Source organism: Carettochelys insculpta, chromosome 1 (assembly GCF_033958435.1).
Source record: "Carettochelys insculpta isolate YL-2023 chromosome 1, ASM3395843v1, whole genome shotgun sequence".
Lineage (NCBI taxonomy): Eukaryota > Metazoa > Chordata > Testudines > Carettochelyidae > Carettochelys > Carettochelys insculpta.
Window position 1 is genome coordinate 44,634,466 of NC_134137.1, and position 144,179 is coordinate 44,778,644.

Below are 144,179 nucleotides of genomic sequence, written 5' to 3' on the forward strand. Positions count from 1 at the left end.
CATTCCAATTTGTGTGTGCACTGGCACATGCCCAGTTACCGGAAGCTTTTTTGCCCTAGCCACTAGCCCTAGGGTCGGTGCGGTAGCACCTGTATGGCCGCCCATATATGCACCACCTGAGTTGCCCCAGCCCCCTACTCAGTTCCTTCTTGCCGGCTACTCCGACAGAGGGGAAGTTGGGAGGGTTTGGCAATGGACATGAGCAACACATCTCAAAGAACACCAGTTACAGAACAGGTAACTGTCTTTTCTTCTGGGAGTGATTGTTCATGTGCATTCCAATGTGGGTGAATGCAAGCCAGTGCCTAGGAGGCGGGGTCGGAGACCCGGAAGGAGTGCAGGACAGCCCTGCCCACCACAGCAGCATCACGTGTGCGCTGCGTTTACCGCATAATGCGGTGAGAACGTGTGAATGGAGGACCAAGTGGCCGCCCTGCAGATGTCCTGGATAGGGACCCTGGCCAAGTATACCGCAGAGGACTCCTGTGCCCTGGTGGAGTGAGCCCTGATTGGGGGAGGGGGAACCCCTGCCAGTTTGTAGCACTCTCTGGTACAGGCCACTATCCAGGAGGAGATCAGCTGAGAGGAGACTGGGTGCCCCTTCATCCTGTCTGCCACCACAACAAACAACTTTTGCGACTTCCGGAAGGGTTTGGTGCTGTCCGTATGGAAGACCAGCGCCCTCTGGGCATCCAAAGTGTGTAAGCTCTGCTCCCTCGGGGACTCGTGGCGCTTTGGATAGAACACCGGTAAGGCGATGTCTTGGTTAATGTGGAAGGGGGAGACCACCTTAGGCAGAAATGCCGGGTTGGGTCTCAGCCTGACCTTATCTTTGTGGAACACTGTACAAAGTGGGTCCACCCCTAGGGCCCTGAGCTCTGACACCCTTCTGGCTGAGGTAATGGCCACCAGGAATGCTGTTTTGTGACTAAGGAATAACATGGAACCGGTGGTGAGGGGTTCAAATGGGGGAGCCATAAGTTCAGACAATGCCAAATTAAGGTCCCATGTTGGCAGGGGGGCCCAAACCTGCGGTTTGACCCTTTCCATTCCCTTCATGAACCTTTCCACTGCCGGGTCTGAGAAGACCGATGACATCCCAGGCCCTGGGTGAAACACTGAGATAACTGCCAAGTGCACTTTCAGGAAGGATAGTGACAGCCCTGTCAGGCTTAGGGCCAGCAAGTAGCCTAGGATACGGGCTATTGGGACCTTCCTCAGGGATAACCCCCTTTTGAGTGGCCCATATGGTAAACCTCTTCAATTTGGCTACATACGTTACCCTGGTGGAGGGCTTCCTGCTGTTTAACAATACTTCCCTGACAGGTTCAGAGCAGACCAGCTCGACCGGTCTCAGCCACAGAGCTTCCATGCTGTGAGATGCAGCGCTTGGAGACTGGGATGCTGCAGTCTCCCCTCCTCCTGTGTCAACAGATCCGGGTGTAGTGGAAGCACCTCCAGGTCGTGAGTGGATATCTCCAAAAGGGTCGAGTGCCAGTGTTGCCAAGCCCAAGCTGGGGCCACCAGGATAACATGCTCGGTCTGACTGAATTTTCAACAGTGTTCGGTGGATGAGCAGTGTCGGTGGGAAGGGACCTGACCAGTGAATGCTGAAGGCATTTGCCCAAGAGCCCAGGCTTCAGTTCTGGTAAGCGCAGGACATCCCACACTGCGTTGAGGTGAGTGGTGAAGAGATCTACTTAGGGACGTCCCCACCTCTGGAAAACTGAACTCACTACTTCATGTGTAGGGACCACTCGTGGTCCATGAAGGACCTGCTGAGATGGTCCACTAGGGAGTTGTGAACCCCAGGCAGGTACAACGCCCTCAGGAGAATCTGGTGCTGGGTGCAGAAGTCCCAGAGCGTGAGGGCCTCGAGACATGGGGGACGAGTGTGCGCCCCCTTGTTTGTTTATATAGTACATTGCCGTAGTATTGTCTGTGCTGACTGCGACACGCTGCCCCTTCAGTTTGCTCTGAAACACTTTGCATGCCAGCCAAACCGCTCTGAGCTCCCGCACATTTATGTGGAGCTGAGGGTCAGACTTGCTCCATAGGGCCTGCATCTGGCGGTCTCCCAAGTGTGTTCCCCAGCCCAGGTCCGAGGCATCTGTGACCAGGGAGAGGGAGGGTTGTGGGGGTTTGAAGGGCACTCCCATGCAGACCAACCGAGCCTCTAGCCACCAGTGTCATGTTGTTAACACTCTTGTGGGGACTGTCACTAACTTGTCTATATTGTCCCTGACAGTCTGTATACTGAGGCGAGCCACAGCTGAAGCAGGCGCATTCGCAACCTGGACTACGAATGTGCATGGTGCCATGTGGCCCAACAGTCTGAGGCATCTCATGGCCATGGTGGTTGGGAACCTGACCAGGCATTGGATGCAGACACCATGGCTTGGACCCTGCTCTGGGGCAGAAAGGCCCTGGCTTGCTCTGTATCTAGTTGGGTGCCCACAAACTCCATAACCTGAGTTGGGGCTGATACAGACTTCGCCTCGTTTACTAGGAGGCCTTGTGTGTCGAATGTCTGTATCAGCTGCGCGTGTCGCGCCACCTGTCGCTGCGACCAACCTCGATCAGCCAGTCGTCTAGGTAGGGGAAGAGGTGCACCCCATCTGTGTAGGAAGGCCGCCACTAGTGACATACATTTGGTAAAGACTCTCGGGGCCGAGGAGAAGCCAAACGGAAGGACTGTGAACTGGTAATGGTCCTTTCCTAGCACAAACTGGAGGAACCTCCTGTGAGGTGGATAGACTGCGATGTGGAAATACGCATCCTGTAAGTCGAGCGCGGCAAACCAGTCCCCTCGTTCCAGCATTGGGATAATTATGCCCAGGGGTGTCATATGAAATTTTATCTTTTTGACAAATTTGTTCAGGTTTTGCAGGTCCAAGATTGGCCATAATCCCCCTTTTTGCTTTTGGCCCTGATGCCTCGTTTTAGGGCGGCCCCTTCTCCTGTTCCCATCCCTTTGTTGTTGTGGGAACTGGGGTGTCAGGGTGAAGTGTCTCCTCTGGGTCACCGGTGTATAGAGACCCAGCGAGCGTAGGGTGGTCCTTACAGAGGCAACTCAGACAAGCCCTGTGCGGGTCGCTTTTGGGCATTTGTTTGCCACGTTTTAAACCCTGGGGAGCCAGGCATCCCCTGGTGCCGAGGCGCTGAGGGGGGGTGAAGTCCCACCTCGGCTCACTAAGAGCTAAGTAGAATTATTTACTGATGAAAGATGACTATCTAAACTATTTACAACTGTTTTCACTAACTATCAACTAATTAAAACAATAAAAGCTACCAGCAAATGCTCAACAGTGAGGGAGCGCCAGTAAGGGACAGCACGGCGAGAAGAAACTGAGCAGGGGGCAGGCCGGGCGGTGCATATATGGGCAGCCATACAGGCGCCACTCCAGGGGGCGCCGCACCGACCCTAGGGCTACTGGTTTGGGCAAAAAGCTTCCAGCAATTGGGCCAGCGCCAGCACACACTCAAATTGGAATGGACATGAGCAATCACGTGAAGAATGTCTTTTTTCTAAACCTATGCTCTACCTGCCCAAGCTTTGCATTGTTCCTGTAATATTTTCAGGAATCATGTTTCTGAAATCAAGGGGGTGAGGAGCAGACAGTGTCTGGAGAGCCACTAGAGAAGACTCAAACACCTGCTGCTTTTTGTAAAATCTTTTGCTAATTCAGTTGTAAAAGCAAATGATTTCAGTTAATTTGGTGAGCTTTGTTGCTGTGTTCTTTCCAATCTTAATTTATTTCATGCCATACTGTGGTTTCAGGGGTGGGGAGGGGCTGGGTGAGGATTGGGGAAAAAAAATCTATAAACAAATGACAGTCAGTTTAAAGCCTGCTGAGTTCCCCCCGAAATGTCTGGTTTAAGTAGTCTTTAATAATGTAGCCACCACATGGAAATGACTTTTTTTGAATACAAGGTACATTAAAGTATCCTAAATCGTTTCCAGTAATATCCATGGATACTCTCCACATTACCATAGATTTTTCAGGGCTTTTTTTTTTTTTTTGGGTGGGGGGGAGCAAGAGTAAGTTTAGATGGGTGAGAGAGAAAAACGGAAAGAAGTGAATTAATTGTACTTTTTTTTTTTTTTTTTTTTGGCCAAATGTTCTTTTCTACTGCCTTAAAAACTTAGCTCAGCCAGTGTTATACTGCCATCTACCAAACAATGGGGTCCAAGTGAGAATATGTAACTCTTGCCTCTGCTTTGTTTCCTCTCTTCAATGGATGGGAGCGATTTGTGACATACCATCTATCCAAATACTGCTTCAGTACACGATGTAATCAAGGGACAGAATGAGCTGATGTGAATAAGGGGACTTTGAAGTAGGCGGGGTCCTTTTGAAAAGGAGCCCTGTCAGGACGAGCCGTGCAGCGGAGACGCGTCAATTTTGAAGTGCCGTGGCTGCCCGCATGCTAATGAGGTGCTGAGTATGCATTTCAGCGCTTCATTAGTAAACTTCGAAATGGCCATTTTGAAGTTTGGAGCTAGTGTAGACGTAGCCCTGGTGTTGCAAATTTCAGCTTAACGAAATATACAGTAAAACCCTGAGTAACTACAACAGCCCCCACTCCCGGGTAACTCAAAATTTTTGTGCAAGTCAGAGTGGGGATCCGCTTGGTTCCCAGCTCCCTGCTGCTTGTGAGATGTGGGGAACTGAACAGGCCACTAGTTTCTGGCTGCTTCTCTCCTCCCTCCCCCCCCAGCTGCACTGCTGTGAACCTGGCAGTGGTGCCACTGGGGAAAGGCAGGGAAAAGTGAGGGGGAAATCTCAGTCACATATACTTGGGGGTGGGCCTCACAGGATGGGAACAGGGCTGCTCTAGTCCCTACCAGTTACCCATAACTGGAAGGCCTCATCCACTTCAGGGTAAGCTCACTGGTTCACTCTCCCTAATCCAAAACAGAGTAGGAGAGGCAGGTAGTAGCATAGAGAGAACCCCCCCCATCTTTGTTTTCCCATTAAACAATAGGAAAATATTTTGAGTGCTGGTCCCTATGTGTTGTCCTGTGGATTGCTAATATGCAGTACTCAGAGGAGGCAAGTGCACATGCCGGTGGTAGAAATGCTGTGCTAAAAGAATGCATCTGTAAAGGAATCAGGGCCTAGCGACAGGACATGTAACTGTATGAATAGAATGCAACATATACCTTATGTAGTGAACTCGGGGTTGATGGAACCCATCCTGTTACATTCATTATGATTTTATACTCCTATCCCTCCCCCAACTCACCATCAGTCATGTCTCTTCCCAGATGAAAGGGCCCAGTCTTTTTAATGTCCCCTCCTATGAAGCTGTCCCATAGCCCTAATAATTTTTTTTTGGCCTTTTCCAATAGATTGTTTTGGAGATGGGGCAATCAAAGCTGCAAGCAGTTTTCAAAATGTGGGAGTAGCATAGATGTGTGTAGAGGCAACATTATGTTCTGTCTCTAGACCTTTCTTAATGGCTCCCTCCATCCTGTTAGCTTTTTTGACTGCTGCTGTGTGCTGAGAACAAGTTTTGCATTTTAAGGTGTCTTGCTTTGCATTTATCAACATGGAATTCCAGCTATTGTGTACTCCAGGTTAATGAGATCCCTGTGTGATTCTCCACAGGCTGCTGAGACTTCACTATCTTGACTAGTTTTGTATCAGCTGCAGATTTTGTCACCTCAAGTGTTATTCATGAGGGATGTGGGAAAAAGGATGCATTGAAAACTACTGTTCCTAATACAGACCCCCAGGGCAGGGGCAGCCTTATTTCATAGAATCATAGACCACTAGGACTGGAAGGGACTTCAAGAGGCCACCGAGTCCATCCCCCTGCCCCAATGGCAGGACTATTATCTAAACCATCCCTGATAGACATCTATCTAACCTGTTCTTAAATATCTCCAGCAATGTAGATTCCACAACCTCCCTTTACCTGCCTCCATTCTGCAACTGGATTATTTCTTTCCACCTTTTAGTACTTGACAAAAATCTAGGGACAGAATGAAAAAGTTGGCAGAAGGCTGAGGTAAAGCACCTGCTGTCCAGATTCCCAGAGGGAAGAAAGTCTACCTTGTATTTTATTGACCCCCCCCTTCCTCTCCACTGGTGGTGACATGATGGCCTGGTGTCCTACTGTTGCTCTGCCTTAGTTCTTTACAAAGCCTCTATAGCATATGATTACCAGTTCTGAGGACCTTCTCTCAGGACTACTTATCCTGGTTAAGAGCCTTTAGTGAACAAGCTGGTCAAAACACTTTCCAAAAACCTAAGTACACTATAGCCATTGGATTGCTCCTTCACATGCCTGCTGACCCTCCCATGAACAAGTCTAGTAGACATTTAGACATGATTTCCCTTTACAAAAAACAGCTTGATTGTCCTTTAACAAATCATGTTAAATCTGACACTTCTGTTCTTGAATATAGCTTCAACCAGTTTGCCCAGTTCTGAAGTTACTGGCCTGTAATTACTGGGATCACCTCTAGTGCATCTTACACTGCAGAAGCCTTCATCAAAAGAAAGGGGACATGCATCAGCCTAGAAATCGGAGCAGATTTCCCAGAGGAAAAGCAATATGCATTTTGAAGGTGGAACTTTTAGACTAAGGCTACTTTCTACACTAGGGACTTTAGCATGGCAAAGCTTTCATACTATAGCAGTACCACTGTAAGAATTCTCACAAATTCTGCTCCTAGCCAGCAAAAGTTCTCCTGCCAGCATAATTAATCCCCTCCCAATCAGCAATATTAACTATGCTGTCTAGATGAGTTTTTTCCCACACCCTTAATCAACAAAAGTAGTGTAGACAAAGCTTAAGTGAGAGAGAAATCAACTGTTTTTCTCATCCTGCTGATATTACAGGGAGGTTGCAGTTCTTCTTAAAGTCTGTATTTTCTTCTCAATCTGTTTCTTCCCAGAATTCTTGGTGCCTCAGTGTAAATGTCAGGGAGGGGTTGTTTCATACCACTGTCCCTTTATACTTAGTCCATGCCCAAGAAAGAAACTGTCCAGGCTTGAGCAACACTAATTCCATTGTGCTTGTGCAACTGTCTTGTAGATTTCTTGTTTATTATTCTGACCAATTATAGTTTTGGATGCACGTCCCCACATACTTGTCACTAAAGCTAGTAGTGGGTGAGTTGTAAGCTCACAAAAACTATACAGAAATGCACAAAATTTCATACAGCATCATGATTCATTGTTCTGTCAAAATGTGTCTGTCAGCAGATGTACCTTATAGGGATATAAATACCATTTTAAAAAGTAATGATTTAAACTATTACAAATGCATAATTTAACCATTTATGAGTTTACAATGAATCTACCACACATCTTTCTCAACTGCCTTTATTAACAACATAACCTGCCTGTCTTAATGTGTAGAATCCACTTTTGTGTTTAAACTTTTGCATAATCTCCCTGAGCCATCCAAACCCACAAAGTCTAATTAGAACTCAACTCTACTGCTAATTTTTCTTTAATATGATTTGGTATCGGTGTTGTATGCAGACTAAGGCCAGCATTGGAAGACACTTTCTGCAGGCACAGACATTCCTGAAATGCACAGGTAACAGCCAGTTTTCCAAACCTCCTTTCTACCACTCCAACGGACTGCATTCAACGAAGAACAATGCTCCATGAAGTAATCTGCTAATTCAGTTTCTACTGCATTCTTCTCATTCTTTTTGGTATAACCTTCACCTACAAGCATCACTACAGCATTTACATCAGTTTCACACATTTTTTTCAGTGCTCGTTTTATTGGCTCATCTGATTCAGCATGGAAATCTGTACTCTAGAAGACAGAGATAAGTAACAATCATGGTATATAACAACTCCACTAGTTTTTGTTACGTGTGTGGCATTTTCTTGAACTACCAGAAATAAATGTCACTGTTGTTTAATGCTTGCCTCCTTTTTCACATGAAATAAAGGGCTGTTTCAGCTTCATTTGGTTCAACGTTGCTCTGGTGCTGATTGCATGGTTTACATTTAACAGTGGTATCTGTTATTTTTGTGTATTACTCCTTTTTAATCAGTCCATCTTCACTATGGAACAACAGTTATCAAAATCACAGCAACCCACATGATGATGTTTGAAGGCTTAACGCCAGTGTGACATCAATCAAGCCATATATGGATGCAACAAAATTTTGTATCCACACCTTCAAAATGAGCCACAGATACCCTCATCCACAACTGTGTATATCCATGGATTTGCAGGGCTCTAGACATCAGTTCCATAGCAATGGGCCTAACGAGAAACCTAGTTCCACATACTGCATGACAGTGGTGTCCAAGGGTAATTCACTGGATTGCCACGGCCTCCCCTTGCTCTCCCCCCCCGACCAGGTCACCCTCTTCTCCCTGCTAGTCCCCCCATTACTCGCTGGTAGCCACCCCGCCTGTGCTGCAGACCCAGCAGCCCTTGAGCCACCCCGCAACCCCCGAGCCACCCAAGTCATGCCGCAGCCCCCAACCCAGACGAATTGCCCAAGGTACCACGCGTCAGGGCTGAAGGAGCTGCCTCAGTCCCTGCCACCACACAACTGTCCCAATGTGTGTGTGGGTGTGTGTGGGTGGAGTGGCCAGAGGGGCTTCACACCTGTGTGGCTCTGAGCCACAATCTGCTTCCCATTAGACATTTAGACTTTAAGTGAAAACATTACCAATGAGGACTGATGCTTACTGGTTAACATTTTAAAGCCCTAGCACCTTACATGGCACACTTTTTTATGAAATATCACAAAAATATACAAATGATGAAAATGAGGGTTTACCTGGTGTTATTTCAAGGTATAGCATGTCACAATTTACTCCAGGCTTTGCATGTCAGTGGGTGTCAAGTCTGCTGCAACCCCATTAATTTTACCATACTTAATTCACATCCATTTCCTGATCCTGAGACTGAATAGTCTCCTTTAACTCAGTCTCATTTCTCTGTGGACAAACACCATAAATGCAATTCAGTCTTATGTCAGTTTTGGGTCTAGCTATAGTAATGTCTTTTTGGTTCAACTTATCTTGGGTTTTCGTGTGTACATACTTGAAAATCCTGTTATCAATACCATGAATAGAGGTCCTAACAGAACTTGCCTTGTTTATAGCTCCCATATCATAAATCAAAAGTAAGAAATCACTGTTGATTCAGCGCTGTTTTATTTGAAAAAAGCTGACCTTTTCTCCCACCTAAGAGTGTGTTTTTGAAGGATCTTGAGAATGACAGACACACTTCAGCTGTCTCCTTCGCTCTGGGGGAACAGCAGCCTATTTGTTGCTCAATTCTCTGCACAGTATTTCTCAGGGTGAAGACAAAATTAGCTTCATTATTAACTTTTTCCAGCCTGCAAAATAATACATATTTTATTTATAAACCTCTCAAAAGTGAATTACCACAATCTGGCCTCTCTCCAAGGTTTTACAAACAACTTACGATTTCCTTACTTTTCACTGTCATCATAGTGCAGTTATTCAGAAGCAAAAGAGAACAGGACTTCAGCATGACCATTTCTGCTCTGTGAATTGAGAAGTAGAGGATGCCAATCACAATTATCTTGAGGACAGCATTTCTCTACAAAAAGTCTTCCTTAATTCACACTTCAGTAGTGGAAAGAAGTGTCAAAATATTTAATTCCACTTGAAAAATTAAACTAGAATTGGCTTAGATTTGAATATTGCCCCAGAGCAGGTTTCAGACCAAGAGTGTTAAAAAGGATGAGCAAAAGAAAAAAGCTAAAGCAAAGCATACCAAAGCAATGAGTAGGGATTAATTCCACTCATAACAACATGGGACGTACTGAACACAAAAATAATAAAAAGGGAGCATCCAGTTTATCAATCTTTCTGATATTGAGGTGCCTAGAATTTAGTACAGCATTCTAGGTAGACTCTTGCCAGTTCAATTCGGAAAAGAACTAGCACATCCCTCCTTCTACACACATTTGCTTAGGGTTGGTAAAAGTTTCTCTGTAGTTTGCTTTTTCACTATTATTATTTTCCAGGTATTTTTCCTGTCATGTGAATCTCTCTCTCAAGATTAATTTTTAACTTGCAACTCCTTAAATTGAATCTCATTTCCTGTCCCCTTTCTCCCCCACCAATAAATTAAGAAATTTATGAAAATATGGTTATACAGCTCTGAAAGTGAAGTTCTCTTCCTAGAAGTGGTAGGGGCATAAGGGAAAACAGCAATTCCACAGGAGTAGTAGGAACACGAGACAAACTTGTAAGGGGAAATGGTTGTTCAAGCAGGAGAAGGATCCTGTATCAAAAGTCTAATTTTCATTCCCAAGATAGAACAATTCTAGGATTCCATATGCATTTGTCAGATGTTTATATGCATTATACATTGTGAATTAAGTTTTCCAGCATGTCTGCTTGAATGTACAAGTTGTGGTGTGCTACTTCAGTGTCCCTCAAAAATATGCTCCTGGCTCTCACCCTATCCATATCCCTAGAATTTTTCTCTTGTCCCTTCTTTCTTCTTGACCTCTCCCTTCAGCTTCCCCTCTCTTTAAAAACACCATCCCAACAGAATCAGCTGTTAAAAATGATAGGGAGCTGTTACAGATCCATTTCCTGCCAATTCAACTCTCTCTATTTTACTGTTTCTCATCCACACCTCTTTGTCCATAGACTTAATATACTGGCTTTAAAATCCTTGATCAGCCTCAACCTTTAAATTTATGTATTCCACCACACCTCATATTCATGGTGGACTGGGCTACTCTGAATTCTCCTCTCCTTATCAACTTACAGATGACAGCAAAACCACTCGGAGGTTCTCTGACTCCAGTGGCAGGCAGAGTGTAAAAAAACCCAGCAAAATAATTATCTAGTTGAACTCCTCTAACTGATCATTTCAATCTTTGCAAATCTTAAGATTTCTTAATTAATGAAACACCAAGCGATCACAATTACCTTACCACCAAGTATACTTTTTGTAAAATTCTATACTATTCTGTTCTGTTTTTATGGGAGATGTCAGCACACATAAAACTCCAACTATCTTTCTCTCTGTGTGTGCGTGTGTGCGTGCGTGCGCGCGTATAAAACTCAAACATTTACTGGTTGAGTATTTTCAGAGATCAGATATACTTTAGACTGGGCAAAATTTTCACAGACTCTATTTTGACCATGTTTATATCACTAGTTCCAGCAGTTTACCTGAAAATTTGTTTTTAAAAATCAATACAGTTAACACAGTGCAAGCCTGCATGATCTAACCCAGACTTATACTGACTTAAAATGAACTGATGAGATGTCTACAGAGGAGTTTAGGCCACTTGAAATTAGTTTTAAAAACACACCTTTAGTTAAATTGGTGCAAACTGTAATATACACAAAGTCTCCATTTTAGACCAAGTGGAAAACCTTGGTGCCATGAAGTGCATTTACACATTCTGTATTCCACAACACTAGCCTTTCATAGGTGCTGTATGTGTATTAGACTAATATAGGCTATGTCCACACAAGAGCAGAAAGTCGATTTTAAGGCACTTACCTCGATTTTACAGTATGACTGTCTTCACTGCTAATACCATTAAATCGATTTTAAGGGGTGCCAAGGTCAACTTTCTTGCCCCACCCCTCCGATGCAGTGTAACACCAAGTTGGAATTTACAAGGTCAAATTAATGCTAGGTGGAAACAGTGTTACTTTAAACTGATTTTATTAGCTTCCACAGGTACCCCACAATACCCCAAATGCGTCTGTTCTGGCCACTTTTGACTCTGCTGTTCTCCAGGTGTGCAGGAAGTAGGAAACAGGAAGCCCAGCAATTTGTATTAATTTTGTTTCTGGCCAGCATGGTGATCACATCTAGCCATGATTTCTCAGGGATGCAAGAGTCCCAGCATGGAGCCATCAGGAGATCCAGGATCCCATCTCTGTGCGGGTGGATGAATCTGTGCTAAGAAAACATCAGGGATGCTCAGCAGTGCCAGATGAAAATCAAGTCCCCCCCAATACCCCATGACTGCCAGGCTGTGAAGACCATGTCTGCAGACTGTGGCATGCCCTGTCCTGCATGGGGTTTCAGTGCTTGAGAGGGCTTCTTCTCTGCACAGGATTCAGGAGGAGAAGATGAGAAACTTGTTTTCTACACTTTATATTTTTATGAGGTCACTCCCCATCCAAAGCTCGATACACCTGGCAGGCTAGCCTCCTCCCACTCCCCCGCACACAGCTAGCACACTTACAGTAAGGCAAAAGACTCAAATAAATTTCTCTCACTGCAGAAAGAGATTTCTGAAAAATGGCTGTTTGTTTTCAACAGTGGGGGCGGGGGAGAATGAGGGCAATGCAGTCTGGAAAATAACGCACTGGCAAAAAACCCAGAATGCAACAGGGCTAAAGGAACTGTGGGAGAGGTGCCCACAATGCACTGCTGCAACAGTCAAATGCTGGAGATTTAGTGAGGACACACTAAGTCAATGTTGTGAGCAGGTGCAGACGCTCAACTTCGATTTTATAAAATCTAGTGTGACAAAGTCAACTTTAACAAATTTGACTTTATTTCATAGTGTAGACATAGGCATAATGTTACTCAAATCATCTACTTAGAAAGGAAGCAAACAGACATATAAATTCAACAACTCGTAAAAGACTAAGTCTGTTAACATAATATTTGATAGAAATGGTACCAAAAGATAGACTAATTATTACTACAGATTCTATGGAAGCTTTTGATCAAATCCCTTCATCAAGTCAAACTTAAAAAGAAAAAATCCACCTCTCACATCAGATAATTACTAAATAAAAATAAAATGTGCAAATACATACCTGAAATTAGTAAAAAAGTGGGGAAAAAGCTTCAGGATCTTGACCCTCCATACTCTCACGACAGAGCAGAACTTTGTTTTTTAGACCAATCGTCATCTGCATTTTAGCATTTTAATTTTAACCTAGAAAAAATAATATATAATTATAATCAATTAAATATCTGGGACATTTTAAGCGATCTAAAACAATTATCTATGTGATAGTGGGCCTTTCATCTTCAAGGTACAATAGCCGTTCCCTTCCCCAACAAATGAACTTTTAAAAGATAGAATTACTGTGGGATACAACTTGTGACCAAAACTGAAATTACCCTGACAATTTAATTTTCTTCTCTAGCCATCCTTACATTACCATTGTCTCTGCTATAACCCTACTCTTAAAGACTACGATCTTTATGATTTTCTACTATCCAGTTTATAGTTTATTGGTGTTTAAATCTTAAAGAATTCGTTTGTCATTATACTGCTATGAACATTTCAGCTCAAAAAACAGTTCTACTCTGAAAAATCCGTATGACATATATGCTCACTCAAAGACACTGGAAGATTTGAGAATCTCTCTTTTCCTCTCATGTTATCTCTAGTAGAAGGGTTAGTTTCCACTACCATATCAACTAGACACTATGGCAATTGATTGCTCTCCCACAGACTCTGGTACTCCTCCAGTAAGTCAGTAGGAGAGTTTCTTCTGCTGACCCAGCACTATGCAGACACCACAGTAAAGTCAACCTAAGCTACCTCACCTAGAGCTACATATTCATGTCGCCAGAACTGCATAACTTAGGTCGACTTAACCTCACAGTGCAGACCTGTCAGAAGATTCTGCCAAATAAAGCCTTCAGTAATGTCTTCAGTGCCTTCAGTTGATTGCACAAGTGTATTGAAGTGCTATAAATAATTCTGCAGCTTGTGTGCAAGCAGGAATAGAATTCAGCTTCCTCCCCTTTAACTATACAAAGCCAATATAGCTAGCAGATATACAAAACAGCAAACGCTTCCTCTAAAATCAGGAGATAGCTCTGAATTATAAACAGGGAGCAAATCTACAACATAAGGAATCATCGTATTTTAGCAACATTTCAGAGAATATTTTGATATATTTAAATATGATAAATATAAATTTAATCCATGCTGCTAATCTTTTAATATTAAGCTGTAAAGATAGCTTAAAACACTTGTAGTTTAAAATTCTTTTAAAATATATATTCAACTTAAATACAAGATTTGCTCACATTAAATATTCAGGCAGCCTCAACTTTAAAAGAGCAATTAATAATACATGTTTACAATTTTATTTCTGCTAAAATACTAATTCATATTTTACAATGAATGATAACATAAAGCACTAAAAAGTCAAAGTAACTAGTTATTTTAAAAACAGAGATACACATCACAAACACTTAACATTCAGAATAATCAAAAATTCAGACCAGTCAAATCCAGTGCCCCTACAAATTAACCTGTACCCAAAGCTTAAATAAAAAAAAGGGTCCCATTTAACCCTCAATCTCCACAAATATTTGATGGTTTAAAAAATGAACATGGCATAGTATTTAGGTTTTTAACAAATCATGGCACTGGCAGACCAGGGAGATGGAGGGAAAAACAGACTCCAAAAATCAAGAAATCTTAACCAAACCCTCTTGCCTACGCAAAGGAAACTGGTTTGAAGGCCCACATTCGCTGCAAGGATAGCAGTATAACACCAGGAGATGGATGTATCCTCATGTAACCAAGACTCATAGCACCCAGGGCTTTTAAAAACGATCATTTACCAGCCCTTGGAGTTCTAGACTGAAGCAGGCAGACAACTAAGGTATCTTGCTGAGCACATTATGTACTCTCAAAAGTAAATAGCCACATATGCTGCAGAATTCTAGACTAGTTTCAGTTGTTTGAATTGTATGGTGTAGGCCCAATACATTTCAACAGTATTCAACTTAAGTTACAAAAGCAGGTCCACACACAAAATAAAGATCACATTACCATAATATGTACAGCTCAAACATAGTTGCTACATAACCTTCCACAAGCTGCTCTGGGTCTAATAATAGTCTGAAGTTGAAAAATAATTCATAAACAGCAGCTGCATCCATTCAGAAGTGCTAATATAATTCTATCTAATTCTTCCAGTTGCTTCCTGTATTTGACTAAAATTATTTCTGTACGATCCAGACTGATCCTCAGCTAGCTAGTATTCATTTACACCTCACTCAGGATCTACACAGATATCAAATCATCCATTCCACTCCATTACACCAGTGAAACTAATTGTAAGGTATCCTCTGCCTACTGCACACACTACAGCGGACATTTTCTGTCCACTGTACACAGTATAACCCTATAACACACTTTAACTGTACTCACTATATTCTTACTAACACATCTAAAGGTCTCATACTACTAAGAACTAACATTGTAGCAGCACCTTCTCATGATCAAGCTTATCTATAGCAGATCCTAATACAATTAGCCTGGGCATGCCTTCAATACTTACGCACAAGAACATCAACTAACACTATTAATGCAGTTGCTATCTCACATCCAGGTCTTAACCCACATTGACTAAAATAAAAGATATACAAAGATCAGAAACACTGCCATTCTGCTTCACTGACACTTCCTGTAAGTTTTATAGTGCATGGGATATTCAACAGCATATCTTACGTAAGATTCTCAGAGATAAAATTTGATTTCTAGGTAGCAGTCTGAACTCAGACAAGGAGAAACTGACAATTTCAGCAAAGTACCCATTCTCACTACTGACTTTTATCAGAGGGCACATGAGCAATATTGCCTGTAAGCTGTGCACGTGTGCCTCTGCCAAGGAAAAAATTCAAATGCTGCTAGCTGATTAGCAGAACGTCCACAACTAGGTTTTGTTTCTTTTGGTGGGGCATAATAGCACATGCTTCGGCTCATAAAAATGTATTCTGCACATAGATGGGAAAAAATCTGCAACTGATGGAAAAAATTAGAGGGAACATTTGACATGGGTGCACTAAGCAGGTGCCTGAACATATCCAGCACCCCTTCAGAGGTGCCCAGATAGAAAATCTTTACCATTTGGCTACATATGTTGCCCTTGTGGAGGGCTTCCTGCTGTTCAACAACATGTCTTTGACAGGTCCCAAGCACAAGAGCTCCACCACCTTCAGCCATGGAGCTTCCACGAGGGCCAAGTAGTGGTGCTGCTGAGCCCACTCTGGGGCCACCAGGATGACCGATGCCTGGTCTGACCAAATTTTGAGTAGGGCCTGGTGGATGAGTGGCTCCCAAGGGAAGATGTAAAGCAGAAGGCCCGACCAGTGAATGCTGAATACATCTGCCCTGGAGCCCAGGCTCTGATTCCAGTACGAGCAGAACGTCTGACACTTCGCACTGAGATGGGAAGCGAGTAAGTCTACTTGGGGATGTCCGCACTTCTGGGAAAATTAAATGCAGCACATCCGAGTGTAGCAATCACTTGTGGTCTATGAAAGACTTGCTGAGATGATCCATCAGGGAGTTGTGGGCCCCCGGCAGATAATGTGCTTTCAGGAGAATTTGATGTTGAATGCAAAACTCCCAGGACCTCATGACACAAGGGAGAGGAGCGTGCACCCTCTTGCTTGTTCACATAATACATTGCTGTGGTGTTGTCCATGTTCACAGCTACACATTGACCCTTTAGACTGTCTTGAAACACCTCACAGGCAAGCCTGATAGCCCTGAGTTCTCAAACATGTATGTGGAGCTGGGCCTCCTCCTTGCTCCACAGGGCGTGGGTCCAGCACTGTCCTGGATGCACCCCCCAGCCCAAGTCTGAAGCATCCGTGACTAGAGAGAGGGAGAGTTGTAGGGGGTTGAAAGGCACTCCCAGGGAGACTGACCAAGCACCCAGCCACCAGTATAGGGTTAAACAGCACCTATGGTGGGACTATCACCAACATGGTTGGCACACTGAAGCGAGCCACATTTGGAAGGGACGCATTTGCAGCCTGGCATGCTAGACTACAAATGTGCATGCCACTATGTGACCCAACAACCTGAGGCAGCCTCTGGCCATTGCAGTGGGGAAGCTGAGCAAGTCGTGGATAAGAGATGCCATGGCCTGGAACCTGCTTTGTGGCAGGAAGGCTCTGGTCTGTCCCACATCCAGTAGGGCCCACATGAACTCCACTACTTGACTTCACCTTGTTTACCACAAGATCAAGAGTGTTGAACATTTGTCATATCAGCTGCATGTGCCGGGCTACCTGGCACTGTGAGTGTCCCCGGACCAGCCAATAATCTAGGTATGGAAAGAGGTGTACCCCATGCCTGTGTAGAAAGGCTGCCACCACTGCCATGCATTTGCTGAAGACCCTCAGGGTGCAAGACAGTCCGAATGGAAGGACTGTGAACTGACAGTGGTTGTTTCCCACCATGTAACAGAGGAACCTTCTGTGGTGTGGATAAACTGCTATGTGGAAATGTGTGTCCTGTAAGTCAAGAGTGGCGAACCAGTTCCCCCATTCCAGCATCAGAATGATTAGGCCCAACCTTCTTTTTTACAAATTTGCCTAGGTTTCGCAAGTCCAAAATGGGTCTTAGCCCCACTTTTGTCTTCACGATTAGGAAATAACATTAATATGACACATGTCCCCAAAACTGATGGGGAACCTCCTCTATAGCCACCTGCTGGAGGAGGGACTGTATCTCCTGCCTGAGCAGAGTCTTGTGAGAGAGGTTTCTGAAGAGGGAGAGGAAGGAGGGTGGGAAAGTGAAGGTACAAAGAAAATTGGATAGCGTATTCCCTCTCTACTGTGAATAGGACCCACTGGTCCCAAGTTATGCTGCACCAGCCATGATAGAAGGGGGAGAGGTGGAATGAAAATAAAAGCTGAGCTGGAACTGGGACAGTGACTGGTGTGTCACTACTGACCGTCCCATCAAAACTGTTGTTTAGGCCCCGGTGGGGGTTTTGGTGACTCTAGCCCTCAGTCTGTCAGCCCTAACGCTTCCTATTTGTACAGCCCCATCTCCTGCTGGTATCCCTTTGTTGTTGAGGGAATTGTCTGAACTGAGGCCTAGGAGTGAAATGTCAACTCTGGGTCATAAGTGCGTGCAGACTGAGTGAACCTAAGGTGGCCCTCAAGTCTTTCAGGCTGTGAAGTCTTTTGTCTGTCTTTTCTGAAAACAGGATGGCCCCTTGAAGGGGAGGTCCTGAATAGTTTGTTGGACCTCACAGGTGAGCCCTGAAACTTGTAACCATTTCCCCTGCTATGCATGGCTATCCCAGAGACCATGACCCTGGTGGTAGTATCTGCCGCATCCAGCATCGCCTGCAGTGGTGCTCTGGATATGAGCTTATGCTCGTCCATCACCGCCTTAAATTCAGGCTTATTCTCCAGTGGAATCAGCTCTGAGAAGCAGGACAAGGAACTGGCCCTGTTGTACGTGTGCCTGCTAACCAGAGCCTGCTGGTTAGCAATCCTAACTGTAGGCCTCTCATCAAATAAACCTTTCTACTGTACAAGTCTAGGCATTTGGCCCCTCTGTTTTTAAGGGAAGGGCCTTGAAACCGCTGTCCCTCCCTATGATTCATTGCATCAATGATAAGGGAGTTGGGGAGGGTGGTTAAAAAGGTGCTCATTGTTCTGGGCAGGAGCAAAGTACCAACGCTTGTTCCTTCTGGCCATTGGTAGGGCACAGGCTGGGGTCTGCCACACCGTCTTTGCTGTACTGGCAATTGTCTTAATAATAGGCAGTGCCACCCTTGTGGGCTCCAAAGCAAAGATGATGTCTGTCACTGGGTCCATTTTGTCCCTGACTTCCTTGGCTTGTATACCCAGGCCCTGGGCAATCTGGCATAGCACATGCTGATAAGCCCTACCATCCTCAATGACTGGGGATGCCAAGGACCCAGCAAAGCCTCGTCTGGGGAGGACGAGGACAATACGCCTGCCCCTTCCATACCAACCAGCAGGAGGGGTCCTAAATCCCCTGTCTGAGTCCCCAGCACTGTGGTCTGTGGTGCCATGCTTGGTGCCTGGGGTAAAGTGCCCTAATATAATGCAGGCTGCACTGGGGGCACTTTGCGATAGCTCAGCACCTGGGATGGCAGCAGGCCTGCCAGTGCCATTACTGCCGGTGCCACAGGTCCTGGCACGGGTGCAGCCCAGAGTTGGATTGTTGCCGTGTGTGATGGTGCCGACGTCGGTACCAAGCCCATCGAAGGGGCTTCCATCACGGTCACGTCTTCTGTCAGAGGCACCTCAACAACACTATCCTTGGCACCTTGGGAGTTCCAGGTGCCCTAGCAGGGAGTACCACGGCCTGCCCTTGCACTTCGTGGATTGCCCATTGGGTCCAAAAGGGCCACATGGGGAGCGCCTTGAGAGGACACCTGCCAACCGTCATCCACAGGGTGACAGCTCTGGTGCCAACATCTGCTGCAGCATGATGATCTCGTACTCCCGCTCCCGGCCGAGCTGGAGTAATAAGAGTCGGACTGTCACGTCGACTCTTGATGCCGATGACCAGGACAGTGCCATGTGACCTCTGGTTTGCACTGCCTCCTTTTGCCCTTGAGCTGTGTGATAAGGCACACTAAGCGGGGTCACTGTAGCTGGTCTGCCTTGTGGAGGTTGGTCCAGTGCCAGGAACAGCAATGGAGCCGTAAAGGATGACACCTACCCAGTGGTCTGCGTTGGCGCCTGTGTTGGTGGCGGTCCCTCTGGTGGCGATGAGGACTTAATTACCAACCAGGAGAAGTAAAAAAAAAAACAGATTGATAGGGTCAGATAAATACCCAGAAACCAGCTACTTCAAGATAGGCCCCCAGAAGATCAGTAACAGAACACCACTTGTCACCGCCTATCGTCCCCAACTCAAACCCCTGCAATACATCATTAAAAACCTACAACCTATTATAGACCACGATGCTACATTCCAGAAGGCCCTAGGTGACAGGCCTCTCTGCTCCTATAGACAACCTCCTAAGAAAGACTCTCACCAACAATCACTCACAGGTTTCACCACAGTAATGGTAATCCTGGAACTCTTCCTTCCACCAAACCCCGCTGCCAACTTTGTTCACATATTTAGTCTGGGGATACCATCACTGGACCTAACCATGTTAGTTACAAGATCAAAGGCACATTCTCATGCACTTCCAGCAACATTATATATGCCATTATGTGCCAACAATGCCTTCTCACTATGTACACTAGACAGACTGGGCAAAACCTTCGCCAAAGAATAAATGGACACAGAGCAGACATCAGGAACCTCAATACACATAAGACGGTCAGGGAACACTTCAATGGAGTGTGCCATTATTGACAATCTGTGTCCTAGAACAAAGTGAATTCAAACACAGATTACAGCGAGAAACTTGTGAATTGGAATTCATATTCAAATTTGACACATTAACACATGGTATGAACAGAGACACCAATTACCTCACGCCTTACAAGAACTGCTTCCCTTCCTTTGATGCTCATAATTATCTGCGTCAGGACACTTAACATCCCCCCTCTTCTTACCCCCTTCCTTCAGTCTTATGTACTTTACCCTACCTCCTTCACTCTTATGTACTTGACTTACCAGTTTTTACTGCAGGCTTTTTTTTTTTTGGTCCTCTGTACTTTTAAATGTCGGTCTTACTGAAAATGAGATTGATCTGATGAAGTGGGTCTGCCCCACAAAAGTTCATCACCAAATAAATCATTCTGTTAGTCTTTAATGTGCTACATTTCTGTTTTGTTTTGTTAGAATACAGACTAACACAGCTACCTCTCTGTTACTATTCCACTGTAGATTTTTAAAATCCTCCAAATATATTTAACAGAGCTGAGGCAAAGTAAAGAGCTACTAGAAATTGTCACAAGGCATCACCTTGCACGTCAAGTGAACGAGAATAACCACTAATGGTTATTTTAAAGCAGAGATGACCAACTGGTAGGCTCTCAGGATCCAGTAACTGCAGCTTGCTGCAAAATATATGTATCTTAAAGGCTGAATTTGGGGCCCAGCCCCATCCGTGCCAGGTCCTTTCATATTTGCTCCCATTTACTTATATTTTAAAACACATGTAACCAAAACATCTAGCTGCTGTACAATGATTGAATATGTGACACATGAAAGTCTTTGGATGTGATTTAAAAAGAAATGCTGTGTAGCTCAGCACAGGCTCAAACAGGCCCCAAAGTCAATTTACAGCAGCCAGTGATGCAGGGGTTCAGACACAGGTGATAGGAAAGCAGGAAAAAGGGTGAAAGGTCTATCACACAATAGGTGCGTCTACACTAGGAACTAACTTTGAAATGAACTTTGAAGTTAGGCACTACTTCGAAGCAGCCAGCAGAGAGGCCAGCTTCGAAATCCTCACTCCATTCCCAGGAATGAAGTACTGCCTTACTTTGAAGTTTAACTTCGAAATAGGGTGTGTGTGGACACTCAACTTCGAAGTTGTATACTTCGAAGTTGTACTTCAAAGTAAGCAACTTCGAAGTTATTTTTGTAGCGTAGACACAGCCAATGACAAGTAACTTTCCCTCTCTACCCTTCTGGAACTGTACCAAAATGAACCAGCTCCCAAAAGACAAACGTCTCCAAATTTTACTGCCCGCTCAGCTTTCATCATTATCCTCGACACTCATTACAATCAATCCAATCTTCACAACTTCCACAGTCTCTCATGTACGACACTAGCAGATAAGAGTCCTCTATATGCCTTCCCTCATAATGATCAATATCCATCTAAAGCCCCAGATAGTAGTTTACATGCCATACAGTGGCCAATGTTAATCAGTCCACTTCAGAACTGCTCTCTTTGGCCAAGAATGAAGCTAGCTAAAACAAGGCCAAAATAAATATGTAACTACCATCTTTTTAGTCACAGCAAAGCAGCATGAGTGGCCTTCAGGAATCTGAATGCCAATAAACAAATCTGTAAGAAATTATGTTTTAATAAGTGTACTCTGCCATAATCAAAGTTATACACAATGTATTTAATAACATTTTAAAGACATATAACACTGGAACAGAATTGTCTCAGCTAGTGAGATCACAAAGTAATATACCTTTGTGCTCTGGCTACTGCAATGGGTGGGCAAAATCAGCCCTGGGGGATGGATCTGGCTCGACAAGCATTTCTCTCAAGCCAGTCCAGCTGATCAGCAGAGCATGCATACTTACAGCCAGCAGCGGGTGTTCAGCTGCCCCTCCCCACTATGTTTCATCTGCAGCCACGCTGCACCTAGAATTCTCCTGCTAGCTGTGCAGAGAAGAGGGTCGAAGGAGAGGGTAGTGCTGAAGTCAGGGTATTCCCCTGCCCCTGCACAGCAGGGATCCGGGAGAGGGAAACACACACAGTGGAGCTGCTGCAGTGTGAAGAATGGATGTAAGTGACTCTCTCAGGAGTGCAGAGCAGGACAAATTTCCTTTAAAGAGACAGAAGGTGTTTTTTCTCAGAAACTTCCTCATTAGCAGCCATTACACACATTCTGTGTCACTGCACACATACCCAGTCTGTTCCACACACACAGTCGCATATATGCTGCAGCACACCATCTGTGTCACAAAGTCTGTTTCTCACACACAAAGTGTTTCTCTTTCATACTTAGACACACACTCATTGTAGCCCCAGCCCCGACCACAACCATTCTGCCCAGCACCCCACCCTTTCCCAGAGGCTCTGAGCCAGCCCACAACCAAAACAAAAAATTTTGGAGTGTCTCCTCTGTGAAAATTATTGCCCACCCTGAGCTACTCTCAACAAAACCAAATCCTGCCAATAAACTATGGCCCTCTCAACTTTGACCCTCCCTATCACTCAACCACAAATTGTGAGGTAAAATTTAATTAAAAAGGAATTACTCTTTATTAGTTAGGACTGGATGGAATATTTGGATGGCAACAGCTGATCCCAGAGATTTACATTACCTCGGTGGAGTGCATACTTGAGGAAAGACAGTTTTTGGTAGAACAACTGGAAGCTATATTATGTTAATTCAGCTAGAGTTTTGGTTTTGAAGCTCAGAATAAGTTCAATAAGTAGTAATACTTTAATCAGTAGGGGGCAACCTGAAGCCCCATGGCTGCATATGGCCCACTGGGGTTCTGTGTGTGGCTCATGAAACATTTTGTTTACTGTTGCCCATGCACAGGGTTACCAGATTCTAGTTGTCATATATAGAGGTTTTTTTGTACTGGTATTACAAAAGTGACACACTTAAAGCAAGGGTATGTGCAGCAAAATGCATACTGATTGCATATAAGATTGTGAGAGTTATGTGCTCCCTCTGCATCCAACTGTATTGCTGCTACAGTTCAAGTGACACACCCTGCAAATTCTAGATACGCAAGCACGTTTAATAAAACTACCTTATCCCAGGAGACCATCTTGGTTATGACAATCTTGCAGCCCCCATATTGCTCCTCACTAATTATAAGATCTAAACACTCTTGACCCTTTGCAAGTATTTGTACTGGAGCAAAATACTACTTCCTTCTAAAGGTCATGGAGATATGGAGTTATTCACATAATCTAATGAAAGCGTTACCTTTTAAGTACATGAGTTGCACAACTTGCTTAGTACTAATACGCTTACTTTAATGAAGAGCTTATTTAAAATACATTACGAATCCCTTGGTAGCCTCCCAAATACATCACAGAAATCTACGATTTTATACCACACTACACTTATATACAAACACCTTCTGAGTCTTGTTTGTCTTAACACTGGTAGTGTGCCCTCATTCTGCCAGGACCTAATTCCTTACAGTTCCATTGCCTTGGTTGACATAAATAAGAATATTAGTGCTAATCTTTTTATCTTTTTCTCTCCCAGACCACCTCTTTAGTGCATGTCTGCACAATATCTACCTAAAGATATAGAACTGCAGAGTAAATTGATTTCCGCTGAAGTGGGCCATATAGCACTTTGAGCTGGCCATCAGAAAAAGGAATCAATGATGATCATACCCCATATCCATCACACAGAGAGGAAAAACTCCATTTTTGAGATGCACTCAGGACATTCTCCTTTGTAATTACGTATTTGTAGAAAGAGATGCTATCCAAAAGAAACCTTCAGCCAGATATTCCACGCAGCTGTTTTCGCATTTGTCCATTGACTTCCAGCAAAAGGTGACAGAGAACATTGCTGGTTGCTGAAGCAGCAACTAAGCAAAACAAAACCAAAAAACCAACGGTGTTCAATTTTAAAAACTGTCAGCCAATGACTGTTTCCCTTCACTCTCTCTTTCAATTATATTTCTTACCCTTATTCTTTCAGGGCTGAATCCTGCTCAGTTTAAACAAGAGTAAATGCTACTGAAACTAACTAGGTACATGGTTGTCACTAAAACAACATAATTTATTTCTTAAGAACAAACAAATGTATCTCTGCAGACAGCTAAGAGAAGGTGGGATATCTGAAGGAATATTTACAACTTCATTGGACAGTAAAAACAAAAATTAAACTTTTGGCTATATCAAGAGAAAATACTGCATCAACTGATACCAAGCAAAAGAGGCATTATAACTGGCAGAGAAAAGCTTGTAAGTGTAGAAGACATTTTCCGTCTATTTTGTAGTTTTTAATTTGCGTATTAGTAAGTATCTGCAAAAATATTACTCTTCAAAGGAATGAAGAAATATGAATAGAGTACTTTTTTCAGAAGAACTTTTAATCATAGGAAAAAATGAGGGGGGAGATCTAGTAACATTAAAAATGTTAGTGAGGATAAAAGACAGAATGCTGAAAGCTATAGTTTTAGTTCCATAGTTAGCAGTTTATTAGATCATATTTACTCACGCCAGGATTTAAAGCAATTACTTTCTTAAGGACTTTTTACTTCAAAATGTTTATGAAACCTGAAACAAAGCAGCTTCCATATAATTCAACTCAAACATAGGTTTGAATTACAGCATCCTGTACATTTATGGACCTCAAAAATAATTCTTTAAAAGTCCCACAATTTGTTTACTTGTAGCCACGGGTGTTGCTAGATTCATATATCTTAAACTATTAGCAAAAAACTACCCTTTCTAAATTTAGCCCACTGAAGTCAATAGAAAGCCTCTCAACACTTTCAGCAGGCTTTGGATCTGACCAGCAAAATTAAACTGTTAAAAATGTTGATTTCATCAGATCAGTGAAAAAGCAAAGACAAGGCAGTTTGCATCACAAATATTTCCACTTGCCATGTGACAGTGTAATGAAAATATGGTCTTTAAAAAAAGCATTATGGATTTTAAGCTGTCTAAAAATAGGGCTTTTTTGTGATGATACTGCATACTCCCATTCAAAAAGGTCACACTCAGTGACTAATATCAGTTTTACACTTAATTGCTAACTGTACACAAGTGTCTTATTATATTTTACAATATTACTAGATACCCATGAAATATGAAGTTGTTCAGAGGGAGTTTGAGAATATGAATGCTTCTCCCCAACATGGTAATCTCTCATCTGCAAACACTCCAACATGTAGATGTGACACAACTGGATTCAAATGAAAAATAAATCAGTACATTTTAGGATAAAAAACTAAACTCGGTGCAATCAATCACGGTCTTAAAAGTACATGTAAAGAATTTTTTACAAAGTATGTTCCTACAATATTCTGAATTATACTTTTTCCAGTTACAGAAGCCTAGATTAATGTATGATCTACACACAGAATGGCTACAATTATACTACAGCGCTCTGTCAACAGAAGTCACCATTGGAAGAGATTTTCCGACGAAGCTTCTGTCCACAGAGCATGGCCGCACACAAAAGCCACTTAGAAGAGCAATCCACTCTGCAGACAGAGCAGCTGGACTGCCTGGCTGCTCTCTCAACAAAACAGATACCTGTAAGCACAGCAGACAGGGCTGCCCATTGTTCTGGATGCCCTGGTGAGGGAAGGCTCCCGAGAGCATCCACACAGCTTTTTTACTGACAGAATCTGTTGACAACAGTGTTATGCCTCCTGACTGAGAGGTAGAATACTGCTGAAGAAAAAGCTGAGTTTTGTCGAGAAACTGTTAACAAAACACATTTTGTGTTTGGATGTTCCACTGCTTTTGTTGCCAAAACTCGCTAGTGTAATTGTAGCCAACTTGCACTAATTCACCTGAAGTCTGTTTTGAAATGGATTTAATTAAATTAACACAAACATGGACATATTAAAATAATTAATTATTTGTATTATTGTAGCATCCAGATGCCCTTGTCATGGCCAGGACTTCACTGCTAGGCACTCTATAAACAGCAAATTTGACTTAGAACTGATTTCTACATTATAATTGAAAACAATCCCTTAGCAAATTAAACTATATTGAGATAACACAGTTGGTGAACAGACTGAAGTCATTCTATTAAAAACTTTGTAACAGTTTACATTAATTTTTAAACTAATTTTAGATAAACTAGTGTAAGAATTGTGTGTAGACAGAGTTTAGAAAAATATTTGCTTATATTTATATTTTAATAACACTATGGCTGTGTCTAGACTAGTCCTGAACTTCGAAGGGGGCATGGTAATTAGGGTGTTGGGAGATTACTAATGGAAGTGCTGCCGTGCATATGCAGCACTTCATTAGTCAAAATCTCCCCCACAGCAACTTCCAAGTGTGAAACTTCGAAGAGCCGGTTTGTGTGTAGCTGCGGGTCAGGAATAAAGGGGCTTTGATGTAGCGTGGGCACTTTGAAGTACCTGTGTCTGACCCATGATTACATACAAGCTGGCACTTTGAAGTTTCACACTTCGAAATTGCTGCAGGAGAAATTTTAACTAATGAAGTGCTGCATATGCACCACAGCACTTCCATTAGTAATCTCAACACCCTAATTACCATGCCCCCTTCAAGGTTTGGGGCTAGTCTAGACACAGCCTATGTGAAGTTTACATAAAAACCATAAGGTTTCCAACACTGAAAAAGTATTCAAGTGTAGATGAACTCTGGATATCTGAATTTGGAAAAACAAAAACAAAAAAAAACCTTTAAAATCTGGAAAAACAAAATTCAAGTTCAGGGGATATTTCTGAATTTTGGATAAAACTGACTTACAGATAGTTTACTTTGGGCCATAAATCAGGTCAGCATTACAAGTAAGCAATATTTAAGTTATTTAAATATATTTTTGTGTGACAGTATTAAAATAATTTTCAGAATATTTTCATCTGCCTGCTTTATACAAATTAACTCAATGTTCCCCATTCCCTTCTATGTTTTTTTCCTTACCTGTCATTTTTCAGAAGGTACCAAGTAAGGCAAGTGTCCTAACATCCTCTTCCAAATAACGATAACAGATTTGAAAAGTCTGTGTAGGGCTACAACTTCTCAAACCATGACATAAATGTTCTGGGGGGGAAAGGGCTGTATTGCATGTTTTTGTAAAGATCAACATATTAAAAAAGTTGCATTCAAAGAATCTCATCTTTTAAATCTTTAATTTATAATTTGTATCTATAGAGGTACTGAAAAATACACACATACATGCACAAAAAGGGTAACAGTCATGAAATCAATTTAGCAACTGGCATATGATTTATGCCAATTCACATGGGATAAAAAAATACATTTTAAGTATCTCAGTTGACCTATATTTCGAAAAAATATATATATTTCCATTGCACTGAAGGCCTGTACTCCTGTTACAGCTTTACTAGCATATGCAGTCTGTCATTTCATAAGAATTCATGTCTTTACCATGAAATAAGCACGCCATAACTATAAAGAATTCATGTCTTTACCATGAAATAAGCATGCCATAACTATTTAAAGTTTTACTATAATTCAAAATAAAACCTGCAAGGAAAAAAAGTCTAAATTTGATACGAAACAAGGAACTAAGCCAATATTTCAGGTTACCCCCTGAAAATACGCATAGCTCTTTTAAAAATGGCAGAATAGGTCACAAAATGGCTTACATCTTACACATCCATCTGGATGTGACTTATCCAACAGCTTATGAAGCAAAAGTAAAAAGACCAAAAGCAAACAGAAAAAATGGAGATATACCTATGTCATAGAATTGGAAGGGACCTCAAGAGGTCATCAAGTTCAGTCCCCTACACTCCCAACAGGACCTGTCACCATCCCTCATAGACTTATTTTTAAATCTAACCTTCCCCAGAACCTTTAAAGGCCCTCTCAAGGACTGAACTTACAAACTTACAACCCTGGGTTTACAAGGCCAATGCTTTAACCACTGAGCTATATATGTTTCAAACGGACACTAAAGTTACATAGTTTGTTAGGATGGAGGCATATGCGCTTTTTCCAGGGGACAACACTGTACTAGTACAAACTGTGAGACAAATGACATTCAACTTTGGACCATCATCTAAAATACTACAAATAGGAACCGGTGATAGAGTTAAGTCTGGATAGCTCGTGAAATATTAGGGCTAGAACTGAATGCCCATGTAATTTTAGAAAAAAAGAGATTGGTTCTCAGATTTACTATTACTAGTACTATTTACCCATTTACAGATTGGCAAGTTGTGAGCTATGAGAGTAACATCACAACTGTTCACCATCCTGCATTTTTTTCCGTATGTAACTGCTCACAGAACTTCCACTATTTCTACAACCAGAAATCAAGTGTTCAGGCTATTTTAGAAAAAAAATTAAAATAGGTGTAAATTAACTATAAATTAGGAAGAACTTCTGATATCCATTTTTAACAATCTGTTTCTGGAATTTGAGACATATTCCCTAGTATAGACCTGGCCTAAATTCAAATTAAGATACATAATCCCAGCTATTTTAATTGTGTACCTGTCGTCTATGTACCTTAATTCAACTTTGGTGCCATCGTCATAGCCAGAGGTCGATAAGAGAGAACCTTCGACTTCCCTTATTTCTTGCAACTGCAAGGAGTATCTGAGTCGATGGGAGAGCCCTCAAAGTTTGACTTGGCATATTCCTACTAGACATCATAAAGCGAACCCCAGAAGGCTGACTTCCTGAATGTTGATCCATACATAAGTATAGACGTGCTCATAAGCACTAATATGTCATAACTGAAAATGGAAAATCACAATGATAGCAATAAAGTAATTTTAAGGTATGATGATAAAACTATATTAGTAACATTATGTATCCCGATACATTTTACAGACAAATTAAGACATTTTTGATTACTTTCTAAAAGATACACTTTAGATCAGGCACAAATTACTGGACTTGATGAGGAATCACTTGATGAAATAGCAGAACCATAATGTCCTGTTCTCACCTTAAAAGTTATCAGCCGATAAAAAGGGCCTCAACTCAACAATGCGGTAAGTTTTATCCCCATTTCACTGCTGGCAAAAGCTGGAGCAGAAGGTCTGCTTTGCACAAGATTACACAGCAAGTCTGTGGCAAAGCTGAGAAAAAGATGTCTGATCCTGTTAACCAGAAAATCCTCCTTCGTCCAACAGCAACTTACCGTGCCTAAAATGCCTTGGCAGAGCACTGCAAATGCTTTCATGGCAAAACAACCTTCCCCAGCACTAGTCCTGGATGTATGGTCTGAAAGAGGCAAAAATACAAGATTTCCCCGGTTCCCACCTTACCAAACCTAAGTACTGATCAGTTTCAAAATTAAACTATAATTTGTAGAACTGTTATACATACTGAAATATTTCAAGCAAAAGGCGCAAAAGCTGTTGTAAGCATTATTTGGTATTGTATACACTAGTCAATAAAATTTCGCTTCCAAAACATCAATTCTCAATATAATGCTCAAGCATTAGTGTGTCAAATCAATTATATAGCTCGTATCTACCCATGCCACATAGCAGAGGTTATACCTCACAAAGGAGGTTACTCATCTTGAGCAGTAATTAGAGTTCTTAGTGCTCCACTTCAGGTGCCCTTGTGCCCCGAGCCTTTGATCAGAAACGTTTGGTATTCATTCCCTATGTGTCCCATATAGCCTGGTGTCCTGCACCAAGATTGTGCCCTGCACAAGTAAGCTGCTCTCAGCTCCTTCACTACCACAAAGACTCATGAGGGAGACTCTGAAACAGAAGGGAAGAAGAGTGGGTAATTACCAAACAAGATGAGAAAGTGTTACTATGGGTGCTTCTGAAGTTTTTATCTAACGTGCTCTCAGAATAGTGTCCCTGTGGGTTCTCCACTTCAGACGACTTCTAAACAGTACCCTTATTAAGAAGGTGGCAGGTATGGAACAGAGTCCAACATGAAGAGAGAACAACATTGCCTATAGCAGCATCTGATCTTGCTGCACAATGATTACACAACATAATGATTACACAAAATACCATCAGATGACCAAGTTGCCATATTATAGATATAATATCCTCCTGCAACTGGTACATCCTTAAATAAGACTATAGATGTAGATAGTACTCCTGTGGAATGTGCTAGCACTCTCAAAGTGGGGGTTGAACAAGAGTTCTATCACAGAAAATCTTAGAATCAACTGGAAATCTATTTTGATAATTTGTTTTAAATTTACTGAATCCTTGTTTTTCTCTGCAATGGGTACCAATAGCTTAAGGGATATTCTAAATGGCTTGATCTTATGTCAAAAGCTAAGGACTTCATGACATCTAATATGAATATGGGTTCCTAAATAGTCCAGTGTGGTTCTGGGGAAAAATATAACATGGATGGTGTGATTAATATACAATTTTGAGGAAGCGTCAAGTAAAAATTCTTGGAAATGCTTTTAAGTACACTTTCAGGTGAATACTATATTAATGTTGTGTTTGGCATTAAGTCCCCAATTCTCTTACCCTTCATGCAGAAGTTATTTCTTTCAGGAAGATTGTCTTCTTTGATAAATCTACCAAAGACATGTAGCTAGCAGCCCAAAAGGATTTTTCATAAGGCAAGCATGTACTAGACTCAAATCCCATCTTGGAATAGGATCACTGTTTGTGGGGCAATACTCAACAAATATCTTATATATCTTGCCCTAGCTGGGTGAGCAAAGCATGAAAAGACCTTATGGATATGCAAAAAACTGTTATGGAATTTAAAGAATGATCCAATGTTTTTAAGTTCCAACAGAGTAATCTAATACTCTGTGAAGAGGAGAGTGGCTTCATCATGATGTTACATGAAAAACAGTACCATTTCCATTTCTAGATATATTTCTTATAGATTCTTTTCTAATATTTAATAAAATGTATTGTATTTCTGACAAACAAGGTATTGCTATTACCAAAACCACAGAGGAAACACGCTTGTATAGTGTCATCACCTGCAGGTCAGGCTGAAGGAATTGACTGGCATTGTGAGCCAGAACATGAGGACCGACTAGTGGCCAGCCCAGACAGAGTGAGAAGTGAAGCTGACCAAACAAGTTATCTGACCTATTTTAGGAAGGATTCTAGCTCAATCTTGTTTGATCTAATGGAGAACCTTTAACAATAACAGTGAGTATGAACTGACAAATCCTTTCACACGAGAGGAAGAACGTTCTTTCCAAGTATTGAGGATTGAGCCCTCTTACGGAGCAATACGTGATATATTTTGCATTGGCTGCTTGTGGCAAACAGACTGACATTTGGGAACACCAAGAGCAAGAATATCATGTAGGGAACTTACAGCTCAGTTCTTATTTGTAATTTAGAAAGAAATGTTCCCTGAGGTCACCCGTCATGGTGTTCTGACTACCTGGAATGTAAGAAGCTGAGATGAATACACGAATATCTAGTTGTAGTGATAGAAAATGTGACAATGCATTTTTGATGGCTCTCAATTCCAAAAGATTACTATGGACAATCTTTTCTTTTAAGGACCTTTTCCACTATACCTCATGAGTTCCCATATGCCCACCCAACCCAAAAGTGAAGCATCTGATATTATCACTCTAGTAGTGGGAATCTGCAAGTGTAAAAAAACCTGTCCAGGTTTTGATCTGTCTTTACACCAGCAGAACACAATGGACAACAGACAATAGTCTTCTTAGGCTATATTTACTTGTTTTGTAAACTGAAGCCCCTCCTCTTCAGAGATGTACTCAGTCATGCTGCACTACAAAGACACAAACTGAGGTGTGTTGCAGCAAAAGACTATCACTTACTGTTTCTTGAGGAAAGCCCTGAATCTCTGAGATGAGATTCTCTGGCATAAGAAATCTGCTCATCAGTAGATATGCTCTTCCTCTCATTGCATCCATGGAAACTCCAATGAAATCTAGACACTGTAGTGGAGTGAAAACGGACTTTTCAAACTTGAATGCCCCAGTTGTGCAAAAGAGAACACACGATCTTTTCTGACATCAACACTTCCTGATATGTGTGTCTGATCAACCGTTTAAGATTGCAGAATCTGTGTACCCAGATTCTGTAGGTGAGTAGCAACTACTGCCAGAACCCTTGAAAATACCCTCAATGATGAAGACAAGCCTGATAGGAGCACTCTCTCTTGGTAGTTATTTATTAGAAAGTGAAGCATGAATGACATGACAATATGCTTCAGGTTTGCAAGCATCAATTTACAAACCTATTTCTAATGAAGGAATTATTGCTGCCCGGGTCACCATACAAAATTTTTGCTGCTTTACATATTTATCAAGAGACTTAAAAGTATAAAATTGGTTTCCATCCCCCATTCTGTTTGTCAATTGGATGGTGGAGAATCAAACTAAGCCATCAAAACTGTCATTTGGTGGACATAACACCTGATCTTCATCTCTTGGATGGAGATTCGAAAGGGCTAAGGTAGAAACAGGCATAATTCAGACTGACAGATGCATTTGTACAGACCCCCAATTTTTTAATTTATTTATATTTCTCTACAGTCTGAGCATTGACTGTACCTTCATCAAGAAATCTAGACCTCGATAAAAAAAATTATTGACTATTCCTGGTCTATTGTATATTGAAAACAGGACTTAAGTATGCTCTTCTTGCAGTGCCAGATCTACTAAATTTCCTTTTATTTACAGATCTGTAGAGCCCTAGGGATCACAGCGTGGCTCGAGTCCTTTAAAATATGGAGAGATGCATCTATCACGTGTGCAAAGATACAGAAACTGTCTAAGGGGAGGTCTTCAGCAGTACTCTGTACCTCTCTTGGAAAGTCCAACAACTATAGCCAAGATGTTCTCCTCATAATCACCGTAATGGAGATAGACCACTCAAAGAGGCCTGCAGCGATGCTTAGCCAGTAACTGGCCCTCTTTTATAATGGACTTGATGCTCAAAACATAATTTGTTTAATTTAAATAGTTATATTTGTACATGACCACATGGTGGTTTACCCTCCTGAAGCGCAGCTGAAGTGTAAGGCTCATGCCCAAAAAGATCAAGCCTCTTCTTACTGTACATGGTAGACTGAGCTATGTAGTCTGTCTTGTTCATTAATGGCCTCCACTATGAAATTTGGAGCTGGATGAGAAAATACAAGCTCTGATCCCCAGGTCAAAATGCAGTACTATTTATTCACAATCTTACAGGTAGGCAGTGGGGTAACAGGTGTGTGCCAGACCATCTTAGTGGGCTTCATCAGTGTTCCTTGTAAGCTGAGCATTTGTGTGGCCAACCAGGAGAGATTCAGGAGCCGTCCAGCTGATTAGCAGAGCGCCCACGGAGACCCAGAGTGGACAGCATTTGTTTCTATTGGTGGTACACATCCACACATGCCTTGGTGCACATAACATTTATTCTGCTTATGGCTGGAACAAAATTAGAGGGAATGCCTGGTCTTTGTAAGAGCATCACTCATTGGAATGACAATTTTCATAGATGTTGCAGTGTGTAAAATACCTAACAGTTTATGTAGGATTCCTTAATCTTCTTTAAGGGAATCTGCAGTGTCAATTTGCTTCATCAGTACCTGAAACAATCATCTAAAAAAGATGGTGGAAACATGACAGCTTCATAAGGAATGAAGGAGGAAATATAAGTAAGAGGTATCATCACCTTTTCAGTCCTTGCTTCTTACTCCTCAAAGATCTCTTTCTAATGGACAAATGGTGGTAAAGGGGGTTTATGAAAATGGACTTTTCTGTTCCCTCTGGTGTTACAAAGATCTTGATGTAAATAAACTGTTGGCAACAGAATGCCCATAAAGCATGGCAAGACCACTAAGAAGGCCCAAATGACAAGTGGAGAGAGCCATCTGAGTTTCTGCATTTGGATATCACAGGTGATCTATCAGAAATAATAATAATAATAATAATAGACAGAGGAACCCTGCAGTAAAATCTGATGATCGCTGTTTGGCTTGCATGTAGACAAGGGAAAGTGTCTTGCTCTAGGAGACAATGGGGCTGGTGACTCGGACTTTTGACAACGAAACCTCCAGCTCAGAAGATATTATCAGAGCCTCAGGGTACCTAAACTCTTGTGGTACCAACAGCAACAAAGACTGAGCAGAATGGGAACCTATTGTGGATGTTCTTGGTACCAACACAGCAGATTCAGAGCAACTAGTAGGGCACTCTCTTAGTATCAACAGTACATTAGCAGCCTTCAGTACTGCGTTTCTTATTATTGGAACCAAATATCGTTCAGGGATGGGCCTGCTTTTTTCAACCCTGTTTCTGCTACTCAGGATCGAGGTATTCAAACTCCATACCAAGCCTGCCTCTGGTGACTGGAACTCCCCTTGAGGCCTGAGGGACTGGTGAAAAACAGCTTTTTGGAGTTTATTCCTTTCCTCCTCCTGCTTAGAGGCTGTTGTAGATAACGATTTGGTATCACAGATGTACCTCTGTGCTACTGTACTACCTACCTCTCTACCAGTCTCCAACGACTGAGATATCAATGTAATTGGGGCAGTAATTATACCGAGAAGTCTATGTGTTTGGGATGGAGAGAAAAGTTCTTTGCTCCTACAACCAAAATTCACTAAATCATTAAAAATAAATTCTCTATTTTTTAAAAGCTATCCTTGAAGCAAGTGCACATCCTGCATTTAGTGAGAATATGAGTAACATCCAGACATCAGCAGCATCGTGTCAATGACTTATCAAAATAGGTTCACCAGGTACCTCTTGAATGAGAGTCCAGCAGTACCAAGAAAAACTAATGAAAATTTAAACACTCAGAAGGGGAAATTTCCCATCTATATAACTGTGAATAAAAGTCTGGCCTTTTTACGGGAAAAAAGCGCACTTGGAACAATTGTTAACAGTTGTCACTGTAATGTTAATAGGTGAAAAAAAACCAAATATATCAGAGAACAGGCATACAGTAGACTCCAAAGGGAGCTCAGAAGGAACTGCAGACAGTTTGCCTAAGCAGCCCCAGCCTCTGCACCAGGTATGAGAATGTGTGGGGTGTAAATGAGCAGGCAGGACATCAAAATTTTGATAGGCACCTCTACCAAAGGCACAAGACTCAGGAGCAGCTGAAGTGCAGAATACATGGGGATACTACTCAAAGAAGTATCAACCACATCTTCTTTAAAAAGAGATATTTATGAAGCAGTATGTGCAATAGACACTGATGTGAAAACTAATGCTTAGTAAACACTTTAACCTTCTCCGTATACTCCCATCTTGCAAAACAAAGAAAGTTCTCCAATGTGATGTTTGATTTTAGTATAATTTAGCACATGTTGTCATCAATCTTGAAAACTTTTCTGGTGCCAGGGCACAGGGAATTTGCAGTTCAGAACTTTATATCAGGCTGAGCTGAGGTCATAAGGGAACCATTACAGTAAACAAAGTCTACAGCCTTGTTTAACTTGATACATTGGTTTCTTTGGAAAGTGACCAGAATATAAAGCTGCTATCAAGATGCCAGCATGGTTTGTTCTTGGGACATCAGTATCCCACAGAGAGTTGCTAAAATACGTAATCTTTCAGTAAGCTTTATGCCTTCACTCTACGTTCATATTCCTGCTCACCTTTAAAAGGTTTACTCTTAAAAAGTAATTAATACCTCTCTCTGCTTTCTATCTCTGTGAAGGCAGTATAAAGTATTTTAACACCAAATGACCAGCAAAAGCCCTTTCACCACCAAATCCTATACAAACTAAAATCATAACTACAGATGTCAAAACACAGTCTACAGTTGTGTTTTGGAAACTGAAACATAACTTCTAATCCTAACCTCACTTTTTTATTGGAAGACTTGAGAGATGTGTCAGTGAGGAACATACATCCAGTCTGGCTCCATTTCTTCACTTGTCTGAAGGGTTTTAAAACAAAAAGTTGATAAAATTGGTAATACTAGCTTAACTGTTCTTGCCTACAAATACTTTGAAAGGAATTTCAAACCCATGAGAGCTGTCTGTTGACATCTTCCATCTATCTACATTTTTATATAATTAGGATGTGGTAATCAGTTCCATTTGTATTTTCTATTTAACGGACTCAATTCCTTACTAACAATAATGTCAGATTACTCACTATTAGCAGCAACTCTGCAGTATCACAAAAAGACAAGAATCTATAGATGAACCACAATATTTGGAATCCCACTGCAAGCTAAGTGGCATCTCCCAATAAAACAAGGTAAAAGAGCCAAGTACTAGTGCACATGGCCCATGGCATCTCCAACTCCACAACTATGAAAGTTTAATATTCCCCCCCAGATCGATTTCACACAGGCTAGCTTTGTGCAGTGGATCAGTCCCAATCCATGCAGCATCTTCAATTTTCTCATTTCCAAAGGTAAAAGTGACTACACTAACTGTAAATTATGATTATATCTCTCAAGTCCCCAAATTACATCACACTATAATTTATTTTAATTATCTTTTACACTAGTATGTTAAATTATTTTCCTATGGGTTGGGGACTTCTCAAACATGTTGATTTACTGTGAAATATAGCCTTTATGTAACAGGTAGTGCTTCATTTTGTTATTCAGGAGAGTACACTATACCTAGATATATATTATTTAAGCAATTATGTATCTTAACTACATTTATTTTAATTCTTTATTGTGGTGAAAAATGGGGAATAATGCAATTCTTATTTACTTGATTAATATTTAATCTTGTTTTGTGTCAAGGTGTATTTTGATAGAAATTCAAATTAAATTAAAAATGCACAAAACCAGAATTTTAATTTTTTACTAATTAGTTATATAAAGCCACCTTAAAGGTGCTACATACGTAAGAAAAAAAATCAAAGTTTATCAGAGCATAGTTAACTGATTTTGTGTCATAATGTCCAAGATTTTAAACCTACTACATCTCATCCCTTTCTACCTATGTTTTATCCAGAGACTGCAAGCTGAAAACAAGCTTGCCTTTCTTTTTCAATTCTCATTTCTTAGATTAGAATGTGCTGGTGATTTAACTGAATAAAAAATGAAGAAAGTATTCTGCAGAATAAGCTACTGCTGGAAATAGCTCACTTAGCACTTCAAAAACACTGATTCCAGATATTTTGGCAACGGCTTTGACCACTTATGTAGCTTTTAAAACTGCTCACTCACTACAGGTTCAAACTCTCTAATCTGGCACCCATGCAACCTGAGCAGTGCCAGATGAGAGAATTTACCAGACCACAAGAGATCATCATTATCCAGCAGCACTACCAACAATTTCATTGCTTACCAGGCTCTTAGAAGAAATATAGGGGTAAACTACAGTTAAACAACAGGATTGGTGGCTGGAAACAAACTTAAGGAGACTCAGGGAAACTTGACCACACCCACGATGAGGTCCTCCAGCTAGCTAAATGCATGGATTACAGGTGCTATCGGAGGAGAGAGTTCCAGACTAGAGAGATTCAATCTGTATTATTTTTGGTGTTTTAAGTTAAATGATTGTATCAAATTATAATAAAATTAGCCCTTAATATATAGTCAATTTTAAATAGGGTTTATTCTTCAAAAATCTGTATTTTTTTAAAAATCCCATTTAAATACAAATATAAGTTTTAAAATAATTAATGTTTTATCCATCTTCAAATGCAACAGATTAAACATCCACAAAATGTTGTTTAAAGAGAAATGGAGAGCAAGCTCAGCTGTAAAAAAAAAAATAAACAATTAGTACTACGTTAAGTCCCAGTAGGAAGGTTGAAATAAATGTTCTAACAAATCTGATCCCACTCTGGTATATTAGCATTCCACAATATGGGTGAGGAGAATGTATATAAATTGGACTCAATATATATCAACTAATTGTACTAAAATTACATTAACACAAAAATGAGAACATATGAAAATCACACATCAGATGGACATCAAGCAACAGCAAACAAACATTGCAAACTTCAACAATATTCACAGCTCATGCCAATATGAGTTTAAATGTTATATGATTTTTCATTACTGTAAATTAAAATACTTAAATGTGAACACTTGCTAATATGGTCACTGTAATATATAAGTTGTTAGGTCATTGTAATTATCTTACAAATTAGATTTCTGATCTCTACATATTTACTTTGAAAAACGATAATCACATACTCCAACATTAAAACAAAAATACTATACTTTGCATTATTTGAAACAGCGCTAGTTATTCCAAACAGATTCAGATGCAGAATGGCTACAGATAATGCAATATATAGGTGACTGTAGTCTAAACTGCATCCAAAAGAAGACACAAAATTATTGCTTCATATACCTCAGTTGTCCTCTTGTAACTTTTTTCTGAAAAGACTTTTGCTTCATGTTGGCTAAAACTGTATCTTACCTGTTATATACTTAACCCCTAAGTGATTATGTGGATAGCATGTCAGACTAGATGATCTCAATGGTCCCGTATAGCCTGGAGTATATGGAACATTCCCTTGTAAACATTACTATATTTCTTACACAAAAAATTATTTCACATGAATTTTAGCATTTTTGACAAATAATATATTGCAAACGTATATCAAAGTTCTCATTTTTTCCCATAAGTAAAATAGATAAGCTTCAAACTAGAGCTACTACACAAGCAAATCCTGGCTGTGCTATTCATAGTTCAGTTAATTAACTCTTTGTGCCTCTAATTCTTGACCTCTACTGAGACAGATATTACCAGTACCACTTATGCTTTTTCTGTAATGTGTCCACCTGAAGATGAATCTACCAACTCACTTTTCATCCACTCGTTTCTAAACCATGTATTCTCCTGAGAGTACTGAAAAGGCACTTTATTTAAAACAGAGGATCACAGCAATGAATATTAATTTTCATAATTCCTACTGCACAATAGTTACCAAACTAAAAAGAGACTAACCCAGAAAGTTGCAATTACTCACAAAACATTTATTTACTGTGGTCACAGAGGGCACTTAGGCTATAGGTCTACACAGCACCAAAAGCTTGAATAAGCTATGCAAATTGCCTAGTTTATTTTGAGTAGATTTCAAAATTGGTTATTTTTGGCATGTGGTGCTGTCTCAATGGTGCCACATGCTGAAATAAAGCCCTGTTTTGAGGCATCCCTGTATTCCTCATGCAATGAGGTATACAGCAATGCCAGAATAGCATGCCCATTATCTCAAAAACTGTTTCAGAGACAATGGGCAAAACGCATCGACGCGGGCAGCTATTGCAGGGTACCACTGTGATACCACCATATCCCCAAATAGCGCCTGCCATTTAGACATAGCCTCACAGGAAAAAAGCTTCTTACTTATGACTGAAAATAGCTTTGTTACAATTTCAGTCAAACGAACGTTAGCAGTAACTATCAAGCAGCTCGGTCATGCTACCTAGGCTGATTCAAGAAATATTTAGATGCCCATATTGCTTAATAATTTCTAATTAACACACAAACATGTTTGCATGAAGTACATATACGAGCAGCTCGAGGCTACTTCTTTTTGAGACTGTATTGGAACTACATTTTGACAGCGAGGTAGCTGCTTACATAGAACTCATACCAATTTTATGCTACACAAATATTTATATAAGAAAGGGCATACTGGGTCAGACCAAAGGTCCATATAGCCCAGTATTCTGTCTTCTGATGGTGGTCAATGCCAGGTGCCCAAGCATGAATGAACAGAGCAAGTAATCATCAAGTGGATCCATTTCATCACCCTTTTCCAGATTCTGACAAAACAGAAGCTAGGGACACCATCTCTACCCATTCTGTCTAATAGCCATCAATGGACCTATCCTCCAAAATTTATCTTTCACTTTTAGGAACCCTGCAATAGTCTTGGCATTCCTCTGGCAAGGAGTTCCACAGGTTGACTGCAGAATGTGTGAAGTACTTCCTTTTGTTTGTTGGCCTATTAATTTTATTTGGAGACTCCTAGCTCTTGTGGGACAACAAGGCTCACCAGAAGCACAATTCCAGCCAGAGAGGTTTTTTTATTTTTATTTTTAACACTGTGAATTACTGAAGAAAAAGAGGAGGAAAGTAACATTATGGTGGAGGCAGATGCTGCTGCCAAGGGTGATTCTTTGCTATTTGAGATGTAAGTAAAATGTCTGACCTCTTTCAGATAAAACAAAATTTAAAAAATTGTGAAATTATATGGACTATTCAACCGTTATAATCCAAGACACCAATTAAAATATACAAAACATATCTTTTTCACCAAAAAAGTATTAATAATCACTAATCAAAGAATTAATGTAACCAGCATGGACACCAAGAAAATGAAGGGAACACGTATCGCAGAGAGCCAAAATGAGACAGGATAATTAGCCACAGAAATTATTTTATAATTAACATTCATGTTTCTTTTTAAAAGCTTCTATGGCTAAAACTATTGATAGCAAATTGTCCCTGCTTCCTAGGTTAATTGATAAATGTGTTTAGGTATACAGCATCTGAACCTTTACTTATCTTTAATTTGACTCTTTCAACCATCCTCACTTGAAATAATATTGTAGTTTCCCTTTTTAACCATCTGATTAGAAGTTATAGGTTTCTAAGGCCTGGGACATTTGCAGAGCCATGCCCCAAAACATCCCAGCTCTATTCAATATCCAGATTTAAAATTTGTTATTTGCCAAGTTATATTCTTATATCCAGTTCTGTTCACATTTTTCCAGCTATAGGTTCAGTAGGGACAGTCCCATACTCCATATCATTTTGACATCACAGGGAGAAGGCTCAAATTACATTTTTGTCACTCCTGTTATTCCGTAGGGTAGAAAGCATTTAGCCATGAAACTGTAATGTGTGTAAGAAATTTCATTATTTGTTTCCCAGCAAAATTCTTACGGGATACTTAATTGGTTTTAAGGACTCTGTACCAAGTACTTATTTTTCTTTTTCAGTATTTCCTGACAATGTACACAACGATTAACTTATTTTTAAATGTAACCAATTATTTTAGACACTAATCAGAAGAAGAACTCAAAACAGATTTTCTTTCCAGTACCCCTCACTTTATTCCCGCCCCACGCCTCCCAAACTTTCATGTATGCCAAACTTCAAAAAGTTTACGGAGGGATATTTGATGCAATACAAAATTAAACCACAGTCCTGGTTTATTTTCATTGTATGTTTATTTTTTACTTTTTGTACTTTACACACACAAATGTTTGTGCTTCTGTTGTTCTCAATGTATTTAACTTTTTTCATCATGGATAATAATATCCTCATACTCACTGCAATTTTGAAAAATTGAACATATATGCTCCACATTCGGAAAGGTAGCAGAAATAAGTACTCACAGTCAAAAAGTAATCAAATTCCACAACACGTACTATGCATGAACAGCCATACAGAGTCAGACCAATGTTCCATCTAACTCAGTATCCTGTCTTCTGATATTCACCAGATGTAAAAGAGTTAGATATGAAAGCCTTAAAATAATTAGACATCATTTAAAGTGTTTAGATCAATAAATTCACTATGCACCAGTGAAGAAAGTCAAAAATATCAATTAAGATATTGTGTGCGCATGAAATACCAAGATTGTGTTTGTTCTGGGTGCTGTAACCTCTAGCAGTAACATTTTGTTACAATTAATGGGACAGTACAAATGTGAGATTTTTACCCATGGCAACCAGCAGTTCAATGTTGCATGACAAAAGAAGAATCATTCTATAAAACATGAATATAAAAATGCTTTAAAATATAAAGTTTAAATCTGATTTTAACTTTTACTGAAGATAAAAGTACACTTCAGATGGAAAAGACCTATTAAATCTATTTTCTTGAAAATGCAGATGAAAGATGTATCTATATTAAAAAGTTGTTTCCATTTGTTCTGAGTAGATTCATAAGTATTTTATGACAAAATTCAAAATTCAGTTAATTGTATTTAATAAAGCTACAGTAGAAGTTTTACTAGTTAAAAGTTTGTCGTGGCTTGATTAATCATGGTAAAAGATGTGATACTTGGATGGTTACATAAATTAAATGAAACTCTGAAATTTATATAGTTGAAGTGACAGTTTTAAGATGTTTTATAGAAAAAACTGCTGAGAAACTTATGCTTTAATTCTTCATATCAGCACAATGCACTGGTGCGAAGACATGCCTGCTATTAACACAATTAAGAAAAGATTAAGGCTGGGTCTACACTAGAGTTTTGTCAAACAAAGGGGCCTTTGTTGACATAACTCAGGGAGCATCTACACACAAAGCATTCTGTCGACAGAGACTCGACAGAGCTCCACATTTGCCTCAACACTATTATGCCTCAAAAATTAGAGGCATAACAATCTATCCAGGGCTGTGTAGACTTCCAGGTGTCATGCAACCCTCTTTGCAGAGCTGCCATTCCACTTTCTGGCACCAGACGGCAGTGCAGTCTGGCAGTTCTCTGTCAACAGAGCAAGTTATGTGTAGATGCAATCTGCTAACAGAGGTTCTGTTGAGATTCCCCTGTCAACAGTAACTTCTGTCAACAAATGCTTGTAGTGTAGACATGGCCTAAAAGTCTACGATTTATGTTAAGAGGAATCAAGATTAAACATTCAATACATGTTACAGACAAAATCAAATACTGCACATTTCTTTATACAATTCTCTTTGCATGTATCATTTCACATGATTTTAATAAAAGTTATTTAATCTGAAAATAATGAAAAGTCTCTTGGGGAGACATTTGCTATAAAGGTAATATATTATAGTTAATAGCCCAGAAAAAACACAAGAAACTACTTCACTTTGAGAGTCAGAAACCTACTTCACAATGTTTAAAATGTAAAAACAGGATTTCAAAGGAATTTTCAATCATCTAGTGCACATATTAACATATACATTGTAGATTAGAATTGCATCAAAAAGCTGCTTTCCTACAAACTGCTCGTTGCATAAAATTGCCCATTCCCCATCACAAGCAAATCACAGTAGTATTATCATTTATTAACTCTAGCATTATATAGTAGGAGTCAAATGAGTACATCTCTTCTAAACAGTTGGATTATTTTTGCAAATATGGAGACTATGCCCTAATAATGGACTTCCTACTTTCTATCACACAAACTTACTGGTGTCTCTTTATAATTCCGGAGGTTAACTCCAGTTAAAATACAAGAAGTATTTCAGAAAATAGTACTCGACAAAAAACTGTAACTTGAAATCAACTGACTGGCCAGTTAGAATGGCCCAATTTTTTCAAGGCTGAAGACAATTAAGAAATAAAAATGACACTAGGTAGGGGCAACAGTGAAATATAAAGAAAAGTATCTCAGAGTATGGCTGTAGGAAAAGAGTATGAGTTATGTAATTATGTTGGTGAACTAAGTTATGTAAACTCTTCATATTTTGAAGTACCATTGAGGTTATTTGATCATATTACAAATCTTGTATTATGTTTCATGTATGTTCTTAGCACAATATTTTTATTAGTACAATATTAAACTGGTAAATAAAAAGTCTGCCATTTAGAAAGTCTGGTTTCAGTTTTTACTGCATCTCTAGGTCTGACAGGATCTCTTCTGTCTAAAACACTTAAATAGCAATAAACTACTAAGGTAGGATCATTCAAATCATCTGGACAAGTCTTCAAGATGCTCTTGTAAATATTTTCTTTTGTGATAAATTGAGTCTAGTGGATCTGATTCACAAAAATTATTTGCAAATAATTTTTATCCCCAGGAACAAGAAAGCTAAGTAGGTTGGTATCAAATAGTAAGGAACCCAAAAAATGAAATTCAAAGAATTGATGTGTTCACCACAGTCCCTCTAAGCCAACGTAACTGAGACTCAAACACGGCATCTGCAAGCCACACATTGTCATGCAGCAAGGCATGCAGCAGTGGAGAAAAATTATATAAACTACTGTTCTGCAATAAGAATAACTGACGTATTTCTTTCAAATCCTGTACATATGTACTGAGCCCTCTTCTGCATGGCTGCTATCTTTCCTTGTCTTCCAAAGCAGCAAATTAAATATCACTAAGTTTTCAGCACAACAGCACAGAGAATAGCTTTTGGTAACTCCAAAATGCAGAAATCTTTAAGGCTGTTGTATTCTGTCTAAAGAAAAGTGTGGTTGTTTCTCCCAAGTTCTGTGGCTTGTTTAAATAGAAAAGTTAATGCCATCTAAACCTCTGGAGAACAGTACAGGAAGATAAACTGACAAAAACTTAGCCATTTTGTGCAGCAATTTCAGGAACATCTTTCCGATTCCTCATGTATAACCAAAGAGCATTGCTGTAGACAATTTTTATGTGAATTTAATGAATTCTCATTTATTTTACAGAATAAACATCCATATTACCACTACAGGTTGAACCTGTAGTCCAGCACTCTCTCATCTGGCAATATCGGTAATCCAATATGCTTTTAGATAGCTGGACAACAACTTATCATAGGTATGACCAAGTTTCTTGTGGTCCCACTAAGTTTGTTTACAGTCATCAGTCTGGGATTTCAGTGTTCCCTGCTGTTACTTAGCCATAATTTACGCTAACTGTTATCTAAGAGCACATTAAGCAGTGGAAGTATTGGTAATGCTGCTAGACAACATTGACCTGTGATCCAGAAAATTCTCTATTCAATAGGATGTTCCATGGGTGCTGAACTAGAAAGATTCAACTTGTACTATTTATTGTTAATATTATTGTAGAGCCTAGACACCATAATCATGACACAGGACACCACTGCGTTGCAAAACTGCAGAACAAAATGACAGTCCCTGCCTCAAAAAGGTTACAATGTAAATATAAAACAAGATGATAGACAGGGCAATAAAAGGGAAGAATGAGATGATATGAAGCATGGCAGACAGCAGTAAACACACCAGCTGCCTTAGTCATCTCTACTTACCATTTTAAACAAATAGGACTCCCACTTAATATCTGGCCTTAGTTATATCTGTGTTCATTATTTTCCAACAGGACTACAGAAATTATATCTACTTAGGTATAAAGCAGTGAGCTTTCAGAAGATTCCAGCTGGCACAGAGCGTGGCAGCCTGTCTTAACAACCCAGGTACCACACCCACTTCAAACATGTATTCTACTCTTTGAAGTGGCTTCTCATAGAATAACGTGTCAAATTCACAAGCTATTTGATTTTTAAGACAGACAATGGCTTTGGTTCAATTTAACTAACAGATTACTTACGATCACTGCTGCTCCAGCACACCCACAGCTGATAACAGCACTACTTTTGCACTTCTTTGACCTAGCTTTTTGTAATGAAGAGGGTGCAAACAGTGTAACACCACGTATTTGGGATGTGTGAGCAGGAACCACACACACATACAATTTCTCCTGGCGGTAGAGGGAAAAAAAAAATCATAGATCCTTGTGACACTGCTTAACAGACTTCTGGAAGATGTTCAAATTCTATAATTACGATGGCCATACAATAACTTTAATAATGTATAAGGATTTGGCCAGGATGCTCAGAACAAAACTCTGTACAGAATAATGAAAATAAGCTTGGATTTTTATTAACTGATGAAGATCTCATTCTGATTATAAATGTAAACACACTGGAAAATATTTATCACTGGTCATATTAAATGTAAAAATAATATATTTCTTCATCTTTTGACAAAATGTGCCATCTTCAACTAAAGCTTCTTGAAAGGCTGAGATGAAGTTAATCTCCATCACTTGTCTGCATACTAGCATTGTCACAAATGTCATTTTCCAACAAGAATAGAGTGCCAGCAAGAAAAGCTTTTACACTTACAACAGAAGTAGTAACGTTTCACAGTTAACTTTAAGGATAATATGCTCAATAAATTGGGTGCAGTTTACTTTTATGAATGAATATTTTGTTTTGCAATCTGTAACATGCAACAAAAATATACTGAACTTTTAATCAAACAAATCATAGCAAATTGTAAGAAACTGATCCAAGTCTGTGCTGTTAGACAAAAGTAAAGCACCAGCCTAAGAGAAAAGATGTTGCCAATGGATTCAGTTATCGCTGTCAAAATGACATATAAATCTGGGGAGCAATATTCTTGATTTTTGCATCATATTTGTGACAGTTAATCTCGCTTAAGTAACTCAGTAACATGGTATGTAAAAAAAGTAATTTTCAACTCCCCACACTACTTCTAATCTTAAATCCTGTAACTCATTTATTTACAAATAAACTCAGCAAGATCACCACATCCCTATATTAAAAGTTTAACATGCCATACAGCCTTTGGGTCCAATTATGAGCAGCCTTAAATGCACAGCCCAGTCTATACACAGAAATTGCCCTGATTTATCTAAAATACATATTCAATGGAAAGTGTTTAACATAATCTGAGTCACACCATACCCATAAAACAGTGCAACTTCTGTGTAGACAAATCCTCATATAGTCAGTTCTACCTGTGCAACATGGGTATAAATCAAGGGTTGGCAACCAAAATAGCAAGAGCAGCCAATTTGTCTTAACTCAATAAAAAAAAAAAATCAGTAATTCAGAAGCTGCAACGCATATGAATATAAGACAGCTCTTAATAAATAACATCAAACCATAACTTTTGTTACTCCTCTTTTAAGAACATTGCACACAAAATGATTTGTAATGAGATACATGTTTACTGCAGGCCGTTCACAAACTTTTTACATATTCTATTTCCTCACTTTACATGTGCATGTTTTTACCACTTTCTTCCTGAATTCACATTTAATTAATTTTCTCTCTTAAAATGCGTGTTGCCCTTCAGAGAGGAACACCGCAAACTTCCTTTTCCTTTCCAAAATCAAGACTTTATTAGCAGCACAATCAAAACACAGATATGTCATATCCCAGAATGCACTGCACATATTAAAAGGGGAGTTATCCAATGTTTCATGATCACATATTATTTGCTATTTCAATATGGATTGTTCATCACTGGGATTTTAGAAGTTCACCATTCATCAAAAATAATCAGGAGGGATTTTTTCTTTTTTACTTTGCAATTATAGCATTGAGATGGGAGCCACAAAGAAGCCCTTAAAGAGCTGCATATGGCTCTGGAGACACAGGTTGAAGACGCCTGGTGTAAATGATCCCAAATTAAACTGGTGGCACTTTATACTTATCTTGCATAGCATAAGTGACAAAAAACTGCAACACAGCCAAAATTTAGATCCACTTGACTTTAGGGAGGATGAGATAATCTAATAGGTTGTTCAATCTCTTCTAACATTTACAGAAGCAGATTTACACAAAAACAAGTTGTTTCCCAATATTTCTGCCACACAGAACTGGCAAATCTCTCTTAGGAACTTGTTCTGGAAGCATGGGGTTTTAACTCTTACATATATAATTTTTATCCAGAATTTAATTAAATAATCAAACTGTAATTATTCATTTCATCATCTAGAATAATTAATACTTATATTCAGTTATTTCTAAATAAAACTACTTAATATTCCACTGTAGACAAATACTAGTGACTGCAATAATAAAACTGAATACATAAAGATGTTTTACACAGCTGAAACAAATACCAGAAAGTCACTGATAGTGTCTTCTCACAAGCCATTGGCAGAAGATTCTTATTTGCCATGTTGACCAGCTGCTAGAAGGGTAAACACTTGCCCAGTGTGTAACTTGGGAAAAGGCCTTAAACCAGTAAATAATGAACCAGTATCTGTTATGACAGGATACTATTCACTAATGCTCACCATATTTTGCAAGTGTTTATAAAACCTTATTTTGTACATAAAGCATTCTTAACACCATTTCTTGTGTTTTATGAATAAACAAGCACAAGTGAAGAATTACCTTCTGATAGAAATTATTTTCAAGGTTCAAAATATTTATTTGAAAAATTCAACACAGAACATATTTTGTTGACAAACCTATTGTTGCTATTTTCATACAAGATAGTGAGAAATAGGTTAGTAGTATGTTTTACAGATCATGAAGGGTTTATATAAAATGGGATACCATTCAAAATTTGCATTAGCTTCAAACACTTGTCATAACAAGTATTCATGATACGTATTGAAACTTGCAGGTCTACTTGCACACATTTGCAGCAGGCTAAGTATAGAATTTTCTTCACACTTAATGTGGGAATTCCTAAGTAATAAGATGAATGAAAAAGAAGCTGTTTACAGTTAAACTTAAAATTCCTCATCAGTATTTGTAATAACATTTCCAAAATCCTTTTAAGTAATTTGTTTTATATTTTATTGTGATCAAATAACTGCACAAGTTTTACAGCAAGGTCACACATTGATATTCTGAAGAAGTCACAAACACATTTGGCTTACATAATGATGCGCATCATTTCTGCTCTACACTACAAAGCCTAAGATGGAATACAAAAAAGTTTAGGAATTACAAAAGAAATTGTTTTAAAGACTACAATAACAATAAAACTGCTTTCCAGATAACAGCTAAAAATGATAAAGGCATACCACTGGATATTTGTACTGCATTTTCTAAACAACAAGGAATGAAAGAAAAAGTTTTAATATCTGCGACGTTTGTTAGGTCCTTCAAAGTTGCCCCCTGGATTTCCTCTACCAAAGCCACCAGGTCCACCACTCACGGCACCTACACCACTCATTGGCGGCTGAGGAGTTTCGGAGCCTGTTCTACTAACCATAGGTGAGCCCATCTGTGACGGGCCTCCTTGTGGGAATCTCTCATTATGCTAACAATGTACAATGAATATTAAGTCCATTTGGAATACACCAAATGTGAAATTATAATAAAAATGGCAAAACCCCAAGTGGTGTTGTCATGAAGTTCAGCAGATAGTCCAGCAGAATCAGGATCATACATAGAAGGAAGAAAGGAGCAATTACATTAGTTATTATTCAAAAAGGAGTGAAAATAAAAGCTTATTCAACGTTATGCTCCAACTTTGAAAAATTAAAACAAAAGTCCATTAAACAAATAAATACTAAAGAGCTGAGCTCCACTCAAATTGTATCAGCAAACACAACTGTAGAGTATATAATCTAAATTTGTACTCTAAAACGTGCCTCTCCACAAAGCCATATTTATTCTCCATGTTACAATATCCTTATTTTTAGCATAAAAGGAGGCAGGGATCAAACATTGTGTGTGACTCTTCCAATATTTCAATAGCTTATTCAGAAACTGAAGCATTCTTGAAGAAAACAATGAAATAGTGAGTTGTAGCTTCAGTGTTTCCAAAGATTAGTGACTCGAAGAATAAAAAGCTTCTCCCAGCAGAGAATATTACACATCTAAGGCTGCATCTACACTACAAGATAAATTTGACTTTATTAATATAAATTTTGTAATTCTGGAATTTGTAAGTTAAAATTTGACCATCCTCACCTCCCCATGGTGCTCCTCACAAAGTCGACTTATTGCTGCCACACTCAATTGGCAAACACTGACTGTTGCAATAGTGTTGTGGGAATCTATCCCATAGTTTCCTCATCCCCATAGTATTTAGGGGATGCTAGTTGGTCTTTGAGATCATCTTCCTACATAGCTTTTTCCTCATTCCCCTCTTGTAGTAAGCAAATGTCCATAGTTCCCATTGAAAGGAAGGAAAAGTAGGACATCCACAGTGATAGCAAAAAAGCTTATAGTAATCTCTTTCTTCTGAGCTGAATTCTCAATTGGCCATCCACTGAGTGCTCCCCTGCCTGTGATTGTATCCGATCCCTGAAAATAATACAGGGACCCTGACTGTATTCTCGAAATTAGAAGAAAGAGGATAGAAAAGTCTAGGAAAAAATGTTTTGGCTTCCCTCTTCATTACACAGACACTGACAACATGAGTGATGGCAATGAAATCTCTATGAAAAGCTTGAAGAAAGAAGCTATGAAAGTTTTTCAGAAGAGTTGCTGAAGGGAGTCTTTGGCTTTCCGGTGCACCATAAGGCTTCTATGAAATGAAAGTATTCTCAACTGGCCATCCACTAAGTGTTCCCCCTAACGTCATTGCATCTGATTTCTGAAAATAATACAGGGACCCCAAAAAACTTGAAGAAAGAGATGATAGGAAAGATTTTTGGAAGAGAGTTGCTGAGTGGGGAGTCTTTGGCTTTCCGGAGCACTGTAAGGCTTCTGTGCAAAGACAGTGTTCTCAACTGGCCATCCACTGAGTGTGCCTCCTCTTGTCATTGCACCCCATCCCTAAAAACAACAGAGAGGCCCGGACTGTATTCACAAAGTTAGAAGAAAGAGGACAGAAAAGTCTAGGAAAAAAGATTTTTGACTTTCCCCTTCACTATACAAATACTGCCAACATGGGTGAGAGCAGTGAAATACCATACACTGAACTTATAATGGAAACAAGAATCTCAACTAGCCCCACCTCCCCGCAAGTTTCTGAGGGGGACAAAGCATGAAGACAGATAGGAGATGTTAACAAAAAAAGATTTGTTAAGTGAAATATCAAACCAGCAGGTGTCTACAATGGACAGCAAACTCCTAAAAATATTTTTGGTGGAATGAAGGGGGGGCTGTCATCTGCAGCTGCAGAGGCCCTTGGAATGCTGAAGTAGTCGCCCTGACTACCTTAGCCACCCGGGGGGGGGGGTGAGATTTACCCCCTGGCGGCAGCAAGCCCCCAAGTATCTTAGCCCACAAGGGAGACTGCCCCCCAGTGGCAGCAAGCCCCCGAATATCTTTCCCACCCTTGGAGCCCTAAACACATGTAAGCTAAGACATGGTGCTGCCTGGCAGAATGGTCTGCACCGGACGCCAGGCACGTCCTTTTATAGGGTTGGGGGCAACCCATGTGATGTGAATGAGCACAGGAAAGACCCCAACTATGTGGCACCTGTGGGGGAGGAAAGAGGGGTCCTTACAAATGTAAACCACTGGGAAGTTTCTCGGTATCTTATGCAAGCACAACCCCCACAACAGCCTTGTTGCCATGTGGTGCAGTGGCTGGTACTAGACAGCACCAAAAAAAAAAAGTGTAGAGAGAGAACCATGAACTCCCTTGCAGGGTATATTCATAATGTGTAGATGCACTCGCGGTGCTAGTTGCAAAGACAGACAGACTTTTCTCAGACTCTCATACAAACATGAGCCCACAGCTACAGGCTTGCTGCTTCCGCTTTGAAATTCATGGTCTTCCTGTTACCTAATTCTGGCATACCTGGATAGCAGCATTGTGGGTTACACACAGGACACTTCTGGAGGCTAACAAATTCGATTTTAAGACACAACAAGAAGTCCTGTGGCACCTTGTAGACAGATATTTTGGAGCATAAGCTTTCATGGGCAAAGACCCGCTTCGTCAGATGTATGAGCGCTTACACACTGGCCTTTAATTGAACTGAATTCTAGCTTGACACTATGCCAGTCAGACAATGGCGATATTGTAATCTTGATACTAGTGCTCCCAAAACTGAGCTAACAGTATCTAAAGTGAAGACAGTCACATGGCAATATCAAGTTAACTGCCTTCAATTCGAATTTGTCTCGTAGTGTAGACGCAGCCTAAGTTTTTTCAGACAGATATAAATGTCGCCCATCTTGAAATAAATTCAGATTAGTGTTTTACTTAGCCTTCAACAGAATATTAAAAGTTAAATATAAATATAGAAGAAGAGGTATGTCGGTATCATAATCCTCCTTTAAAAGTCCCCTTTGTCCATTCTCATTTTTCTTGTAAACACCAAACACTTCATATTAGTCTTTTGAAGAGAACAAAAGGGATTAGCCAGCTAAGTTATTTTCACCATGTAACAAAAACCAAATGCCTGGACAGAGCCAAAAGAAGAATTACTAAAATTACAGAGCTAGATGAGCAAATTATCCACTTAATCTGCTCTTTAAACTTTCATTTCCTTCTAAATGTCAGCTGCTTTAATTCACAGTTTTAGGCTGGTCAAACTGACATATCGTTATATCCAGCAGTATTGAAATGTCAGTACTTGAAGTTAATATTTGTAGAAAAACAAGTATGGGTGTCATTTTTAAATACACTTAATAGCTTAGTGTCTTTTTCCACAACTGCCTTACGTTTCTGAACTTATGCAACTAAGGGAGTGTTCCAGAGGCAAGATGAGCAAGCAGAAATAAGAAAATTTCATTTTTTTTATAGTTTTGCTGGATCACTACACTAATTTATACCTTCTTTCTTTACTTTACTCTCTTTTTTAAGAAACCAGTTTGGAGACCCTGACTTCAGTGAGCTCAATGAAGCCAGAATTTTGGCAAATGAATGAAAAGCCGATTTAAATCACTGCAGTAGTTACCAGCAACAGTTTTTTTCCTTGATGACAGCATCTACTCTCTTCACTTGCCTTTAAGTTGATCTGTCTCAAGAAGAAGGAACTGAGCCATTTGAAAGAAATGGTATCACTACTGAAGGCAGAAGCACAGTAAGACAGGATCTTTAGGAACTATAGCTCAGGGTCCTGGTCCTAGGGGAGCCTCAAAAAATAAAGCTACTCAGTGGTCACCAATCCATCAACTAAGATTGATTGGTTGATTCTAGAACATCTGTCAGTAAACTGCAATCTCCAGGCCACTAAAAGTCCAGCAATGCAGAGAGGTTCAGGTAGGTTGCCTGCATGCGATGGCCCCATGATGCTTTCAGAACTGGCCAGCTGCTGGGCATGTCTCTGAGGCCCCTGGCCAGGAGGGAGGTGGCAGATCCATTTACTGCTCAGAAAGATACTCTGTCCCCTTCCTCCTTCCATGACTTATAGAGATGTGCCAGCAGCCAGCCACTTCTGGGAGCAGAATGAGAATTGCCTGGGATATACAAGGGCCCACACAAAAGCTAATAATAGTCTAGGCCCACAGTAAATTTAATCCCACCCTTACTGAGAGAACAAGCTGTTTCCTGTGAGCCCTGGTTCTAAAAAGTCCTGAAGGTGAAGGAATTCTATATTCTCACTAGAAAGTTTAGATTCAGTGCACATTTTGCACTAAGCTAAAAATGTGAGTCTGGTATCCAAGGTGCATGCATTCTTGTTTGCATCCACTTCTCCAAAACACCTGTTGTGACATTTGTACATTGTTTCCTCCAGATACTTTTCCTAAGGAGGCTCACAGAAGAAAAAAAACCTCAGCTACATTTTTCAGTGCTCCAGCAAACCTAGTATTGAATATTCGTAAACTGCTTGTTCTGCTCTCCACCAGAACATCTGTTCACAAATGCATTCACCCAGAAACACTGAAAATATGTAATATCAGGCAGTTATTAAAAATACATGGCTGTTTCTCTCCAAAAAAAGGTACTACGTGGGTTGATTGGCAAAGCCAAGATAACCATTCAAGTACAGGTCAGGAGCAATTCTGTTGTTCAGTAAGTAAATTTCAATTATCCAGACCAGGATTCTGATCACCCTGAACAATAGGACTTTTCCTGAACTGGTGCAGCAATTATCCCACATAATTTCTGCTGGCATAACTACGCTATAGTGATAAGCAATCACTGCCAAAACACTTAGGCGTGTTTTAGGCATTGCCCTTATAATAATGTGTTTTTTACACTAAAATAATTTTAAAAGTATTTACACAAAGTTATCTTCACACCATGTACACCTTTAATCACAACTATATTTGGAGTTATTTAAAAATAAATGTCATAACAGAGTAAAATCAAGAAACACGTTAGTTTCATAACTAACAGAATAAAGAATAGGTAACATAAGATACTGATTTATGTATATTTAACATATGCAGGATACATAATAAGAAAATTAAGCATTTTGCTAGATTAAATGTATTTTTTCATAAATTTTACATACACTTTTCTACTAAATGTGATAATTTTAGTCCAAGGTTCATTTAAAGTAAAAACTAGACAACTTCCTAGAACATTGGTCCACTGATAGACGCATTTCCATTTGAAGATAATCAGTTCTGTTTCAAAGGAAAATTCATTCTGGATTTTCAATATTCCTTGTTTATATCGTGAACAGATTTTAAAGTGAAAAGGTTCTCATTCTGCAAAAATAGGTAAATACTGTATATTCTTAAATTACGTATCAGTTGCCTTTAACAGACTCAAAATATAAAGATTTTTTTTTAAAAAAAGCTTTCTAAAATGTTCTCAGATAAGTACTGTCACTGGGTTAAAAATACGTGACACAATAAAGTCACTTTAGTGTGAAGTTAACTTTGGTGCAAAAGATGTGCCATGAGACATGACAATTATTCAAAGTAATTAAGTTTTATAATGATACATTACCACTGCTCCATTATCTGGCATCATTGGTGTTCCCATATTTGCAGCTCCTTCTGGTCCCAAGGCAGGACCAGGACCCATTGCAGGGCCAGGTAAAGTTCCTCTGTTGTTCATATTCATACCCATCATTGGAGGAGGACCTTGGCTACCAGCAGGTGCTGGGCTAAACGCATCTATGCAAAACAATCTATACTTAGAGCTGTCCTATCTGAATTTTACAAGTAACAAACAATTTGTAATATTTACAAAAGCAACTAGACAAAACTTCTATTATTTGAAATATAAAAGTTGCTTTTATTCTTTGAGACTGTACATTTATCTCAATCTCCTTTTAAACTGATAATTTTCAAGATATTGCTCAAATGTTTTTTAATCTACAAATTGCTTTCTGAAATAAAACATTTTCTTCCTTTAATTTGGGAATCTCAAGATATTCAACCAAATGTATTTCTGGTTTTGCACAAAAGTTTACTAAACGTACTCCTATTGCGTGAACATACACAATTACAATAGACGAGAAAAATCAATTTGCAAGTGGCCAATTTTTACATAACTTGGCCATTTAGGTTTCAAGCATCAGCAAAACGCAACACTCTACTTTATTCCATATTAAAGATCAATTGCAATACTGAATGCCTAGCTTCTCCATTTCTTTTTAAAATGTGATCTGTTAAAGAAACAGTGGAAAGTTAAGAAAAGGATTGTAAAGAGATTAATAGCTAATATTACAAACACTGATTCTGAAATTAAGCTCAATAAAGAAGGAAACAAAACAAATGGAATATTTAACACTAAACCATTCAAACTTTTGATCCATCGTTTAAACACTGAGGTAAGAAAGCAGAAGCAAAGAAACAGCAATCTAGAATAAAAATTCAGCTACCTTATCAGATTCATTTTTCAGTACCAACTAAACAGCAGTTAAAGTAAAATTAACTACACATTTGCAAGAATGCATTGTGAGGACAAAAATTTGGGTACGTAAATTAGACTTATGAGATACAATGTAAAGCAACAGTGTCCAACACGCTCCCTGTTAGCCACATGTGGCAAATGGGGCAACGGATTGCAGTAAACGTGGCTCAGGAGAGCTGCACATAGGGGTGCCCCTCCTGCCGCTCCGTGCACATGCCCCACCACATGGTCGGACAAATGTGTGGTGGCACAAGTGGTTCCTCCAGCCCCGGAGCAGCTGCACTCCAGGGTACCTCAAGAGGCATCAGTTGCAGCCATGTGTTGGGATGCATCGCACAGGGGTGGCTTTGGTAAGTAGTCTGGCTGGCGGGCAGATGCTATACTGGGGGGCAGGGGTGCTTGGCTGAGGAGGGCAGCACCCTGTCAGAAGGGGCTGGTGATCCCTGTCATCCCTTTTGGACACCAATGATGTAAAGAATATTCCAGAGAGAAGGGGAATAGAACAGTTTTTGTTCAGATGGACAATCCATCCTGTTTAGCCAAGTATATGTACCCATTTTCTTTTTCAATAAATAAAACAAAAATAATATGTTAAAGGTGAATCTATCCAGGGTTTTACACAACATGTCCATCACTACAGTATGTGAATACAATCCAAGAAGCAAACATGTTGGATTGACAAATACCTAGTGAAGTCCTTCTTATACTTCCTTAGATTACTACCTTTCATGTTAGAAAGAAATTAGAATACAGTAAAAGTCCAGTTATCCGGAATCTGGATAACCAGCACGTTGGGTTAACCAGTATGCCAAGGGTCTGGGGAACCAGCTTGCCTGGAGAGGACTGCAGACCAGAGCCAGATGCCCGTTTCCCTGGACAGGGGTGAATCAGGGCTGGGTGCCTGCTTGCCTGGATCAGGGTGAAGCAGGGCCAGGTGCTGGCCCAAGCTCAAATAACCAGCACATTTTACTATCTGGTATCCAGAAAATGCCAGATAATAATGCTTGTACCATAAATGCATAACTCTAAATAGGTCATTCAGGATCATTATATTGTTACAACTACAGATTTGTATGTGACACTATTACCACTGAGTGCTCATTATCATAGTGATCAACTAGTGAATCACTGCTCCCAAATATGTTATGTGCATAATTCTGACACTAGATGAGAGCTAAAAATCAGACTAATCCTGCCCTGGATATTAGTTCCACAGAAGAAAGGTTTTATAAAAGATCTGTGGTAGCAGAGTAAGTGTTACGGGACTTTCTGTGAGAAGATTTGGAAGAGGAGGAGGTAGTAGCCTTTAACTTAAAAAAAAAAACAAAAAACCTTGAACTCATCCCCATTCTGAAGGATTCTTCCTCCACATGAACTTTGGCAGCTGTCTCCCTGACAGATTACAGAAAAAAGCTGCATTAGAGGATGAGGAATAAGAAGGGTTTAAGGAGCTTCTCGCTCATACATTAACAAGATTTGTACATGAGATGGAGAGAGGCAGACATGTCCATCCGTAAGAAAAGTCTGCTCTGAGTATTCATCCTTGAGTCCTCAACTAACTCCTGCCACTCTGATACAAAAGAAAAGGCAGAGGGGTTAATACTACTGCTAAAGTCATAGCAGGCACACATGTAGACCTTTGGCAGCAGCAACAAACTGCCTATTAAGATGACAGTGCTCAGTGCTGGTATCACACCTAACTCAATAGGTAGACATACAATTAGGACTGTGATTTCAGCTCAAAGCATCATTATTATAGCACTATTAAAAAAACAGACAGCATTTTTTTACATTGGCCCACACTTGAGAGTGTATGAGCTACACCCTGGAAAGTTCTGTTTATCCATGTCAACCAGACTTCAAAGTGTAAGAAAAATCTCCTCATGTAACAGTCGCTCTCTTTATAAAAGTTAAATACCAAGTTTTAAACATCAAGCTATTGTTCTAATGAAAATAAATAAAATTATTCAGATTGGATTTTCTTTTTAATTTAGACTGATTTTTATCCTGAGCTATAACAAGCACCTAAAACAAGTCAAACCAAAAAAACTTGAGAGGGAACCAACTCTACTATGTGTGCAATTCATTCACTATAGATTCTCTTGTTTACAGTAATGATCAGCTGTTTTTCTAACATTATTTTAAAAATCCAAGCACTATTTAAAATATTTTAAAGCCATGGCATATAAGTTTACCAAAATGGCTCCAAAGTAAAGCAATATAATTATAAGTTACAACAACAAAGAAAAAATAAGGGCTCTGATGTTCAAAATTATTTATGGCAATGTTTACAAATTAGCAGCAGACAGACACCCAATAATGCATACCCTGGAGTTGCCAATAAAACATTCTGCACAACATTAAGACATTAACTGATTTTATTTAATATTACTTCTATAAGAAATTGAAGAATATTCTGTTTAACAAACAATCAGAATCCCTTTTAATTATATATTAAAGGATTTGAATATTAGATCCAGACTATTGGTCTTTTAGATGTGTCAGCACTGCTAGCTCATTTTTTTCCTGAGTTGTCTTTCTTGAATTTCTTGTTATTCATTTTATATTTTTAGCCTGAACATTCAGTTAATAAAATGAGGTTTGTAACAGTGATTGTGTCACAGTGAAATTGCCAGGCAATTTGCAGCTATTACTTGGGATAAAATTATGAAAAATTAGACCCCAAAAAGTATTCAACTTCTTGTTAAGAAACATAACACCAAGAATTGATCTAATAAAACTAAGAAAGAATGGAATTAATTTAAATCTGAAGAAGTGGGTCTGTCCCACGAAAGCTCATCAGCTAATCAATTATTTTGTTAGTCTTTAAAGGGCTACATGACTCCCGGTTTGTTTTATTCTAAATCTGTTTAAATAAATTCAGATACACTCAGGCACAGAATGCTTTTCCCCCTTCAAGACATATTATAAGCAACAGAAACTTTTTCATGATTTCTCAAACAACATTTTCCAGGATCGCATCTGCATTGTCTTTTCCTATTTTCCTACTTTGTAAAAAAATTTTTTTTCTACCCCCCACATATTAAAGTAATAAAATTCAAGTATAGTAAATAGGCACTGCAAGAATCAATTATTCAGAAACAAAATGAATGAGATTTTATATTACTGATCATCAAAATGTTTACTACTTCCAGCTCAGATAATACGAATGAGTAACATGTACAGTCCCAAAGAATTATAGTTTTGCATTACAGAAGCCTATTTGCTTCAGATCCCTACCTCCCATGTTTATTGCTCCACGAGGACCCATATCACCCATTCTCATTTCCTGTTCTCTCTGAAAGTAAACATAATTTTCATGGTCAACCTATCATTATTTTAACATTCCCGTCAACTACAAAAAAAGCACAATTATTAAGTTTTAATTTCTTTAGTCATATTTAGAAAACATACAATAAATACAATTAAATATATTCACCAATTTATATGAATTGGAATTATTGGGTAAAAAACCAAGACAGAAGGGCATAAGTTTTATTAAAAGTTTCCCTTAAGCCTAATAGAAATCTTATAGAGAAGTTTCATTAAATGGAAGCAAAAGTCTAATAATGCTAAAATCATTCTATTTTTGGACCATTGTTTTATGGTACGCTCTGAAAATAGTTGGCTGTATCATTAAAAAATTAAGTAAACTCTTCTTTGTAAATCAGGCTGTGAAGTATTCTTTACAGCCTGAGATTCACAATATACAAAACTAAAAATAGCACCAACAAAAAAGAAAACCTGTCTGAAAATACAGGAGTGGTGTCTATCACAGATCACTAGTACTCAAAATGACTTGCACATTGCCACATACACCTTGGGAATACAAAAAGTATTGAAAGACAAGCACACAAATATTTTAATATGAGACCCATCAACAAATTTAGAGAAGAAAACAAAATCCATCTGACAACCAATCCCCCACCCCATGAGGAAAGCACATTGTACATAAACATATATTCTGCATATGCATGACTCCTGAGAATTAGAGTTGTGCATACAACAGTAGGAAAAATGTACTTGATGAAAATACAGTAGGTCATCATTCATGGATGCACTTTATATTCTGAAAACCAGATCTCTTTATTAATAACGATTTGGAAGACTAACTAAGCACCAATTTTTTTTAAAAGTAATCTTGACAAAGGTTAAAGGCTCCATTATTCTAATATCAGAGAGCTGTTCGGTCTCCCACATATACAATGTGGACTTAAGTTTAAATGGTAATTAAGTCAACATATATTAGCTTCAAAATAATTTCAATTTCATAATACAGAGCTGCCTTCATACAACCTAATCATGATCTAGCTACCCAATAATGTGGAAGCTTTTAAAAGTTCCTGACTCAGATGCTTCAGTGCAGCAACCACCACTTAACAGTACAGGGCCACTATATCCAGATGTGAGAACTTGTTATATGTAAGGGGATGTTCTAGCTGAGGTCAAGACATCTGTAGTTCTGATTAACTTGAAAAGTGCAGGGTTTAGTTGGACAGGTCCTGTAAAATGGTCTGAGAAAGAGAATTTGGCAGTTTTTGATGAATCATGATTTAATGAGGTGAGGAAAAGTTAGGATGTTCATCACTACAAGCTCACTGGAGGACCAGTCAATAAGCTTTTGTCATAAGGGCAGGAGCTATTATCTTTCTCTGCTGTTCATAGCATCCATCTTCCAGCCTTTGTCCTGGATAACCCTATCACCAGGTTTAGAACCTCACAGCTCACCACACTGATGCTCTGCAATAACTGCTGCTTATCTTTAAAAAACAAAAGATGGAGTGAGGGGGGGAAGGGAAATTAGCTTCTCTACCCTGTTACAATTTTGTCAACCACTTACCCAAAGAAGCAGTTCCACACTGCTCTATTAATTTTCCTTACTACTAAACTATAAAGATCACCACACAGATCATGCCAACCCATCTCCTTTTGTCCCTAAAGGTAAAACTTAAGTCAGCACTATCCAAGTTAAATCCTGCATACAATCTGAGGCATTCCCAATTCCCATAGCACACCAGACCAGAATTCACAGCACCTGTTACTCCAGTGCACATAGCAAGTCTGATAAAAGTTGCTACACAGACCCACTATAGTTAAAAGTATGCAGCTGAACACAGAATACGGAGCTGCATTCAAAAATATGATATCCAAAAGAAATCAGTTTTTGGTGTTTGTTTTGTTTTGGGCTTTTTCATGACAGAGGCTTGTTTGGTATGGGAGTGGAGACAGCAAGTATTTATAGATTTTAATTTATGCTTTTTTTAAGAAAAAGAATCTTTTGTTCCCCAAACACACCAGCACTACTTTGGCTTGCTACTTAATACTGCACATCTTCAGTAAGGCAGTTAATACTAAGAGATTTCACTTCAGAGGGGTAAAGACATGGTTTACGATGGTATTTCAAGTAATTCCTTTTGTCCCCAAAACCCTGGTGAGTAAGACTGTGTCTCCGCTAGAGAATTTTGCTGACAGAAGGGGCCTTCTGTTGACATAACTAGGGAGTGTCTACACACACAAAGCATTCTGTCAACAGTCTCGACAGAACTCTGCATTTGTCTTGACAGTGTTATCCCTTGAAAATTCAAGGAATAATGCTTCTGTCAACAGAGCTCTGTCAACAGAAGTGCAGTGTAGACACTTCTGTCAACAGGGAGGGCTTCCAGTTCACCACGCAGCCGTTTGCAGAACTTCTGGTCATCCGTCCTACCAACAGAAAGCAGGGCAGTCTGGCTGGTCTCTGTCGACACAGCAGATTGCCCTGTCGATCGACTTTTGTGTGTAGATGCACTCTGTCGACAGAGTTTCTATCGAGAGACATGACTGTCGACAGATGCTTCTAGTGTAGACGTAGCCTAAGAGTATTCAGCTACTACTACTAGGTTTTAGTCAAAATTTCATTTCAGCTTTGTTGCTAACTTTTAAATGAGAGGTGATGTTTCAGGCTGCAAATCAAAGAGCATCAAAATATGCCTGAAAATTATCTTATATCCATTTGTTAGCTACCATTCCAATTAATCTATTCTTCCTTCTTTTCCAGTTGTGTCTGGTTATAAATCTAAACTTTGTGGTTAAATTTTAATTTTTATATTCTTCAGAACCAAGGCATTCTCCTTTTGTTCTCTGAGGTTCTCAAAAGAAAGACACACGCACACACACACACACCCCCAACCAAAAGGAGGCATTTAACTTCAGAAGACAAAAATCACTAAGTACTGTTAATCTTTGGCTTGACTGATTTAATTCCTAACAGCAATACTAGCCCTAAAAATATTTATTCAAAAATAAGACCATCTACTGAATTACACAGCAGCAGTCTGGGTATGGCCACGGGAGTCAATCCCACCCCACATAAATAGTGTCCAGGAATATTTTAGGGTAGTACACAAGCAGGACTAAGACAATCCTTTCCAGACCACTGGGCCCTTTTCTCACCCTGGATGCCTGTCCTTTCACTCAGCAGAAAATCAGCTCCAGACCCTGTAGCCACCACTCAGCTGGCTGGGTCTACACTTGGCCCAAACTCCAAAGGGGCATGTTAATCAGGGCTATGGGAGATAACTAATGAAGTGCTGCAGTGCGGTATCTTCAAAATTTTGGGGAGTAAGGGCACTTCAAAGAGCCCACAGCTACGTGCATGCCAGCACTTCGAGACACGACGAAGCTGCTGCAGGGGAGAATTAGCCTAATGAAGTGCTGTGTATTCACTGCAGCACTTCATTAGTAATCTCCCATCACCCTGATTAACATGCCCCCTTTGAAGCTGGGGGCAAGTGTAGACAAGCCCAGCTGTGTTTAGCAACCCAGAGACTGGCATGGGAAAGTGTGCACTCCTATGGAACCAGGGAACCATGGAACACCACAACTAAGAAGCCCATGGAAAGAGAAGGCTGAATCATGGGGATCATGTCAGGAACTATGTGTAGTTCACAGAATGAAAAATAGGGAGAGAAGCAAGGAATACAATTTGCTAAGCACAATTCTTCCAATAAACAAAGGGCCCGGAAGAATGTAGCAGCAAATGTTAGTTTATTCTTTCCCGCCTTTCTTGTGCAGCTAAGAAAATTATTTAAAACAAGATACAATGCAACTACAAACTCCCAGTGGCCCCTCTTCCTTGAAAAAATTGTTGCTTGATAACTTCTTTATGTGTTGGCAATTATAACAGTCCCAAGCCACCATAACAACAACATGAATCCAAAAGAGCAAGTTTTTCTTGAAGAATTTTTATTCTCATATTTCAACACTATAGAAGTTATATTGCATTCTTTGCATTCAAAATTTCTGTACCTTTATTCTTTTTGCATTTGCATGTACCAAATGTGTACCCTACTTGCAGCTTGCCATTTTTCTCCATTATTTTACACACACACACACACACACACACACACACACACACAAAAGAGAAAGGGACCTGAGCTAACACAAATGATCTTTAAAAATATACACATTTTTAAAAATAAAAATATTAATAGAATATAATGAAGTCCACTGCTATAAAAATTCATGAAATTAAGAGGTCTGGGGAAGTTTGTTGAGGAATGGAAGCATTTCCATCATCATTAGATGTCTTTTCTTCTTCTGTATTAAAAAAGCATTGGAATGCAAAAAGAGATATAAAGCAAAAACAAGGTAATCACTGCTTTCTTCCTCTAGGTCCGTTTCTACACAGGCCACACTAACACACGGAGCGAAAGATGCTAATGAGGCATGGATGCAAATTCCCCATGCCTCCTTAGCATAACGTCACATGATTTGGAGTCCGGACGACCATTCTTCCGGACTCCAAAACACCGTGTAGAAGAGTGGCCCAGGGAGAGGGGCTTCCGCAAACCCCTTCTTCCCAAAATTTTTTGGAAAGAAGGGGCCTCTGGAAGGAGGACTTCCTTCCAGAAGCCCCTCCCCCCGGGGCCACGCTTCTACGTGGCATTTTGGAGACTGGAAGAACAGTCTTCCGGACTCCAAGTCACGTGACATTATGCCAATGAGGTACAGAGAATTTGCATCTGTGCCTCATTAGCATCTTTCACTCCGTGTATTGGCATGCCACTTCCAAAGGAAGTGGCCCGTGTAGAAACAGCCAAGGAAATTTGCCTTCCAATTTCAGTAGCTTAAGTACACAAAAAATCCAAGTCCACATATGCTACAGTATTAACTGTAATAAAGTTTTAAATAGAGATCTATTTGAAATAGAATATTTAACTGAATAATGGCAGAATACAGCAATGTAATATTTACATTGGGTTTATATCAAAGGCAAACTCCCATCAGCACCCTGTGGCAAGGAATGCAAATCTTGCTTCATGTAAGATCCAACACTCACCTTTACAGCTGAGATCAGTGATTACAAGAGCAGCATAATGAAAAGTAGGAAAACAAAAAGAAACACTGCAATTCTGGTCCCAGAACACTTCCTATGAAGTCACTTTGAATGTTATTCATTAAATACCAAGCTTTTAAAAAGAAAAAAAAACACCACACACACAAAAAATACAAATAGAGTTATCAAAATACAGTCCATTTTAATTGTGCAGGTGAAACAAAACTCATGTAACATCGTATATTTTTCACTGTAAGGATATCTGATTGTTTAAATAGGCACAGGATTCATTCCACAACAGGTTATCTTGATTATGACTGATGAGCATTTTTATATATCCCACAAAGTTTAAAAGAAAGACTTGAGAAAAATCTGTCAATATTCCATTATAAGCCTAAATACAGTACTTTGTACAATAGCACATACTGTTTAGCAAGAAAATGAAAACTTCAGTGTAGAGTGACAAGCATTAACTCCTTTGCAAAGACCACATTTGGCATCACTTAAGTTCTGTTTTGGTACTACCACTCCTAAAAAGGAGCTATGCCCTACCCTTCCAACTCAGACAGTTGGAAACAGAACAGCACACATTAACTGTTGTATTACACCATATTTTACATTAGGTCAGGTTTTAAGACCAAACACATGAAGTAGACTTGAAAGCGGTCTTCCCTTTAAGCTAACAGTTGGACAGCCACCCTGGACAGATTCAAATACTGCCCAGCTGATTATCAGACCACCAACAGCTAGCAGCCTGTGTTTCCATTGGTGGTGCACATCCAAACATACCTCAGTGCACATAACAAAATTTATTATATGCATGGATGGAAAAAAATTAGACGGAACATTGCTTGAAAGGATTGGATTTTATCAATATGTGTTGGCACCCAATGATCTTACCATTCACACAAACAGATGAAAAATATCTTCACCAATGATCATTAAAATTCACAGATAAGGAAAGAAAAAAATTTAACAACTTACTGGAGTATGACTTAAGGATATTTATATTTTGATATCACATGTCAAAATACACAATTTGTGTCTGCTCTCATTAACAATTATTGCCGGTCTTCCCCCCAGCCGAACGTCCCACAATTATGAAAATTTAAATGAAAAATTTTTACAAAACACTGGTATCTGTTGAAATTACAATAATCATAATTCTGCCAACCCAGGCTGTAAGTATTAAATTCAACAAAAACTACTGCAAACACTGATACTATAAGAATCAAATCAATAAAAGCTATAACAAACCATATATATTTTATGTGAAATACACACAGGCACCCTCCTATGAAATCTTCATTTTCTGAAAAATATTATGGATGTTAATAATAATAGCAAAGATAACTTTCTTGGGGGGCGGGGGGAGGGTCGGAGAGAAAGACAGACCTCTTCTAGGGAAAAAAGATACATCAGCAATCTTTCCAAAGTGTTTTATACACAAATGTGTATGCTGGGGGTGAGAGAGAACTGAAATGCAACAACTTCTTTAAAAATCAGGTGGGCACGAATACAAGAAAAACTAGAATAAATTATTTAGGTCTCCACTTTTACTGCAGAACTTATTATTCTCCATAAATTATCACCTTCAAGGAAACCTCCATGTTAAATTCCCTTGTCCTGTATTTGTTACTAGCAGATTTAGCTGGTGTTACATGGGTCCTTAACTCAAATCTTTCTCTCTATATTTTCTTTAAAATAAAAGGAAAATACATGATTTACTAAAATGATTGTATTTTTCAAAAAGTGTTTTTATTAATCTTTATTTAAGATTTCTCAAAAACATTGTTGAAATTATTCTGTTTAATTATTTTAGCACCTTTCTTAAATGGGAATTCCATCAAGTATTTTTTGGTTCATTCCTACAAATTCTTATAATTTGCTATGTTTTAAAGAGCTAAATGTTTCCAATAACATTTTCTCATAGTTTTCAAACTTTAAGCATTCATTTAACTGTGCCAAAAAAGAGTACTATTCCAAACTTCAATCTTTTCTGTAAATTTTCTTGAGAAGCAATCCTATTCCAGATTAATCCAATTTTTCTGGCTCATCTTGGTTCAGTCATATCACTTTTAATGACTGTACTTGATTTGATAATTCTGTCTTTTTTCTGTTTGGTTTTGTGAGAAGCAATCCCATTCTAAACATATCCCATCTTCCTGCCACAACCAAGCCCTTATATTGCTTTAAGTTATGATAAAAGGAAGCTGTAATGAATTTGGTGTTCCTGGTTCTCACGTTTTGGAGGAGTTCTTGATCAAACAGATTCTAAAATATAACAGATTTTGGGAGGTACTGAAGGAATATCACCCACTACTGTGGAAACTTCCTTCATTCCCCCATGTAGACCCTGCAAAAATGGAGACAGAACCTTAATTACCTGAAGGTCCACAAAACATGTTTAATGCTTCCTGGGGCATTTACTGTTCAGTCTTCAGCTAGTTTTAATAAACAGAAGTTATAATCCCACAAGGATATTTCCTTGAGCAGAAGGGCTATATTTTATTTTAACATTTGCTAACAGAACGTTTTCTATAAAGTTACAATGTAATTGAAAATACAGATTGATATTTGATTCTAACACCACGAAAGTCGAGTAGGTTATAGTGTTGTACAAAATACACAGTCAAAGTGTTATAATTGTTAAATACAAAAAATACACCACGCACACGATCAACCCAAAGACAGCGTTTCATTAAAAGCATATTACTTATTGATAAGCCCATTAGAAATTTATCTTACCATCTTACCCACAGGCAGAACATTGAAGACTGAAGAGGAATATATAAGGTAATTCAATTCAACATATTATCTATTTGGTAAGACGTACCTGCTTTCAGATGAAAAACTAAGTCTACTTTCAAAAACTATAGCTTGTTAAATTCCTCTAGATGGGGGAACATATTAAAATAAAACTAACTTTCTTCTTCATCTTATAAAAAGCATTTAAATATTCTGAATATATTGAGACCAACAGAAAAGTGCTTTTCCCAAATTTCAATGACATTTATATTTTCCTGCATTTGAGAAAAGAATACACACAATTAGCCTTACTATGTACAAGTTTTCTGAAAAAAAATTATACCTGGTCTTTTTACATCATAATAATGGTCACTTTCTTTTCCTTCATAGGATATCAAAGTGCTATACCAAAGGTGAATATTACACCATTTCCGGATGGAGAAGATTAGGCAGACACACATTGAAAAAACAGATTCTGCCATCTTCGCTCAAGTTGTTTTCTATGGACTGAGTAAGCCCAATAACAGGGGTAGCAAATACCAGCCCGTGGGCTAGATCAGGTTCCTTAGGGTTAGCCCCCGATGGGCCACTGCTGCTTATTTATTTGCCTGCGCCTCCACAGGTATGGACAACTGCAGCTCCTGTTGGCCACAAATCATCATTGCAAGGTAATAAAAGCTGTGGGAAGCAGTGTCCCAGTCCACGGCTCTCAGTGGCTGTGTCTACAATAGAAATTAACTTCTAAGTTAACTTTGAAGTAAGGGGCTACTTCAAAGTAGCCTGCAGAGCGTCTACACACGCTTTTCCTTACTTCGAAGTTAACATTGAAGTAAGAGAGGCCAACCGCAAAGTCACTAATCCATTCCCGGCTTACTACGACCTGTAACTTCAAAGTAAATATGTGTACACGCTCTGCACTCCTTACTTCAAAGTAAGGAGTCCTCCAAGGAGGGGCCCCCCGGGAGGATGGAGACAGTCGGGACAGCCCAGGCAGGGCTCTATGGTCCCTGCCAGCTGCCTTAAAGGAAGCAGCTCCCTGGCAACCCGAGGCAGGAAGCTGAGAATGTGCCACAAGCAGGGCAGCATGAGCCCTGCCCTGGACTGCCATGCGACCCCATGCCTTCATCATTCTTGTCTCCTTTCTTTGAAGTAGAGAGTATGTGTGTGTGGACGTTTAACTTTGGAGTAGGGGAAAGCCTACTTCGAAGTAAGCAACTTTGAAGTTATTTTGTAGTGTAGACACAGACAGTGGCTGGGAACAGCAATCCAAGCCAGCTCAGTGGTTTCAGCAATAACCTTGTAAACCCAGGGTTGTGAGCTCAATCCTTGAGAAGGCCATTTATGAGGTGTGGGGCAAACACATTTAAAAAAAAAACAAACTCAGATGGTGCTTGGCCCTACCAAGAGGGCAGGGGACTGGACGTAACGACCTCTTGAGGTCCCACCCAGCTCTATGAGATATGTATATCTCCACGGGCAACAGGAACTGAAATCACCTGTATTGCAGATGAACAGGTAAATATAGTGACAGTGGCCCAACAGGGGCTAGCCTTTGTGAACCCTACCATGTTATTGCCCAGGCTTACCCTACATTAACTGCTCACAATCTGCTCAGAAGAATCCCAGTTCATCCAATTTCCAACTCTCTGCTCTAGCCTCACTGTCCCCCTCTTTCAGACTGTCACTAGAATGTAATCTGTTAAGAAAATCCCTGAACCCTTAAGATGTTTTAATGTCCATTGTGGAGGACCTTATAGATCTGATGATCACTGAGTGGAACAAGCAATGATTATATTGCTTTTTTAAAAAAAACAAAACTTACGTTTTCCCCATATATAGGGAAATACCAAAGGATATGTACGACTTCTGAAAAATAACTGAGAAAAATATTATTTTTGAAGCAAAAGGTATGTATTAGAACCCTCACATACTAAAACTGTACAATATATCCTAATTTTCTGAGCTAAGCCTTTTGGTACATGTACTCAATTTTCCTTCTCTCTTTGGAAAGCATCTAGCATGCTTTCTGAGGCATGTAACAGCAATAACAAATTTAAAATAGAGAACTTTTCACTTTTAGTCTACTGTTCAAAATTTCAAGGAATAAGGAAGAACATAATGCTCCTCAGAAGAAAACTGCAACCACCTTTTTGTGCTAACAAGTCTGTTCTCTCCTTCCAAATTACATATGTAAAAATGAGGGAAACTTTTTAAAATGTGTACTTTTTAAAAAAGTTTACCATCTTAAGATATGTGTACACATACACAGTACAACTGCCTGTGTATAAATACATACTTACAGAGAAGACAATGAGTTATTCATACAGGAATACTGGCTATTTACACTCCATTTTCAAATCAAAAGGTTTTGATAAACAGCGTTATTTCCTTAAGTACCATTTGGCAAAGTTAATGAGCTTTTCAGTTAACAACTGACCTAGGAATAAACAGACCATCCTAATAACACATGCATTTTTAGAGTAGTGGTTCACTAAAGGGGAAGGTGCAGTTGTTAGTATGGAGCTCCCATGAGTACGGGCACTCCCTCAAAAACACAAGCCAGAAATTAGTATCGCTCAGGCATTTCCATTCTCTACCTTTTATCTTTTCCCTACTATTCAAAACATCATTTAAAGTTGGCTTCTTCCACAGAATGGAATACCTTGTACTGCCTTGACCTCCTTGGATTCTGGGAACTGTCATGATAAATTCACAATGGAAAAAAACTGGACTTGTGCCCTTTCTTCTTTCATTATGGCTACACCTACACTAGAGGTATTTGTTGTCAGAAGTTTTTGTAGGAAGATATCTTCTGACAAAACTTCTCCCAACAAACTGCAGCCAGACCGCCAAAGCAGATCAAAAGAATGATATGCTCTGTTGATGAAAGCGGCTGGACTGCCTGACCATTCTATCGACAAAGTGGCCAACTGGAAGCACAGCAGACACGGTTGCCCGGTGTCTGGAAGCCCTTTTTGCCAACAGAAGGGACCCCGGAACGGTGAGACTGGCTTTTTGTTGACATATCTGTCGACAGAGGCATTCTTGCTCGTAGCAAGTGGGGTACGGCTGTCAAAAGTGCTGTGTTCTGCTAACTCACCGTTAGAGCACCTTTGGGAATCTGGACACTCCATCTAGTCTAGTCTAGACAGAACCTCTTGTGTGTAAAGCAGGACTGAAAGGGTTTATTTAAAAATGTTTTTAATTGGAAATTCAGCACCTACCTAAATAAAAAACTACATTGACTGGAATCAGACTGTCAGCACGGTAAAAGCCAGATTATCTGGAATTTGAACAACCGATAAGCTCAATTAATCGGCACATGCTCCAGTGAAGGGCTGCATAGGCAAAGAACTGGGACTGCCAGCTGCCCAAGTGTGGCATGCGGCTATGGGACAACTGTCCAGCTAGTGCCAGCAGCAGCAAAGCAAAGGGCTTCTTGCCCAATGGCTGTACGGCTTGCTGACTGGCCAGTGGCAGCAGAGCCAGTGGCCCCGCTCCAATATCCAGCATTTTTGATTATCTGGAAACCCTGGTTTCCTGGGGGTGTTAAGACAGTACAACTTGTACCAAACTCTGTTATCAATCTAACTTTAATAGCTAACCTTTTGAATAAACAGATGTTTTTCTTTATTCAGCACCCTCAAATATTCAAAAAATATATAAAGAGGTCACATGAAACATCTTCTAGAGCTCCTGCTGACTTACTGGAGACATCCATCAGAACAAAAAAGTTTACATTTTACATTGTTCATGTTTAGGATGAAAAACAAAAATATTTACAATGAAAAAAGTTTTTCAGGCCTTCTTTATATATCAAAGAAACAAAGAGGGCACATACACAATTCTTTAGAAGAAAGCTGTGTGCAAAACATATTAAAAAAATTTTAAAAACAAGTGAGAATCAAACAGCGTTCCTGCACTTTATTCCTAGTTCCCAGGAGCTGTGAAGCACAACAAAAGAATTAAGTAAGAAAAAAATTCTAACTTCATGATTCCCGCTTATCATTTCAATAATTCTCAAAAAATATGAACTTCGGGAGGAAAAAAACCCTAATTCAACAGCAGCCCATATTACCCTATTTGTTGCTATTTAAACATAGGATAAACTTCAAGCCAATCTGTAACCAGAGTTTCATAAACATTCATCACTTATGATGCCCTAGTGACAAAACTTATCTATTTCTGAGATATGAAATAATACTTACCTGTAAAAAGCTATGTAAAAAAGCAATAGCCACCTTGTCCAAGCTCATGATGTGTCCTCATGTTCAAGTGTCCAGAACTGGATGTTAAAGGATTTTATGTGGTTACTTATCCTCCAGTCATTTACTTTACTTTTGATTTAACTAACTAATTATAATTGTAATTGAACATGAAAACAGGAAATCTCAAGGAAAACTGGAGAATGTGTGTCAAGATTGAGCATCTGTTACCTTCACAGTTACAAACTTTTCCATTAATTCCATACTCCACAAATCCCCACTCATGGAGCCTGCAGAGATGAAGAGCTGTCTTACCCAGTGAGAGAGAAAGCTGGGCTAACTGTACCACCTGTACATGTAGAAATACAGCAAAAAAATCTTAACTTTAAAGTCACAAAATTTTAAAACAATGACATTTAAATGCATCACATGCATTAACAATTACCACAATGTATATGCAAAAGAGCTAGATAAATTCAGATCTACATATAGCAGGCACAAGATGCCTGAAAAGAATTATCTTCAAGATCAAATCCGAGAGATGAGATGCAAATAAAAAGTATAAACTATATTCCCAATTGTTTCAAGTAAAAACACCAAAAAGCCATCACCTATCATAGTTAAACTGCAACAAAATAAAATTAAATTCTAGTACTATTTTTCAATAGAATGCCCAGTACAGACTTCACTGCTATAGCGTTACAAAATTTTGAAGAGATGAACAGCAGTAAAAGAAGGTTCAAAGCCTACAAAACAAAATGTTTCTTTTCAGCAGAAATCTTACTTTTTTTCCTTCAGATTAACTGTTTCTATTACAATCGAACACACACTGTTTCACAGTACACATTTGTAGTTATAAATTTCTAAGAATACTTTATCATACATTCAACATGAGTAACACCAAGCACCCAGTATCACAACCAATTTATTATACATCAAAATACAGCCAAAAACCAAACTTGCAAACAGATTTGGAGATTGCAATTCCCAAAATCACATTGAGGTTTTTATAAAGGATACTTTCAGCAGAAGTCTTTATATAGTAGCAGCTTGATTATCCGGCATCCCTGGGGACCAGGGATTACCAGAAAATCAAATCTACTGGTTAGTTGAACTGATTGATCCTGGTGAGTGCGGCTGTACTGCTCCAGGCAGCTGTGGGAGTCACCCTGCTGCCGCCAATTCTGGAAGCACAGCTGGCCCCGGCCAGGAGTGGCTCCATAGCAGACAGCTCTACTCAGCCAGCCCTGGCCTGTGGAGCAAGCTACCCCCACTGTGGCAGCTAGCCCTAGGTCGGGGGTAGGAGTGGTGCATCTTCTCGGCAGCAGGCCCTGGGGCAGTTGCCCTGTGCAGGTTAACAGAACATGCTGGTTATCCAAGCACCAGGTAACATGGGTTTTACTGTATTCAGAACTGGCACTTGCATTTAAATAGGGCCCTACCAAATTCATGGCCATGAAAAACACATCACAGACAGTGAAATATGGCCTGCCCCTAAAAAATGTGGGGTTTTTTGTGCGCTTTTATCCTATTTTATGCAGATTTCACAGGGCATTTCTCAAATTGGGGATCCTGCCCAAAAAGGAGTTGCAGGGGGTCACAAGGTTACTTAGGAGGATTGCGATTTTGCCACCCTTACTTCTTTGCTGCCTTCAGAGTTCAATGGCCCACCTCTAAAGGCAGTATCCTGCCAGCCGCAGTTCAGAATTAGGAATAGCAATACCATACTATGCCACCTTTCTTTCTTCACTGCTGCCTTCGGAGCTGGTTGGGTGGAGAGCTGTGCCTGTTGACAGGGGTCCCAGCTCTGTACAGAAGAACAGCAATATCATACTATGCCATCCCTCTATACTACTACTGAGAGTGGCTCTCCAGCTGCCCTGGCCACGCAGAAGTAATGGTTCCATATTGAACCTCCCCCAAAAGTAATCCTATGTGCCCTCCCCCGCAACAACTCTTTTTTGGGTCAGGACCCCTACAATAACACTGTAAAATTTCAGATTTAAACAGTAAAATTCATGATTTCTGCTATTTTTAAAACCCTATGACCCTGAAGTTGACCAAAAAGGACCATGAATTTGGTAGGGACCTACAAGAAAAATAAAGTTGCAAACTGAAAGGATGTATACATGCTTGGGGAAATGAAAATATTTTACTTGAAAATTGTATTCCTCTGATAGGATTCAGGTCAGTCCATACACATAGCACCTTTATCTAAACCATACGATGTACCACAGAAAGAAGCACCAACATTGTAAATTTTACTGGCACAAAGCCAGGCACCATTCGATCGCTCCCTTAATTCCCAACAACTGTTGTCATGGATATCACAAGATTGTTATTAACTATTCAAAAAGGGAGAAGAGTGCAACAAAAGTCTAAGCAAATAAAGCAGATAATATGAATGAAACAGAGAAAATGTTTAATGATAAAAATGTCAGTCTAAGCTGACTATATGGGAAGCAACAGAGGTGAATACTAAAAATCTAAGTTGATTATTAGGACTAATCCAAATGAAGTGAAATACTCTTCACAATTTATAAATACATCCTCACTGATTCAGACCAGTCTATACAAACTTTCTCAAGCTGTAAGACAGCACTTTTTATCCAAACACCCCATATAGCTTTGCAAATGAGAGGTCACATGCTATTTTAATTATACATACTGAAATAGCATCCAAAAGCTAGTAGGGATCAATAGTCCATTTGTACCCGGTGTAATATGTTTCTGTGGCTGTCCTTTTAAACGAGTGATAAGCAACCGATTGCACACAGCCCTGTCTACCCCACTCCCTCATGTGCAAAGAGGCGCTGTATTTCCTATCCTTCTCTCTCCCTCCCAGCACTTTTAAATCACGACAGATTTGCTGATGCACACTCCATCCTCACTTCTCCCTGTCCTTCACACAGTTTGAATGTAGCAAATCAGCTGCTCAAGCTCTGGGAAGGAGAGGGAGTTGCAGGGACCGAGCATGAATCAGGCAACTCATGGAGCTTCGAAAGTGCTTGCAGGGAGTGGAAGTAGTAGAAAAGGCAACAGCGTCCCAGTGTGTGAGATGCGTGTGAAGGAGGGAGCAGATGGGGGTCCATGGGTCACAGATGCAGGCCTGAAGCCCACTGAGGAGTGCCACTCATATGGCCCACCCACTATTCTTGTTTGCCCATTCCTGCTTAAATTGGTAGTAAGGGAATGGAGATGATGGGGGGAGAAGCAGGGATTTTGCCAGAAGAGTGAAACAGCTATCCATTGTCTCCAGTAAGTCTGGCATTAGCAGAAATAAAAAGCAAGAACTTCTGCAGCAGTGCTTAGTAGAGCAATCTCCAAGGGTGGAAGATAATTCTACTTTCCAATATCAAAAAGGTGCCTAAATCTTGTTAATTCAGTCAGACCCAAGGTACACAGCTATAAAGAAGGGAAAGAAAAGATCTCTGCCTTGACTGCTGATGCTCGCAGGCCTGCTTTTACAAATGGTAGGCATGAGCCTGAGGGAAACTGAGTTAGGGATTCCCTATTACAAACTGCTGCTGGATGTCTAAAAATATTGTATACCATGTATTTGTGACATTTGGGGGGAAGTCTTGAGTGAGTTCCGCCAGACTCTCAGGGAGTAAGATTTTTTGTTTGTTGGGGGGGGGGGGGCGTTAAATCTTTTATCCTAAGGAATAATGGTCATTGGCCTTCTTTTACTAGCTGCAGTAAGAAAACTACAAGGAGGAGTCTGACTTATTCAAAGAAATGGGTGCCTGTCACTTCTCCGATGCAAGAAGGTGCAGCAACATAAATGCTAAAATAAATCACCATTTAAATGCATAAAGTGTGTGTCCTGTGCACCTTTTTGTACTGAAGAAATCTTTATGTTCAATTTGGGGGGAAGGGCAAAAAAGAGGGGGGGTTGCGCACTATTTTCTGTATTGCTGTAATATCAGGCTTAAATAATTAACCCACACATTGTTTTCTTTAAACAAAATTTTTAGTCTGAGCAATTTTGCTACACTATATTGTCTTTATTCTAACCTGAAAGAACTCAAAATATAGACAACCACCCGTCTCTAAATTTGCACATAAAACTTTTACATTAACTATTTGCAGATGGGAATTCAACAGTCAAAACAGATAGAAATGTACTTGCTATTCTTGCAGTCAAACAGACTTTTAGGGGTATATAGGATATAGATCAAGCTTTATACAATCATATAGAAAAAAAACCACGATCGCTGTCCCCGAAATTTTACAATTAACCTATTTAAAGATATAACATAAGACGACACAGAAGCCAGGGCAAAGAAGTGGGTCTGTCCCACGAAAGCTCACCTAATAAACTATTTTGCTAGTCTTTGAAGTGCTACTTGACTGCTTTTTGTTTTGATAGTGTATAGACTAGCATGGCTTCCTCTCTGTTACTATTAGGAAATAAGTACAGTAGACCCCCGACTCATGCAGAGGTTGCGTACTTGTACAACCCTACAGAAGTCAAATTTCGCATAACCTGGGGAGAGCCAGGAAATTGACTAGCACAGCAGCACTGGTCAATCTCCTGTGAGTGGCAGGCAGTCAAGAGCCTGGTTCCAGGCTGCCCACAGGAGAGGAGAAACTGACCAGCCCTGCTGCGCTGGTCCATTTCACAGCTCCTGTCAGTGGCAGCAGCCAAAAGTCATACTTCCACTCCTGTCAGGGGCAGCAACCTGACTCTCGAAGCCCCAACAGGAGTAGGACAGCAGCCTCACTCTTGCCGCCCCGACAGCTCCTGTCAGGGACTGTGAAAGTCAGTTTGTAGTTCCTGTCAGGGCAGCAGCCTGACTCTTGGCTGCTGCCACTGACAGGAGCAGCTGCCAACTGACAGGAATGGGGAAATCCTGTCAGGAGTGGCAGCCTGACTCATTGTCCCTGAAAGTAGCGGTTTTCCTGCTCCTGTTGGAGCAGCCAGAGTCAGGCTGCCACCCTACTCCCGTCAGGGGCAGCAAGAGTCAGGCTGCCACTGACAGGAGGAAACTGACTAGCACAGCAGCGCTGATCAGTTTTCTCACTCCTGCAAGCGGGGAGTGGGACCTGGCTCCCAGCTGCCAGCCACTCACTGCTGCACTGGTCATTTTCCCAGCTCCTTTGAGTAGCAGACAGCCTGGAGCCAGATGCCAACTCCCCACCACTCAGAGTTGTGTTAACCCATGATTGCACAACTTGAGTGTGTGTATCTTGGGGTTCTACTGCAGTAGTTTCAATAAAGTGAGAGTAGAATTCTAATTTCTGTCAAAGGCTGAGATGAGGACCAAAATGCAGCTCTGTAGGTCTCATCCATGAAGGGCGCCTCATTCTGGATTGGTCTTCGTGAAAAAATTTAGTGGCACTCAAGTTCGGAGACTGCTGAACAGAACCTATCTTTATCCATTTTGATCATCACAATCAAGATGCAATCAGCAATGTTATCTAATCCAGTGTTTCTCAACCACTTTTTATAAAGGACCCTTTTAAAAAAATTGTAAGTACTGCCACTACCTACAATTTTCAGACATGCACAATTCTTTTCTACCATTGCATCACATTTGTTTAAACAACTTAATTGTAACTGGCTGGCTGGAAGAAACTGATTATTGTCAATAAACTTGCCATTGTACTTATGATTGTGCAAAAAGGATAAATAAAAAAAATTAGATGAAATAAGTCTTTTGTTAATTCATAAAAAAGGTTGAGAAACACTGAGTTAATGTACCCTCTCTAACAGCTCTGTTTACCCCCACAGGTACACATACAAGGGTATCTGGTCTAGGGCTCTCAACAAGATGTTTAGCAATTTACTTTGAATTCCATTTTCATACACAATGAATGCATTTGCAAGAATTTTTCCTCAAGTTTCTTGATCTGCCTACCATGCCGAAGGAAAGAACTAAGAAAACTAGATATAAAAGTCTAGAAAAATGAATAAAAAGTATCTTCTGCATTCTCTGCAAGACTCAACAAAATTATGATTCTGAAGAAACAGTGGCATGGATTCAATTAGTGATTTCTGCTAATTTCACAGTGATCCTGCCAACTGCATGATGTAGACAAAAGCTTAGTATGTATGGACTGACAAGTCTTCTACATTCTGTTTTACAAAATCACCTACTGATTGTATGTTCTTATAGAAAAACAGGAATTTAATGTACATTCTGTTCAACAGAATTTTGTACAAACACTGAAAATGTCACAGCTACATTAAAATTAAAAGATTACCAACATTAGAATTGTATACTCAATACATCCAAATAACTTGGGTAAGACTATTTTTGCACGTCAAAGGAAAATAAAAAACCTTTCAGCTCAACACTATATTTTAAAGAATCTGAACATTCCTACTTCACTCTGTGTGATTTGCAAGTTATAATTAAAATTCAGAATTTCCTTACAATGAGCAGAGCTGAGCCAATGCTACTCATTGCTATATTATTGAAACACAATATTAGTAACACGATATGTTTCTGAGCTATACATAGAAGTCAGTTCCCAACCTACATAAAATACTAATGGAGCAGGAAAAAAAAAATCTCCTTTATCTATTCTTGAAAGCCTTCTTACCCCTATTCCAGATATTCTCAAACTGTGTACACAAGCTTGTTCAAAGTGTTACACTGGAAGATGGTGGGCTGTCCCCATTGAGGGAAAGCGAGGCCCAAGATCAGCCACATTATATGGCCCTTTTAAAGAAAAAAAAATATTCAGGAGAGCAGAAGATTAACTGAGGCTTGGGACTCAGGTGTTAGATAACTACTTCCTTAACATCATAAAATCCAGCCTTTTCAGAAGACTAAGAAGATGGTAAACTCAAAGAGCAGTGGGTCACTGAAACAGGAGAAGCATTCCCTGACAGGGAAACCAGCATCAGAAGGGAAGCTGGTAGGCTGGGGAAGCTCGCCTGACTCAACACCCAAATCCAAAAAGCGGGCATGACCATACCATAGCTTGTGAGCAGCATGCTGGTCTTTTGCAGTTAAAATCTGCTCCCAGAGAGGAGCTCCCCCCTTCAATCTACCCTTTCCCATTCTCCACCTACAAGCCTGGGAAAGGGAAGTTAGGGGTTTCTGCCCTGCACAAGAGTGGTAGGACCCAGTGATTCTGCCCTGCAGGAAGCCAAGATGAAAGTGGGGGGATTGGGAAATGACTTCAGCACCCCAGTAAGCCCACCCTATAGGGCAGCCTGTGTTTCTGTTGTGGCTCTCCAACTTAGAAAAATTATTATGTGATGCTCAGAGGGTCAGTAAATATGCTCACTTCTGCCACAGTAGAGGATGGCTGTGAGGACGCAGGACCAAGAGGACAAAATAAGTCACTCCAAGGAAGGTTGTGTTGGGAAAGGCATAATCTACATGCAAGTGAGCTGGAGAAGCCTGTGCGAACACTGGCATAATACAAAGAACAAGGGCAATGAAAACCCATCACCATGAGGAAGGCACTATGAGTCCAATGCAAGAGGAAATCTATGGAAAAATCCTCAGAGAAGCCATGAGCAGCAGAGGAACTGGCAGAAATCTATGGTTCAAAGGGAACAGGGTGGGCACCTGAATCATGGGTGACTGAAGCTGCCTGATTCTTGGGTGAAGCATCCACCTCACGTTTCTGCTCCTCCCTTCTATGCCCTCCTTTCGCTCCTTCCCCACATACCCACTCCCCGAGCCTTTCCCACACTCCACCCAAAGTAACGACCCTCAGTATAACCTGTGGCTTCAAAAATTCTCCTCTTCTGCATGAGGACAAAAATTAAAGCTTCTGAAGTTTTTCCACAGAAACAAACAGAAGACACTCAAACCCCATCTCAGAATAGCCAGTACCCAGGTGCTAAAAGCACTAATTTAAACTAAGCAGAGCAGGGAACTGAACCAATTGTCTCTCACGTCCCAGGAAAGTGTCCTGACCATCAAGCCATTCAGGGCTGGGTGAGAGTCTGGTTATCACCAGAAATTCTATTTTGAAACTAAACCTTCTTCCAAACAAGTTTCAACAAAGCAGGTGGGTTCCTGCAAAATTACAGTTTCAAACAAACAGGCATTTTTTGACCAAAATTTTTTATCAAAATATCCTGAACTGCTGTCCTTTCTCTCACCCAATTCCTCTTCTAGTTTTCTTTTCCCCCACAGACATCTACACCAGTGAAATTAAAATAATGTATTGTATTAGGAGTCTGTGAATATGTAAGTTAATCTATGAAGACCGAAAATAAATGTGCACAAAAGGAATAAAACTACATGTGGTTCTTGAAAAATCTTTTTTGTTTTTAATGAGGTATGTGAACCAGTAAACTTTGGTAACCAATGATGTACTCTATTAGCAGGGGTCTGGGAAACCTGTGAGGAACTGCAGGCTAACTGCTAACTCATTGTAAATGTGGTTTAATTGTTCTATCTTGTAAACATGGAACGTGGGAATACACCTTTGGCAGAGAAGACCAGAGTCTACAACAGAGTGATCCTGAGGGCAGGATCTTCAGGAGAACCCAGTTCTAAAGAGAAGGCTCAGACTGTTCATAATGTTATTCTGGAATTACATTTTTATTAATAAAAGTAGGGTCCCTCTATGGGCACAGCTCTTGTGGTACCTGAGTGGTGACTCCACTTGCTTTACACCACTCTTACTACAGAAAGAATGAGAAAAGAAAAGAAAGTTAAGAATTTCAGACAGTACCTTCCCATATTAATACTCAAAAATATTTTCAGTAACACAGGAGCTACCTGCAAAACTAGAAGACAACTTGCATATAGATTTGTTAAACACAACATAAAATGTTTCATAAACATGAACAAACATTTCTGCTGTAACAACTGGATCTGCGCTATTTGTTAATTTTTTCCCTTCTATAAGAAAATTCAGTAACTGAATTACTTACAGCCCTTTTAATTCTTCTGCAGTCTGAAAATCTAAGTTTTGTTTCTGAAAATAAACCTGATGTATTCTTAATATTTAACAGCTGTTGCAGAATAGTGCCCATTACCAATTAAGGCCCGCAGTACATATTTCGGTGGGAGTTTTGTGCATGGAAAAAAAAAACATAAGGACACAAAACGTAACTGCTTTCCCTATTACATGCATTATCCCCATCTTTTTAAAAGAAAACTTTTAAATGATATTGCCAAGCCAATTTAACCCAGATACAAAGAAATGTAGAAATATGCCACACCATTTGCCCCTACTGCCAACCTACAAGGCTTTATTACATGAAATAACTTGAATTAACACTGAGGGGGGGGGCAAAAAAGTGTTGCACTCATGACTTTTGTTCATTTAGTTTTGTCCGTTTCACTTAATCAAAACTGTCTTTTCACAACCTAGTTTCACATTAAAAGATCTATAAAATCTATTAAGGCATTAAACAACTTATCATTCCATACATCAGTATGTATACTGCATTGCAATGAGAAGACAATTACTAAGTGAAACACTTCAATAAATATAGCAGCATAACAGCAGTTTATCCTGAAAAACAAACTATATTCATGGACTACTGGGATGAGTCACAGTCTGAAAAGCACATTAAGTTGACCAAATTATTATAGAAACTAATTGGCATTCACTGATAGCAGAAGACTCGCTGTTACAGCCTCGTTTGAAGATACATTCGTTTCACTTTGTTTACTTAAGGTATATTATGTGGCACAAGTGACAATTTCTTCAAAGGACCCCCCATTCCCCCCCAAAAAAAATTAAGAAAAAAAAAGAATACTAGTTTTATGACACAGGTTCAGTCCTGCATTTAGAATTCCTAAAATTAGCAAGATCCTTAGATGCACAGTGTAACCAGAATGACTGAAATGCAGTTCTGCTCATTAAATGTCATCAAAAAAAAAAGAGTCAAAGGTGTGTAATTGACCAATACTGTTTTTCAGATTTAAGGCAGGCTTAAATGATCCTCTCTTTTCTGTTTCTTTACAGGTTGAATTTAGGCCTCTTACTTCTGTTTATTTGTACATCAGCATGCAACAGGGCCAGCCACAACAGCACGGCCTTCAGGAAAGAAAAGAAACTGGAAAATAAGTTGCTCTTCAGTTTTGGAGTGGACTAGGAAGGAAAAATTCTTTATAAAGAAACTTGCCACCAACTTGTATGGAGGGTAGGAGGGAGAAGATGAGGAAGAATTGCACCATAAGTTCTTTTTCTCTATTCTGCCTCCAGATCTTTTTAGAGTTTCTAAGTTTTGAAACTACTACAGAAGCTTCTATTCATGCAACCTCAAATACCTACAGAACATAGGCAGAAGCTCCACTATTGTGGTAAGAAAAGAAATGGGAAGTCAACTAAACATCATTAACAATTTTTTTAAAAGATACAGGAGTAAATTTTTAGAAGAGTAAGTGGCTTATGAGTTTAAATCTCACTGACATTCTGCTACACTTCAGTTAAATGCCAGTGTCACTTTCAAAACATGAACTTGGGGTAATATATTCAAAACACCAAAGTTTACACCATGATTTCCTGTTTTAAAGATCAGTACATCAATCTTGACTGTGAAGACACAGTTCAATCCTGGTAAGAAGTGTTTTATCAGGTTACAATACTCCATTTGATCTTATTATATACAATAAACTCTTTCATATCTGGCATTCTATCATTCAGAACTCTCAAATAAGAGAGATTTTCACCATAAGCAAATTTAGTCACATTTTCCATAAGTATAGTACAATGAAAGTAAATACAAATAAATATAGCAAATACAGTATAAGTTTACAGTGTACAATGCTACTGTAGTTGGTAAATATAGTAATCTGCATACATTTTTGTTTGCTTCTTAATATCTAATTTTATTTTTCTTTAGTGTTATGGATAATAGAGTGGTATACCTAGCAATGCATAATACTTACATATCTAAAAAACTCCAGTCCACAGGTTATGGGGTATGAAAGAGTTTACTTTATTCTGTTGTACTGCTGCTGCAGAACTAAACTGGATCCCATCCCACATCTCTAAGAACACAATCTGTGCATATTCTGTGTATTTTTGGTAGACCTGTACCAAATGCGAAATTTTTTTTAGTATTGGTTCTCCCCTTCCTCCCATCAAATGAGGAAAGTGAATTCAAATAGAAGATTCAAAGCACTGAAATAAACAATTGGGGAAATGGTTTTGATACATAAGCCAACATCATTCACTTTAGCATCCAATGGACTGGTTTTTAAACATTATAGAATTTAAACAGCTTTACTAAGTATCACTTTTGAAGCTGTGTGCGCTGAAGAGTAAGAAATATATTTAAAAGCAAGTATTTATGTGACAAGTAAATAAAATTCTGCATCTGTTATCCATTATAGACAAATTCTCCTTTTAGCAAGGAACAGTATTTTTGCAAAGTAACAGTTATGATGGGATGAAGGAGGAAAATAGTTTCCAAACTAAATGATAACACAACTCCTGACAACTGAAAACTGTACAAAATGTATATATTGGTTTTTGGATTTATAAAGGAGGACTTCTGCAAGCACCAAACTTCAAAGAATAAGAAAACAGAACACTAAATACTATAAAAAAGAGATTTAAAGGAACTTTCACTGCATTAAAAGGTAACACTAAGGTAACTTTCACTGCATGAAAAAGGTAACACATTAAGCCAGAGAGGAAGCAGATTCCTAATTTGATAAATTCAGTATTAGCTTCAATTAGAAAATCTTATTTGGATTATATTTTTTGTCAGATAAATATAAAATTGAGAAATACTGACAAGTAACTGAACCAAATACAATCAATAAAGTATATTAAAAACAGCACCAAACTCTTCCCAAAGTGCTCTTTTCAAAATAAGTCAAACATATTGAAAATCAAAATCTAAGAGAATTAAAAAATAATTAAAGATATGGAAAGTAACTTTAATGAATGAAGATATCCTGACACAAGATTCTTGCATGAAGGGTTCCAGTTCTTGTAATTATCACACTTACCATTTAGGTCCTTCTTTTAAATTGAACAGTGAAAAGGGTAGGATATAAGTGAAGGAAGCTTATATTTTCTAAGCTTTTAAGAAACAAAAACAAGTATTAGAAACAACTTCTTTCCAAATTCAAAAATCACATTAGCGTATGATCCTTTAAAGATTAAGAAGCATGCCGTAATCAGTGTTTGCTGGCAAAGATTTGACACCGTGAAAGTCATCCAGGAATATATTCATATATTATAGAATTACTTTTTCAGACAAAAAAAAATTCAAAATTTGAAGTTTCAAAAACAGAGGTAAACATTCTTAATATTGATAAAAATGACACTCTAATGCTAAAACAAACCAGCAGATCACATCTGCTTACAGTTAACAATATCAGCTAGAAACTGATCATAGATAAAAACCCTACTCATTAATCCTACAGTAGAAATTGTTTAGAGACACCACCTCTCAGTATCCTGAAATTAGTTATCTTTCTGGTTTACTCCAAAACAAAATGTTTTTAGGAAGCAAGCTCCTGTTTACACTAAGTTTACTGTTACTTACACTTACCTACAGATGCACTGTAATATACTTATATAAAGTTGGTTTCATCTTTTACACAACTTTTAATTTTGAATCTAATTATAATAAGTATTCCTCCAGTAGAAACCACTGCTAAAGGAAAAGTACTACAATTATGTAAACTACTGAATTTTAATTTTTTTCACAGCTTTAAAATTTATATTTGAAGGAAAGCCATCTTATCACTACAATACTGAAATTACTAAACCTTACTGAGAACCAGGAATATTTGGAATTTGCCATTTCCAGTTCATATGACATATTCCAAATTAAAATAAATAAATTCATATGTAACCATTTTTAGGAGCATCACACTTATGATTATTACTAAATATTCATATGGTTTCCTGCTGCAGCACTGCTTTGGTAGATTACAAGTTACTCAGAGTGGAACCCAATGGAAAAGTTATACAGAGTTTCTCTCAAAGAGTTTACTGTAAGTACATCACACTTTGCTCCCCAAAAAAGGCATCCTGACCACTTCAAAGTGTGAAACAGCATAAATTATTAGCAGAGTTAAAATTGTGTTCATCTGAACCATCCCTCTCCCTTCTGATACATGTGTGTGTCTATTCAGGACATCAGCTTTAAAAATAAGTCGAACTTCAGTGAAATGATAGGATCTGATGTTCACATCCATTTAGCCTTAAAAGATACTGACGGGTAAGACAAATGCTATTTGTCACAAGTTATATGCTATAGGCCTTTAGACACGAATGTGAACCATAAAGTCAAATCTGGCTTTACAAGTACATTGTCAAGAGCAGATTATCATAAAATACTTCACTGCAGTGTTCAAAAATAATTTTGTTAAGTTGTATAACATATAAATCCTATGATACCTATGAACTACATACTAAGGGGAGATCGGAAGGCTAAAATATTTCTACTTCTGAAATCTCCTTTTCTTGTATCGCTTTCCTCACCCAAAAGAAAAATCATGAACAGTGCTTACACATTTTTTTCACAATGCATGCACATACAGAAATGAAGGGGGAAAAAAATCTCAAAATATTTTTTGCAGCAAGCTTTTTAGACAAGTGTGATCAAATATGGATCTGCTGAAAAACTCAACACTTGGCAATGCCATAGAGAAAGCCATAAGCCAGGATTTCTCAAGCTTCATTCCACCATGACCCACTTTTGACAATGAAGATTACTACATGACCCCAGAGCAGGGGGACCAAAGCCTGAGCCCACCTAAGCCCCTCCACCCTCGAAGATGCAAACCCCAGCTTATTCAGCTCCAGGCAGAGGGCCTCTAACCTAAGCATTATTGAGTAGGGTTGAAACCCTCAGGCTTCTGCTTTGGCCTTAGGCTTACAGATGCCAACACTCCAGGACTGGTATGGAGTCTTGAAGAATTAAATATTAAAATCAGTAATATTAAAAATTATGTCCTGCAATGAAATCTTCAGAAAACGCATCCAACCAAAATTGGAACTCCAACCAGCAGGGCTCAGATATCAATCTGGTGCATAACACGCCAAAGTCAGCCCTGGGGAACCCATTAAAACAGGCCTGAACCTCCCACCCAGTTTGAGAACCACTGCTATAAACCCATGTTTTTCTTTTTGGTCCTGCCCTAACAGTACAAAAAAAAAAAGCCTGCTTAGAATGGCAATAGTCTTCTATAGTTTTGTTGAAAAAACGCACTAGATAACTACGAACGTAAGTCTTGGGTTCCTTTCAACCTTAATAGCTAGTACGCTGGTGCTGAATATTTAATAATGATATTCTTTCCCCAAATAGTGAAATCATAAGGGTAAATACTAAAAACTAGACAAAAGCTAAGGCCTTGTCTTTAGGTAACTTGCACAATTATGGATATTTTACGTGGCCCAAGCTCCACTATGCAGATGTATATATACACACCACCTTTATTCCAACATGGCCGTGTCTACACTAGCCCCAAACTTCGAAATGGCCACGCGAATGGCCATTTCGAAGTTTACTAATGAAGTGCTGAAATGCATATTCAGCGCTTCATTAGCATGCGGGCGGCCGCGGCACTTCGAAATTGACGCGCCTCGTCCCGACGGGGCTCCTTTTCGAAAGGACCCCACCTACTTCGAAGTCCCCTGGGAATAAGGGGACTTCAAAGTAGGCGGGGTCGTTTAGAAAAGGAGCCCCGTCGGGACGAGGCGCGTCAATTTCGAAGTGCCGCGGCCGCCCGCATGCTAATGAAGCACTGAATATGCATTTCAGCACTTCATTAGTAAACTTCGAAATGGCCATTCGCGTGGCCATTTCGAAGTTTGGGGCTAGTGTAGACGTAGCCCATATGTACAAAGCTTATTCCCCTTTCCAAACAGGATAATGGTAACTCAGTTACATTACAACTATGTCCACACACTAGGAGAATGTCTACATGAGCCCCCTCCTTCTGGAAGAGGTATGTTAATGAGGGAGTTTGGAAGATGGTAATGAGGTGTCTTCATGAATATGCAGTGCCTCATTAGCATAATGGCAGCCATGACACTTCAAAAGACCCGCTTTTAAATCGCACGCCACCTGTGTAGCTAGAGGCCTTTCTAAAGGACACCCCCTCCCCAGCTCATCTTCGAAAGCCCCTTCTTCCAAAACCAATTTCATGGCAGCGCCTCATTAGCATCTTCTGAACTCCCTCACTAACATGCCCCTTTGAAAGGAGAAGGCTCATGTAGACACACCCTAGCTGTTGTAATGATTTATTATAAAATGTCACCCCTCCCCCAATTGCTTGCTGTGGAGGTGGGAGATCTTCATGTGCTGCTCCAATTACCCAGTGAGCTGAAAGATTTTCCTGGGAGCTGGGCAGCCAGCAAAGCTCTTGCCTCCGGCACAGAGAGCCACATAGAACAGCCACTGGGCTGGGACAGCAGGCAGGCAGGCAAGACAGCCTGTGAGTGCTGCTGGTTGGGAGCTGCTTAGGTAAGCACCTGCCAGCCACCGCCTGCCTCTGGAAACCCAACCTGACTCCCTCCCAGACTTGTCATCCCTTCCTAACTCCCTCCCCTAGGCCAGAATCCTCTCCAGCATCCACACCTTCTCCTGGACCCTGCACCCCAATCCCTTGCCACAGGTCACCACCCAAACTCTCTGCATCTCCTCCTCCCGCCCCAGGTAACAACTCACTTCTTCAACCAAATGCCCTCTGAGACCCCCACAGCCTGTCCTGTATCCCAGTCCACTACCCTGACCCTTTCTACATCCAGCCTCCATCCCAGACCCTGCACTTCTGTCCACAGAAAAGTGCAGCCCTTGGCCACTTAAAATCTTGACCTGCTCCACCACCCCAATCAAAAATTGTTGCCCACTCCTGCTTAAAAGCATAAAATTCTCCCTCTCTCTTGCGATATAATTTTACTAGTGCTCTTGACGTCAGTATCTTCTTAGTGTGATAGAAATGCCACACTGGATCAGAAGCAGTTAAAAGACAAGAATGGGCCCACATTTCTCTGCCACTCCAATCCTGCAGAGCATGCACCAACCAGAGAAACAATTCAAAACGAGCAACCCAGGCTTAAGAAGAGACAGACCAACCTACCTAAAGGCCCCTAACAAGGGAGCCTGAAAAGCCTCACAGAGGGAACAAGACATTGTGCGGAGCCCTACAGGGACTGATAGTTTGGTTGCCTTTTCTTTTACTTTTCCCTTTATACTGCACTGGAAGGCAGACGAAGAAAGGGAAGAAAAGCAGAAGGATGTAATCCAGGGAAAGTAAGCTGGAGGGCAACTTTGTAGGCCACATGTTGTTGACCCTCCTGTGGGCCCCTTAATGCCCAGCATAGTGAGCTCTACTACCGGAGAAATCTAAGCCATCTTCCCACTTCACTGTGCTGCCAGTTAAAAGATGTCCCAAAGTGCCCCACTGAGTGGTGATACTAGTGCACTGACCAACAAACCACCTAACCCAGTTCATGGGAAGGGACACTGTCCATTTTTATTTTGCAAGTTATCTTTAGACCTAAGTTAGAAATGAGGCTTTGGAAAAGACTTCTTTTTTCACCTGTAGTGATAAAATCAAGACTCTTAGAATGTGTCTATAAATAAATTTGTTCCAATTTAGTCAAATCATGAAAGACAATCTTTAAAACACAAAATAAGAAAGTATTCACACAGGGATTTGCACCACTTTAAGTGATTTAAATACCTTTAGCAAAACCACTGAAATTCTCCATGTAGACATGGCTTTAGCTCCTATTTGCATTTACATTTAGAAGGTATATGGTCATCTGACCTTGGAAAAAAGTGAAAGTCTTTTTAGAAGAGTGGGATTATACAGAAGGTCATACATCCTGAATTGATAAAATATATAAATATCTAAATACCTTCACTTAATTAAAATTCTGAATAACTAACTTGGAGGAATAAAAGCAACTGTCAGTACATACCTTAGAAGGGAAATCATGGGGGATAAAATGAAACTAACATTATTGATTACTCTGGTCCTTTTGCTACAGAAATAAGAGCATCCACGGAGAAGCAGTACCAGTAACCAGGAAGAAGCAGTAATCTCAATCTGTTCATTCAAGTCTCTATAGGTAAAGAATCAAATGTTCTTTTATACTTCAGATTTTAACCAAATAGAACTCTACTTACACTGTCCATGAAATTTGGCTTAAATCCTCCTTCCTGCTGCCGTCTGAGTTCTTCTTGTTCTCTCTGGCGTAGCATCTCCTCTTCACGACGACGATGTTCTTCTTCATGTCTAAAATTATTCATAAACTCTGTAAATTACCTTCATAACCTCCTCATACGTATGTTTCAATAGACTTAGAGCTAATATAAATGAATTATTAAGTTTATTTACAGAAAACTTCTTATAGCTTGAACCATTATATATCAATGCTTGGTTATGATAATAAACAGGTTCAAGGTTAATCAACAGTACTTCTATAAAAACAATTACATTTTAAAAACAAAACCAAACTTTGTTATTTTCTATTTCACAAGTCTTGGTGTTTCTTTGAATACGTACACTAGTGAGTAGGTACTTCAGATGCAATTTTAAACAGGACAACATTTCAGAGTTAATATCTTCAGAGTAATGTCAGTTAAAATGTTCAGTGAACTAAGTTAAATAGAAGCAAAGGTGAGAAAGCATGTAAATAATACTATTATTTTCAATGTTTTAGCTCCCAGAGGGCCAATCAGCATTGCAGCATCACATACACAAAAAATCAAAAGCCTACAATATCTGACAAGATGCATGAAGTGAGTCTGACAAATGTAGAAATAAAGGAGAAAAAGAATGAACAAATGGCAAAAATGTAGTTAGCAATTACACAACTTCATGTTCCTGATGGTTTTAAGTGTTTTCATATTTACTGTTCTTTAGTTTTTAGTAAATAAAATCATTCTCCATGGCTAATCACAAAATACCCCTTCGTTGGTAGTGGAAGTCACATCAGAAGTACGTCCCAAAAAGGGATTTACATGAAGCTATACTGGATTAAGGATTAATTGACAGAGAATTTTCTTATCTTACAGAATGGTGCAGAAAGCGTGGGGAGAATTGTGTGAGAAGCTAGAAGAAAGGTAAACAAGACTGGCATTACTGATGACCAGAGAAGACAGCAGTTTCTAATGACAACACATGAAGAAATAGGGAAAGGAACAGCACTGAAGGGTCTTGAAATCAAGGACAAGAACCTTGGGACTTGATTTGGTGCAACAGATAGAGTCACTTAATGAATTAAAAAGAAAAAAGATGACAGAGCAACAGGCAAGGAAGCTGAACCCAACAGGTCCATTTTGAGTGAATTAAAGGGGGAAGAGGTGTTGTTAGAGAGGCAAGAAAGGACACTTTAGTAAATCAAGATGATGAACACAAGCACCCCGGGGGTATGCAGAGGTCTTCCAAGGAGTATGTTAGCTTATTTAGATATCTGCCTAGCCTTACAGCTAGCTACATAAACTGTCTTAATAAAGTCAGGACAAACTAAAGTTACATATTACAATTTATTTATACTGATCAATATAACACATTTAAATGTAAGTAACATTCATATGCAAATGGATTTAAGTTATATGGTAAAATGAGAAAGTAAGTAATATTTCGGCAACTGTGTGCTGTGACACTTCTGTATTTTTATGTGTGATTTTGTAAATAAGTAGTTTTCAAGTGAGGTGGCCAGAAAGGAGGAGTTTAGGATGTGGGAGGGGGTTCCAGGATGAGTTCAAGGGGCGTGGAATGCAGGAGCACATTTAGGGCTGAGACAGAGGGTTGTGGTATGTGAAGAAGTTCAGGGTATGGGAAGAAGTTTGGGTACAAGCTGTGGGTGGGAAATTGGGTACATGAGGGGGTTCCAAGCTGGGGCAGGCGTACATAAGGGGGCTCAGAGTGCGGGCTCCAGATGGGCTGCATTTACTTCAGACAGCTCCAGATCAGCAATGCACCAGGGCGAAGTTAAATTTCCCCACCTTCTCTAGCTCCAAAACTGTACCCTGAAGCAGCTGGCATGTCGAGCTCCTAAGTCAGTGACAAAACCTAGACTAGTGAGTGGGCTACGTGAGTGGTGATCCTGCATCTTAGTGAGCCGCAAGATTGTCGTAAGCAAGACAGTCTCGCAAGATGGAGCAGTGCTGCCTCTGCTTCGGTGCCTAAAATTTGTAGGGTATGCCAACTGAACCATAGTTAGACTTTGATTGGATGTAGAGAGAATGAATGGCTTTTACAGTCAATGCTGTGTGCAATCAGCATGCTCTTCACTTCACATGCCACTGCTTCATGTGCATGTCACTTCGGTAGCACGAAAACTAGCAGAATCTGCAAGCCCTGCAGTGAGCAACAGTAAACAAAATGTCTCATGGGCCACACACAGAACCCTGATGGGCCACATGTGGCCCTCAAGCTGCCCACCACTGCCCTAGGTGAGGGGGCCAGACAGTTCTGCATGGGGCACGCTGCCTACAACTGGAGATGCTGCCCCTGCAACTCCCATTATATGTGGCTCCTGATCAATGGAAGCTGGGCTGCATGCTCATATTCACTAAGCACCCCTGAACATAGGGGCCACAGGGACTGGCCTGGGGCTTCAGGTGGCAGTGCAGACATCTGCCATGGGCTGGAAGTAATCAATCAGCAGGCTGGATCCAGACCATAGGTTCCCCACTGTGTCTGAGACCGACAGTATCAATTACATTTTTAGAAGGTCAACCGCCTTTCCAAGCAGGAGTGCAGAAATTTGACCTTTTAAACTCTTCTGTATGGTCCAAGTGCCGGTGATACTTTTTAAAGTCACTAATGGTCCCCTTTGGGAGGGGAATTAAAAAAACGTCTTTCAGTCACAAGCTCATCTCACCAAAGAACTTTTTTGTTTATTTGTTTTTAAAAAACAAGGCAAGGTATTAGCTGATCATGTGAAGAGCACTGAATTTCTATTCCTGAGCCACGTAGCAGGAGTCAAATACAGCAAGGCTGCACCTCCCTGATCCAGCCCTGATAGGTCTTCAACAAGAGAATCTGCCAGACCCTGGGAAGTCCAGGGCTTCTGCCCCAGGAAGCCCCAGCTTCCCACTATGCCAGGGCTCCAGGCTCCCTGGGCTGCTGTGTCGCTCCAGCTCCGCACTTCTGGGGCTGCCAGAAGATTCTGGCAGGCGAGAGCTCTATCCCCAGCCCCACACTGCAACAGGGACTCTGGCACTGGCCACATGCTACAGAGGGGCCAGCCAGGGCTCTAGCCCCAACTCTGTGGCAGGGGATCCACAGCAAGGGCTCTGACAATAGCCCTGTGCTGTGGCAGGAGTTCCGGCCCATTCCAGTGTTCCAGAGGAGCTGGTGGGGTCACCAGCTCTGGGCCCAGCCCCTGCCCTGCAGATGTTGTCCGGGGACACGCTGAATGGCATGCATCCATGCGTGCTACCGAAAATCAGCTCATGCACCGCTCCTGGCACACGTGCTGAGCGTTGCTAACCCCTGGTCTAGAACACTGCTGTATCAAAACAAAATACCTCAATTGTATTTGCTTGCGTTTCTGTAGCTCTTGATTTCTAAGTTCTTCCAAGCGTCTCAGTTCTTCCTGGCGCCTCATGAGATCTGCAAAATGTTAAATATTATACAAGGCCCTTGATTACTCTTTGACTTCAGAGGCTGGAAATGTTTCACTGCCAGCAGTAGAATGCACATAGCAAAATGTTCACTACTATTACAAAATGACTTCACTGGTAAATTTCTAATTTAAAATTCTATTGCTTCATCTGAACATGGTTATGGAATGAGCCACTATCGCATATAAAAATGATCCATGTATTTAAAGTCATTTACATAGGATACCACATTAAGTGGACCAGGGGTCTTTTCCAACAAAGCAATTCCTGGCTCCAGTAGTAACTAGCATTAGATGTTTCAAACGTACAAGAACCCCCATAGCAGGCAGATGTAAAGTAACTAGCCCTCAATGAAGGACTCTTCTTAATCCTGAACAACATTTTAAACTTACAATACTCTTTTAGTTTCTCTTAACTATATTCTGTACGTTCTTGTGCATATAAATATCCAGTTCTTTTCTAATACAAAGTTATTGGGCTTAATATGCTGTGGGACTGAGTTCCACGGATCGGGTCATTTATCTCTTACCAGTTTCTGAATTTGCAACTTTCAATTCCACTGAAAAAGTCTCCTGGCCTTCTTCTCATGTTAGCAGAGAACATAAGCTCTCAATCTACCTTCTCCATATCATCCATTATTTTATATACTTTCAACAAACTTTCTCTAAACAGTCTTTTCAATCCCTCTTCATATATAGAGTTTTTCCATGTCCCTAATCACTCTCAATGCACATCTCAGAACTCTTAATTTTCCAATATTAATTTGAGGTGACCAGTATTTCACAATATTGCAGATGAGGCCTGACCATGAATTTTTTATATTTTTTCCTATTTCTATTCTTTAGCATTTGCTCTTTTTTTTTTTTTTTTTTTTTTTTTTTACGGTAGCGGTACACTAATCAAAGGTCTTCATTGAAATGTCAACATGATGTGCACAGAACCCTTTCCAGAATCAATAACTAAAACAAAGTACATGTAGTCAAAATTTTCCTTCCAAAGTGCAATACTTTGCACTTAGCAACTAGGAATTTCTTCAGCCATCTTCTTGCCTTTTGCCTCACTTGGTTAAAGCCCTGTGATGCTCTTCAGTCTTCTTTGGACATGAATAACCTAAACTTTTCCATCTGCATACTGTCACCTCACTGATCACCACTCTTCCCAGATTGCACATATATTTAATACCAGTCTTAACAAATCTCCTTCTAACTCTTGTACATGTACCATTTGAACTTAGTAGAGAGGTAAACAGGTGTTCTCTGCGATATTCACCCCACAACAAAGTACACAGTTTTGAGAAGAAATGCTGTTTCCTTTTGTACACCTTAAAGTAATGATCTCAAACTATGTTTCTGCTACATCAATCTTTTTATGAACTATGGTATTGTAAAGTGAAAACTATGGACTAAGCATGGAAGTTGAAGCCTCAACTTCAGTAGCTTGTAGAAATCTCAGATCTTAATGTTCATAGTGTAATAGATAATTTTTCAAGTGATTTGACCAACTTTCAAAAAACATTTGAACAAACATTTATGTCCATATGCTGGAAATATGTTGCTAAGATATCTTAGGAATATACCATACAAGATTTGGGTGATCTTGAAAACAAGAGTGATAGAAAGGGAATTAAAATTTAACAGTGCAAAGTCATAAACTGAGAGACTAACAACAAGAGGAGGAGGAAGAGCTGGGTGTACTGGTTGATCATAAGACGACTATGAGATGCAGATCCTGGAATACATCAGGCAAGACATTTCCAGCATAGATAGGGAAGTGTCAGTATCACACAAGCCACTGGTGAATCCTCACCTGGAATATAGTGTGCCATTCCTGTTGCCCATGTTTCAGAAAAATGAATTCAAATTTGAACAGGGACAGAGAAGGACTATTAGGATGATCAGAGGAATGGAAAACCTACCTTCTGAGGAACCTCAAAAAGGTTGGCTTCCAAGAAGTTATAAGAGATACGTTATGCAGAGAATTCACAAAACCACCTGCTTTAGACAAAAGAATGTAGATTTGCCTGTCTAGGTCATACTTTGTAAACCAGAGAACAAATACATTTACAGATAAACAAACAAACCAGCAAATGGCAACTTGGTAAGCACTCCAGAGGACAGAGTCTCCAAGCCCAAGATGTCATCTTAGCTCTTGAAGCAGAGGTTACAGTAGGCAGAGTATCTGATTTTTACCTTGCCTCATCAGCATCAACTGATGCTCATGTCTAGCTGCTTCCATTTCCGCCTCTAGTTTCTCTTTGGCTTCTCTAATGTTTCTATCAACCTGCTCTCGCTGCTGTTTTTCCATCTCATCAAGAGCCTTCCATCGGGAAGCATACTCAAATTCAAATGTTCCAGGCTGGGCAAAACGTGGAGGCTGCTCTCTTTCCCTAAAAAAAGTACACAGTTAAAATGTACAGAAATATATATTTATAAATAGCTGCAGTAGCAAAATATATTCCTAATCACTTTCTAGTTTAACTTCTAACTTTAAATCAAGTAGCCTGTTTCTACAACTAAAAGTATTAAGACGATTAGGTCATTTTCAGAACTCAATCCCGAAACTTTATGGTAGGACTCTGCAGGAAGACTGCTTTGCATGATAAGAGAAACTGTTCAAATTAAACCTAAGTTAAATGTGTTCATTATCGGGAAAACTTGTTTTGCATTACATAGAAATTTTCTGATGTTCTAAAAAGAAGTTTTTCAACTAAACTAATAAATTGCCAGGCTGCTAAGCAAGTGGCTTATAAACATGATTTTTAACACCAACGTCTCAAATAGTATCAAGGCTTCCTTTTTTAGAGCAGGGGTGAGTAAACTTTTTATGCTGCACTCCCCTTTTCAGTCCTGCAATTAGCTGGGTTCCCTGGCCCCTGCAACCTTGGGGAGGACCACAGGAAGGGATGTGGGTGAGGGCATACAACGGGCAAGCTCAGGCACGGGGCAAGTGGCAGCTCCTCCCGGGGTAGCGGGGGAAGCACTAGGGAGCTAGGTTGGCTGCAGTGCCTCTGGGAGGAGCCTAAGCACCACACCAAAACAACCCCAGCCACTCTGGCCCCTGCTGCCAGGAACAAGCTGCCTCAGCCAGGCAAGTGCCACTGGTGCGCCCGGCCCCCTCCCTGATGGGCCCAGCACAATTGGCTCCTACCCTCCCTCCTGCAGCTTCTGCTGCGTCGCCAGCCCTCTGACACAGAGGCAGAGAGCTAGCGAGGTGGCAGAACCGTGGTGAGAAGCCTATTGCACTACGCCCCATCTTAGAAAGTGTTGCGCATGCCAGTTTGTGCACCCGTTTCCCTGTTTTAGAGTATTACTCAAGGTCTGCAAAAATTAAAGCCCATCAAAACTGTAGTTCACAATATCTTATTTACGCAAATGCATATGCTATTGTTATAATTTACTAAAGAACAGTAAGTCAAAATATTTCTTTTTTAAAATAAATGGTTATATTTTTATTTGTCATCTGAAGCATTTTTGTTCCAGCAATGAGGATTTGTTGGTGACAGTCTCAATTTTAAACACTAAAAGTTCTAAATTAAAATAACTTTGGTCTCTTCTCATACTCCAGAGTCACAGTCTACTTTATTGCACTGATCACTGTTGCATTCAAAGCCCCTGATCCTCCAACTTATGTACAAAATCACTGGGACCGCTCACGGTAAAGATAAACGTGAACAACTCTTTGGAATCAGAGACTATCCTATTCTCTGAATTTGCAATTTGTAATCAGGAACACATATAATTATGTATATTTAAAAATAAAAAAAATCCGCTTATTAGACAAACAGCCATCTTTTTTCCATCCTCTCTCCACACCTCAAGATAAAATTTCAAAATTTTGTTCACTATATTACCCCAACAATGCAGACATGTTTAATGAAATCTGAATCTAAATCCAACTTACTTATGATACTGTTGTGTTTTTTGCATTAATTTCTCTGGTAGCCCATCTTCATCATCAAATTGTTCCATAGGTTCTACAACAACAGGTCGAGGTGTTCTGAAAGAAATAAAGGTTTTTTGTGCTATTTTTTATTTGTTAATTTAACCAGGAAAATCCACAGTGAAACAATTTACATTGTATAGTGTTGTTAGGAAACATTTCAAAATATGATTTCCTTGGTTCAGTTTGCGTCCATGCTTTCACACATTTAATGATTTTTTAAAATGGCAGTGTCTCGGTGAATACAGTAAGTTTGGCTTACACTGAGCCATCTATTTTATCTGGAAAACATACCCTTCTCCTAATGGAAAAATAAATTGATTGATTTAAAGAATGAATAATAAACTAAAAACAACTGTTTGCAGGCCTGGAACCATGTTTTAATTATGTATTTGTAGAAATGTAGAAAAACAGATCTGGGTCCATGAAAGGGCTCCTAGAACCTATCACACCAAAGATTAATCAGGGGCTCTGTTCAAATTTACAAGAATTACAGAAATGTTTTTGAAAGTGACCTGCACCATTAAAAATAGAACTGATAGTTAGACATAGTTCCCATTACAACCAGAAAAGTCGCTTTAGTCTAACTGGCCTTTAAATGCTTTGTTCTGTAAAGTGCCCTATTGCCAGTAACCAGCATCTGCCCTTCATGAGATATACCTATATAGCATACACATTACAATATCAAATACCTTAACGACTTACAGAAATTTTCTTTTGTGGGAAAGCCAATTCTAATCTTTCCCAACACTGTCAGTTAAAAACATTCTAATTTTACATGGGGGGAGAGGGACGGCTTTTAATGAAAAAATTCAGAATTGTGCAACAGGTTACTATTCAAAGTGATATGACAGCATACTCATTATACAACATAGTGCTTGCTCATGTTCAACTTTTAGAGATAATCAAATGTTAACAGAAGAAAACTCATTTCATGAAAAAAAAATTAAAACAGCAGTTCTAGCAATGTTAGTAACCTGAGGATTATGATTTTGTCTTAAAAAAATGTGAGGACCTCTATTTAGGTCCAAGAAAAAAACTCATTCATAAAACTACCAATAACACTATTGCTTATTTGTGTTTTTATTTACAAATAAATATAAACAAATATATAAACAATAAATAAATATGTCTGGATAAAAGACTATTCTTTATTTAATGAAAGCAATTAGAAAACTCCATAAAACAAGTTTACAAATATTAATTTAAAGGATGATCTTGTTTTGGCAAAGCAAGATCACAAATGTTTAACTGGAAAGTTGTATTCTTAGATCTAGTTCTATATTCATTCCATTTCCATATTTTGATTCCACATAAAGCACAGAGAATGCCCATTCACCCAAATACATTGTGGGAAATGACATTAAATACATTAATGCTTTGCTTGACAGTTTAGCATAATCAGGTCTCAGATGCAACCAAGTCTGCTGGAATTCACTGACTGAAAAGTCAGTTTCAGTGAGGTGTCTCAGGAAAGCTCCACAAGGCTATTTTCTTCACATGAAGGTAAGCTCTTGAAGATACTGACATCTACTCTGAATGGATCCCTGATCCAATTGTTACTGGAATCAGGAAGAGGAAAATAATCACTGAATTTGTTCCTCAAATCCTACAAAATGTTCAGTAAGAACATTTTATATTTCATCAGAGAGCTTTTCATCGAACGCCTCAAGAGAATCATTCGGCACTGCAAATAATTCATACATACAGTTATGAAGATGATTTGACTGTAATTCAAACTTTTTAATCAGCGCTTCCACTTTGTCTTCAACTATATAGTTACAGCTACCTCCTGTAGACTCAAATTTTGTCTGTCCAAACAGGTAAAAAATATTGGCCGAAAATGCTACCAAAAATGACCATCGGGGGGGGGAAAAAACTGAAATGCCCACTCAGTGGAATGGTTGTTTCTATAAAAAATATTCCAATTTCATCTCACAACTCAAACAAGTAGTACAGTCTAAAAGAATACATTTATGATCACTACCCATATCACTGCAAAGGGCATAAAGATGCAGGAATTAAGTAGGCAAACTAATAAAATTGAATACTTTCAAAACTTCATCCAGCATTGTCTTCAGTTTTCATAACACTGTTTCTGGCAGCTAATGATTCTCAACATATACAACAATGATGACACATAACTTGCAGGTATGAGAACCCTAACGTCTGTAATGAGTCCACTGTACTTTCCTGACACTGCATGAGACCCAACAGTAACTGACTACTACATATGTTGAAAAAAAGTGATGGGGTTGTATCAATAATAGCGAAACCTAAAACATTTACCTGTCCACTGTTAATAGGAAGCCATACAATCGCAAACATAAAACTTCAAAATATGAACAGACCAAAAGATTTATTCAGCATTGCTTGGGTCTTAAACCCAATTTTTGTTTTTCTTCATTTAAATCACTGCTATGGGGTGGGGCAGGGGATGAGGGATTGAGTATGTAGGCTGCCCCAGGAAAAGAGGACTACCTCATCCCTCTCTCATCACAGGAGCTTGGGGCCAGCTGAGAAGTGCCTCTCCATGGCCACTGCAGCTCCAGCAGAACAGTGCATGTACCCCAGCTGGGAGACAGACAGACAAAGTGCTTGTCTCCACTTGCTCCTTACTTCGAAGGCAGCATGGTTAAGTAGGGTGTTGGGAGATTATTAACGAAGCGCTGCGCTGCATACGAAGCACTTCATTAAGCTAATTCTCCCCCTCCTGACACCCTACTTAACATGCTCCCTTTGAAGTAGGGAGCTAGTGTAGAGACAGCCAAACTCTCTAAGATACATAGTCGATAGCTGTCCCTTTCTCCTCCCCCCACCCCCTCGCCCCGTATGGTGCTGTCCCAATGGGGTTATAGCTCTCCTGGCCCCTTGCTGGCAAATTTGGGGGGCGGGGGGCGCACAGCACGATTGACGGCTGCTGGGTGTCAGGCTCATCCATCTCACTAAGAAAGTTGAAATACATTTCTATTTTTTTACAGTGTGTATTCACATTTATGTATCAATTAAGATTTTTACATTCTACATACTTATTTTCTTACACATGCCATTTTTTTTCCCTTCATATGAACATAAACGAAATATGTCATTTTGGATTTGACATGTTGGAGGGAGGGCTGCTCACCGCAGGGACAAAAAGTGTGGCCCGATGTAAAAAGTTTGCTCCCCCGTTTATAACTGCCCTGCTTTCCATCTCATATACCTGCTGCCTCCACGTGGTCTTTACATAGCAGAGCCCTCCCTTTCCATTTTATGAGAAGCAATCCTATTCCAGCACATCCCATTTTCCTGACACAACCAAACCCTTACTTTACTTTAAGTTATGGTAAGACAAAACTGCGTACCAAATTTGGCAGTCCTGTCTTTTACCATTTAGGAGGAGATTTTGAACAGACAGACAAACTATCAAATATATAGTAGGTACTGGGTCACGTTCCTTCCAAGTCTGAAAATAGAAATCTTCAATGCTTCCACTTACGATTTTGCCAAAATACCAAAGAGTAAACAGCAACTTGAGTCTTGTCAGTTTTCACTACCTTTACTGGAAATGTCATGCTCAGGAGTAAAACCTAAAAGAATCTAATTATTTGTGGAGAACTCTGAATGGCTACAGAGGAGGTAAATGTTACTGACAAAGAAGCCATAATGAAAATAATAATACCTACCCATGAAAATACAGTTCATAACTAGCCAGTTTTGAGGAAAAATCTTAGCAAAATACTGTTTGATGTAAACACACAAAACAACCTTCCTGATGACAATACAATAAAAGACATGACCATGCTTGTGGTTGCAATTCTCTATTATGTTATACAAACACTCACCCACAAATCCGATCAGAAAAAAAATTACACTCTTCAACTTACGTTGTTAGTAAGAATGCCCCATCACTGCATCTCTCTAGAGCCTTCCTTGCTGGAGGTTTTGCTGCAAATTCTACAAAACCTTTTCCTGTAGCTCTGCCACGGTCATCTACTACAACAACAGCCCTCTCCACTGGACCAAACTGAGAAAAAGCTTGTTCCAGTAGCTCATTGGAAACCACAGGTGAAAGGTTCTTGACTGTTAACGCTGCTCCATGTGTAGCAAATCGAATTCGAAGTGGTCTACTCTTCAAAATAGTACCATCAAGTTCGGCCTTTGCTATTTCAGCCAATGTTCTAGATTCCTTTACAAGAGAAAAACAAAATTATATGCATTCAGTCAATACTTCTCTCAAGAATGCTGAGTCAAATTTAGTTTTTAGCTATATTATTACTTAAAATATTTGTAAAATTACAAGCATATTAAAATTAGAAGGGGGGTTAGTCAACATTCAAAATATCCTGTTTTTTTCAATATTCTATTTGTTCAATGATTTCAACAATCTGCATTTATTTTTCCATACAGTTCCAATAATATGTCAGCCTTTAATTCCATGAGTTTTGCTTTCACACACTAGAGGAGGATTCCACAAACACATTCCTAGTGCAGAAAAGCATGCAACTCATTGTATGTGTAATCAAAATGAGTTCAGAACTTTCACACAACTCTTTTTCATAGGGATCTAAATTTTTCATTTCTGCCTGAGATAAGGAGAGGTTCCCTTCCTTTACTGTATGAAAAAAATTAAAATTCACAGGGAAATTTTAGTTTAAATTTTTGTTGCCATTCTTTTTATCCACTATTCCTTTTGATTGAACTAATTGCTGAAATGAAATCAAATATAATCTACACCCTAAAATGAGGGTGGATGATAATTTTGGACGGGAGGGTCACTCCAAGAATTCACAAGTGCTCAAGGACTTCATTTTTCTATGATAGTAACAAAGGAGGCGTGGGGTCTTGGATGGAAATTGGTATAGGCAGGAGCGAGTTTGAGTAAATGTGTCTGTGACCTAGGGCAAAGGATTGGGGTGTAAGAAGGGATTCCGATCTGGAGGAGGGGTACAGAAGAGAGTACAGAGGGTTTGGATTGTGACCTGGGGCTGGGAGTTGGGGGACAGAAGGAGGTCAGGCGCAGGTTCTAGCTGGGAGGCATTTATAGTAGGTGGCTCCCAGCTAGCAACCCAGTGGGACACCCTGCCTGTCACACGCTTCTTGAAACAGTGGCAGATGGGACCAGCATGCTCTCTGGAATGTGGTGGGGGGTGGAGGAGGAGGGAACAGCAGCTTTTTTCCCCAATATTTGAGGGGTTTTTTTTAAAAATGTAACTTTGCAAATTACAGAAACTGACAATTTTAACCACCTCTAAAAATCCTAACTCTCCCTTCCTATTCCCACCATCATGTGCATTTTCTATTTATAGTAGACTTGGCCATGAAAAGCATCACAGCATAGTAGACAGACTGGCATGCTAAATATTGGCAATGACCTATTTTTAACTGCCTCAATTTTTGCCTGAGACACCAAAAATCAGATTTTCAGAAATGATGAGAATGTATAACTGAAAAAGCAGGCTGTTTTAAAGTTTTTTTTATAAGTGGAGACCATTAAGTGGGATATCCAAAAACACTTGTATAGGTTGAAACTCTCTAGTCTAGTACCCTTAGGACCTAGCTGGTGCTGAAAAACAAAAATTTGCCAGACCACAGGAAGGCAGGATTGTCTAGCAGCATTACTAATACTTTCACTGCATATTGGGCTCTTCAAAGACATCTGAGGTTAAATTAGAGCTAAACAACAGCACAGAACACTGAAACCCAAGACAGATGGCTGTAAACAAACTTTATCAGACCACAGGAAAGTTCGCCACAACCATGGTAAGAGGTTATGAGGCTAACTAAAACCATACTAGACTACATTTGTTGCCTGATGAGAGTGTGCCAGACTAGAAAGGTTCAACCAATACTAGCAACTTTTGAAAATGTCGGTCCTTCTTTTCAGAAGGACCTCAAGGAAACAGCGAAGTATTTCACAAAAACATATTTCACTAAAATGCAAATGGTATAATCAAGGATACCCCTCAAACTGATGCTTGTTTTCATGAACAGAAGGAAATAATCCTACCCAACTCAGACTACATTTCTCTGAAACTAAATATACAAAGAAGAAAAGGAGTGGGACCAGTATCCTGAGTCTCCTCAAAGTATAGCATGTTAATTCATGCTACATCATTAATGGAAAAATTTAATTAGCCACATAAAGAAACTTGTGTAAATAATGCAGCGTGAAGGTGAGACAACCATCAAAACCCTACTAAACACATTTTCTTCTCTTTTAAAGAAACATTTTCCATTATCCACTTCTGAAATTAAAAGGCAATAGGTGTATCAAGGTATCTGTGAACAAGCGGGGCTAGCGGATTAAGTTCCCTAAGCTGTGGGGCTACACAGTTTCCTACTAAAGAGGTAGCCGTGTTAGTCTGTATCTTCACAAAACAAAAAAAGCAGTCCACTAGCACCTTAAAGACTAGTAATGTTATTTATTAGGTGATGAGGTTTTGTGGGACAGACCCTCTGAAGAAGAAATAAATACTATTGTTAGTCTTTAAGGTTCTACAGGACTTCTTTTGTACCTTTCTATATGCCCCACATCCATGCAGCTTCCTATGAAGCCCCAAGCACAAGCCCAGGTCTGCAGCAGGGAGAGATGCCTCTTCCCAACCCCCACCTAACTACTCCTCCACAACCCCCATACACACACCAGAGCTGAACCCACTTCTGGCCATTTCTGGGGAGCAGTAAGGTGCCCTAGGACAGACAAAAACTAGATAGCCAGTCTTTGTGTTATTACCTAGGAGAAGCCCAGTTAAGCCGAGGCCCCGACCCTCTGCTGAACGCCCCGCAAACCCAGAGCCCTCCTGCACTCCAAACAGCTCATCCTCAGCTCCACCACAAAATCCCACACCCTCAGGCCACAACCTATCCCATTTTACACCCTAAATCTGATTCCCCACCTTGCATATCAAAACCCTCAACCCCAGACCCACGCCAGGGCCCTTACCCACTTCTAGCACCCCAAAACCCTGACTCAAACTGCAGCCATCTTCCATTTTGCAAATCTCTTGCCCCTACCACTCTCAGCCTGGAGCTCCTTCTTGCATCCTCAGTTGCTCATCCACAGCCCCACTCCAGAGCCCACACCCCCAGACAGAACCCTTAAGTCCTCCTGTACCACAACTATCTACCCCTGTCCAGAGCCCCCGATTTAGAGGTCTCACTCCCAACTCCTTGGCTCCACCCCCACAACATAATGTCCATGTGCAAAATGACTTACTATGTGATACACCACCTCATACTGGTGCACATGAAGTCACTCCACACAGGGCCATAAAATAAAGGAAAGAGTGCCCCACAGATGTGAAGACAGCTGGGCATGCTGGCTGACAGGCACTTCCTGAAGATGGAAACGGAAAGAGTAAGGCAGATGGCAACTGAGGATGGACGAGCATCCATGCCAGCTGGCAAGGTATGAAAAAAAACCACTGTATCAGACAGAACAGCAAGAGAAGGAAAGCAGTATGACCAGCAATAGTGGTACCAGACATAGTGGTACTGAAAGGGGAAAAAAAGAGAGCAGGCTATAGAAAAACACCTATCCCACTTTTCTACCCGGCCCCCCCAGCATGCATAGAGGCCAGAAGTAAGAACCAAAAAAGCCAGAACAGGAAGTCCTGTGGCACCTTAAAGACCAACAGATATTTTGGAGCATAAGCTTTCCTTCTCACCCTATGATTCTATGAAAATATCTGTTAGTCTATAAGGTGCCACAGGACTTCTTGTTGTTCTTACAGATAAAATCAGAGACCCACAGGGCTGGAAGGGACCTCAGGAGCTCATCTAGTCCAGCCCCCTGCTTCAAGCAGGATCAACCCCCACTAAGTCATCCCAGCCAGGACCTTGTCAAGCCGGGACTTAAAAATCTCCAGGAATAGAGAATCCATCACCTCTCTAGGCAACGCAGTCCAGTGCTTCACCACCCTCCTGGTGAAGTACTTCTTCCTAATATCCAACCTCCACCTCTCCCTCCTCGGCTACCCCTCTGACACAAAAAAGGCCGCGCATCCCTCTACACATGGGGGGGCGGGGGCCAAAGCGCCCCCTCAGCGCATTCGAGCAAAGCAGTTAGCAGATGACTCAATTGTCCTACCCCCTCACACACACACACAACGTCGGTGTAGGGGGGTGTAGATCAGGCGACCACCTGGGCGTGGTCCGTCCCGATTTCCCTCCCCCCAACACAAAGGAGGGTCGGTCGAGTCGTGGAGGAGGCGGCCCCTTCCCGACTACCTCGCAGCTGCGTCCGGCGAAAAGGGCCTTACCAGCCGGATGAAGCCGAAGCCGCGGTCACGGTTGATGAAGACCTCGCTGGGCTCGCCGTAGCGCTCGAAGAGCCGCTTGAAGTCCTCCTCGGTGATGTCGGTGGGCAGGTTCCCCACGAAGAGGCGGCAGCGCTGCGTGTAGCTCTTCTCGCCGGGCTTCAGGAAGCTCTTGATGTCGATGGTGAACCCGGCCTCCTGCTCCTCGTCGCCAGCCTCTTTGCCCTGCGCCAGCGCCATGGCCGCCGCCGATACCTCACTGTCCGCCTCCAGGCCCCGCACCCCCTTCAGGCCGCCGCCCCCAACCAGACCGAGCGGAGCGGCCGGGGAGCTGTTTTCGATCCGCACTTGTTTCAGGTTCCGGCTGTTCGCCGCCATGTTTCGGTCTTGCTCGCTCTGTGGCGGGTCACGGAGCCGCTCTTAGCCACCGCGGGCACAGACCACCAGCAAATTCAAAATGGCGACGGCGCCAGCCCCAGTGAGTTAACGTCTCTAAGGAAAGCCCCGCCCGCCAACGGCCCAGAGCCTCGCGCTTGCGCAGTGACACGCCTGGGCTGGGCCAGGCGAGAGAGGGCGCGCGTGGAAGTCGAGAGAAGAGGGGCATGTGGGCGGAGGAGCGCGCGCTAAGGGGTAGTCAGTCCGTAGGGCTGCTTTGTTACAGGTGTTGGAACTTGGGTTGTTAACTCTCCCGGACCATACCGACCAGACAGCATTTGTTGCAATGACGTCCGTCGAAGTTGGCAACTGTAGTTGGAACGAGAGGGGCGCGAGGAAGAAGAGTGCTGCAGCCCCTTCTGGCTGGGAGGGGTTTCCATCGCGTACAGGTTTATAGTTTGGTTCAGTGGCTCTCAGCCCTCCCCCCCATGCTGGTGGCGCTGACACGCACCCTGGGCAAGGGAGGCGGGAAGGGCTCTGTGCCCGGGATGGGGAAGAGCCAAGAGCATAAGAGATTAGGGGTTGGGTTTTAGGGCGTTTAGACCTCAGCGTTTTCGGCACCGCACTAAGCACTTGCCCCCCCTGCCCCTCCCCTTTGCGCCTAGAGCCAGAGCAGCGCTGCTTTGTCACTTCAGAAGGGTCCAGAGGTCTGGCCATCGCCCCTGCCAAAGCAGTAGCGCTGGAGGCCGGAGTTCTGGTCCCCTTTGAAATGCGGGGCGCGAGGGAAACCCCCTCGTTTTAGTTCCCTCCTCGGTGGGTCTGCTCTGTGTAAATTGTTCCAGCACCCCTGTGCTTTGCTTGTGTCCCAGAAAGAGTGCCCCTCTGGCTGTGCTTGGACACCTTAAGTCAGCAGAGTTGCTCATTCGTGCCGCATTTTTTGCAGGAAGTCACCCTCTGTGGAAGCGGCTGCATTTTAGTAGATCGCAAAGGAATATTTTGGGGTCCTTCCGTGTAAAAACTGTTGTATTTAAAGGACTGAAAAATCCTGGGGCCTCATTGTTCTAGTCACTGCCCTAACCTAACTTGGAAAAATCTGAATAGATTTTCAGGATAATCAGTAAAGAGTCCTTCCTGTAACCCTCTACCTTCCTGAGTGCAACGTTCAGCTGCAAACTTTGCAGATGTTAAACCTCTTTTTGAAAAGTTGCAATGGTTTTTTCATTGTGGATAATGTTATGGATCAATTTAAATGACTCAGTTACTCAGAATAGTAATGGAGAGAGAGCCATGTTAGTCTGTACTCCCAACAACATAAAGCAGCAGAAATGTAGCACTTTAAAGACAGATAAAATTATTTATTTGGTGATGAGCTTTCATGGGATAGACCCACTTCTTCAGGTTTGTCCCAAGATGTCTCATCACTGAATAAATCATTTTGTTAGTCTTTAAAGTGCTATGTTGCTGCTGCTTTGTTCAGTTATTCAGAGAGGATTACACGAGACTATCATTGTGGTGCCATCTGGTGACTAAATCCAGGATTGTTTCAAGAATTTTAATCAAGTGGAAAGAAAATATATGGGAAACCTACAACAATTAGGTCTAGAGAAATAAGATGATGACTTCCTAAATTAAAAATATATTATTGAGCTTTCTTCTGTGTATAATATGCTTATTAGTAGTGAACTGAACACTGCCTGACTGCGGGATCTAAATAGAGAAAGAAATCTTCTAAACATACCATCTTCACAAGATGTTCCATTAAATCTAACCAGCCAGTATATTTATTTGCAAACTTTGTCATTAGAGTCAGGATAAAGTGAAGGGAAATGCCAGTGTCTCAGACTATATATTCCCTTTTACTCCTATAGGTAATGCTGATCTCAGTAAAGGAAACAATGGCTACCAGAAATTTGATTGTCAGACTCCCCATTTTGAGCATGAGAAAAGTGTCCTCTCTTCTAAAGACATAACTTTGAAAGCTGTATACCTTACAAACGTCACAGAATACATTGGCAATATTTTCCAACTAAAGTATTTTGCCTGTACTCCAGCTTACAAGAAAGCAATAATCAAACTCCAAACTAAAACAGAAAGCTGTGTACTAACCCCACAAGCCTGTAATGCAACAATGTCTGAAATATAATATGCCCTCATCTATTTCTTACCAGTCATTTATGTGCTCAGAAATAGATGATGGACTTGTGCAGGCAGTTTACTCAAATAAACTAAGTGATCTGGAACTTTTTGTACAGCTGTATCCCAGTCAAGCAGGAAAATGTGTGGTAGAAATATAAGGCTGGAAGAATCTTGAGAAGTCCTCTAGTCCATCCCACAAATAAGGCAGAATCAAGTGAACCTAGACCATTTTTGACATGTATCTAACCTGCTCTTAAAAATCTCCGATGAGTAGGATTCCAGAATCACCTTCAGAAATGTATGTCTGTACTTAATCATCCTTATTATTAGAATTTTTTTTGCTAATATGTAACCTAAACCACCCTTGCTCCAGATTAAGCCTCTTGTCCTGCCTTCGGTGGACTTGGAAGACAATTGCTGACTGTCTTTTTTTAATAACAGCCTTTAATATATTTGAAGATTGTTGGGTCCCCTCTTAATCTTCTTTTCTCAAGTCTACACATGCCCAGGTTTTTAACTTTTCCTCATAGGTCATGTTTTCTAAACCTGTTGGCATTTTTATTGCTCTCTTCTTCGATCTCTCCTGTTTTTCTATATCTTTCATAAAGTTGTGCTGCTCAAAACTGGACACACTACTCCAGTTGAGTCTTCAGTAGTGCTGAACAGTGTGGAACAATTACTTACCATATCTTACATAAAAGACTGTTGTTAATACATGCTACAATCGTATCAGTCTGTTTCACAAATGTATCACATTTTTGGGTCATATTCAATTTGTGTTTCACCACTGTGTCCAGATCCTTTTCAGCAGTACTACTGTTCATCCATGTTTTCTGTTTTTCCATTTTTTTTCTGTTGCATCTTGTTGATTTTAGATCAATTCTCCAATTTATCAAGATCATCTTGAATTCCAGTCCTGTCCTCCAAAGTGCTTGCAATTTGACACAGCCTGCAATCATCCACAGATCTGTCCACTCCATTATCCAAGTCATGAATGAAAATATTGAATAGTATCAGACCCCAGACAGATCCCCACAGAGCCCCTAGATAGTTGCCCAGTTTGACAGTGAACATTTATAATTATTCTGAGTGTGTTTTCTCAACCGTCAACTATAGACTAGACTCCATTTCACTAGACTCCATTTCCCTAGTTTGCTTATAAGGATGTCATGTAGGATTGTGTCAGAAATCCAGGTATATTACGTCTACAGATCTGGGGCCCATAAACCATAAGTGATTGGTGAACGTAGGCCTGGAGAAGACTAAGACAGAACTCTGGCCGGGAAGGGCCAGGTCCCCAGCCCTTAGAAGGAAGTCTAAACTTAGCTGCTGATCTCCACACTTCAGTGCTTCCCAGCAGAGCCATCCTTACAAATTATGTAGCCCTACACAACTGAGTTTCTCTGCCCCCACAACCTGCACACCTTCTGCCTGGGGCTTGAGGCTTCCCCACTCCCATGGCTCTGCTGAGAAGCTACTGCTTCCCCCCACTGTGGCTTTTGCTGGGAGCCTGGGGCTTCTCCATCTCCTCACACTTTTTCCCTTATCCCTCCCCTGCCCCCACACAACTTCTACTGGGGCTGGATCAGAGCTGAAGAGCTGGAAGCTCCTCTCTGCCTCCAGTCTGGCAGCAGGGAGCCCTCACTTGCCACCAGGTGCTGCTGGCTGAGAGGAGCATGCTGGGGAGAGGGGAATGAAGCCCTGTGGCTAACAGGAGAGCAGCTGGTGGGAGGAGCTGGAGAGGAACCAGCCATGGTGGTGAGGGCTGTCCTCAGGCATACAATGACACATGGAAGAATAGGGGCACCTGAAAATGTGGTGCTCCAAATTTTCATGTGCCCTGTGCAGCCACTAATTCCACACGTTTTGGGACAGCCCTGATTTCCAGCACCCATGGGTCATAGTTGGCACAACAGAATCCCCGAGTCAGTCTCCAGTGCAACTCTGAATACTGCTATTAGTTTAACAACAATTAAGCCCCACTATCAACCCTAAACAGTTTGGGGACCTCAGGCTATTTTACGGAATTAAATTTTGCCAAGATCCATGCTTTTCCCACCACAGCCAAACCCACTATATTTGGGAGGGGCGATGCAGAGGGTGAGACTCAGTGGGATGGGCATTCTAGAGAGGTTTTGGATGCACAGGGTTGGGTGGATGGGAAGGTAGCCCCCATAGAGTTACTCCGATTTCATCCCGCCCATAGCTGAAGAGTGATAGGGAAGAAAGTGCGATACTTCCTGGATCCAGGGAGGGTCACTGGAGATGAGTCTGACAAAGCCTCAGTGACTCCTTGCAGGGAAAGTCCTGCCATCCTTTCCCCAGCCCTCCACACACTGGGACTAGCAGCTGAGCCCTCACCTGGGTTGGGAACTTAGCCACCTGGCTTTTAATGGCCCAACAGTGGAGCTCTGTTGTGAAGTCAGTGCTTTCTTGCCCTCCCCTTACACGGACCATGTGAGGAAACTGCTAGCAGGCACAGAGCTCCTGGCATCACCCCTTGCCCCTGCAATGTTTTTCGGTGGGGACATAGCAGAGCCAACTACAAGGGGGAAATCTTGGCACTTTACACATGTCATACGCAGTGTGTGGCCATCAAAGAAACCTTTGAATAATGGTGACATCTTCTGGAGGGTTCTAGGTTCCAAATCCAAGTCCTGACAGACCATAATAATCTGCAATACCTAACAATGGCCAGGAACCTGAACCGATGGCAAGCATGCTGGTCTCTCTTCTTCATGCTCTTCTCTCTTATTCATGCTGTTTGAATTTGTAGTCACTTATTGTCCAGGAGTAAGGAACAAGAAGGCAGACACATTGTCTCAAAAGGTACAACAAACCTGGTGAAGAGACTATGTCCATGATTCTCAAGCGTTCACACTGCATTTCTGAAGTTATCTGGTCTCTGACCTGTTATCCTCTATCTCTTCTCAGTTACCTAGCAATCCCTTCGCAATCCAATCCCATTGAGCCTTAGACGATGACCAGGACCAGACCTCCACAGGCTTTGCGTTCTAGGATATGATCCTACACCACAAGGGATGCATCTTTGTCTTTCAGGAAGGATTCTTTTGAAGATGGGGTCTACTGTCAAAAGAGCTGCGTCTATACTGCTTTTCTTCTTTTGAAAGAAGAATATGCAAATGAGGTACTACATATGTAATTCTGCACCCCATTTGCATTTTCAATTTCTCTCATTTGCATGCCTCTTTCAAAAGAGGAATGTGAGTGTAGACACAGCCACTATGTTATTAGTACACTGCAAGTTTCTTCTAAGAACTATGAAGAAAAGGAGAAAATTAGATGGCAAAGAATAAGGTAAAGTAAGGCAGAATGCAAATAGATTTTTTAAAACAGACAAATATTTATTTACAGTATAATATGAAGGAGTTGCCCCATTGGATCAGAACCAGGGTCCATGTAGTGTACTGTCCCATCTCCAGCAATGTCCAATACTAGATCATAGAATCATAGAAGACTGGTGTAGGAAGAGACCTCAAGAGGTTATCCAGTCCAGTCCCCTGCTCGATGTAGGATCAACCCCAACCAAATTATTCTGGATAGGGTTTTATCAATCTGGGCCTTAAAAACCTCTAAGGACGGACATTCTATCACCTCTCTTGGTAGCCCATTCTAATGCTTCACCAGTCTCTTAGTGCAATACATTTTCCTAATATCCAACCTAGCCCTCCCCCACTGCAACTTGAGACTATTGCTTCTTGTTCTGTCACCTGCCATCACTGAGAACAGCCTTCCTCCATCCTCTTGGTACTCGCATGAAGGTAGGTGAAGGTTGCTCTCAAATACCCCCTCACTCTTCCATCCAGGTCCTTCTCCCACTCCTCATAAGTCATGTGCTCCAGACCCATAATCATTTTTGTTGCTCTTTGTTGGACAATCTCCAATTTGTTCACATCCTTTCTGTACTGAGATGGGGGTGTCCCAAAACCAGATACAGTACTCTAGATGTGGCCTCACACATGCCAAATAGAGGGGATCTAATCACTACTGACATCTCTCCATATGCTGACTATGCTCCTACTAATACAGGCGTGAGCAAAATGGGGGACAGGCCCCCGCAAGAGGAGTGAAATTTCGTAAGGCAGGGGCACCGCAAGATTGGCTGTGGCATCGCAGGCTCATCCATTTCATTACAACTGTTGAAATATGTTACTGTTTTTATGTATGTGTATTTACATTTATATATGGATTAATAGTTTTTACATTCTACATCTCTTCTTACACCTGTGGAAAGTTTTTTTTTTTTTTTTGGTTCCATATGAACATAACCAAAGTTCTGTCAGTTTGGATTATATTAGACAGGTTGGGGAGGGATCTTGATAACTCCAGGGATGAAAAGTGGGGCTGAATATAAAAAGTTTGCTCACTCCTATACTAGTGCATTCCAGATATCCCATTATCCTTCTTGACAACCAGGGAACACTACTGACTCATGTCATATCCAGCTTCTTGTCCACTGTAATCCCCCAGATAATTTTCTGCGGAACTGCTTCTTAGCTGGTTAGTCCCCAGTCTATAGGAGTTCATGGGATTCTTCTGTCCCAAAGGCAGGACTCTGCACTTGTCCTTGTCTGAACCTCATCAGATTTCTTTTGGCTCAGTCCTCCGGTTTGTCTAGGTCACTCTGGACCCTGTCTCTATCCTCCAGCGTATCTACCTTTTCCCCAGCGTAGATGTTTCTGAGGAAGGAATAAGAACACCCTGGCAGGCAGATGGGTGATGTTTAGAACACTAACAAGGCCAAATTAAAGCTCCTGACAGTATATAAAGTAAACCCTTGATTTAACCGACTAATGCGGGGAAAGGGTGTCCGTTAATACCAAAAGTCCGTTAAATCTGGTTATACTGTATGATGGTGGACTGACCTTCCCAGCCCCATCACTCACTCCTGTCCTATGCCACCCCTTTCCCTTCACCTCTCCTGCCCCATTCATCCACTCACACCTCCATCTCCCTCTCCCAATTACCTGGAGAGAGGCTGCACACCAGCCTGGCTCCTTCTACTTCCTGCCCTAGCAGTCCTCCAGTCCTGGCAGCTCCAGCCTTGGCAGTGGCTCCTCTGGCCCCAGCAGCCCCAGCCGTTCCAGAGGCCCCAGCAGCTCCTCCAGCCCTGGTGGCAGCTCTGACAGCTCTGGTGAGTTCCTGGCGTTTATTTGGTGGGATGGGGGCTGGCGGACAGGGTCCATTGTGTCTGAAGTCTGTTAAATTGGAGTCCGTTAAATATAGGGTTTACTGTATGCGCATTTTAAAATGTAACAATTTAAAGTTGCATGACCAAATGTTTTTCCATTTCCAACTCGCTACTTTCTACAGATTTTAATAAATACATTGCATATCTCTAATTTAAGATAAACATTTCAGTGTGTTATTATGGATGTAAACTAATGGGCTGAATAAGCTCTCTCCTGCCATCTAGTGATGAACTGGAGTAAAAGACTCTATGTACATGGATATTTGCATAGATACACTGTACCTGCTTTGCCTTGGTGATCAAGTTTACCCACTTGGAATTCAAATTCACCTGAGTCTAGGATCCAAGGCTAATGAAATGTTGTCTTTGCTTTGTTGCATGACTAACATGCACCAGAATTGTATTTAATATGCCCTAAATGAGGAGTCACAATGTCTACACTGCAAACCAAACAACAACAACAAAGCCTGTGGCAACAAGTCTCAGATCAAATAAACGCAGGCTCATTGGTTCACACAATGGTGCTAAAAACAGCAGTATAGATGCCCCTTCTTGGGCTCTGAAAGGCTGTGAGGGGCTTAGGTTTGAGAGCCCAAGCTCCTTACTGAGTGGGTGCAGCTACACTGCAATTTTTAGAACTTTAGTGCAAACCCCAGAGTGTAGACCTAGGTACTGACACTTGTTGCTGCAACTTTTTTTTCCAGATGTATCCTTAATCCTCAGGGTGTTGTACTGAGCCAAATCCAAATTCAGGTCACAAGGGCTGGAGTAGGTGTTCCTGTCCTGGTGGTGAGGACAGATAAGGGTTCTAGCTGTTATTTGACTTCCTCCAGAGTTTAAAGGAAGACCTAACCAGACTGAATTGAGAGTCTTTTCTCATTGACCACTGGAACTGAAGTCACTGATAAGACTTAGGCCCATTGTGGGGTTAGTGCTTTGGTAGAAGACAATGCAAAGGTGGCAATGATGTTCTCTGCTACCCAGTGAAATTATGAGAACTGAAATCACTAAGAACTAGGCTAAGTACTGGAGCCTCCGGACATGGCACTGTAGCTGAAAGCAGCATGGTGAATTATATGTCTTGTCATTTTCCACTTTGTATGTGTATAATTGATTGTTCCTTCCTAAGTGGAGTACTTTGCATTTGTCCTTATTGGAATTCATCCTGTTTACTTCAAGGCATTTCTCCAGTTTGTCCAGATCATTTTAAATTTTAATCCCACCCACCAAAGCATTTGCAACCCATTCCCACTCTGGGTATAAGGCCAAACACAAAGACCATTTTCCTGTGCAAGACAAAGACTGGCATAGATGGCAATGATTATGCCACTGAAGTGTACCTGTGCAAACTGGATCTTGATTGCCAACAGTCAGGATGGAAAAATTATTCCACTGATTTAGGCTGGCGTAATATCTACTGTCAATGCATTTAACTATGTCACACATTTTCACTGCCCTGAGCAATGTAGCTAGGTTGATCTAAGTTTTAAGTGTAGACTTCACTTTAGATCAGGTCATGTGAACAGTGCTGTGGTGAACACAATTGTGAGCAGGCAGCAGCAGGAAGGTTCCCACTACCCAGTGAAATCACTGAGAACTGGGCTGGGTGGAGGTAGCTCACAACAAGGCAGAGCAGCAGTAGAGGTTACGGTGACAGTGGTGGCTGTATGCAGTGGCAGAGACAGCAACAGCAACAGCAGTGATCAACAGTGGCAGAGATATTATGTGCTCACTCTTTCCCCATCTGGAGAGATGAATTCAAGTGAATCACTTGGATTCTTGAACTATGCTGGACTCGGACAATGTGAAGTGGAGTGACATTTATCAATTGGATTTTCACATGTCAAAGTGGGAAAATGAGGCAAACAACTACCACCCAAGATATTCTAAGGAGGATATCTATTGTAATCTCTTACCTTTACTGCCTATTAATGAGCTGTTTGAAAGACTCTGCTTGGTCACAGTCTTTACACAGTTGGATCTCTGTAGTGCTTATAAAGTGATGGAGATGCAAGAAGAAGATGAATGGAAAGACCATCTTCCAAGCCAAATACAGCCACTTTGAGTATTTGAGCTGTTGGACTGTGCAGCATGCTTTCAGCGTTTCATAAGTATCATCTTTTACATAAACAAATGTTCTCGTTTTCTCCAAAAGCCAGAACCTCCACAATCATCACAAGCATACTGTCTTGTAAAGACTGAAGCAAAACCACTTCTATGCAAAGCCTGAGAAAAGTGATTTGATATGGATACCATAGAATTCTTGGGATATATTGTCTCAACCAAGGGACTTACCATGTCTTTGGTTACACATAAGCAGGATTCAGAGATGCTTGGGGTTTACTAATTTCTACAAGTGGTTTATTAAAAGCTTCTTCAGATTGGTTGCACCGAGAATGGTGGTCCCACAAAAGGGGGCTGGTTCACCTACCATATAGAGAATCCATCAGCCTTTAATCAACTGAAGAGGACATTCACTTTGCATCCTCTATCCTGGTTCACCCAGATCTCACTAAACAATTTACAATTGAGGCCAATGCCTCAAACTTTGCCATAGATGCAATACTATCTTGTGATGTAAGCCCTACTAACCAACTCCACCACTGGCTTTTTAGTTTTGGAAGCTAACCTTGGCTACAAAAAATACAATAGTTACAACAAGAAGCTATTGGCTGTCAAGGTGGCCTTTGAGTAGTGGTGCCATTTCCTAGAAGGAGTATGATTCTTGGTTCATGTCCCGATGGACCACAAGAACCTGGAGCACCTATGGACTGTCAGATCCACTGGTTCATCTTCTTTACTCGCTCTGATTTTCTTGTAACTTATTGCCTAAGGGTAAGAAATAGGAAGGTGGATGCTTTATCCTGCAAAGATGAATATCTCAAATCTGGTTTGTTCAATGCATCCAACTCTGTCTGTGGGATGGTGGACAGTAGTCACATGTCCTCCAGTCACCCTCTGCACTTGACACTCCATTTGCAACCCAGATCTGCCAAAAACTTAATGAAGCAGGTTTCTGATCCAGCTCCAAGTTCCATTTGCAGAATTGCCTTCCCTGTCACCTGGCTTGTCTTTATGTTTGTAAGGGTTAACATAAGCTTCAGATATTGAACATTCGCCATGATTTGCTGCTTGCAGGACATTTTGACCAGTTCACGAGCTGGAACCTAGTCTCCGTGAGCTTCTGGAGGGATTGTATAAGGTTCTGTGACCTTAATGTCTGTACCAGTAACCTACAATCACTGCCCATATTTCTCTTCCAGCCCTGCTCACACTTCTAGTCTTGGTCTATGCTCCCAGGGACACTTAATAATCCTGGTTGTCACTGACACAGGATGAAATGTGCTTACTGTTTCTACAGCCCAGGAAGCACCTCACCATTTCCTGAAAAATGCTTTTAACCACCACAGCCCAAAGGTTACCAACAGACATTGTATCATGGGTTTTCCAGTTCATTTGCAAATTCTGGTGGGGACTTCTCAGGTTCCTTGGAATCAAGTCCCTCATCTTCTCTGCCTACTACCTGAAGACTAATAGGTAAAGAGAGAGGATCAATGAAATCTTGGAGCAGTACCTCACTTCTTTTTGAGCTACATTTAGAATGACTGACTTCCCTTGCAGTGCCACACTGAATTTGCCGATAGCAATGCAGTCGAGGCCCCCCTTCAACGCAGGCCATTCTGTGCAAAATATGGCTTTCATCCCTGCTTCCACTCAAGCTTAACTGTGAGTGATTGTGAGTTCCCTGATACTTACTTCTATGGATTTCACCACTCAGTTATACTGGCTCCACTGAGAGCCCAGGGATAGGAACATTTGAAGTCCTCCAGAGAAAGCTATAAACACTACACCATTAATGTTCTTCCAGTCTGGCCATAACAGTAAGATGTGGTTCTCCACCTAGAACTTGAGTTTGAGCCACCCATTCACCAAATTGGACAACTAATATCTCGTCCCTTTCAAGATTACAGAGCAGGAAAACCCAGTTGCCTTCAGGCTACAACTACTTGAGTCCTCCAAGAGGCACCCCATCTTCCACATCTCACTTATAACGCCCTGCACTGAGAACTTATACCCAAACAGCTCCAACTTCCCACAACCACCCATAATAGTCCACAGGCAGAGGAATAGGTGGTCCGCTGAATCCTCGACTCTCATCAAAGCTAGGGGAAGGCTCCAGTATGTAGTGGGCTGGGAAGCCTGTAATTTGGGCAAGTGGTTTAGGGAACTGGCTGGTGGCATGCTAATGAGGTGCTGAATATGCATTTCAGCACCTCATTAGTAATCTTCATAATGGCCATTTGCATCATCATTTCAAAGTTTTGTTTCAGTCTAGACATAGCCACTATGTCATATATAAAGTTCTGAGTTAAACTAGTTTCTTTAGGATGTGAACTCTTGTGGACCATATAAATAATAATGTATCTATATAATAATAAAATTTCAGGATTGTCATTTTCAAGCCAAAACTGGAAACAGATACAAGCACGGCTAATGGTTCATCTTGTTTAAAAAATTAAGAGGATGAATTTTGTGAGGCTTTCAGCGTCTATTACGGTCTCATTTTAAATTTTCAACCACTGTGACTTTACATCTCTGTGAGGTACAGCTGTACCAAAGTATGTATCTATCCTGTGACAGAAACTTAGATTGGTGTTCCTCAAACTAGGAGTCTGTAGTCCCCTGGGGCTCCATGACAGAAGTCTAGGGGGTCCATGGGCCCTGCTGATTCACCTCTCCCCCTCCTAGGGCTTAGGTAGACTCCTTGCCTGCTCTGATTCTGTGTGGCTCCTAGAAATGGCCATCAAGTCCCCGCAGCCTACAGGCACATGGGCAGTTAGGAAGGCTCCATGTGCTGCCCCCACCTGAGTGCTGCTTCACAGCTCTCATTGGCCTACAACCAATGGGAGATGTGGGAAGGTGCTTGAGGGCACAAAGGCAGCGTGCAGAGTCTCTCTAAAAGACAGTTACCTGTTCTGTAACTGGTGTTCTTTGAGATGTGTTGCTCATGTCCATTCCAAGTTAGGTGTGTGCTGGTGCACGTCCAGTCGCTGGAAGCTTTTCCCTTAGCCAGTAGCCATAGGGTCAGTGTGGTGCCCCCTGAATGGCACCAACATGGCGACCAATAAATGCACTGCCAGACACACCCCCCCGCCCACACAGTTTCTTCTTGCTGGCTGCTCCAACAGTGTCGAAGGCAGGAGGCTTTTGGAATGGACACATCTTGAAGAAAAAGAAGTTACTCACTTGTGTAGTAATGATGGTTCTTCGAGATGTGTCCCCATGGGTGCTCCACATTAGGTGTCGGGCTCGCCCGGGCACCGCAGATCGGAAATTTCCAGTGGTATCTCATCGGGTCATGCATGTGCTGATGCGCGTCGATCCTTCGCGCACTTTCGGTCACGTGCATGATCCAGTCCACGCCAGTAACTTGATCAACCACCCTGGATGCTCCTGAAAGACACAAAGCAGAACTCCAACGCAGGGAGGAATGGGTGGGTAGTGGAGCACCCACGGGGACACATCTCGAAGAACCATCGTTACTACACAAGTGAGTAACTTCTCTTTCTTCTTCGAGTGGTCCCTGTGGATGCTCCACATTAGATGACTACCCAGCAGTGACCCCAAAGATGGAGGTGGGTACCCGATTTATGTGCAGCTTGCCCTTGAAAGGACTGCTGTCGATAGACGCGTATCCTCATCCAACACCCAGTGCATCACATAATGCTTGGTGAAGGTGTCATAGGATGACCAAGTCGCCGCTCTGCAGATGTCTTTTAATGCGATTCCTTTGAAGAAGGCTGTCGATGTAGCAATCGTTGTAGTGGAGTGAGCCCTGTGCAGAGCTAGCAGAGGGGTCTTATGGAGCTTGTAACACAGTTTTTAGCAGGATACAATGTTGTTCGAAATTCTTTGTGAGGACAGGCCTTCCCCTTTTGATCTGGGTGCGAGAGACACCAGAAATCTGTCCGTTTTCCAGAAGGGCTTAGTTCTGTCTCTGTAAAAGACCAATGCCCTCCTCACATCTAGTAAGTGCAGCCGTGCTTCCTTGCTGGAGGTGTGTGGCTTAGGATAAAACGGAGGTAAAACTATTGGTTCATTAATGTGGAACTCTGAGGCAATCTTTGGAATGAAGGCCGGGTGTAATCGTAAAATCACCGCTTCCTTTGAGAATATTGTGTAGAGTGATGTTACAATTGTTGCTGCGAGTTTGCTCACCCTGCGGGCTGATGTAATTGCGAGAAGGAAAGTTGTTTTTATGGAAAGCAACCCGAGGGGTACCATGGCCAGTGGTTCAAAGGGTGGTCTAGACAGCGTGTTGAAGACCAAGTCCAATCTCCATGAAGGTGATAACGGTTTCCGAGGGGGGTATAGGTTTGCAAGGCCCTTTAGGAACCGTGTGGTAATGGGATGGGCGAATATGGCTGGCCCTTCCTCTCTATGTTGGAACGCTGATATAGCTGCGAGGTGGACCTTTAATGAGGATAGAGAAAGTCCGCCTTGTTTCAGCTCCAGCAGGTACTCTAGAATTGTGGGAATAAAGATGTCTAGAGGAGCCAATTGCTTGGACGAGCACCAGGATATAAATCGTTTCCATTTATGTATGTAAGTCCTCCTGGTGGAGGCCCGCCAACTACACTCCAGGACTTCTTTTACTCCTTCTGAGCGTGTGCTCCCTAAGGCGCTGAGCCATGGATTAGCCATGCTTGTAGGCGGAGCATTCGAGGATGTGGGCGCATTATGGACCCCTGACTCTGCATGAGAAGGTCCGGTACTATTGGGAGGGGGAGTGGTGGGCAGCATGGCATGCGTAGGAGCAAGGGAAACCATTGCTGTCGGTCGCACATTGGGGCCATAAGTATCATGCGTGCCTCCTCCCTTCTGGCTTTCTCTAGAACCTTGTGAATGAGTGTTGTGGGAGGAAATGCATACAGCAGGGGACCCTTCCATGGGACCATGAAGGCGTCCCCCAAAGAACCCTGCCCGATGCCTGCTCTGGAGCAATACTGTGGACATTTCTTGTTGGTGTAGGTGGCAAACAAATCGATTCGGGGAAAACCCCATCTGTGAAATACTTCATGGAGCAGATCAGAGCGGATTTGCCACTCGTGCATGAGAGTACAGTGTCTGCTTAGTTGGTCTGCTTTCACATTGTGGACACCCGGCAAGTATGAGGCTTTGAGCATTATGTTGTTCGCAATGCACCAGTTCCACAATTGGACTGCCTCTGCGCATAGCACATGAGATCTGGCCCCTCCTTGACAATTGATATAGAATATTGTGGCGGTGTTGTCGGTATTGACTCCGACCACTTTGCCCTGCAGGTATTTTCGAAAGCGCCTGCATGCATTAAACACTGCTCCGAGTTCCAGTATGTTTATGTGCATTGCCATCTCTGCTGGGGATCATTGCCCCGTGTCACTCTGTTGCCAGTGTGTGCTCCCCAACCTATGTGGGATGTGTCCGTTGTGAGAAAAAACGCAATTTGAGGTTGGTGGAAAGGCACCCCTACTAGTAAGTTCTTGGGGTCTACCCACCATGCCAGCGATTTTCGCACCTCCGTTGTGGGCGATACCATCTTGTGGATGGTATGAATCATTGGCCTGTAAACGTTCGCCAGCCAGTGTTGCAGGGCTCACATGTGTAGCCTGGCATTCTGTACCACAAACATGGTGGCCGCCGTGTGCCCCAGAAGCTGTAGGCATGTTAGGATTGGCACTGTGGGGCTGAACGTCATTACCTGCACCAGGGATTTGATGGTGCGGAAACGGGCATCGGGCAGATATACTTTTGACGTAGTAGAGTCTATGCGTGCCCCTATGAACTCTATGTTTTGTGTGGGCTCCATCATCGATTTCAACAAATTGATGACTAGGCCCAGTGAGGTGAAGGTCTTTGTAGTAATGTCTATCATGCGCCGGACATCTGCCCTTGAGACCCCTTTCAGTAGGCAGTCGTCCAGATATGGAAAAATGAACACGCCCTGCTGGTGTAGGTAAGCTGATACTACCGCAAGCGTTTTGGTAAAGACTCTGGGTGCTGAAGAAAGACCAAATGGGAGGACTCTGTATTGGAAGTGCTCCCTGCCCACTTTGAAGTGAAGAAAACGTCTGTGTGCCAGGTGGATTGTTATATGGAAATATGCATCTTGTAAGTCGAGGGCTGCGAACCAATCTCCATTGTCCAGTGCCGTGATTATGGAGGCGATTGTTGTCATCTTGAAGCGTTGTTTGTGCAAGCACCAGTTGAGAGCCCTTGGGTCCAGTATTGGCCTCCAGCCTCCTGTTTTCTTCTCCATTAGAAAATATCGGGAGTAAAAGCCTTTCCCTTGGAATTTTTCTGGGACTCTCTCCACTGCCCCTATAAATGTGAGGTGGTCTACCTCTTGCTTTAACCCTGTCTCGTGTGAGGGGTCCCTGGGGAGGGACTGGGTAGGGGGTTTTGGTGGCAGTAGTGATTGGAAACGGATGGTGTATCCCTTGGATATAATCTCCAGCACCCATTTGTCTGTCGTGATGCTTTGCCATTGAAGATAAAACAGTTTGAGTCGGTGGTGGAACATATGATGTCATTGGCATTGAGGGATCGTCTTGGTATTGCAGTCCTCGACATAACCGTCAAACTTGCTGTCTTGGAGTTTGCCCTGAAGGTGTGCACCCTTGCTGGGGACGCCGCCTGGGTGCCCTATACTGTTGTTGTTGTTGTTGATGGCGCCCTGGATCGTAACCCCACTGGTATTGCGAGTGCTGGCGTTGGTATGCATAGTGCCTTTGCTGAGGGTAAAATTTCTTTCTCCTGTACGGAGGTGTGTACATGCCCAGTGTTCTGAGTGTGGTCCTCGAATCCTTACTGGAATGTAGGACTGAATCAGTTGAGTCAGCAAATAATTTTTCTTTATCGAATGAGAGATCCACAATTTTTGTTTGCAGCTCTTTGGGGATGCTGGATATCTGGAGCCACAACTCTCTATGCATTACCACTGCTGTGGCTGTGGAGCGTGCTGCTGTGTCCGCTACATCTAGGGCAATCTGGACGCCTGTTCATGACGCCGCATAGCCCTCCTGGACAATCAACTTCACGACCGGTTTCTTGTCATCTAGGAGGAAATCCATAAGAGAGGTAAGTCTAGAATAGTTATCAAAATTATGATTTGATAGGTGGGCAGCGTAGTTAGCCATCCTCAGTAATAACGTGGAGGAGGAGTAAACCTTTCTCCCAAATAAGTCCGGTTTCCTCACGTCCTTGTCAGACCCCCCCCAACTTGTATTGAGGTGTCTTAGACCTGTGTTGTGAGGATTCGACCACTAAGGAATTTGGCTGGGGGTGGTTAAACAGGAATTCCATACCTTTGGATGAAACAAAGTACTTCTTATCTGCCCTTTTATTTGTAGGTGGAATGGAGGCAGGGGTCTGCCATATATTGGTGGATGCTTCCATAATGGCTTCACCTAGTGGGATGTCTATTTTAGATGATGCTGGGGGTCTCAGATTCTTAAGGAGTTTGTGATGTTTCTCCTGTACTTCTGCAATTTATATGTCTTGAGTGTGCGCCACCCTCTTAAAAAGTTCTTGGAATTGTTTAAGGTCATCCGGGGGAGAGATGTCCCCGGGGACAATCACCTCATCGGGGGAGGACGAAGAGGCGTCACTATGATAAACCTCCTCTGATTCCTCTGGTTCTTGAGCCTCCTCGTGTGGTTGCTCCCTTAAGGGTTCTAGGGGGAGGTCCAAGGACTCTGGACCTGTCCCCGCTGGAGAGGGCTGGGTTCTTTTTGAAGGGGGAGGATGGATGTAGGGATGTACTGGAGGTTGAGGCTGGGATCTGCCCCTCCATCTTGAGCCTCTGTGTCGGTGTTTGCCATGATATGAGCAGCTGTAACAGCAGGGGCAGGGTCCCGGTGATGGGGATCTAGACCAAGACCGGTGTCTGTACGTATGGTGCCTAGAGGAGCGTGACCGCCTTGATGATGTTGAAATTGGCAGGGATGCTCTGGAGTAGTATTCGTACGGTTTCGTGCTGGAGACCAGTGAAGGATGCCTGAGCCAGGGAGACGGCGGCTGAAGAAAAGGAGATGGGGGTCTTAGAAAAGCTGTTGGTGTTGCTGCCCGTTGTGGTATATCCATCTCGGGAGGAGAGCTAGGAGACAGCAGCATTTCGATGATGTCCAGGGATGGGCTACGGTGCCGGGGTTTGGATTTTGCTTTGCCCAGCCCATGCTTTTGAAAAGTCGGTGCCGCCATCTCCAGTGCCAGGGACCTCAGTGCAGTTGTCAGTGCCATGCCCGGTGCCGCTGCACGTGGTTCTGTGTGGGTGGCTTCCTCCAGCACCGTCAGGTCCTGTGCCAGATACCCCTGTTCTGGTGCCGTCGGTGCTGCAAGGCTCGGTGCCGTGGCCTCCGGTGCCTGCCATGTTGGCGCCTGCAGTGCTCTCGGTGCCGACTGCTTACTGGTCGGAGCCCCAGGCACTGCTGCATGCTGTGTGGCCTTTCTGCTGCTTTGAGCAGCCAGCGGTTCACGGCCTTGTGCCTCGCTCGTCCTGCTCACAGATACCACCAGCAAGGATCAACCTGGGGAAAGCTTCTTTTTCTTGTGCACAGAGGTGGTTAAGGAGGCAGCCTTCCTCTTATGTGGCCCTGAGGGCCCTTCCCTTTGTGGCTTCTCCGACGGCTCAGGCTGAAGGACCTTGTCAAAAAGGATCATCTTTAATCTCATTTCCCTGTCCTTTCTTGCTCTGGCCATTAGTTTAGAGCAGTGAGGACATTTCTGGGGAACATGGGCCTCTCCAAGACAACGAATACATTTACTGTGGTCATCAGAGGCAGGCATGGCCTCATGGCATGATTCACATTTTCTAAAACCTGGCGAAGACATCTCTGCCAAGGTGCTTAACTCCTTTCAATGTTAAATAAGGTAGTTAGCAGCTATTAACAGTCACAAAGGGATAACGTTTATGGCCATTAAGACAGTGAACCGCCTGAGGCAGCCGCCTCCTTCCCTTGTCTTTCTTTCCTCCCCTTTCTTTTCTTCTTCTATATACAAGAAAGAAACCAACTTTAACAGTCTTAGTAAATGAACGAATAACTATTAACTAGATTAAAACGAATTTATCTGTCTCAGGAGTTGGAGCCAGAGCGGATTCCGTCTGCAGCCATTGACGGTTGAGAGGAACTGGCGTGGACTGGATCGCGCACGTGACCGAAAGCGCGCGAAGGATTGACGCCCATCGGCGCACGCACGACCTGATGAGATACCGCTGGAAATTTCCAATCTGCAGTGCCAGGGCAAGTCTGACACCTAATGTGGAGCACTCACAGGGACCACTCGAAGAAGAACACCCGTTACAGAATAGGTAACTGTCTTTTCTTCTGCAAGTGATTGCTCATGTCCATTCCAAGTTGGGTGAATACAAGACAATGTCTAGGAGATGGGGTCGGAGCCCTGAACAGACTGCCGGACAGCCCTGCCCACCACAGCGTCTTCCCGTGTGTACTGCGTCAAAGTGTAATGTGCTGTAAACATATTAATTGAGTACCAGGTGGCCGTCCTACAGATGTCCTGGATAGGCACGTGTGCCAAATACGCCACAGAGAATACCTGCGCTCTCATGGAGCGTGCCCTAACCAGCGGGGGAGGAACTCACACGAACTTGTAACACTCCTTGATGCACATCACTATCCAGGAGGAAATTCACTGGGAGGAGACCAGAAGGCCCTTCATCCTATCAGCCACTGCCACAAAGAGTTGCTGCGTTCTTCTCAAGGGCCTAGTGCTATCCATGTAGAAGGTCAGTGCCCTTCTAACATCCAAGGTATGTAAACCTTGCTCCCTTGGGGAGGCATGGGGCTTTGGATAAAATACTGGTAGGAAAATGTCTTGGTTAACATGAAATGCAGTGACCGCCTTAGGTAAAAACACAGAGTGAGGTCATGCCAGATTGGCCTTGAAAGTCACACGTGCTAGTCTGATGGCCCTGAGCACCCTCACATTTATGTGGAGCCGAAGGTCTGAAACACTCCAAAGAACCTGGGTTTGTAGCTGACCCAGGTGCGCTCTCCACCCCCGATCTGAAGCATCAACTACGAAGGAAAGTGAGGGCTGCTGAGGGGCAAAGGGGACTCCTGTGAGGACAACCCCCTCGTCCAACCACCAGTTCAGGGTCAACAAAGTCTGTGTTGGCACCATAATCACCAAGTCTAAACTGTCTCTTTCAGGGCGATACACCGAGACAGCCATACCTGTACAGGCTGCATCTTCAACCAGGCATGCTGTACCACGAAGGTGCATACTGCCATGTGACCCAGCAAACACCGGGAGCAGCTGGCCATCATAGTGGGAACTGCCAGCATGTCTCAGATGATGGCCCCCGTGGACCTGAACCTATTCTATGGGAGGAATGCTGTGGCACCCCTTTCGTCCAGTTGTGCCCCTATAAACTCTATTGTTTGAGACGGGAACTACACCAACTTTGCCTTTTTGATCAAGAGACCCAGGCTTACAAAGGTCTGACGGATAAATTGTACAAGCTGAATCACCTGTTCCCTGGAACAACCCTTGACAAGCCAGTCATCCAGGTATGGGAACAGCTGCACCCCTGGCCTGCACAGGTGTGCTGCTACTACTACCATGCATTTGGTGAAGACCCTTGGGGCTGCAGACAGACTGAAAGGCAGGGCTGTGAACTGATAATGCTCCCCATCTGCCACAAACCTGAGAATCCTCCTGTGAGGAGGGTAGACTGAAATATGGAAATATGCATCCTGTAAGTTGAGAGCCACGAACCAATTCCCCCGCTCCAGCATCGAGAGTATGAGGACCAAGGATGTCATACAAAACTTTATCTTTTTTCCAAACTCATTTAGACCTCTTAGGTCCAGAATGGGTCGAAAGCCCCTCTTTGGTTTTGGAATTAAGAAATACCAGGAATAAGACCCCAGTCCCCTGAACCTGGGAGGAACTTCTTCTGTGGTCCCAGAACCCAGGAGGAATTGCACTTCCTGCTGTAACAGAATCTTGTGAGAGGTATCCCTGAAGAAGGACAGGGAAGAGGGTCAGGAAGGTGGGTACAAAGAGAAATGAATGGCATATCCCCTCTCTACCATATGCCAGACCCACCATTCTGTGCTGATGCTGCATGACATATGGTAAAAGCGGGATCGGCAGAATGAAAAAAGTGGGGATGCTGGTGTGGGCGAGATCAGCCCAGTGCTCCCGACTGTGCCATCAAAACTGAGGCTTGGGCCCCTGTGGGCCCATTTGGTGGCCTTGAGGTTGTTGGCCTGAATGGTGCCTGCCCGTCCTGTTCTGCCTTCTACTGCGGTCTGTTTGTGGTTTCAGAAACTGTCCTTGCTGAGGATGGGGAATAACATGCATGCATTGATTGGCAGGTGTGTGCAGGCCCAGGGAGTGCAGGGTGGCCTTAGAGTCTTTCAGCATCCACAGCATCCAATGTGCCTGCAGGGCTGCCCTTGCAATCAGTTTGTTCTCCTCCACCATGGCTGTGAAGTCCTGCTTGGCTTCGGGTGGCACCATCTCAGAGAACCTAGGCAGGGCACTGACTGTATTATATGTATACCTGCTAACCAGAGCCTGCTGGTTAGCAATTCTTAATTCCAACCCTCCCATTGAATAGACCTTCCTCTCACAGAGATCCAAGCATTTAGCTTCTCTATCTTTCGGGAAGGGTCCCTGGGACCCTTGGTGCTCTCTATGGTTAGCAGCATCCACTACCAGGGAGCCCAATGAGGGGTGCATGAACAAATGTTCATTGCCCTGGGATGGGACAAACTCCTGTCTCTGATTCCTACTGGCTGTAGGAAGGGCAGAAGCAGGGGTCTGCCAAGCCGTTTTACCCGTAGCGGCAATTGTTTTGATTATGGGCAGAGCCACCCTGGTGGGGCCTGCAGAGGACAAAATGTCCGTGACAGGGTCCATTTCATCCCAGATCTCCTCCATTTGCATCCCCAAGTTTGGGTCCATTCTCCTAAGGAGCTGTTGAAATGCCCTGACATCCTCCAACACAGGTGAGGCCGATGAGCCTGCCACTGCCTCATCCGCGGAAGAAGAAGATGATAGCCCTTGCACTTCCATTTGGAGGGGAAGGGCAGTAGTGATGTGCCCAGGCACTTGGAAATTATGGGCAAACTGGGGGGGCACCACAGGCAGAGCTGGCATAGGCACCGGCTGGCCAGAAAACGCCGAAACAGGTGTCACAAACGGCACCGTTACCACTGCCTGCACTTCAGCTGGTGCTGGTGCCTGCCCCATTGGGATCAGAGGTACAATTACAGATGGTGCCAGCACTGAAGGGTCCAGTCGCATTGCAACAGCACCAATGATGGTGCCGAGGTCGATGCTGATGAGGTAGATGCAGGCGGATCCACAATGACCACCGCTTCCTGTCTTTGTTCCGGTGGTGGGGCCCCCATAGACGATGACAGTGCTGAGTGTGGGATCGGCGGGGCCCCCAGCAGCATTACAGGCACTGCAACAGCCTGGATCTGCGCCTCGTGAAATGCCCACAGGGTCCAAAAGGGCCATTGTTGAGTTGCCTGCAAAGACAGTGGTCAACCTGTATAGGCTGAGCGACAACTACAGTGCCTGCGATGGCTATGGTGTGACCTTCTCAAACTCCCACTCCGTCCAGAGCTCGAGTAGAAGTAGTCCGACTCCGACACTGATTCAGAGGCAGATGACCTCAGCAGGGCCATTGGAGTCAGCACTGATGTGCGTACCAAGGGCAGTGCCGGAGCATAGGGCACCTGAAACTGCCCCACAGTCTGCTCACTCTGCACTGGAGCGCTCAGCAGTGGATACGGTATTGGTGCCCACGTTGACATGAGTGCAGGGGTTGGCGCCGATGTCACGTCCATGAGCCCCAATTGCTCTGTTGCAGTACTAAGGCACCTGTCCTCCATAGGCAGAGAAGGACCTGGCACCATCATCTGAAGCAGTCCTTATGCTGCTCAAAATGCCTCCAGTGTTGAGAGCAAGTCCAGTGCCTGTGGGCTCTCACTTCGCACCAGCTTCAACGGACGCACCTCCTGCCCTTTGACAGTGCGCACTGGAGCCTTGGTCTTGAGGCCAACCTGCTTTGACTTCAGCAAACAATGCCTCTTGTGCCTCCTCTTCTTCTTTGGCACTGGAGATTGACTCCTATGGTGCCGAGAAGGCGCCGGTGCCTGCTCCTGGTGCTGAGAGTCCTTAGGCGGCTGCTGGAGACTCTTGAGACTTAAGAGCCTCCTCCATTAAGAGGACTTTAAGGCGGTGGGCCCTATCTTTCAACGTTCTGGGCTTAAAGGCCTTACAAATTTAACAGCGATCACATAAGTGTCCTTCCCCCAAGCAAACCAAACAGGCTGAATGGGGGCTCATTTTTTGTTCATATGTCTGCCACATGTTGGACAAGTCTTGAAGCCTGGGGAGCCAGGCATTCCCTGGTGCCAAGGGGGATGGAAAGCCCCGCTTCAGTTATTAGTTAAAACACCGACTAACTATGAAATATTAAAACTATTTACATTTCTTCAGGAACTATTTACAGTACAATAGGCTACTAGCTAATGATTTGAACAGAGAAAGCAAGAGCTCCAACAACCAGCAGCTGAGGGCGGTGTCAGGCAATGCATATATTTTGGTCGCCATATCGGTGCCACTACAGCGGGTGCCACACTGACTCTATGGCTACTGGCTCGGGCAAAAAGCTTCTGGTGACTGGGCGTGCGCTAGCACACACCCAACTTGGAATGGACACGAGCAATCAATCGAAGAAGAACTACCCATTTACCTATGGTCCTCGGGAACTTAGTGGTTGCTTCCTGAAAGCTGCAATAAGCTCTCCCGGGACCCTGAACCCCCTTCCATATCCTAATCCCCTGTCCCTGCCCCAAACCTCCTCCATAGTCTCAACCTGTCATCCCAGGGCTTACCTCAGAGCCTGCACCCCTAGCTGGAGCCCTGACCACCCCTCACAAGTCCACTTCCTACCCCAGCCTGGAGTCCCGCCCCCACCCCCCCCCCCGCACCTCAAACATCTCATGTCCACACAATCCTCCCAGCACACCCTCCTGGCACAGAGAGTTCTGGTCTGACTCACCAGTGCCCTGTTTACACCTTGATGGAAACTGATAAAGGACGGGTGTTTTCCTGTGACAAGCCAGAGGGGAACAGAAAATGCGTAAAGGGATTGTCAGCCCCTTATGAAAGCTTAGTAGGTTTTTTGTTGGCTTGGGTCGAAGAGAAATCAGAACTCTGGGATGAAGAGTCCCCAGGGACAATGGGGAAAGGCCAATTCTCTAGGTCAGTGTGACTGAAAGGGTTGGCAGGTTAATAAGGAAGTTGGAAGACTTCAGGTCCTGTCCTCCATGAGAAATGGAGCTGCCTGGACCAAACTAATGAGAGACCAGGAGCCTGAGCTAAGCTAAGGAATAGAGCCACACTGGTCAGAGAAACAGCCCAGATAGCAGATCTGTGCTGGCAGTCAAGCTGTGGTAATTAGAGTCAGAGGTGCAGCACAGAGAGTCGTGCTGCAGCAACCAAAACCACAGCAACCAGAGGAGCAGCCCAGGGAGCTGTGCTGGGGAAGACCAGCAGCAGTTCTGAGGCCCTGTGGAGCTGGGGCTGCAGCAATGTGGAGCTAGGTGTGTTGAGTAGTTGAGAGAGCAAGAGGGGACCCTGGACAAAGAACCAGCACAGAGAGATCCTTGAAGGCCAGATGTGGGGGAGATCATAACCCCAAAATGGTGGTGTGAGAGGAGGCAATGCTGGGCAGAAGGGTCCTGCCCCTGGAGCCTGAAGGCATGTGGCCACCACAAGAACAAGTGTCTGACTCATGGCATCCCCGTAGCACAGCCAGAGCCTGGGAAGGAGGCCTGACATATGTGAGGAACAGACTGTGAACGTTATGGTCCAGAAACTGCTTTTTCTGATGTCCCCTATCCTTGTTTTTCCTTAACCTTTCCCATTTTTAGTTATTTTTAATTGATTGCTGTTTCATAAGTTGTTTTTGCTTACACAGTATACAGTGGTCATTGCCTCAGGAAAGTGTCTTGGGGACGCTCTAGCACTTGTCCTAAGTGACCACAAGATTGGGGGTCAAGCGCCTCTGAAGTCCTGATCCTAGAACAGTGGAAGGGAAGTCCTTGAGATCAGGCAGGCCTCTGAGTAAAGGGACTCAGAACGAGGACTCAGATCCTTTGCTAGCCAATTCCACCAGGATGGTGTATGAAACAGGAAAATGTCGTGCCTCCACCCCCACCTCCGTTCCCCTACAACCCACATAGCAGGACTATTCCCTGCTTACAAATAGGAAAGGGAAGACTTCTGCAGGGAAGACCCATATGCCATGGGACTTTGGAAGCCAGAGCCAGAAGAGTGAGCATCAGGAGGTGAAGTGTAAAAGGGGCAGCAGAATCAGAAGAGAGAAGACAGATCCTTTGGGGCAGAGAGATTTAAAACTGTTGTAAAGAAAGACTTTGTTTTGAACTACTGGGGAGAGAGACAAGTGACTTCTGTTCATGACAGGCTCTGTTGCCAGCCTGAGTGGCACTGTTGAAGGATGTCACAGAGATCAGGGAGAACACAAGCCTCAGAAGCAGGGCTGTGGGTTTTCCTTTGTAAAGAAGGAAAGGTTTTGAGCCTATAGAGCCACTGAAAAGTGGGTGCAATGTTATACATATAAAATACATGAGGTCTTTTCAGGGGACAAGGCAGTATGCCACATTTATTATAAGAATGTAACCAATATCTAATGCCTAATGGCCACCCACCCACACCAATGCTATGTCTACACTAGCCCCACACTTTGAAATGGCCATGCAAATGGCCATTTCGAAGTTTACTAATGAAGCGCTGAAATACATATTCAGCGCCTCATTAGCATGCGGGCGGCCGTGGCACTTCAAAATTGACACAGCTCGCCGCCGCGTGGCTCGTCCCGACGGGGCTCCTTTTCGAGAGGACCCCGCCTACTTCGAAGTCCCCTTATTCCTATGAGCAGATGGGAATAAGGATACTTCGAAGTAGGCGGGGTCCTTTCAAAAAGGAGGCCCGTCGGGACGAGCCGTGCGTCAATTTCGAAGTGCCGCAGCTGCCCGCATGCTAATGAGGCGCTGAATATGTATTTGCATGGCCATTTCGAAGTTTGGGGCTAGTGTAGACACGGCACAAGTGTTCTGCAGCTGCTATATAGTTTCCAGTCCTGATCGTAGCTGGAGTCCGTAGCTTGAGCTCACAGCTTCACTTCACAGCTCATGGCGGCTAACTGGCCAGGAAAATTGGGCACGAGGAAGAGCCAGGTCTCTGTCGGGCACACACCGATGTTCTTTGGTGTTGCAAGCAGAACGTTACACAGTTCTTCCCTTCTCTCCCCTTCTTTTATAGGCTTCAAGTTAGATGTAAGCCTATGGTCCTGCTGTGTCGTGCTGCCTCAGTGTTCAGACATGACTTTCATCTTGTCCTTAATGGGACTTTGTTCTTTTGTCTTTGGGGTAGATCTTTTTCTCACCTTCAGGGAGAGATCTGCACTCTTCAGCCACTGGTGTTTGATCATCAGGACAGGCTGGTGTTGAAGATCAATCACACACAATCACACATTCCCCATTCACACATCTAATACAATTCATATCCTATTCACACAATTTAAGTAGAGTTTTGGTTTCAACAGAGCTTTACAAAATGGAGTATGGTATCAAAATGGATCCTTGGTTACAATATGGAGTCTGGTTTTGTCCTTAATGGTACATATTACAACATAACGTGAATTATAAATATAAACTGATAAGATTAGACTAATCCTGTGTTCATAGTTAATCTTATTAGTTAGCATACAAAGAATTAATACAACATTACAAACAGGTTCATTTTTTCCTAAATACAATATTACAGTTTCCCTTTTTCGTACTAATTAACCCTACAGCAAGATTATGTAAACTAAACCTCACCTCTGAAGGGATAATTTTGTTCGACACACCCATGCCTATACAGTTCTTAAATGGGCCTGAATACGGGGAAACAGAGGCAAGGTACCATAAAGTGACATCTGGCTATCAGAGGCTGCTGAGGAGGCAGCTTACATTTGTTACAGCCTCTAGATGCAAATCAACACACACATCATCCACAGTAAGACCAAACACACATAGCTCCTCACTCCTCACATATCATGTATTGTCCATCCACACTACTCTCCCAGACCATCAGTATAAACAATAGCCAATATAAACATCTGAAACCTAGAAGATCTGCTGAGTCAGTGTGAAGTGACAGAAATAGCTACGGAGCTTTTTGGTTTAGGTTCAATCATCAGTGCAATTTGCAATCTGTTATCGCCCAGTTTTTAAGTTCTCAGCCATTTTCATCTTTTTTTATGTGGCTGACTTTATTAATTGCACCTGTGCAAGAGCACAGCCTTTTAGTTAGTAAAAGATGTAACTAGTTTCATCCTCTCACATGGGATTTCAATACTGCTGAGGAGAAATGGTGTTAATGTGTTTCAGGCAATGTAAATGCAACCATATTGGTCCCAAGACATTAGAGATGACTTTGGTGAGTAAGGTAATATTTTTTATTGGTTGTACTTCTGCTGGTGAAAGAGACAAGCTTTAGAGCCACAAAAAAACTCTTCTTCAGATCTGGGAAAGGGACTCACAGTGTCACAGTAAAATACAAGATGAAACAGGTTATTTAGCATAAGCAATTAACACATATTGTGAGGGACCATTCATTGTATAGCAGATCCACAGATTTTGAAAACTATTGGGGAGTTTTGGTCATTGTAGTAGTGAATATGTCTGCAGGTTGTGTAGCTGTTGTGCTGGCATGGTTTGGTGCTGCTTAGAGTTGGAGCTTTCTGATCTGTAGTGAGCGTACTGATGAGCTTGGGGACGGAGATAGGAGGTATTGTTTGAAGGCCAGAAGTGGGTGTTGGAACAGATTCCTTTCAAGATGGTACACAACATATAGGTTGTGTCTACACTACAAAAATAACTTCAAAGTTGCTTATTTCAAAGTACAACTTCAAAGTAAGAAACTTCACAGTAGAGCATCTACACACACCCTACTTCGAAGTAGGGCACTACTCCATTCCCAGGAATGGAGTAAGAACTTCAGATTTGGGCTCCCTACTTCGAAATAAGCAAAAATGTGTATAAACTCTCTGCTGGCTACTTTGATGTAGTGCCTAATTTGGAAGTTAACTGCGGAGTTAGTTCCTACAGTAGATGCACCCCATAGTGTACATCATCCAGTGCTCTAAGTGCCCCAGTAACAGCTATATCGGTGAAACCAGATAATTGCTATGCTCTCAAATGAAATCACACAGGATGAAGACAGATATCCTCCCACCTCTGGGTGAACACTTCACAAGGTGATCATTCTACATATGTATCAATCATCATCCTCAAAGGAACCCTGCACAGCACTTTCAAGAGACAAACCTGGATGCCTAAATTCATTTCTTTGTCAAACACCAAAACCATGGACCGAGCAGAGACACCAGATTTGTGTCTTAGTACAACAGTGTGAAATCTGCTAATCCCTGCTTATTCTCATATGACTGCAGAGGTGTTAACCTTGAATGGCCCCATACAATAAGTGCTAACTATTTATGCTAAATAATCTGTTTCCTTTTCATTTTGCTGTGATGTTGGGGAGTTCTTTTCCCAGAACTGCAGAAGAGCTTGTCTCTCTCACCAAGAGTAGACGGACCAATAAAATATGTTAATTACCTCATCCTCATAGTCTTTCTTATTTGTTTCTGGAAACTGCTGGCATGAATTGGCTCAAAATGCCAGTTTTCATTGCAAACTTGGACTGCTTGCTCTATGTAAAGCCTGCAATCCAACTGACTTGAATGTGAACTCTCAGAAGACTACTGTGCAAAATGAGTGATTTTATTTGAAAAATAAGCATAAATGTGTGAATATAGACTGCAGTCCAACCAGTCAGGATGCACATTTAACTTAGAGAAGAGCTGCCTGTGAAAAGGCCAGTATGCTGTTATACAGCTTTGTGTTATGTGCTTGCTACAGTACAAGTATGACAAAAGTTGCTGAGTTGTTCAATCTGTAGATGACAAGTGGATGAATGTACAATCCATTCTAATAGGGATCTAGGATTCAAATATCAATCCCTTACTTACCAAGGCATGGAACTAGAATTGTTCCAGGGCCATCCATGGAAACAAACTGGATTAGCTATAAAGAGCACAGCTGATTACAATGTAGAAACACATAAAAGCTACATATAATACAAGGAAAGCAATATGGCAGTCAAGGCATTCTCTGTTTAACAGTGTGAATAAGAGGCAGAACAGGCAAACTTATTCCTTGAATAATTAAAACAAGAGGGTAGCAACTCATATATTAGACAGAGACACCCCAAATAAATGAAGTACTAATAAAGAAATAATATGTCCCTTTTAGATTAATCTGATATACATACATATCTCATAGAGCCGGACGGGACCTAGAGAGGTCATCAAGTCCAGTCCCCTGCACTCACAGCAGGACCTTTCACCATCCCTGACAGATTTTTTTTTAGTCTAACCTCACACAGAATGGCCCCCTCAGGGATTAAACTCACAACCAGGGGTTTACAAGGCCAATGCTCTAACCCAGGGGTCTGCAACCTGAGGCACCAGAGCCATGTGCAGCTCTTTAAGGACTTCTCTGTGGCTCCCAATGCTATAATTGCAAAGTAAAATAAAAAAAAAGACCCTCCTGATTATTTTTGATAAATGGTGAATGTCTAAAAGCCCAAAAATGAACAAGTCATATCTAAATAGCAAACAGGGATGGTGAAAGGTCCTGCTCTCGAAACATGGGAAAACTCTCCCTAACCTCCTCCAGAGAGAGAGAAGGTTTGGGAGTGAAAGTCAGGAAGACAGTGGTACAAGCACACACGTAAAGTGTGAGGAAATAAACTATGTAGTAAGTCTGTGAATGTCCTGCAGTAAACACGTAAAAATTATTGTGTGCACGCAGTTCTTAAAATAGGGGTACAAAAAGTATAGTTTAACGTTATTTATTAAGGACTGTCTCATATTCACATGCATTGCAGCTCTTGAATTATTGAGATTTTTACCATATTGGAAAAAAATGGCTCTTCTTACTATTTTGGTTGCCAATTCCTGCTCTAACCAGTATGGTGTCAAAAGTGGAAGTTTGAGTGCATAAGAGACTACACTCAAATGCAAGTTCTGGGAATGGAGCTGGTGTCTCACCCTGAAAAATGCATGCAATTCCTTTTACAGCTTCCTAGTTCTGCTGAACACCAGGGGAAGGCAGGGCAGCCATGGACCTGCCTTTCTCAACTACTTTTGAGAGACTTGCACCATGAATTGTACTTATGGGCACACAAGCACTGCAGTTCTGTTCATTTCCAGAGGCTCAAAGCTACCTTTGTAGTTGAGCTGGCCGCAATCTCTCCCACCACAAATTGAATCCCTTCTGGGGTATTAAAGAATTCAACAAATAATCAGTTTTCCTTCACTAAGGTCTTAAGCCCTACCTCCAGCCCATTTAAACTGAACCTTTTGTTCAAGCTCCCAAATAAGGTTTGGCCCCTTCTTGGAGATTATATCATTTTGCCAGCGTCCAGTAGGGGAAACCGAACCTGTCCACAACCCCAGGTTCCAACCATGGACCCTATACACAGCAGTAATGCACTACTTACTCCAGTTCCTCACTTCTGTTTCCTTAGGCCTCTTCTTATTGTGCCCCTTTTTGTCTGCAGTTCTATTTCAGGACCAGCATCTTCAGGGTCTTCTCTGATGTTATACCAGACAGGAGCACTCTTCTTCTTCTACTAAGCCCAAGCAGCTTCTTTCATCTAGGTCAGAAGAAAATTATTATAATTGCTTAAATTATTTCAAGTTACCTTATTTCAAACTTGGTGTCATTTGAAGTTCAAAACGGGGCTATTTTGAGTTTTCCACTATCCCTCTCACAACAAGGGGTAGCAGAAACAGAATACCATGCTTAGGATAACATTATTTCAAGTGCGGTTCATAGCCCCAGAATTGCTATTTTGGGATACATTTGTATGCCAAAATAGCAACATTAGTCTAGACATAGCCTAAGAGACTTCAGTGCATACAGATTCTTACCCTAAAGACAAGTATCACTGGGTAGCCATATTAATATGCGTCCACAAAGACAACATGAAATCCTGTGGCACCTTATAGACTAACATATTTTTTGTAGCAAAAGACCCACTTTGTCAGGTAACTTTGTCAGACATGCATCTGACAAAGTGAGTCTTTGCCCAGGAAAGCTTGTGTTCCAGAAAAATCTGTTAGTCTGTAAGGTGCAAGAGGATTTCTCATTGTTTTTACACTAAAGAGCTGTTCTTCAGGTAAAATCTTCAAACAAGAGCTGTTCCTTTATTCTGATTTAGGTCAACAGGCTTTCATATTTCTTTGTTTCTACTTAGGGTGTGCTGGGCAGATTCCAAAGCAGGCTGAAGACAAAGATTTGGTAACTCTCCATTGCCTAAATAGACTTTTTCATAGAGTGTGAAACATTTGTTTTTTTCTACACACAAACACACCCTCCGATGGAAAAACACTAAATCAAAATGGCTTTTAGAACCAGTTGGTATGGTCACATGTCTTTCTACAACCAGCCATCTTCTAGACTTACAGGACCAACAAGGGTGTTTACAAGTCATTAAGCTGATCACCCAGTCATTAGGGTTAGGGAATGGTTGTCATTAGCACATTTAAAACTATAGATAGATGTACATTCCATATTTCTAAATTAACATGCGAGAATTATATTTGCACAAAAATACAATATACATATCCAGCAGATCATAACATTAAAATTGATATGTTACATGAGTTATTTTATCCAAAACATCTCAAAGTTACCCATATTTATACTCAAAAACCAATTTTCCTAAAGGGATCCATCACAAAGTCTTTGTATTGAAGAAGGAAAAAGCACATTTGGATAAAACTGGTTAACTTAGTGAGAAGGGCTTTGAACTAGGTTCAAAGGGGGCAGAAGATCAAAGTCCACAGGTAAGTCAAAAAGACCTGGTAAATTTTGGGAGAAGGGTCAGAATTTGAGGGGAGCTTACATTGTAATAGCAGCGACAAAGGAGAGACAAGACAGAACTGGGAGCGGATAATCTATGTTGTAGATGTTTGTATACTGAAGTGAGAAATATGAGGAATAAGCAGAAAGAACTCAAAATGCCAGTAAACAAACACAACTATGAGAACAACAAGAAGTCCTGTGGCACCTTATAGACTAACCAATATTTTGGAGCATAAGCTTTCATGGGCAAAGACCCGCTTTGTCAGATGCATGAGTTGGGAGGTGGTTTCAGAGGGGTATTTAAAGAGTGGGGTCCCAGTAAAAGGGAGGGCCAGAGCTCACAAGATCTATTCAGCAAGGTGGAAATGGCCTATTATCAATAGTAGGTATCAAAAGAGGAAAAAACAATACAGATCAGACGGGGATATGACCCATTGTCAGAGTCGAATGGGGAGATATTCAGACCCAGGGCAGAGAAGCTCCTTTTGTAAGGTGCAAGCTACTCCCAGTCTCTGTTTAATCCTTGGTTAATGGAGTCAAATTTGCAAATAAACTGCAGCTCAGAGATTTCTCTCTCCATATGATTTTTTAAATTTCTTTGTTCTGTATGTGATGGTCAGAGGTGTTCTCTTGTTTTCCTTGAGAGGCCTGTCTTGTAGCAGCTGGCTTCTGGGTACCTGTCTGTTTCCTCACTTCCTTAGGTGGGTATTGCAGTTTGAGGAAAGCTTGGTAAAGGTCTTGTAGATGTTTGTCTGATGGATCAGAGCAAATACGGTTGTACCTTAGCACTTGGCTGTAAACAGTGGATCGTGTGGTATGCCCTGGATGGAAACATCTGCTCAAGATTTCAGATTTGAGGACACATTATATCTTCAAATGAGTGGCACTGCTATGGGCACCCGCATGGCCCCACAGTATGGCAACATTTTTATGGCTGACCTGGAACGACACCTTCTCTGTTCTCATCCCCTTGCTCCCCTCCTCTACCTGCGCTACATTGATGACATCTTCATCATCTGGATCCACGGGAAGGAGGCTCTTGAAGAGTTCCACCGTGATTTCAACAGTTTCCACCCCACCATCAACCTTAGCCTGGACCAGTCCACACAAGAGATTCACTTCCTGGACACTACTGTGCAGATAAACGATGGTCACATAAATACCACCCTAAACCGAAAAGCCACAGACCACTATGCTTAACTACACGCCTCCAGCTTCCATCCAGGGCATACTACACGATCCATTGTTTACAGCCCGTCACTAAGGTACAACCATATTTGCTCTGATCCATCAGACAGAGACAAACATCTACAAGACCTTTACCAAGCTTTCCTCAAACTACAATACCCACCTAAGGAAGTGAGGAAACAGGTTGACAGAGCCAGACGGGTACCCAGAAGCCACCTGCTACAAGACAGGCCTCTCAAGGAAAACAAGAGAACACCTCTGACCATCACATACAGCCCCCCACCCTAAGGCCTCTCCAAAGCATCATCAGCGATCTGCAACCCATCCTGAACAGTGATCTTTCACTCTATCAGACCTTGGGAGGCAGGCCTGTCCTCGCCTACAGACAGCCTGCCAACCTCAAACAAATCCTCACCAGCCACTATAAATCACAAACCAGTAACTCTAAGCCTGGAACCAGCTCCTGCAACAATCCTTGCTGCCAACTCTGCTCACATATCTACACCAGTGACATCATCACAGGACCTAACACCAACTATACCATCAGGGGCTCCTTTACCTGCACATCTACTAACATAATATATGCCATCATGCGCCAGCAATGCCAAACTGGACAGTCTCTATGTAAAAGAATAAATGCACATAAATCAGACATCAGGAACAGTAATGTACAGAAGCCTGTGGGGGGACACTTCAATCTCCCTGGACGCTCAGTAGCAGATTTAAGGGTAGCAGTCCTGGAACAAAGAAATTTAAAAAATCATATGGAGTGAGAAATCTCTGAGCTGCAGTTTAGTTGCAAATTTGACTCCATTAACCACGGATTAAAGAGAGACTGGGAGTGGCTCGCACCTTACAAAAGCAGCTTCTCTGCCCTGGGTGTGACTATCTCCCCATTAGATTCTGGCAATGTGTCATATCACCGTCTGATCTGAATTATTTTTTCCTCTTTTGATACCTACTATTGATAATGGGCCATTTCCACCTTGCTGAATAGACCTTGTGAGCTCTGGCCCTCCCTTTTACTGGGACCCCACTCTTTAAATACCCCTCTGAAGCCACCCACCCCCACTCATGCATCCGATGAAGCAGGTCTTTGCCCATGAAAGCTTATGCTCCAAAATATCTGTTAGTCTATAAGGTGCCGCGGGGCTTCTTGTTGTTCTCAAAGCTACACACTAACACGGCTACCTCTCTGATACTTAAACACAACTATGACACAACTGGCATCACAGAGATTTGGTGGAATAATATGCATGACTTGGATATTGGTATACAAGGATGCATCTTGCTCAGGAAGGACAGATGGGCTATGTTTACACAGCATTTTTTTTAAACAATGTGTTACGCAAATTGCATACACTATTTCAAAATACCTTGGTGCCACCCATATGGGGCTATTTAGAACATTCTCTTACCCCTTCTATGATAAGGGGTGTGGTTCAGGTGCTGCAAAAAGTTGTGGCATTACTATTTTGGGATACCTTTGTATCCTGAAACAGCACCCACAGTATAAACATAGCCACAGGGAAAAAAGAGAGGCGGCAGCATTTGGACTGAGGTTGAGATGGATATAGGAAACAAGTGTATTGAAAGTCTCTGGGTCAGGATAAAAGGGGTAAAACCCAGAACTGAACCTGAGGTCTCTGGCACTAAGTATTCTACTCTATTGCATGAAGTAAAACCCAAATAGCTATTAAATAATGTTGTAGAGCAGATTCATTATTCTCCCCATAACTGATCTCAGTGTCACTAAATGGGACAGTTTACCACACGCAGATCATACGTAAGTTATGTATTTTTCATATGGTGGGGAATCATGTCCTGAAGTTCAGCAACCTCCTAGTTGAAATCCTGGACACTCCCCCACTTGTAGCACCAACAGATCCTGGTTGTCTGTGGGTGGAATGAAATCTGGACCCTCTGGAACATACTGCATGAGCAAAAAAGTCCACTGCCAATTAGCTAAGGCTGTAGAGCAGGCTCATCAGTCTCTCTGTAAGTGGTGTTGGTACCATTAGATTGGACCATATGCCACACCCAGAAGGTGTGTAGGTTTCAGCTGGAAAAGGGCAAATATAAAACCCATCTGTTAAAAATGTAAATAAGGGCAAACCAGGAGTTACAGACCAGTCAGCTTAGCTTCTCTTCCAGGAAAGATAATGGAATAAATAATTAAGGAATTCATTTGCAGAAATCTAGAAGATGATGAAGTGATAAATAGTCAGCATGGATTTGTCAAGAACAAATCACATCAACCCAACCTGATAGCTTTCTTTGACAGGATAACAAGGTTTGCAGATGAGGGAAAGTGGTAGATGGGGTATACCTAGACTTTTGTAATGCCTTTGATACTGCCTCATACGATCTTGTCATTAACAAATGTGGGGGAAAACAATTAGATGGAGCTGCTATAAGATGGGTGCATAACTGGTTAGATGTTCATCCCCAGAGAGTAGTTATTAATGGTTTACAGTTATGCTGGAAGGGTATAACAACTGGGATTCCACAGGGATCAGTTCTGAGTCTGGTTCTGTTTAGTATATTCATTGGTGATTTAGATCATGACATAGGGCATACAATGATGTAAGCAGGCCCTGAAGGAATGCTTCCAGTACAACTAATTGGAATGAGAGAAAAACCCTGGGTGATGTAAATACAGTTTGCTCCTGCTTTGCTTAGATTTGTTAGCTATTCAGCAGATGGAGTGGTATTTTGCTCATTGTAATCAACTTAGTTTGTGATCTAACACCAACTTTGTTTATATTAAATGCAGGGATAACTAAAATATGGTTACCAGTGTTTGTTATTTTGTGGAAGTACGAAAATAGGAATATGCTAAATTGTTCCAAATCAGAGAACTCACAGTCAATAGGAAGAACCATGCTAAACATGGTCTTGACTTAGCAGTCTAAGAGAAAAAAGGAAGGTGAGGAAAGGTGATTTTGGTCAGGATGCTACATAGCCTTCACTGACTGGATTGGTTTGACCTATTCCTTCTCCTCCTCCGCCCCCTTCAAAGAACAGAGAAATGGGCATCAAGAACCTTTCCTGTGTTGTTAATTGTATTGGAGTTTTGTTTCTTCTATCCTGCTCAGTAAAGCCGTGTCTACACGTGGACGCTATTTCGAAGTAGCGGCGCCAACTTCGAAATAGCACCCATCACGGCTACACGTGTTGGGCGCTATTTCGATGTTAACATCGACGTTAGGTGGCGAGACGTCGAAGTCGCTAACCCCATGAGGGGATGGGAATAGCGCCCTACTTCGACATTCAATGTCGAAGTAGGGAACGTGTAGACGATCCGCGTCCCGCAACATCGAAATAGCGGGGTCCTCCATGGCGGCCATCAGCTGGGGGGTTGAGAGACGCTCTCTCTCCAGCCCTTGCGGGGCTCTATGGTCACCGTGTGCAGCAGCCCTTAGCCCAGGGCTTCTGGCTGCTGCTGCTGCAGCTGGGGATCCATGCTGCATGCACAGGGTCTGCAACTAGTTGTCGGCTCTGTGTATCTTGTGCTGTTTAGTGAAAGTGTGTCTGGGAGGGGCCCTTTAAGGGAGCGACTTGCTGTTGAGTCCACCCTGTGACCCTGTGTGCAGCTGTGCCTGGCACCCTTATTTCGATGTGTGCTACTTTGGCGTGTAGACGTTCCCTCGCAGGGCCTATTTCGATGTGTTGCTGCGCAACATCGATGTTGAACATCGACGTTGCCAGCCCTGGAGGACGTGTAGACGTTATTCATCAAAATAGCCTATTTCGATGTCGCCACATCGAAATAGGCTACTTCGATGTAGGGTTCACGTGTAGACGTAGCCTAAGAGTTGAAATCACTGGGAGCTGAAATCAGAGCTATAACAAGGGTGAGGCCTCGGGCACACAGCTGGTCTGACCCAGTATGGCCATTCTTCTGTATTATATGTATTAAGATAATAAGAAGTCCTGAGGCACCTTATAAACTAACAGATATTTTGGGGCATCAGTGCATCTGATGAAGTGGGTCTTTGCCCACAAAACTTATGCTCCAAAAAATCTATTAGTCTGTAAGGTGCCACAGGACTTTTCATAGTTTTTGCAGATACAGACTAACACAGCTACCACGCTGATACATGTATTAAGATATATATGTGTAAGGAATGTGCCAGCAGGAGCTCAATACTGCTGAAGGATTTGGGGACTGTGTCCTTTAGAGATCATTTGCATGAAAATGCAAAGGTGTGCATATGTAATGTCTTGTAAACAAAGTCTGATAGGTAGCAGGTGAAACAATGAGGTTTCATCTGTGGTAAACAACATGTTGTTGTAAAGTCACAATTTATGCTATCACCTAGTGTAAGAATTGTGGAGTCTCACCAATGCTTGAAGTTGTTGTGGGGGTACAGGACAGTCATCACTGCTGTGTAATATATGGATTGTACAGGGCTCCCTGCATCTAAGAATTGTGAGGTGGAAGCGGGGAGGGATAATGGTTGAACCAGCTGGCTGGGAACCTTTTGGTTATACAGCTGTAAGATTGGTTTGAGCAGTTCTTTCTCTCACACACACACACACCCTCCCCACTGTTCAAAGATAGATCTAAAGGTGGGTCAATAGTTATCTTGTGAGAATTCTCCCTGGTGGATACTGAGATGCTGTGGCTAGGCCCAGAGCTGAATGCCCCTATGAGCTGAAATCACTGAGAGCTGAAGCCACAGACAGCTGGAATCACAGGGTTTTGCCTACAGCAAAGCCCACAAGACAGTGGGCAAATGGCCAGCAGAGCACAGCGGACAGGCAGCTGGCAGGAGCAAGGAGCAGCAGGTGGCTGGCAGGAGTGACTGGTGGGCAGCTGGCAGGCGTGAAAGGCAGGCAGCTGGTGGGGCAGCTGGCAGGAGCAAGCAAAAGGCCAGATTAGCACAAAGGTGGCATTGCCTCAGGCTCAATGAGGGAATGCATCAGGGTGATGTGTCAGGGTGTGCAAGGACTGGACAGAGTTGTAAGTGGGGCATTTGAAGAGGGGTACGCAGAAAGTTTGGGAGTGTGGACTGGATCTTTACAGTGTTGGACTAGTAATCCTGAGACGCATAGGACTCTGCTCAAGCCATTGGAGCTGGGACAGTTACTTGAGGATTGGTTATGAACTCTGGGTGTGGTATTTTCCCAAGCTTATGAGATACAACTTTTCTGCCTCTTTCATTAGAAGTTTCTTTTCTACACTCAGACTGTACTTGTGAGTGGAAAAGCATTACCTCTCTGAGGTGTCCAGGGGTGTGTGAATTTCCCAGGCAACTAGGTCGGGGCTTGAGCTGGTTCCATGTGAGATGGATGAAAAGGAACCCCTAGACATTGAACCTGGCCTTGGTTGCTGCCGACTCCTTCTGGCAGAAGGGTTACATATGTATTAATTGACTGTTTATGCAAATCTCATCACTATAATAAATGTGTCATTTATGTATTTTCCCTTTTTCTATGAAATAACTACCATAAATATATGAAGGGTGCTCAAATTTATATTCTTGCCTCAGGTGAAAAATTAGCCAGTTATGGCACTTGCTGAAATTATTTGAGAGAGGTGGGCAGAAGTCACGGCGAAGAAGGGGATGGCAGCGGATGGTGACAAACAGCCAGCAGGGCAGTAGTGGAAAAGCATGAGTGATGACCAAACTAGCAGCAGAGAGGTGAGATAAAAGGCCAGTGTTGTGGTAGCAGACATCAGCGAGCATGCTGGTGGTGACTGACCAGCAATGTGAGTAATATGCCTCTTTACCTCCCTTCAGCCAGGATAGGCAGTAATCTCTGTGGCTACATCTCTGAACTCTAGGTCTGCTGTGACCAAGAGTTCAGAGAAGGGTTGGGTATGTGAAGGGGACATTCAGATTGCTGGACTTAAGAAACCAAGAGGAAAAGGACACTGCACAACCTACTTGGGGGTCACACTTTTACTCATTGTTTTTGTTTATGAACTCTGTGGTGTTCTGCTTCCTTCCCTTTCATTACAAGTTTCTCTTCTACACTCAGACTGTGCTTGTGAGTGAGGAAGGCTTGCCTCTCAGAAGCAACCAGTGTGGCAAATGGATGTCCCAGGTTACCAGAAACAGACCTGAGCCAGTTCTTTGTTGGATGGAGGGAGAGAACCCGAGCTATTGAACCTGGCTCTGGCTGCAGCTGGCTTCACCTGGCAGAAGAGTTACACTTATAAAGTTTACAGATGATACCAAGCTGAGAGGGGTTGCAAGTGCATTGGAGGATAAGATTATAATTTAAAATGATCTGGAAAAAGTAGAGAAGTAGTCTGAGGTAAACAGGATGAAATAAGAGCAAATGCAGAGTACTACAGTTAAGAAGGAACAATCAGTTTCACACACAGAAAATGGGAAATGACTGCCTAGGGAGCAATACTGCAGAAAAGGATCTGCAGGTCAGAGTGGACCACAAACTAAATACGAGTTAACAGTGTGACACGGGAAAAAAAAAGGCAAATAGTCTGGGATGCAGGAGCTGTAAGAAATGAGAAAAAATTCTGCCACTCTGCACTGAATAGGCCTCAACTGAAATACTGTGTCCAGTTCTGGGCACCACATATCAAGAAAGATGTGGTCAAATTGAAAAAAAGTCCAGAGAAGAGCAACGACAATTATTACAGTTGTAAAAACCACGACCTATGAGGGAAGACTGAAGAACTGGATTTTTTTAGTCTGTAAAAGAGAAGATTGAAAGGACATGACAGCTTTCATTAAAAGGTCCTTACAAGGAGAAGGGGGAAAATTTTTGTCCTTGAGCTCAAATGATAGTACAAGAAGCAATGGCTTTAAACTGCAGCAAAGCTGCTTAGGTTGGACATTAGGAATACCTTCATAACTGTCAGGGTGGTTAGGCACTGGAAGAAATTGCCTATGGATATTGTGTAATCCCATAACTGCAGATTTTTAAGAGCAGGTTAGACAAACACCTGTCAGGTCTGGGTGGTGCTTGGTACTGCCATGAATGTAAGGGACTGGATATGATGAACTCCAATGGTCCCTTGCAGTCCCATGTTCCAGCCAGTCTTCTTCCCCCTCACTTCCTGGGCACCAGAAAGGGTAGCAATGAGAGGACAAAAGAGACTGTATCCCTGTGTGACCTTCGGGGGGGGCAGTATTTCATTGGCCCTTCTCCAGTGCCTAAAAAAATAAACTCCAATTCGCATAAAAAGGTAATTGGAGACTCTGATTTCAGTCTCTAAGGATTGTCAGCAAGGATTGCATAGCGTCAGCCTTTTTACATTCAAGTCCTAAAAGAAATTAAAGAAATGAGTGTAATCAAATAACTTTATAAAATCTATGATGAAGAAACAAAAATCTAATTTTTACAACATAACTATTTTATAAATCTACAGTTCTTCTTCAAGTGATTGTTCATGTCCATTCCAAGTTGGGTGTGTGTGAGCACATGCCCAGTTGCCGGAAGCTTTTTGTCCTAACCAGTAGCCACGGGTCGGTGTAGCGCCTCCTGGAGTGGCGCCAATATATGCACTGCCTGACCCCAACTCCCGCTCAGTTCGTTCTCATCGCGCTGCTGATCATTGGAGCTCTTGCTTTCTCTGCTCAATTCTATAGCTAGTAGCCTATTGTAGTGTAAATAGTTCTTGAAGAAGCATAAGTAGTTTTAGGACTTGATAGTGGCTATGTCTACACTACCCCAAATCTTCAAAATGGCCATGCAAATAGCCATTTCGAAGATTACTAATGGCGCCTCATTAGCATGCTGCTGGCCACAGCTCTTCTTAATTGCCACTTTTCGCTGCTGCACGGCTCGTCCACACGGGTCCTTTTTGAAAGGACCCCACCAACTTCGAAATCCCCTTATTCGGGGGATTTCAAAGTTGTTGGGGTCCTTTTGAAAAGGATTCCCATCTGGACGAGCCACGCAGCAATGAAAAGCGGCAATTTTGAAGAGCTGTGGCGGGCGGCATGCTAATGAGGCGCTGAATACACATTTCAGTGCCTCATCAGTAATTTTCAAAATGGCTATTTGCATGGCCATTTTGAAGATTTGGGCTAGTGTAGACACTGCAAGTTAGGGTTAATGTTGTAACTGATAGCTGAGGCAGGGCTTTCTGTCCACCTTGGCGTCTTGGCAGTGGGGAAGGCCTGGCTCCCCAGGCTTTAAGTCTTGTTCAAAATGCAGCAAACGTATGCCCAAAAGTGGCCCCTGTTCAGCCTCTTTGGTTTACTTGGGGGAAGGACACGTGCATGATCGCTGTTCAATTTGTAAATCCTTTAAGCCCAGAACTTTGAAAGATAGGGCCCAACGCCTTAAAGTCCTCTTAATGGAGGTGGCGCTTAACCCTCAAGAGTCTC

At 41.7% G+C, this 144,179-nt stretch overlaps 1 protein-coding gene and 1 long non-coding RNA gene across 9 annotated transcripts; both read right to left on the reverse strand.

The window, feature by feature from the left end:
• Positions 1-5,881: 5,881 nt before the first annotated feature.
• LOC142004403 (uncharacterized) lies at positions 5,882-10,758 on the reverse strand. The gene is made up of 4 exons (XR_012642996.1): positions 9,427-10,758; positions 9,171-9,337; positions 8,774-8,933; positions 5,882-7,788 (listed from the first exon to the last, which is right to left on the reverse strand). It is a non-coding gene; the product is annotated as an uncharacterized LOC142004403 (long non-coding RNA).
• An 873-nt stretch (positions 10,759-11,631) lies between these two features.
• On the reverse strand, positions 11,632-105,181 carry PSPC1 (paraspeckle component 1). Of its 8 annotated transcripts, none has more exons than XR_012644088.1 (9): positions 102,925-105,181; positions 98,548-98,849; positions 94,643-94,738; positions 92,932-93,128; positions 90,647-90,731; positions 87,293-87,401; positions 29,179-29,261; positions 12,777-12,898; positions 11,892-11,904 (listed from the first exon to the last, which is right to left on the reverse strand). XR_012644088.1 is itself a non-coding variant. In XM_074985109.1 (9 exons), exons 1-9 carry the CDS (start codon positions 103,297-103,299, stop codon positions 48,397-48,399), a joined length of 1,578 nt encoding a protein of 525 aa, XP_074841210.1. In that variant the 5' UTR covers positions 103,300-105,180; the 3' UTR covers positions 41,068-48,396. The 8 variants fall into 8 exon arrangements, 5 of the variants coding, with proteins under 5 accessions (XP_074841251.1, XP_074841210.1, XP_074841220.1 ...); XM_074985109.1 differs by lacking the exons at positions 11,892-11,904; positions 12,777-12,898; positions 29,179-29,261 and adding exons at positions 41,068-48,582; positions 54,073-54,242; positions 58,225-58,282 and having other exon boundaries at positions 102,925-105,180; XR_012644090.1 differs by lacking the exon at positions 29,179-29,261 and having other exon boundaries at positions 11,632-11,899; positions 102,925-105,176.
• Between the last annotated feature and the right edge of the window lie 38,998 nt (positions 105,182-144,179).

Coding starts and splice junctions, on each gene's coding strand:
- PSPC1 (XM_074985109.1), bottom strand. CDS start 103,299: ATGGCGGCGAACAGCCGGAACCTGAAACAAGTGCGGATCGAAAACAGC. Junction 94,739..98,547: donor GGGGCATTCTTACTAACAAC/GTAAGTTGAAGA, acceptor TATTTCTTTCAG/AACACCTCGACCTGTTGTTG. Junction 93,129..94,642: donor AAAACACAACAGTATCATAA/GTAAGTTGGATT, acceptor TACTTTTTTTAG/GGAAAGAGAGCAGCCTCCAC.